This window comes from Anastrepha obliqua, chromosome 2 (assembly GCF_027943255.1).
Source record: "Anastrepha obliqua isolate idAnaObli1 chromosome 2, idAnaObli1_1.0, whole genome shotgun sequence".
Taxonomy (NCBI): domain Eukaryota; kingdom Metazoa; phylum Arthropoda; class Insecta; order Diptera; family Tephritidae; genus Anastrepha; species Anastrepha obliqua.
This window is the reverse complement of record NC_072893.1, coordinates 47,857,526-47,990,704: the sequence shown is the minus strand read 5'-3', so window position 1 is coordinate 47,990,704 and position 133,179 is coordinate 47,857,526. Positions and strand designations below refer to the sequence as shown.

The 133,179-nt window shown below is 36.6% G+C and overlaps 6 protein-coding genes and 1 non-coding gene across 7 annotated transcripts; 3 read left to right on the top strand and 4 right to left on the bottom strand.

The window, feature by feature from the left end:
• Positions 1 to 12,362: 12,362 nt before the first annotated feature.
• LOC129238675 (beta-alanyl-dopamine/carcinine hydrolase) lies at positions 12,363 to 86,760 on the top strand. Its single transcript, XM_054873776.1, has 8 exons — positions 12,363 to 12,906; positions 52,216 to 52,309; positions 53,837 to 53,940; positions 80,241 to 80,345; positions 80,408 to 80,642; positions 80,748 to 80,868; positions 80,936 to 81,052; positions 86,229 to 86,760. The coding sequence occupies exons 1-8, from the start codon at positions 12,823 to 12,825 to the stop codon at positions 86,524 to 86,526; spliced, it is 1,158 nt and encodes a 385-aa protein (XP_054729751.1). The 5' UTR covers positions 12,363 to 12,822; the 3' UTR covers positions 86,527 to 86,760.
• Positions 86,761 to 96,367: 9,607 nt separating this feature from the next.
• LOC129238643 (HUWE1-associated protein modifying stress responses) lies at positions 96,368 to 106,805 on the bottom strand. The gene is made up of 6 exons (XM_054873741.1): positions 106,128 to 106,805; positions 105,741 to 106,059; positions 98,641 to 98,727; positions 97,892 to 98,060; positions 97,562 to 97,759; positions 96,368 to 97,490 (listed from the first exon to the last, which is right to left on the bottom strand). The coding sequence occupies exons 2-6, from the start codon at positions 105,910 to 105,912 to the stop codon at positions 97,367 to 97,369; spliced, it is 750 nt and encodes a 249-aa protein (XP_054729716.1). The 5' UTR covers positions 105,913 to 106,059; positions 106,128 to 106,805; the 3' UTR covers positions 96,368 to 97,366.
• A 3,245-nt stretch (positions 106,806 to 110,050) lies between these two features.
• Positions 110,051 to 110,122, bottom strand: Trnat-cgu (transfer RNA threonine (anticodon CGU)). The gene has a single exon. It is a non-coding gene; the product is annotated as a tRNA-Thr (tRNA).
• A 920-nt stretch (positions 110,123 to 111,042) lies between these two features.
• Positions 111,043 to 112,305, bottom strand: LOC129238650 (uncharacterized). The gene is made up of 3 exons (XM_054873749.1): positions 112,183 to 112,305; positions 111,548 to 112,126; positions 111,043 to 111,482 (listed from the first exon to the last, which is right to left on the bottom strand). The coding sequence occupies exons 1-3, from the start codon at positions 112,199 to 112,201 to the stop codon at positions 111,043 to 111,045; spliced, it is 1,038 nt and encodes a 345-aa protein (XP_054729724.1). The 5' UTR covers positions 112,202 to 112,305.
• Positions 112,306 to 112,845: 540 nt separating this feature from the next.
• On the top strand, positions 112,846 to 115,194 carry LOC129238878 (puff-specific protein Bx42). Its single transcript, XM_054874101.1, has 2 exons — positions 112,846 to 113,206; positions 113,262 to 115,194. The coding sequence occupies exons 1-2, from the start codon at positions 112,975 to 112,977 to the stop codon at positions 114,659 to 114,661; spliced, it is 1,632 nt and encodes a 543-aa protein (XP_054730076.1). The 5' UTR covers positions 112,846 to 112,974; the 3' UTR covers positions 114,662 to 115,194.
• Positions 115,195 to 117,118: 1,924 nt separating this feature from the next.
• On the top strand, positions 117,119 to 120,445 carry LOC129237195 (integrator complex subunit 4). The gene is made up of 3 exons (XM_054871712.1): positions 117,119 to 118,115; positions 118,187 to 118,720; positions 118,819 to 120,445. Exons 1-3 carry the CDS (start codon positions 117,183 to 117,185, stop codon positions 120,199 to 120,201), a joined length of 2,850 nt encoding a protein of 949 aa, XP_054727687.1. The 5' UTR covers positions 117,119 to 117,182; the 3' UTR covers positions 120,202 to 120,445.
• An 88-nt stretch (positions 120,446 to 120,533) lies between these two features.
• Positions 120,534 to 128,326, bottom strand: LOC129237196 (mitosis initiation protein fs(1)Ya). Its single transcript, XM_054871713.1, has 4 exons — positions 128,159 to 128,326; positions 127,806 to 128,099; positions 125,822 to 127,709; positions 120,534 to 120,779 (listed from the first exon to the last, which is right to left on the bottom strand). The coding sequence occupies exons 1-4, from the start codon at positions 128,174 to 128,176 to the stop codon at positions 120,595 to 120,597; spliced, it is 2,385 nt and encodes a 794-aa protein (XP_054727688.1). The 5' UTR covers positions 128,177 to 128,326; the 3' UTR covers positions 120,534 to 120,594.
• Between the last annotated feature and the right edge of the window lie 4,853 nt (positions 128,327 to 133,179).

Sequence of the window (133,179 nt, the reverse complement as noted above, 5' to 3'; positions counted from 1 at the left end):
TAACGTGGCAGCCGAAGTTCCCCTCACAAATTTCTTTTTCAGCATAGTTAAAGAGCAAACCTATCATCTTTGTATGTACCAGCACAGAAAAGGTTCTGGGTTGTATCCCCAAGGTAAATAGTAGGCACTTAATCCCTCAAACACCCCAAGCGTCGCTTCATTGGATGTTGTCATCGTCCAAGCTTCTGCGCCATACGTTATGACGGGCATGATGAGAGCCTTGTAGAGTGTTAGTTTTGTTCGACGAGAGAGAACTTTACTGCTCAATTGCTTACTTAGTCCAACGAAGTATTTTACAACCTCGAAATCATAACTGTCAACAATGACGTGGGTGCCGATATGCGAGTGCGCCGACTGTTTGTTTGAAGACTTCGTTTTGTCCTCGTTCACCACCAGACCCATTCGCTTTGCCTCTTTATCCAGTTTGGAGAAGGCAGAACTAACAGCGCGGTTGTTAAGGCCGATGATGTCACTATCATTGGCATACGCCAACAATTGTACGCTCTTATAAAATATTGAGCCTGAGCGATTAAGACTTGCGGCTCGAACGATCCTTTCCTTTCCAACATCAGGTTAAAGAAGTCACACAACAACGAGCCACCCTGTCTGAAACATCGTTTGGTATCAAAGAGCTCGGAGCAGTCCTTCCCAATTCTGACGGCGCTGCTGGTATTGAGCAACGTCATTTTGCTTAGCCGTATTAGTTTTGCGGGGATACGAAATTCAGACATCGCGGCATACAAGTAACTCCGTTTCATACTATCGAATGCAGCTTTGACGACGAAAAGATGATGTGTGTCGAATCAAACGGCTCAGAGCGGTCCATCCCAGTTCTGTGAACCATTCTATGTTATATTATTATTTAGTTAAACAATTATTAGGATTTCCATTATATATTTTTGAGTAAATGATTCGTTAATTTAAAATTTTGCCTTACAGATTTTCTAGTTGTTTAAAAAAAGTAAAGTCTTCCACTTGCATGTAGAATAAATACTAGTTTTAACCAAATGGTTGAAAAAACATGTACATATGTGTGTACATTAAATTCTCTGATCTCTGGATCCCTAACGTAGTTGCTGTACTATTTAGTTCTTTATTTTTACTGGTCCCTCAAACAGTTGAGCCTCCTCAAAGCTTCACGCTTCCACCTTTCACTCTCCCGTAAGACCTAATCATCATAAATCAGTTATTTGTACGTCTCTTTTTTTGCAATTTATATTTTCTTTAACTAATATATATGTGCACATGTATGTAAGTATGTACTCATAGTGCTCGTTTTGCTGTTTTCTTGTATCTCTTCTCTTACAAAGATGCGCTGTCATCGCTTAGGTACTGCCCCGTCATCGTTCATTGCATAATAGTGATATTTTTTGCGAGATAAGCAGCATGTAATTATTATGTTATCTTACATTATCGTTATTAGATTAATTTGTACTGACAATGGGTAAGTTTTCGCAGCTATATTTTAACACTAGATTTACGAATGTTGATTATACGAGTGTAGCTAGTTTTTATTAACTTATGTATAATTTTTATTGAAGTGAGCCAATTTGAATCATATAAAAAAATTTAAGTTTTATGCAAAACAACAGTTCCAACTAAATTGAAATAAAAGATTTATCATTAAAAACTTCATGGAAAACATATTTTACATATAAATATTTACAACAAAATTGCTATCTTCTTCTTCTTTATGGGGTTAGGGGTAGTCAGAGGCATGATGAAATTATTATTATTTTTAATAAGATTTTTTTTTTTGCTAGTCAATTGCTTTATTTTACACAAATAAAAACATCATGTTTCGATTTGACTTTAGCACAATTTCAAAAAAAAAAAAAAATTAATAATTGTAAAAATTATCGCTGTTTGTGTGGAGCCCCTTTCTCCAGAAGTCCATTGCGCTGATCATCACAAGGCCTTGGAGATTCATTTAAAATCAATCGGACAAGAGAAATTAGTTTTATTAATAGATCTTGTGCCTGATCGAAGCTTTTTTTCAAAATTAACAATATGGCGGCCTCAGGAAATATTTTTCAGATTTTCGAGAAAAAAACCGACAATTAAAAAAAAAATAAAAAATAAATAATTGGCGCGTACACTTCTGTTAGGTGTTTGGCCGAGCTCCTCCTCCTATTTGTGGTGTGCGTCTTGATGTTGTTCCACAAATGGAGGGACTTACAGTTTCAAGCCGACTCCGAACGGCAGATATTTTTATGAGGAGCTTTTTCATGGCAGAAATACACTCGGAGGTTTGCCATTGCTTGCCGAGGGGCGACCGCTATTAGAAAAATGTTTTTATTAATTTTGCTTTCACCGAGATTCGAACCAACGTTATCTCTGTGAATTCCGAATGGTGATCACGCACCAACCCATTCGGCTACGGCGGCCGCCAATTAATTGTTTAAAAAAAATCAATTTTTTTTTCAAAAGCAGTATGAAGTTTATTGAAATCTACCAAGCGATTTTTAAGTTACAGTGATCACCAGTTCAAAAAACAGAGTTTTGAGAAAAACGCATTTAAAGTTTTGCGAACGCTCCGGATCGCCGAGCGCCCTTTGTTAATTGTTGAATAACTCGAAAAGTATTTGTCGCATTTCACATTTATTTTTTTCACACAATATTTTTCAGATATGAAAGAGAAAATATAATAAGAAAATGCAAAAAAATATCCAATTGTTTTGAAAATTCTGACTACTTCTCAACCTTTTATTTGCCTACTCCATTTACAGAATCTTAGTGATCACATCAGTATGTATAGTTTTATGCAAAATTAAAAAAATTTGTAAGCACTTCACTCTTAATTTACTTAAATTTAATCTCTATACTATATCACGATAATCTTCACGGTTTCGCGCTGCGTGTACGAGTTGTCCAATTGTTCGAAGTCCAGTCCATTCTTCTTCGGTTTTTCTACGCTTCATTGTTGTTAAAAGCTTTCTCTCCTCATTAAGTTTACGTAAAACTTCTGCGTTGCTAATCTTTTCTCTCCAAAATAGTTTTAACGTTCTTCGATAGCACCACATTTCAAAAACCTCCAACTTATTAATAAACGTAGCTTTCAGTATCCAAGACTTAGCACGATTCAGCAAAACAGCCCAAACATAGCAAATAAGCTACCCCAGCCGCAATTTTAAATTAAATTTGAGTGCCTGTTACAGAGAACCTTCCTGTAGTTGTAGATAAAAGGCTGTTGTAGCTATTTCTATTCGACAGAGAATTTCTTTATCGCTTTGCGAGCTGTCGTTAAGCCAACATCTCAAGTATTTGAAACATGGTACTCTTTGAATTGGGCTACCATTTACGCGTATCTTTGTATTCAGTTCTTGATAGATTTTGGAGACAACCATGTATTTTGTCTTCTGAGTATTAATGCGTAGGCCATATTTGAGACTTATTTCACTTACAGCTTGTACCAGAGTTTGAGAGATCTTCAGATCAGCAAATCTAACATTCTTTATGAATTCTCCTTCTCCTTTAATGCCCATATTTTTTGAAGTTACAGCTTCCTCAAATATATATTCCGAAAATACATTCTGTCAAAAAAGTACAGGGAATTCTTCAATAAAACGCAATATAATTGTTTAAGCATCAAAATTTATTTTGTCGCCTTCAAAATACCCGACTAGAAATTTTGGTAAGGCGGTGATTAAGCGCAAATAAGGCAGACCGCATTCCAAATTTGCGCCTCATAAGGCAGCCAAACTAGGCCCAAGTCCCGAAAGGTATCGCCACACATCTGCCTCAATAGGCGCAGGTTCGAAAAATCGAATCTCGGTAATACTCCGGATGCTCTTCTACAAATCAGTTAGGGATTCCAATTTATGCCTAAGTGAGACACTGCCACAGATTTTCGTGACCGCAACCAAATTTGGTATTGTTCTGGCATGCCAATATTTGCCTTGCCTAACGTGGGCCTGGTAAGGCAAGGCGTGCCTCAGTAAGGCCTGCTTAATTCGGGCCTAACTGATTCTTCGGCATGCCTCACTGTAATTCTAGTCGGGTAGGTTCCATTCGAAGCAATACATATAGGCCAACTATTAGTCCGAACTTCGAGTTCACAACACCATGACAATCAAAGAAAAAGACTTTCACTTTTGACTGACTTTGACGTGGTTTTTTGCGTTTCGGTTCCTGTGGATAGCGCCACTCAGCCTCCTGTTGACTGGTTTGCATGTCAAACTCATATACCTACTTCTCATCACCTTTTATGATGCGCTGGATAAACGTTGGTTCCAAATTCAGTTGCTCAAGCATGTCTTTAGCTACCTTCGTCCGAAGAATTTTTTGAAAGTAGTTCAACTCTCTTGGAACGAGTCCAGCAGCCACGCGTCTCATGTCCAATTGATAATGTAAAATGTTGCGAATTGATTCGTGAGACTAAGGTTCACATACCGACATAAAAGATGGCGCACCCTGTATGCCATCATGCCTTCGTCAATAAGCAATGTGAAAGCACTAAGCTATTTCGGTGGAAATTTCTTTATTGCAAGCTGTAAAATCAATAGCATCTAATTCATTTTCGGTTTCAGAATCAGAAATAATTCTCGCTCTTTTTTTGTCAGGAAACGAAGATCCTCTTCTTCACACTCGAAAGTTCAGTGCTATTGATTTCCTTCTCTACTTCGCTTTTACTATCTCATATTATCACATATCACATCATTAGTTCCATTCCATATTCATCATCTGATTGATCTTCCCTTATTTTGTTTAGTTTTTTAGCAAGAGCCAATATTTCTGATTTTTCCCCTACGTATGTAATTAGATGTAATATATACATATCAATTGAAATACCATTTTCGATAAATATTGAAATTATCTTGGTGGACCAAATTCTTTCAAATTCAATTTTTTCACTTCTCTCGGGAGCAAAGGGCCTAGACAAGACTCAGTCTTGCGTTGGTTTCGTTAATCTATTTTGATTTCTGACAAGGTAAGTGATTAGCCTGCCGCTACCAGTCCTAAGTAGTGGGAATGCTCACCTGTCGTTGCTTAAGAACAACGCCTTTTTACCAGTAAAAGCGCCATCTGTGTTTGACATTTTTTTGGCAGAAGGATCGCACAGATGGTTGAGGACTTCGCTAAATTTCGTATGTCTGCGCTATTACCGTGATCGCCCGCTTCCTCTTGCTGGCGTCACTGATGCAATGTCACAATGCAAATAATGCGCTGACAATTGGGCGGGAGTAAGGATGGAACGGATGAGTTTTTGAGGTTGAGGAATGTTTTTTTTGTTTAGAAACAGGGAAATTAGGTAAATTTGGGAAAGTGCGGGGACCGTGCTTTACAGGGGATTCGAGCCCACAATCTCTGGGATGGCAGGCTAGTGCACTTACGCTAGACTACCGAGGCCGAGGTGGACCCAATAGATGTTGCGCAAAATTGACCTTATAGAATTATATCATTTAACCAAAAAAGTTCTGTTCGCACGCATCAAAAATGTCTGAATGGAATCAACAAAAACAAAATTGTCCCTAATAAGCTGTTACAGTATCGGCATCATCAACGTCATTCACAATTTGAGCGGCCTGGCTTGCATTTTCACCCTTATCAAAAAAAAAAAACTCTAAAATGTACCGAGTTTTCTCTTTGTTGACTTCCATTGTTAACACCCTGTAACTTGCAACTGAATAGAAGAAACAAAAAACAGTAAACGAATTTTTTACTACGAAATCTCACCTTGAGAACGAGCATAAACTTTAAATTGTTTGATCCATACTTTACGAGATATCCATCAGTATAGCCATCTACCTAGAAAATAATGGAATTCTTTTTCCACGAGTTAATATAATGAAAACCATTATTTTCTTAGAAAAAGTGTTACTGGAAGAGTTTCCAAAATTAACTCAAATGTGACCAAGAAAAGGATTATACATTTAATAAACGAGAACCCGAAGTGCTCGTTCGTCTTGAATTTTAAAGAGGTGAAATCTAAGATATTTCCGCACAATAGTTTTTGGAAGTCACAGGGCAGCCGCTCTTTTGCACGCGGATTCTCTTGCAAGCTTGTACGGACGAGTTAAATATTTTGATTTGCTCTCGATGTTCGAGTGGGCGTCCTTATACTTTCGATCCGTTATGACACTTTACTTTGACAATAACTTTTCAATTTTCCACCGTAATTTTTTAAAATTGCTCCCGTCTTGCTAAAAGAAATGCACTTGAGTGGTCCCAATACGAAGCGGTATGAAAGTAATTCATACAATTAAGATAATCGGTTTCAAAAACTTATGCTCTAAGGCATCCTTGTGTATTATCGGGATAATACATTCAGTAATATTTTGCATGATATAATTTTCAACCTTACAGATGTAGAACAGATACTTTGTGTTCAAATACTCGCCGTATGCTTATTTGTATGTATATGTACAAGTATTTATGGAGGTTCATTTTGACAAACAGACATATGCACATAGGCATATTTCAAACAAACAAACACATTTTGAATTTCGCAAAAATAATTTGCTTTTTTATTAAATTCTATATAAAGTGAACGATTTTTGTTAACTTAAAATTTTTCTCACGTTTTACTGTTTTTTTTTCTTCTTTATCTATCTATCTTTTTAATTCATTCAAAACAAAAAATAGCAAAATTACACTTGGGAGAATAAGAAACACATTTAAGTGATAACGTGTGGCACACATGCATGAGGAGAAGCAAATAAGTACATATGAACTTATATATGTCTGTGCGATTATAATGGATGAAACATTCTTTGTTTCGAGTCATTAGCCTATGAATTTTTAACATTTTCATGCCAGAGATTCTGAATGAATATAAAGTGAAATTCGTGTACATATGTATGTGCAAATCCCTTTCTTACTGGAAGAATGGCATAAGTAAAAAATCGTAAGTTCTATATATTCAATTAAGGTTCCTCTAATCAGGTAGTATTAATAAATACCGCTTTAGTGTACCACATAAGTAAGTGACTAAGATTCGGAAGATATGATATTCAAAGAAAAATGCTATTTCAATGCACGGGAAAGCAAAGAAGAGCAGGTGTCGAAAAGGTTGATTTTTGCCTCCTGGGTATTCCATTTCTAAGCCAGTTCTAATAAAAATTAAATAACTCAGAGCAGAAAGATTTCTATCTAATGAATACTTACACTTTTCCAAACTGCATACAAATCGTTGTAAAATAAAAGAAAATATAAAAACGCTACGAACTTGATCCCCAACCCAATACATATATATATAATTGGGGGCTTATACCCTTTTTGGATGTTTGGCTATTTGTGGCGTGCGTTTTGATGTTGTTCCACAAATGGAGAGACCAACAGTTTTAAGCAGACACATATTTTTATCAGCGCCTTTTTCATGGCAGAAATACACTCATAGGCCTGCCATTGCCTGCAGAGCGGTGACCACTATGAGAAACACCTTTTTTTGTCATTTTTGTGTTTCATGCACATTTCATGTATACTTAAAAATATAAATTTGTTTTTTGCGATCATGACCATCCAGAAGTATACGAACGATATGTTCATAAAATACGTACACGAACAGACGAATAAAGAAAAATTATGTAAACAAAATAATTTTCGATTGAATATTTACATACATTTATTTTAAAACATCAAATTCAAATATTTTTTTCCAAGCCTTGACTTAAATTAACTTTACACCATTCAGAGAGTTCCGTAGAGACTGAAATCCTCTCTCTATTTCTGCCTGGTCATATTAAATGTACTACACTGTATACTAAGTATTAAGTGCCTTCAATTGACTATGTTTGGATTCTGCTCCCTTGACGAGAAATTTGGATGTGAAAGAAATCTCGAAGTTATCGAGTAAGATTCGCCGCTAGCTAGTATGGCTATACCTCAAGAATGATAGAATACTTTGCGTCAAGACCAACTCCAATTTCACTGACCGAGCTCAGACAACAAATAGAGATATAATAAGATGTCTTCAAGACTTGGTGAAAGTAATGCAAATGGAAAAAGGACCCGAAATACTACCTTGGCTACCTTGAGAATATGACTCCCAAGGCATCCTCAAATGCCTTAGAGAAATTCGTATATACGACTTCGCCCTTTCTGAAAACCTGCAATGCAATCTTCTGAGAAGACAGCCAAATTTGAAACAGTCGACCTACGAGGGTTGAGGCCGTGCTGGTTGGGACAAATTGACTCGAAAAAACATCTTATCTTTTACAACACATTCAAATAACTTAGAGCTAATCAAAAGTTTTAAAAGTGCTTTCCACTTATTTCTTATCAGAAGATAACAAATTGCCTACAAAGTACAATATAAAAAATCCAATTTTAACTTCCTCATACGAGTACTGAGAAATTTAATAAAAGTTAATACATGAAACTCACAAATATAAATTGTTTATGACAACTATAAAGTTAGCAAAAACGAAGTGCATACAACTCTCTTTTTACACGGTCTTTTTTCACACGATTTTGAAATAACACGATTCACTAATACATTTTTTACACGAAATTTTTGTTCTTGCACGAATCTCAAAACAAAAAATATTTTTCTAAACAAAACATGATTCGATTCTTAAAAATGTGACCTATTAAGTACCAATTTTTCATGCAGGATTACTTATAAATAAAAATACATACATACAGACATATGTAAGTTCCTTCTAAAGCGACGCAATTAATATATTTTAGAACTAACCAATTCCGACTGTGCATTAAAGTTTCAACGTAGGTGGCATGTAGCCGGACAACAAGTATTGTACAAGGTGGCGTGAAATTAATCATCCAATTTGTTTTTTGAATCATTTATTTAATGAATAAAAAATATGACGTACAGTCGGGTTCACTTGATTAGAGGCAATAATTTTTATAGAAGAAAATGAGAAAGAAAATAAAGCAACCGTTTTTTATCTAGTAATCAAAGATTTCCTCATAATTCAAGTGCAGACTGTACTTTGCGCGAAAATACACATGCACCAAAGTATTATTCCAAAATAGTACTTCGTCTTCATCCTCGTCCAAGATTCTGCAAAGGTCTAAAAATCTTTCCCAGAATCTTTCTCTCAAACACTCCAAGTGACGCCTCATCGGATATTGTCATCGTTCAAGCTTCTGCGACATACGTTAGGACGGGCATGATGAGAGCCTTGTAGAGTGTTAGTTTTGTTTGTCGAGAGAGGACTTTACTACTCAGTTGCCTACTTAGTCCAAAGAGTCTTGTTGGCAAGAGAGATTCTGCGTCGGATTTCAAGGCTGACATTATTATCGGTGTTAATGATGGTTCTTAAATACACGAAGTCTTTTACAACCTCAAAATTATAACTGCCAACAGTGACGTGGGTGCCGATATGCGACTGCGCCCACTGTTTGTTTGATGGTAGAAGGTACTTCATTTTGTCCTTAGTTCTTTATGCAGCTTAGAAAAGGCAGAACTAACAGCGCGGTTGTTAAGGTAGATGATGTCAATATCACCGGGATATGCTGGCAATTGTATGCTTTTATAAAAAATAAATTTAAGATTTTAGCAAAATTTAAAATATGAAAATTTTCCATTTATGTGGTAAGAAATATAATATAAAAAAACGATTTTCGAAAAGAAATTTGCTTTAGAACTAACTCAAAAGTTTTGTAAAAATATAAAAACTTTCCATTTGTATAGAGAAATATTTAAGAAAACGATTTTCGAAAAAAAAAAAATTTACTACGATTGTCCATTTATGTGGTAAGAAATAAAAAAATTACAAAATTATAAAGTTTTTTCGTTTATATAGTAAGAAATATGTCAGAAAAGATTAAAAAAAATATTTTTACTATGAAATATTTTGATCTAGAAGCAACTCAAAAGTTTTGTAAGATTATGAAAATATTCCATTTATGTGGTAAGAAATTTATAAAAAAACGATTTTCGAAAAAAAACTTTTACTAAGAAATATTTTGCTTTAGAAAAAACTTAATAGAAAATTGTCCATTTATGTGGTAAGAAATATAAACACAATTTAAAAAAAAAATTTTACTAAAAAATAATTTTGCTTTGGAACCAACTCAAAAGTTTTGTAAATTTTTCATTTCCGTGGTAAGAAATATATAAAAAAATATTAAAAAAAAAAAATGTACTAGGAAATATCTTGCTTTACAACCAACTCAAAAGTTTTGTAAAAATATAAAAATTGTCCATTTGTAAAGAGAAATATTTAAGGAAACGATTTTCGAAACAAAAATTTAGAAAAATTTTCCATTGTGGTAAGAAATATAAAAAACGATTTTCAAACAAATTTTTTTTCTACGAAATATTTTGCTTTAGAACCAACTAAAAAGTTTTATGAAAATATGAATATTTTTCGTTTATATAGTAAGAAATATGTCTAAAAATGCTTAAAAAAAATGTTTTTACTATGGAATATTTTGATTGAGAACCAACTTAAAAGTATTGTAAAAATATGAAAATTTTCCGTTTATATAGTAAGAAATATATATGAAAACGATCATCAAAAAATTTCAAAAAAATTGTTACCTAAGAAATATTTTGCTTTATAACCAACTCGAAGTTATGAGTTTTCAAGATGTTAACAAAGTTTGAAAAAACGACAGTTTCTTTTTCAAAAATTTTTTTACCAAAAAACATTTTTCTTTAGAACCAAATTTTCATTTATGTTATAAGAAATATAACGACTTTCGAAAAATTTTGTTTCCTCATTTCTTAAACCTAAGTAATCTAGAAAATGTTTAAGATATACATGAATAGAAAAAAATCCGTCCATAGATATAAAAGTTTTTCGCATGAGAATAAAAATATAATTTTTTTCACTGAGCATACTTTTGTGAAATTTAACATGTGGCCAACTAAGAATTAATATCACTAGTTTTTCTAGTAACAAATTACTTAGAGTTATGAGCTTTAATTATAAAACTTCATGTTAATGTCATTTTTAGAAATGTTTTTGAAGCACAACAAGAATGCAAGTATCACAAGTTTTATGATCTACCTGTTTTTTATTTTATTTTTTAATCCAAAACCGTTATTTGTCGACGCGCTGGAAATTAAATGAGAGAAAAAAATTATATGGATTTCCGGACTCAGCAACGGATTTGGTTCTGGCTAAAAAAAATAAATAAACATGAATTATTTGTAAACCTTTGTAATATTAATGCGATAATTGATTGCCGCTTTCTTCTGGAGCGCATACATTTTTCCATCGCTCAATGCTGCCTTCGGAATATTGAACTTTTTTTCCTGGAAACTGCCGTTAAAACTATGCCATTAACGCTCCTATTTATAGAGCTTCATTCTCTCAAATTGCTTAGCCTTTGACTTATTTTCTTCGAAGTCTAAATTTGTGGTATTTTTAAATGAATTATATAGTCAATTTAAATTAAATTCATTTAATCTGCAAAAATTATTTTATTTCTAGCTGAAAAGTTGAATAAATACCGTACGTAAATAACTAATACAACACCCAACATTTACTCTTGAACACTGGTTGTGTATACGCGCCTCCTTTCCTGAACGGGATTTGATTGATTTTGACGCTTGCATACAGGTATTTTCCTTCATTCGCTTATTACAACTTTTAAATCACTTTGCGCGCCTTTGAAATATGATCGTTGGCGGCGCCTTGAGTTGCTTTGTCGGCACTTGTCGCACGAACTGGCAAACTTAGGGAGCTCGTAGGTGGCTTTGCATGTGCATACATAAATATGTACGTATGTATGCATGGCAGATTGTAATATTTAGATTTATAGGAAACAAAATTATGAATTTTTATTTGAACGTGCATAATCACCCCTACACCGGTTGTCAAGCCTACGTTTCGGCTTTGCTTTGTTATGGCCACATCCGTATGTCGATGCAACTGCCAAGCTCACATACTACGTATATGTACTTGTATATGTATGTATGTATGTATGTATGTATATTTGAATAACTTAAAATGCGCGTAAGTGCTTTGCATGCACAAATGTCAATGTTTTAAACCCGCTTAACGGTAACGTAACTATTTAGCACAACCACAAATACAACTCAGCATTGGTGGCTTCTCTTAACGCCAGTAACGGCAACGGCAACGGCAACAGCAACGGCCTAAACCAGCCCCAAACACCGCACGCACACACTTAGCCACACATAAAAACTTAGCCACTTCAACAGCCCCAAATTGTCGACTATTGTGCTATTGCACGATTAAATACATACATACATACATACACACATATATATGTATGAATGCACATACATACTTGGGTGTTATTGCTGAAACGGTTTCGTGAGTTTGTGTTTTTATTTTCGTTGTCTTTTTATTTTGTAGAATTGTAGAACATTTTTCAGCAGCATGACGCCACGCGACGCTACGCGGACACCAAAATGCCAACGAACCAATCGACTTGAAAACCCGGCAAACGAAGTCTCTTCGCTGCTAAGAATTTTCAATTCATTCAGTTTGAGTATTGCCGCCAAACGGTCTGCAGCTGTCCGGAACCTACAAATGTACTTATACTTTGAACAAAACCTGTTCAAAAATATTAATATAGAAAATTCGAAATATTAATACAAATATTCAATAAATCAATATTTGGTGGCACATGATTTGCTAGCGCCATCGTGATTACTTACAGTGATTACTAAATATTAGCTTTCACAAGTCATTCATAATTGCTCACGTTTCACGTTTCTATTGTATATATGCTAATATTTCCGTCGATTAAAGTTGGCGTGCTCGGTTATCTGTTTGCGGTTTTAATATTTTTAGTTGTGTTTACAATCGGCGTTGTTGTATTTCTATATCTCTAAAAAGTTTTGTTGATATTCTCTAATCGCTTTGATAAGCGCGTAATCATTAATAAAAGAGTCTGTGTAAATAAAATAACTGTTGATAAGCGAATATTGCAACGATGACGGCTAAAAATATTCCAAGACGCCAAGCCATTCCAGTACTTTACACAAGAGGCACTCATTACGATGTTGGTTTTGATATGGTGAGATGACAAAATATTAATTATTAAACAAATAGCAAGACAAATCCTGTTATCTATAAAATTGTAATTTTATATTCTTAGTAGACAAAGTTGTCTCGAGTGGTTGTTAAGACGGAAATGTTTTATTTTTTGCATTGACATGTGCGAGTTTATAAGACTACTGCATCGACATATAAGCGCGTAAAATCAGAAAAAAAATTAAAAAAAAAAAAAATTTTTTAAATATATAAAAAAAATTCCATTTCTTTATTGCGATATCTTTTTTAAAACCTAAGCAAGAGGAAGCGAGCAAACGCGGTAATAGCGCAGACACACCAAATTTAGCAAAGTTTTCAACTATCTGTGCGATCCTTCTGCCAGAAAAATGTGCAATACAGATGGTGCTCTCAACAGTTAGAAAGCATTGTTCCTAAGCAACGACAGGTGGGCATTCCCACTATTTAGGACTGGTAGCGGCAGGCTAATCACCTACCCTGTCAGAAATCAAAATAGAATAACGAAATCAACGCAAGACTGAGTCTTGCCGTGGCCCTAGACTCCGAAGTGGAGTGAACAAAGAAAAAACAAAAAGCAATATTTTTACTTAAAGCTATTTCATTCATTTATGATAAAAATCATTTAAGCAATACACCCAGTGGTGCAACCACTTATTAATTTTATGACAAATAATAATTCAGATGTGCATAAAACACTAAAATGATTAGAAAAAGGTGCTTCTAACAGCGGTCGCCCCTCTCCAGGCAATGGGAAGCTTCCCAGTATATATCTGCCACAAAAAAGCTGCTCATAAAAAAGCCATTTACCGTAAGAAACTTTGCCGAAGGAACCATACATCTAAAACGAATTCTGATGTCGCCCAATTTGGGTCGAACTTTTGGGTAGGGGCAAATTTTGAAAAATCCCACTTTGACCCATTTAGAGTGCTCCAATCGATTCCAAATGTATGACCGACCCCCACTAACGCCCCCACCCACGCCAGTGGCACACCCCCTGGAACTCCCCTGGGGGGTTCCCATACAATCATTTCAAAATATCACCATGACCTTTACATGAGAAAAGAAACTAAAAAGTTCGACCCAAATTGGGGGACATCAGAATTCGTTTTAGAGGTATGGTTGCTTCGGCAAAGTTTCTTATTTTGATCCCTAGAATATGATTTTCACAGAGCAATGAGCGATTTTTTTGCCTCCCCACAAATCGACCCGGCCTAATATACATTTATTTATTTTATCAAACGTATGTACAGGGTGGGCCATATAGCGTTTGCTTTTTGAACCACCTATTTTTTTGAGAATGGTAACACAAATGATATGACAAATGTGTTCATAACTTACTTAAAAGTTTGACATTTACGAAATGGGACGCTATACGCTTGAACAAAATTGGGAATTATTGAAAACCTATTTCCAAAGTGGTGAGTCTTCTTCTTCTTTTCTGATGAAGCTCATTTTCACATCGGTGGTGATGTCAATAAGCAAAATTGTCGGATTTGGGAGAGAAGCAAATGCATCCACAACGAGTCACTGTTTGGTGCGGTTTTTGGTCTGACGGCATCATCGGGCCATTTTTTTCCGAAAATGAGCGAGAAGCCGCGGTTACAGTAAATGGCGAGCGTTACCGTGACATGCTCAACGAGTTTTTGTTTCCAAAAATTGAAGAGGATGGCATGGACGACATTTGGTTTCAACAGGACGGTGCAACTTGTCACACTGCCAAAGTTACACTGGAACTTTTGGCTACCGTTTTTGAAAACCGAATCATCAGCCGAAATTCCGATATCAATTGGCCGCCTCGGAGCTGTGATTTAAGCCCGTTGGACTATTTTTTGTGGGGAGCCGTTAAAGACAAATGCTATGCGAACCATCCAGAGACGATTGATGCTTTAAAACACGAAATCGAAGTTGCCATTCATGAAATTGGAGCCCAAACAATCGAAAATGTGCTTAAAAATTGGGTTGATCGAATGGCCTACTGTAAAGCCAGTCGTGGCAGTCATTTGAACGATATTATTTTTCATTCATAAATGACAATGTTCAATCTTCAAAATAAAAAAAAAAGTTTGAAAAAATATTGATTAGTTTTTTTTTATAGTCGATTCAAAAAGCAAATTTTACATGGCCCACCCTATGAAATTAAACCCTTAATTGCACGTTGCTGTTTGTTTGCAGCGAACTAAAGCTTCACTCTTACGATTTTTTAATCTTCCTTCTGTTTAATCTGACGTTTAAAACATTAGGAACGTATATTTTAACAATTCATAAGACGTGACCTACTTCTGTTGTTGTTTTCGCAAAGTGAAATGATATGAACAATAAAAAGTACTCACTGTGATAATCACTTTGAGTTGTGATAACCTCAATTTTCACAAGTGGTGATAAAACTATATTTTTGGAAGTGTGTACATTTTTTGTTTCCTGCAAATCACTTCTAATTTAATACTAATTTAATATCAAAAATAAACTAGCATCTTGAGATGTTTTATTACTTCATATTTTTAATGGTTGCTCTTAAAATTTTTCATCTAAATGGCTCTTCAAAAATGAACAAATTTTTTTTTTTTGTTATTGAAAGTGGTTATTAATTAATTAATATTATTTTGTTTGAAAAAAAAAAAGTTAAGTTACATTACATACGATTTTCCGAAATATATATCTACGGTCTATGTAGAAAAACGCTCTGAAAATTCCTCTACCTGAAAAGAAATACAGTGAACCAAAAATAAATTGCAACACGAAAAAAACCAAAAAAAAATTAAATTTATATAAATAAAGAAATTATTCACAGATTTTTAAGAAATATTTCGCGTAGAATTTAAGTAATAAGGGCAATAACATAATTTTTCAAATTCAAACAAAGTTGGACTCCCTAATCTTTTAACATATTTTAGTAAACTATGAATATTCTGTTATTTTTTTCATAACTAAACTGCAAAAGTTAGTTTTATTTCTCACAATTTGCCATTGACGTTGCAAGTTTTTAAGAGGAAAGCTGAATAAGCAAACATCGAGATTTAAAAGAACTGAACTGAACTCCACCCCGGAGGGAAAAGTATGCGTCAAGTTGCAGAGATTTTGAAAAACCTCAAGTCGACAGTATTTAATACATTGAAAAAATATAATGAAATCCATTACTTTCTTAGAAAAAGTGTTACTGCAAGAGTTTCCCAAATTAACTCAAATGTAACCAAGAGAAGATGCCTTTAATAAACAAAAACCCGAAAATTTCTGAAGTTAGAAGGGAAGCTACAGCGCTCAATCCGTCTTATGTGGTTGGTACTGTGTAACATGGTGGCGGGAGTGTAATGATTTGGGGAGCAATGGCGGCAAATTGGGTGAGCTCGTTTTGTTTTATTGAAAGCATTATGGCAAAAATAAATTATCTAGAAATATTAAAGGAGCTAATTCCCAAAACTGTCGAAAAATTACAACTACCAGCAACGTCCACCTTCACACACGACAACGATCCAAAGCATACAACGCTGATTCTAAAGTTGCTTTACAATGTAAAGAAGTATTCCCCCATCCTCTTCAGAGCCCAGATCTGAATCCCATTGGGCACTTGTGGCCCACATTGAAGGATAAATGCGCAAGCGGCAGATTAGTGGTAAAATTACCTAAAATCAGCCATTGAAGAGATATGGGGGCAAATATTCCAAAAGATGTTACTAAAACTCTGGTAGTCTGCAAGCGATGACGCCTGCAAGCAATAATTAGCGCAGAGGGATTCTTCGCAAAATATTAGGTTATCAGTTTTCCTTTATATCCATACTAGCAAACCCGGCCCGCTTCGCTGGGCACACTAAAATAGAATAGATATGGTTTAGAACAGAAAAGATATGATTTTCATATTATTTATTTCTTTATTCTTTATCAAGCGCTTTGGCATAAACAATATTTTTTGTTTTTCTATTTGTTTTTGAGTAAATATATAATGTTGTTGGCTTCCCAACACGTGAACAGCCAACGTATAGTTGACCATGGGTGAATACTGGTTCTTCTAAATTCATCCCGCATATTTCTAAAGTTTGCCCTTGTGATTTATTGATAGTTATTGCAAATGCTAAACGAATGGGCAGTTGCAAACGCTTGAATTCAAATGGCAATTCAGGTGGAATCATTGAAATTCTTGATATTAGAACGTCTTCATTCTTGAATTTGCCAATTAAAATAGTTGCTTGGATAACATTAATCATCAATCGTTTGACTACTTCATTTTGTTCTTGACGTTCTTCTGATGTCGCGTTATTCCGGGCATTTCTCATGCGCTTATTATTATTTGTCGAACGACCAATATGATTACGTGATTGTCTTGGCATTTGTACTGTAATAAATATGATTGTAATTATGGTATTCTGAGATTTTAAAACATGTTTTTTTTTTCAATTTTGTGGATTATATTTTCGATGCATATGTGTTTCAAAGCCCAAGTCCACATGGTCAGGATTATTTTACAATATTTTGTTGTGATTTTCTAAATAATCTCTTTTCTTCTAAGAATTGTTGACAATTTGCATGATAAGACTATTAATTTTTTCATCAAAGTTACGTGCTCTTCTTTTGCATCCTTTAACAATTTCTTTTGTTTTCTCATTTTTTTTACCATTTTTTTCACTCATGGTGTATCGTAGCTTATCGCATATGAACCGAAAAAATAAATCCACAAAACATAATTTCATTTGAACATTCGGATTTCACATAAATTCTCAAATTTCGTAAGAAATTATTCACTGTTCCAAAATCCACTCCAAATTCACTCCAATTCACAAAAAATGTTTACACTTTGCACTTACGTCTTCTCCCTATGGCGTCCAAATCAGAAAGAAATATTGACACATTGTAACTCACACTGTCAATTTGACAGTTCAGTTCCGCCCCAAGCGTTAAAAAAGTAAGCGACATTATGGCTGGATCAAAAGAACGCTGTACCCATTGCCACTGCTCCGAATTACAACCAAACTTTACGAAACCCATTTTCAATACTTACTTAACAATGTGTGTAAGTTTGGTTTAATTCGGTGCAAAGACACGGCGGGTCCACGTTTTGGCATATATTTCGAGACCCTAGTCATCAATAGGTATGCAAATTACCCCGTATAACTTATCAACAGCTTTCATTTGATACCCATATTATATGTATTACATACACAACCAAAGGTTACCCGGGTCCACGTTTTGGCCTATATCTCGAGACCCTAGTCACGGAACGGTATGAAAAATACTCTATACTATAGAAATCGTCAACAGCTTCCATTTGCTACCCATATTGTACAAACACATCCTAGGGTTACCCGGGTCTACGTTTTTTCCTATTTCTCGAGGCCCTGGTATCCGATTCCTAAAATTTCAAAACACAAACCTTCTCCACATGTTTCTCTTCAATGTGGCAAAGTTTGGTTAAAGTCGGTTGAGCTATTCTCCGTAAAGTTCATCACAACGGGAAAAACGGCTGAATTTTTATATATAATATATAGATTTTCATCACTGTCCCGCTTTATGTTTGAGTTGTAAAATTAATATAAGTTATTTTTTTTGTAACTGGAAAACTTCCAAATAATTCAAATATTGTATTATTTTCGTTTTTATAATAAAATATTGAATTAAATACTTTATGTTTTCTTTTGCCTTTTGAAAATTGGTTGAACCGTTCTAAAGTTATAAAGGATTAAAGTTAGAATAAATAAGTGTCCCAGTTTATTTTTGATCTTATTCGGAATTAAGAATACAAACACAAAAAATGCGAAACTGTTATGTTCTGCTTTCCAAACAAGCCTTGAAATATCTTGTTGCAATAATTTTTGGAATTTTTAAGTAACTTTTTTTGTGTAGAAAAGTCTGAATGTATAAGTATATTAAAGCTTAAATTTAAAAATATTGCCTTATGGGGTTAGGGGTAGTCAGAGGCCCGAAAAAATTATTACTTTCCGTAATTTTTTTTTGCTAGTCAATTGTTTTATTTTATAAAAATAAAAGCATAGCATAATACATCATGTTTCGACTTTACTTTAGCAAAATTTCAAAAAAAAAATTGTTAAAGTTATCGCTGTTTGTATGGAGACCGTTTCTCTAGAAGTCTCTTGCGCTGATCATCACAAGTCTTTGGAGATTCATCAACCGGACAAGAGAAATTAGTTTTATTAATAGATAATCTTGTGCCTGATCGAAGCATTTTTTTCACAATTAACAATATGGTGGTCTCAGGAAATATTTTTCAGATTTTTGCGAAAAAAACTGACAATTAATTGTTTAAAAAAAATCGATTTTTTTCAAAAGCAGTATAAATTTTATTGAAATCTACCACGCGGTTTTTAAGTTATAGTGATCACCAGTTCAAAAAACATAGTCTTGAGTAAAATGCATTTAAAGTTTTGCGAACGCTCCGGAGCACCCGAGCGCCCTTTGTTAATTGTTGAATAACTCGAAAAGTATTTGTCGGATTTCACATTTATTTTTTTCACACAATATTTTTAAGATATAATACTTTAAGAAAATACAAAAAAATCGAAATTTTTGAAAAGTCTGACTACCCCTAACTCCTTATTGGTTTTCATTGCGTCATATTAACTAATGAGGTGCATATGAATGCGTACAGCTAATAAATAAACTACGGCAAAGGTGATAAATGTTGTGTTTAAATATGATTCACAACTGAAATCAGTTGAAAGTGATTAGCTTAAGGAGAGTGAGGTAGCCGAGGAATGTTGAAAACTGTCACCTGAGCTTCTCGTCAGTTGTGTTTAGTTATTTGAGCTGCTTTATAGCTCATATGGTTTGTTAAGCCGTGACATTGGTACAGTGTAATGCGATACCTGGAGATGATATCTATATTTTAACTGACAGCCAGGCTTCAAAAAAATCCTCACAAAGCATTCGATAACCTACAAAGTAGCCGTGAAGTGCCACACGTCTCCTAAACGAGATGGCTGAGTCATTTCACCTAACGGTAACATGGGTTACTGGCCATTGCGACATTGAGGGTAATTGTAGAGCCGACGAACTAGCGGAGCTCGGCACCAAATTGACCGATGAGTACATAGACAGTGTGCTAGGCATACCCTTGCAAACATGTAAGCTGCTTATTTTTGATGAAATCGTAAGAGCGGTGAATGAAAGATGGCGCAATGAAGCCACATGCAGAATCGCCCGACAACTGTGGCCGACTCTCAGAATTTCTGCTAAGAAGAAATAAGCACAGCCTTAGCACACTGATTTTAGGGGCATTGCTTAATCGGCATGCACGCCCAGAGTATGAGTGTGCAAACACTTGACTTCTGCAGAAGTTGTCTAGATGAGGAAGAGAAGAGACGATCCCGCACATGTTGTGCACTGTCCTGATCCATCGAGACGTAGACTCATCATTTTAGGTAGACAATACTTTAATGAATTGGAAGGCCTTAGTTCTGTCTCAATCAAGGGTATTCTAAAATTTTTGAAAAGTACACACTGGTTTTAGGAGAGATAAGGACAAGTTCCCCACGCGGCATTACAGTGGGCTGTGAGCCTGAGTGTGCCCCATAGTGGACAACGGCTTCAATCTAACCTAACCCAAGGTTTGTTAGCGCACACTACTTTGGTGCAGCTAAACACATTTGGATAAATTTATTGAGCCTTATGGCTCACCAGACTCTTGGGATGAGTCTGGTTCGTAACAATAGAGGGTCAACGATGAGATAATGAGAGATGCAGCGATCTTCTCGGCAAATGAAAGCGCAATTTAATGCATTCTTACAGATGAGAATGAATTTAATTTAATTTAAATATAATGAAATGCTGTTAATCCAGTGTACTCTCTCCTAACGGCACCTCTCTTCAGTGGGCACCTTCCGTAAGCGGACACTTTTTCACTACATACCACAAATCCTTAAGAATTTTTTTTTCAATTTGCTTATCTTGAGCGGACAACCCTACCCTACCACCTTAACCCTCCTATAACATATTATTATTTCTTTTTTCACGTTTCTCATAAGCGGATACATTTTTCAGGTGAAAAACATTTCACAGTTGTGAAAAGTAGCGTAAAAACTTAAAAGCATTTACTGTGGAAAATTGATAAAAGAACCTAAGTCAACTTAGAACTTTTTCTGTAGGGCACTAAATTGCTTCATTTTCTCGAAACATTTAACCAATTAATCATTCACAGCCGTAGCTGGAGTAATACAAGCTGAATAAAATACTGAATTTTTCTATGACAAAGTAGATTTTATTGACCTTAAAGTAAAACCTTTAAAGTCATATAATTTGCTTTGCTTATTTACAAAAAAATTATTCAAAAATAGAATTGGATGATTAATTTTGTGCCACTTTGTATAGAACTAATTTTAATTTCCTTTGTGAATAGCTTGACCTACTCAATAAAAAAATGATTGTGAGTGATGGACATCTTTATTTTGACCTTTACGGACTCCATTACTCGTATGTTTGTATTCTGCAGCTTCCGATAGGGTGCTTAATTTTGCACCACCTTGTACAAATATATAAAATCAATTCAACAAATTCAACTTATTCCAATCAACAAACTATGTAAGTACTAACTACAGATTTTTTTGAGAAATTCTACCGATTTCTTAAAGAGTTCAAAGTCATTGCGATATTGAGCGAAACTGCGAAGCTGATTAACTATTTCGCTTTGATTTCGCCAGGATTAAAGCAGCAGGCATGTGAAAAGAAAATACGCGCGGTCATGCATCAGTTCTACTACACTTGCAAGACGCGTCAAAAACAGACTATCTGGCTCCCAAGATAAATCTGAGCAACGACTATAAAATACGAATACCCGACAGAAAGGAGACCAGACCAGAGTCATATCAGATGATAGTGGTCACCATACTTATACTGACGGCTCAAAGACGGACCATGGCACTGGATCAGGAGTGTACCTGAAAAAATTATCCTTAAATTGCTCCTTTAGACTCCTAGATCCGTATCGAGTCTTCCAAGCTAAAAACAAAGCAGCAAAAACGATAAGACTAATGGCTTACCTCCAGCAAACCTTACCATTTTTGTTGATAGGCAAGCAGCGGGCAAGGCACTGACCCCAATGTGCATCAATTCAAAATGTTTTAAAGAATGCAGGAAGTCGCTCTCGCTTATCCAACAAACACACTTTGTTGGGTCCCCGGACACTCTAGAGTGGTGGGAAATGATAGAGCGGATGAGTGTGCAAAGAAAGGCTATGACCTCCAGCGAGTGGTACAGCACATGAGCGAATGAGCGTAATCGCGGAAGCCAATAGAATGTGGTCTCTGACTACTAACTGCAGGAACACCATAGTGCTCTGACCAAAATAAAATCTTAAAAGGACAAAACGTCTGCTGGGATTCAACAGATCAACTCACAGCGTCACCACAGGTGTTAAACGGGTAACTGCACGATTGGCCCCTAGCCTGTAGAATGGATGTACCTCACAATGACTTCTGCAGGAGCTCTGAAGATGAAAAAGAAATTGAGCCATACCAAATATCTTGGCGATTATTTCTTTGAAGGCCTGGGAAATTTTCAAAATGTCTCAGTCTTAGTTTCCTTCTTAAAAAGATCTAAGTGGTTTAAGCAACTAAGCTTGGGAGATGGAAATCAAATGCAGGTATCACAATGGGCCTTAAGGCCAACGAGTGTCTTGTCTTAGACTAACTTAATCTAGTCAACCTTACCTAACCTAGCGCTTCTAATACTAAAATTTGTAATACATCAGCGTTTCTGAGCAAAATTTACTGAAATTAAGCTTCATAAAAATTGATGAATTATTTAAGGAAAAAATATTCATAGGGGCGAAACAAAGCTGACGGGTAGTACCCATTTAACAGGATAAACAGTAACTGAAACGTCAATGAATACTCAGCGTAGACTATCCTACATAGTATTTCTATCCTACAGGGTATTTCTGTAACGGTACTTCCTATATATTACTTAATTAGCTCTCACATAGGTAAGCAAGAAATATCAATCAACAGCTTCTCTATTTTTTACTAGTAATTTATAAACACTGAATAATTACTAATTTGAAGACATTGGTTTTAACCCTTTGCGGCATGAATTAATAAAGCATTGCCTAATAAAATTGTTTCACAGTGGAAGTAGCTTTATTTAATTACACAGTCCTGCGAGTGTGAGTTTCTAGAATGGCTGTACTTGTTTCTTGTAGTTTTTTATGCGCTGAAAACGAATCTGACCTTCAAAATGCTCCATCACGTCAGGATTTTTGGTAAATGAAGCCTAAAAGGTCAAAAAATGGCCATTTTAGCCATTTTTGATAATTTTTTTTGGGATAGACAATTTTTTTTTTTCAATTTTCGACGAAAAGGTCGTATAGTACAACTCTTTAGCTTTAAAACCCATTTTTTTAAATTATTGTATGATTTTAAAAAAAAAAGTTATGACATTTTGAAATTAACAGTTTCAGTTTTTTTTTTTAAATCGTACAATAATTTAAGAAAATGGGCTTTAAAGCTAAAGCGTTGTGAAACTGAAAAAAGTTAAATTTCGCAGGCCTGTGTTATCAATAAGTCAAAGTAAAAGAAAAATCATGAAAAAGTTTTATATGCATATTGTTTTTTTACAGATCCATACATAAAAATTAGTTCTAAAGCATAGACAACAATTGAAAAGCGGAAAAATTATTATCCGACGAGAAAGATGAGTATCTCGACACAAAAAGATTTTTTTTTTGTCAAAAAGTACTTACGTTACACTCTATTATTGTTTTTTGAAAATGAATCACTTGCACTTTAATTCTGCTTTTTCACTCCCTTGTACAAAAGTTAGGTTATTTCGTAAGTCGACGAAATCATACACACTTTTTTGCGTTTTATTATTGCTAAATATATATTCGAAGGATTAAAATGAATTATTGAATTATTTGAATTATTTTATACTACTTAATTTGGAAATAAAATTGAATTAAAACTGCAATATTATTAATGGGCTCATATGCGGTAAAGGGTTAAGACGTCTCTGTATTAATAAGTATGTGATTTTTGAAATCAGTTTATCCTAAATTTTGAATGGTTTTATTTCATGATATGTTTAAAGGCGTTCAGTTATTGAATTTTTACTCATATTAAAATAGTTTTAAGGGTTTTCCAATAAGAGGTGTTATTTTGATATTCAATCAATGGTTTCGTTGCTTGTGTGGCACGTAGCGCCGTCTTGTTGAAAATAACGTTGACCAGACCGATACCATCCAATTCCGGTCATAAAAAATTGTTAATCATCTCTCAATAGCGCAATCCGTTCACCGTAACTGTTGCTCCAGCTTCATTTTCGAAAAAGTAAGGTCCCATGACTCCGCCGGACCATTAACTGCACCAAACAGTCACACGTTGAGGATAGAGAGGCTTTTCAACAATAACTCTTGGATTTTCTGAGCCTCCGATCCGACAATTTTGCTTGTTGACGAAGCTACCGAGGTGGCTCATCACTCAAGATAATTTTTCAATGGAATTCCGGATCATTTTCATGCATTTTAACGATCCAATCAGTAAAGACGCGACGTTGTTGATGAGCCGGCCGGCTTGAGTTCTTGTATTTACTGGATTTTACAAGCCTTAAGACCCAAATCTGTATGCAAAATACGGTGTAATGACGTTTGTGGAATGCCTAAATCCAAAGAACGACGAGGAATAGTCAAACCTGGGTTTTCTTCAACACTTTCGGCTACAACAGCAATACTTTCGGTTGTTCTTGAGCGACGTTCACGGGTTTTATTCTTCACATCACTAACTTGTCCCAACCGCTCGAATTTTTTCACCAATTACTGTATTGCGGTCCGATAATATGCTTCACGATGACCCCAAAAATGTTCGAGTTTTACCAAAAATTGCCAAATTTTCACCATTTTTATAGTGAATTTTAATAATTTCAATGCTTAAACAACGTGTGTATCGTTCCATTTTTATTAATGCCGTAGTTTCTATTTGTCAAATATCAAAAAAAGTCCCTTCGATAGTGGCATCTACCGAAATAGCGGGCTATTCAAGATAACACCTGCTATTGGAAGACCCTTTATATCTCAAGGTGAATCCCGAGACAGGCCCCAGAATTCCGGTATCAAAATGTTCAGCTAATATTGGCATACCTAATGTGAATAAACCAAAAACAGTTCGAACTAAAGAAACACGAAAACTCCTCATTCAAACACGCTTAGAAATGCTGAAAAAAAGTGTCTTGTGACAAATGCAGTTCTTCTGCGGTAAGTAGTTCCTAAAAACTTTGCTGCACGTTTTACTATCATTTTCTAAGTGCCTTTTTTTAGAAAAGAGCACAATGGACCCAAGTTTGGAGCAGAAATATGTGAGAGCTTCATTATTTCTCAAAGGGAAAGTGATAGCATAGTCTTCTTCTACGAAACTGCTAAATATTAAATGCTAATTTCACAAACCAATAATAGCAACATTTTTTTTGAGCATTCTCTTGAGAGATCTATACTGGCCGTTAACAGATAAAATTCAGCGCAAAATTCTTGACATATAGCTCCTAAACGTCATCGAAAAATTCCACAAAAAGAATCGTTACCTGTAAAAGTGAGAGATTTGGAAAATATCATTTCATCACTCATAAATTGCGAACCCTCTACTTCTTACTATGTCAACAAACAGATAATGAATTCCCATTCAAAATAGTTGAAAATAAATGCTCGGTCACGTCTATTTAAAACCGGTTGAAAGTTTATTAATTATTTATCAACGAATTTTATATTCTTTTTCGAATATTTGGTTGTGGGATGTTTTAAAAGCCTAAAACTAGTAGTAGTGTAACTTTTTGCATATATGAATGAATTACAGCACTGGCAGACTGAATGCCTTGCGAACGCTCCGGCGAAGTATAGGGGTATTCAATAGGTGCGCTTCAACTTTTTTCCGATAGGGAGGGCGAACGACGCAATATTTTTTATTTTTCGCTTGTCATTTGTAAACTTCATTAGTATACATTTCATCATGGAACGCTACACACTTGAGCAACGATTGCAAATCGTACAAATTTTTTAAGAAAATAATCGTTCTGTTGCTGCTACTTTAAGAGCATTACGACCATTTTACGGTCCATTTTACAAGCCGTCCCGCTTTGGAGTTATGTGAAGTCATTGGTCTACAGTAACAAGCCGGCGACGATTTGTGAGCTCAGAGCCAATATTGAACGCGAAATTGCTGGAATTTCGGCCGATTTATGCAAAAGAGTGGTCGAAAATTGGGTTCAACGATTGGACTTCGTAAAACGTGCACGCGGTGGTTAGGCAAAAGAAATCGAATTTCATACTTAAATGTATATGTTCAAACTCGATAATAAAAAAAAATTAATTAAAAAAGTCAAACCGTTTGTGTTTTATTCAAAAAAGTTCAAAAGTTGAAGCGCTCTTACTGAAAAACCCTATATTTGACAAAAACGGAATGAGAGGGACATAAAGAAAGTTTTGACGCGTATAAACACAGTAGCTTACTTTTTTATTTTTCAAGTTACTTCGATTGTGTTAATTTTTAAATAAATCAAAAAAGGCAAAACATGGTTATTTCCATACAAATTATTTTAATTATATTAGAGTTGTTGGAAGTCAGGGAGGAAGTGAGGTAGGAAGCTCGACGGCATATTTTGCTATGGCTTTTACTTGGCTAGCCAATTTTTGTGTACTATTGCACTCTTGTTTTATAGTTGCATGCGCATAGGCTGAAATAGTTGAAATTAAACTTTTGTCTCATAAAAATGTTCACAAAAGAGCCACAGGAAAGGTAGTTTGCCATCTTCCATACATATGAACACCATTCACTGAGCTGTGATGCACACACTTGTGCTTAGATAATTAAGTCACTTTAACTTTAACGTAATATTTTTCATACATTTTTTGTAAGAACAAGGTTCGTATCACAAAAGCCTCTTAAATCAGAGTTTCCAATTTTGTACCAAACACTCACAAAAATTCATCAAATTTCAAAAAATATTCATCAAATTTTCAACTGATTAATCAGAATCTTTAGTACACTTCTGGGTATGCAAAAATGCATAGGTATGAGTCTTTGACTTATGAGGCTTTTTTTTATAATAGAAACTTTAAGCAAATAAATCAGCATGAAAAATATTCCGAATATTGTAAAAATGTAAAGCGACTCAAGTACGAGTATAAAAAGTGTGTATGCAAATTAACAATATACATAGGAATGTAGATTTCAGAATTAAATTTTATTGAAGAAACTTAGCTCTCAACACTTTATAATAAAAAAAATTAATAATAATAATTCATAATAATAAAAAAACTACTCCAATTACGTGTTTTTTTTTTTTTCTTAAAAATACATTTGCATACCCCTTTATTGCATATATAATATTTTGCTGTTATTATACGCTTATGCTAATTTTACATCAGCCTGTTAAAACAACAATTAAAATAATAAAATGTTACTATGAATGAACATGAACAAAAATTATCTCCTTACGAAAAATTACTGTTACAATGCCGTTTTTAGCAAGAATATGCAAAACAGAGACAAAGGTATGTCGTGTTGAACTTAGAGTCCCATTTCTAGCAATGCCCGGTTTATGGAAGCAACCGGACTAGAGCTGGTCCGCATTATGGAGATAGCACTGTGCTATTTTATTGTATCTACTTGGAGCAGCAATGCCACGGATGATATCTAAGATCTTAATCAAAATTTCGATACCCTTAAATTTATGATATTCTACTCAAATATTGCTTCTTACAATAATTTACTCTATCAGAGCTTTAGTAGAAATCTCAAGGAAATCACGCAGCATATCATGTATTGGAAATAATCTTTAGCAATGAGGCTCATTGTCAGCTGAATGTTTATTTGACCGGATTTGAATGTCATCAAAAATTTGTGGCTGGTTTTGAGGAAAAATATAAGAAAATATGGCATCCATAACAAATCTTATCTTAAAAAGGCGATACTTGAAGAGTGGAACCAAGTTAGTCCAGAGTACACAAAAAAATTGGTTGATTCCTTGCCACGTAGACTTCAAGCAGTAATTGATAATAAAGGATACCCGCCAAGGTACTAAATACTTTAAGATTAAAAAAAAATTGTATTTTTATTTTTTATTTATTATGATTAGGTACAATAATACAATTATTATACTTAATAACTAACAGGAGTGCTAGCAGCCAAGGCCTTCGACTCTCTTTTAAAATTGCGTTTTTGTTAAAATGTACATATACATATATTGTGTTTAATATCTAAGTACAAAGTTTAAAATTATTTAGATTTTATGTAGTATATTACAAGCTTTAAGATAGTTTATGAATTTAGACATGTTTTCAAGGTTTATAATAGTTAGAAGTGTGCTGGGTGAAATAGTTCCGAAAAATTTTAGTCGAAAGACATTTAATTGACTGCAGTCGTTTAAAATATGCTCTGTGGACAGTGTGCTGTTGCAAAGGTGGCACGCTGTACGTTGTGAAAAAAAAATTGTAATAAATAGTTGCTCTTATTTAACTGTATCATTTAAGCTGTTTTTTTTTTGTTTTGCATTACAATGCAATGAGTGGGCACATTTTTGTATTTTATGTTGAAAAATTAAATAAAATACAATAAATAAAATATTTCCGTACTCTGTTTTTCCATTTTCGCAAAATATTATGAAATGCAGAACACTTTACAAAAAAATCGTAACTGAATCAAATAAGGTGTGAGTAACTGTATATATATACAAAACAAAGATAAATATTCGTATATTATTTGAGATTTATTTAACAACAACAAAAAAGTATTAAGTATTTCGAATTTTTCGATAGGGTGATTAATTTTGCGCCATCTTGTAAAGTACAGTTCTCTAATCTTAACCTCAACCTGTTATATACAAAGCGTGTAGTGACATTCACTAACTCTTTTTAACGATATTCGCCATTATTGTTTTCTTTCCTTTACCACAATTTTAACGATTTTGCTATTCGCTGATTATCGCAAAATAAACAACAACATTTTTGATGCGCCTAATTCAAACGATAAAAAAAGAATTTGTGATTTTAATTAAAATAGTGAAATTACATTATTAAAAAGTTTTTAAAATTCAGCGCGATTGTGCATTTGTATTTGGAGAGGGGAAGCTCCAAAAACTATGTAGAGAAGTTGCAAAAACTATGCCGGTTAACTCCAGAGTCTGCTGTGGAGCTAATTTCTTAGTTTGACATTCTACTTAGAAGTTCCCAAAACAGCTAAACCTTGTAATCTCCACGTTTATTCAATTCTAAAATCCAATTTTATATTGCTGGCTGCATTGCTTTTCGCAACTGGATGTTATTAACGACCCGTGGATGAGCGATGGGCGATATCCATGAACCAGTCGGCCGTTAGTCGAAGCATATATATAATATATCGTACAACAGAAGCAATCAACCTTCCCATGTTTTGCACAAAGGTGCGGCTTCCTACGACCCAAGTGGAGCGGCAAGCTGCAAACGAAATTTTTGATTGAGTAGCTTGGCTGCGGGTGAGCCGCTTCTTTTAGGAGCTGTCAATGATATCCTAAAGCAATAAATGCACCAAAAGTATTAAGTAAATATTAATTTGAAATAAACAGTTATTTGATTATAATTACTTTGTGCAAATATAATTGAAAAATACTCAATGAGTGGGCACATTTTTGTATTTTATGTTGAAAAATTAAATAAAATACAATAAATAAAATATTTCCGTACTCTGTTTTTCCATTTTCGCAAAATATTATGAAATGCAGAACACTTTACAAAAAAATCGTAACTGAATCAAATAAGGTGTGAGTAACTGTATATATATACAAAACAAAGATAAATATTCGTATATTATTTGAGATTTATTTAACAACAACAAAAAAGTATTAAGTATTTCGAATTTTTCGATAGGGTGATTAATTTTGCGCCATCTTGTAAAGTACAGTTCTCTAATCTTAACCTCAACCTGTTTTATACAAAGCCTGTAGTGACATTCACTAACTCTTTTTAACGATATTCGCCATTATTGTTTTCTTTCCTTTACCCCAATTTTAACGATTTTGCTATTCGCTGATTATCGCAAAATAAACAACAACATTTTTGATGCGCCTAATTCAAACGATAAAAAAAGAATTTGTGATTTTAATTAAAATAGTGAAATTACATTATTAAAAAGTTTTTAAAATTCAGCGCGATTGTGCATTTGTATTTGGAGAGGGGAAGCTCCAAAAACTATGTAGAGAAGTTGGAAAAACTATGCCGGTTAACTCCAGAGTCTGCTGTGGAGCTAATTTCTTAGTTTGACATTCTACTTAGAAGTTCCCAAAACAGCTAAACCTTGTAATCTCCACGCTTATTCAATTCTAAAATCCAATTTTATATTGCTGGCTGCATTGCTTTTCGCAACTGGATGTTATTAACGACCCGTGGATGAGCGATGGGCGATATCCATGAACCAGTCGGCCGTTAGTCGAAGCATATATATAATATATCGTACAACAGAAGCAATCAACCTTCCCATGTTTTGCACAAAGGTGCGGCTTCCTACGACCCAAGTGGAGCGGCAAGCTGCAAACGAAATTTTTGATTGAGTACCTTGGCTGCGGTTGACCCGCTTCTTTTAGAAGCTGTCAATGATATCCTAAAGCAATAAATGCACCAAAAGTATTAAGTAAATATTAATTTGAAGTTTGAGTTATTTGATTATAATTACTTTGTGCAAATATAATTGAAAAATACTCAAAATTGAATCTAATAGCTTGGCTAGTATGTTTTTCTGTTATTTATCCTTGGGTTATTCGCTCATTTTGATATTTAATTTGACAAAGTTGCCACTCTCTATCAGTTTGAATAAATAGAATAGCACAATCGTTAGTGAAAATGACAAATAATGTAGACAGAAATAAAAATTGTCGCATCCCTTAGATTTAGTGAATTACACTACTGCTACTCATAAGCCAGCAATGACCCATTTCTTCACCATTACAGAATAATTCAACTTCTTATATCAGCGCATCGGTCAAATTATTTGCTTTCCAATTTAAGTCAAGGAAGTTGGCGTGGAATGGGTCAATAAATGATGCAACTTTTTCGTGAAACTTTCAGTTGTGTTTACATTAGTGAATACTTTCATTTAAATCTTCTTCACAAAAATACTCAGACTGCAATTATTTTTATTTAAAAAAATAGTATCTTGGAAATTGAAAAGCTTTTGTTGTGATCAATTTCTGTAATAAATAAGTTTTTTTCTGGTACCTTTGTCTTCACTAACGGCTCCACGATGGAATCCGAAGTCGGAACAGGGTTTTCTCTAAATCAACCAATTGATCTATTTCCTTAAAACTGTTGAATATTGCGAGTGTTTTTTAGGCAGAAGTCTTTGCGCTTCTGCAGGCATGCATAATTCTTAGGAAACGTGGAAGCGAGGAAGATATTAAAATTTTTTCCCATAGTCAAACCGCGTTCAAGGCTCGGACGACGCCAAAATTCAAATTGGTCAACTTGTGTAGGGGGATTAAATCTTTTGGTTGTGCAGGAAATATTTCTCTAACCTGAGTTCCAGGATATAGGAATATAGAGGTAAATAAAATTGCTGATGAGCTTGCCAGGAAGTCAGACCGACTGAATTGGTCTCAGAGGTCTCCTACCAGGTCATCGGCAGCCCCCTAACTGTTGTTAAAGGGGAGTTGTACAACTTATTTCTCAGAAAAGCGCAGAACAGATGGATATCCATTTTTTCGAAAACACTTTGGCCACAGTACAATAGACACAGGACGCAGAAAGTACTGGGGACTCTACGCCATTCAATTTCCAAACTCGTTGCTGTATTTACCGTTTACTGGACGATCGGCACACGCGCTGAAAAGCTAGGGTTACCATTTAACCCCCATTGCAGAAGCTGTGAGGACCTTTCAGAGAAGGAGACAATTGATCACTTGCCCTGTAAATGTCCAGACATGGCAGCTAGATAATTAAGGTCACTGGGTGCTCCTTTCTTCGACAGCCTGGGGCAGTGCGCCAACCTAAATCCCATCCATCTTCTCCGTTACATCAACAGCTTCGGTTGGCTGTAGATATCTGCCTGTTGGACGACTTAAAATGGTATCAAATAGTCTGAAGACCTGCAAATCGCTGCGGAATATCATAAAATCATGCTTCTTCGAAATTTCATTCGCAAGTTGTTGAAACCCCATATAGCCAATACGTTTACCATGAGCAATAGGCATGAGTAATTAGCCAGTCCCAATATCACAAACCGTTGAGGTAAGCGCATTTTGATCTTCATGAATGTTTTCCTTTCCAGCAGCGATATATGCAATTGAACGGGCGGGACGAACGTGCACTTCTGTCTTTATACAGTCAAAATATTTTTTTCAAATATCCGCAATTTTCGTAGTATATTTTAATTACTTTTGTAAATTGTAGAGTTTTTTTATAACCGCAAAACACGGCGCTACAGCTAAAACAGGAACTAAAACTTGAAAGCCCCCCTAATTCAAATCTAAATTGCCAATGGCTAAACTAAGGGCTAAGCGTGTAAAACTTAATAATTTAAAATTTACTAATTTATTCTCAACGTGAAATTTTGAACGATAAAATTGAATTAAATAAACCACATCAAAAGGGCCTGGTAGCAAAATTAGCAATAATTTAAATAATTGTAAACAATCCAGATAATATGAATGAAGAGCTGGGAAAAACTGTATACTAAACTTTGTAATCATGCAAAATGCTAATTAACACCTTTACATCTATTTCTCTATAAATATATTTGTTTATTAATTAGGTCGTAAAACTGTCGAAGCGATAAAAAAAATTGTTGATCAGTCGCAGTCGCATGCAATAAAAAATGTGCCCTAAATTTATATCCAGTGATGCGAAAGCACGGTGTATCTGTGTTGCTTCATTATAGTTTTTTAGGTGCATATTTGGTGGTCATTGCTGGCAGTCTTTGTAGGGGGAATAACGCAAAGGCCTTCGTGGACTTTGTGCCGTAACTGCAAGACTGTCGGAAGTGCGACTATTCCTCCCCGCGGTGGCCACTGGAAACAGGATACCCCAGCACGGTCATGTCTCTGTTGGGGTCCTGGCTAATATAGTCGAGCGGGAAGAGTAAACTTCCTTGGGTAAGTATAAATCCCCAATCCAAGGTGGAACAGCATACGCCGAGGGATGCTTGGCTAGAGGGGGATCTAGTCGCTAGTATGCGGACTTGGGGCGCCCTGGCGAGGCCCCATTTCAAAAATGCCTTCCTGCGCTACCGGGGCACTGGCGCAGGTGACCGATATACCCCTTTACTCGTGGGAACAAAAATGAACAACAGTAAACAAAAACAAAAAAATGGCGGAAGCGGCCAAAAAGGCTTCAACGAAGAGGCTAGCAAAATACCTCAAAAACCAGAGGCGGTCACACCTCAACAGGAAGAGGCCACCAAGCCTCAAACTAATAAGGAGGAACAGTCCGCAGTTGAAGGCGTGAGAACTGCCGAGACGACTCCAAACACCGATGGCGAAGGGCCGAAAAAGGAACAGCCAAAAAGGCTCAGTGGTGCGGGCAAGAGAAGGCTTGTACACTTCCTAAAAAAAGGGCTAACCAGGGAAGAAGCTTATGCTAAGGCTCTGGAACCCATGTGCAAAAACACAGAAAAACCAACGACGGGGCCGAAACGACTAAGGTCGGTTGAGGACACACCACCCGAAGCAGCAGCAAAAAAGCGGCCTAAAGATGATGGTCCGTCCACATCGAAAGACGCAGCTCTAAAGAGCAAAAAGTGGCAGCCCACTGCCACATACAAAGACATAACAACAGGAGTCAGGTTAGCAGTACTTGCTAGGGACTACCCCAACACGGTACTGACAACCGAGCAAATGGACTCCATCCAACAACTCCTGTTAGACAAAATACTGGCGGGGAAAAACATGGCCACAAAACCAGCGTTCTTGGGCACTACTTACAAGGCAGGATACCTTGTCCTGCATTGTAAGGAGAGCACTTCGGCGGAATGGGTTAAGGCGGCCATTTCTAATGCGTCGCCGTGGGAGGGTGCAACACTGTGGGCCACAGAGGAATCCAAAATTCCTCACTCTCGGATCGCAGTGGGGTACTTTCCCAACTCAGTCAAAGTCGAGACAGCCAAGATACTGGACTTTGTGCAGGGGCAGAATAAAGGCCTCAATGTTGATTCCTGGCGCCTGCTAAGAAGAGCCGAAAAAGGCTCCAACGTAACGCTAGTCGTAGCGGTAGACCAAAAATCAGCCGCCAGCCTGAAGGAGTACAATGGTAGGGTAAACTACCGCTTCATACAAGTGACCCTCAGGCTGAAATCTGAAAATATAACGACCGAAGAGTTAGTTGACCAAATGGAGGCAGTGGAGTTACAAGAAGAGGACGAAAGTCCTCCCAAAGACTCCGAAAACCAACCGGCGAAATGAGGTGCCTCCAGGCAAATCTTCACCATGCTAAGGCTGCCACCACTGAGCTTAGCAGAAGACTTGCCGGAGGTATCAACATAGGGCTGATCCAAGAGCCCTGGATCTATAGAGGCCGTCCTCAAGGCCTCAATGTCCAAAACACACAGGTAATTTATGACAAAAGCGCTGTCAAACCTAGGGCTGCGATAATCATAGATACCAATATTAAATTCTTGCCATTCACAGAATTCATGGATGGCGACACATCAACAATACTGGTCGAAGCGGAGTCTGGCGGAAGCAAGAGAGAGGTCGTAATCGCCTCAGCTTATTTCCCCGGAGACGCCGACATAGTACCACCAGAAAAAATCAGAGGCCTAGTGGAGTATTGCCAAACCCACAATCTAACCCTCGTAATTGGATGCGACGCCAACTCCCACAATGTGGCATGGGGAAGCACGAATACAAACAACAGAGGTGAGTCACTCCTTGAATTTTTATTACTTAGTAATATAACAATAGTAAACAGGGGTAATAAACCCACTTTTGTAAACGCAATACGACAAGAGGTACTCGACTTAACTCTAATCACTAACAAATCTTTGAATATGATCAGTAACTGGAGAGTCTCGGATGAGGACTCAATGTCTGACCACAAACACATACTCTTTGACCTAAATGGGGTGGTAAAGTTCTCCACACTTTACAGGAGCCCAAAAACAGCAAACTGGAAAAGATACAATGAATGTCTTTCAGCTAAGCTTAATAACAGCGTAAGCAAAATAACATCAACAGAGGAACTAGAAGAGGCAGTAACAGAAATGACTGACTCAATCATGGCCTCATATCAAGACTGTTGTCCACTAAAAATCAAATCCTCCACGAAGAGGGTCCCCTGGTGGAACAACGAACTTGACAAACTTCGGAAAACAACGAGAAAACTATTCAACACTGCAAAGAAAACAAACAAATGGGACGAATATAGGAAATCCCTAACTAACTATAACAAAGAACTAAGGAAATCCAAACGAAACTCTTGGAAAAACTTCTGCGAGGATCTAAAAGATACTCCAGCAACAGCTAGAATCCAAAAATCACTTTCCAAAGGCGACTCAAGTCCCATAGGAACACTAAAAGGTCCAAACGGAACTATTACCAACACATTCGCAGAAACACTAGAGCTTCTTCTAAAGACTCACTTCCCAGATTGTAAAAGTCATGACTCATCAATCGACAATAGTCTAGACATGGTAACTCACCATCAACGGAGATCTACGGTCTCATTTGTCAACAAAATCATAAATTTCGAAAGGGTAGAGTGGGCAATTAACTCCTTTAAACCCTTTAAATCACCAGGGCCGGATGGTATATTCCCAGCACTTTTATCCAAAGGCACTGTGGAACTGATCCGAGTCATGGTGAAAATCTTCAGAGCTAGCCTAATATTGGAATACATTCCAAAGATATGGAGGAAAGTGAAGGTAATATTTATTCCTAAGGGAGGTAACAAACCCCCTGACTCTCCAAAATCTTACAGGCCAATCAGTCTATCATCGTTCATGCTAAAGACAATGGAAAAACTACTCGAATACCATCTAAGAGAAGAAGTAATCTTCAAAAAACCCCTTCATAAGCTGCAATTTGCTTACCAAAAAGGGAAATCCACAGTCACAGCACTGCACACACTCGTTGTCAATATAGAAAAGGCCCTAAATCAAAAAGAAATAGCCCTATGTTCCTTTATGGACATAGAGGGAGCCTTCGACAACGCAAATTACAAATCCATGGAAACAGCACTCGAAAAAAGAGGTGCAAACCCAATATTAACACACTGGATAAGCCAAATGCTTAATCAGAGGATTATTAAAGCCTCGTTAGGCCAAGCTGAACTCAATGTCACAACAGTAAAGGGATGTCCGCAAGGAGGAGTTCTCTCTCCACTGCTATGGTCCCTACTAGTTGATGACTTGGTGCAGCACCTAAACAACAAGGGATTCATAACCATTGGTTATGCAGATGATATATCTGTTATAATAAAAGGCAACCATGAAAGGACACTAACGGACTTAATGCAAAATGCCTTGAATGCAACATGGGAATGGTGTAAAAAGGAGGGGCTGTCGATCAACCCTAACAAAACCACAATAATCCCCTTCACAAGAAAAAGAAAGATAAAGTTTCCTGCATTGAAACTAAATGAAACAGTGATAGAACTAAAGGAAGAGGTCAAATATCTAGGTTTAACCTTAGATAAAAAACTCACTTGGGAACCACATATAAATAACATAACAAAAAAAGCCACGAAATCCTTGTGGACAACCAAACAATTACTAGGGAGATCCTGGGGCCTCAGCCCTAGTATGGCCCTCTGGATATACACCCAAATGGTTAGACCAATCATACTGTATGGGGCACTAGTATGGTGGGGCAAATCTATCCAACAAACAGCGATAACCAAACTGGGAAAAGTACAAAGGCTTGCTTGCCTATGCATCACAGGGGCTATGAAAACTACCCCAACAGCTGGCATGGAAGCACTCCTTAATCTCCCACCACTTCATATAGCAATCCAAGAGGAAGCAGCTACGCAAGCACTCATGCTACACATGAAAGTAAATTTCAAATTGGGCAACCTCACCGGTCACCTAAATATCCTAAACAAAATCAAAAACACCATAAGCATGGCTCAAGTTTCAGACCACATTGACCCAACCCTCTGTTTCACAAAAGGATACTCAGTTACCTTTCCAGAGAGGATAGAGTGGAAAACAAACCCGAAATGGATGAATGATGATTCACAAAAATGGTACACTGATGGATCAAAAACACCTTACGGTGTAGGAGCAGGTGTAGTGGGACCCAGAATCCACAAATCATACACTCTCACCAGGGACACCACTATATTCCAAGCGGAACTATACGCAATAATGGAAGCAGTAAACATCATGCAACGCAGGAACCACAAGAGAGTAAGGATTAAAATACTCTCGGACAGCCAATCAGTCCTAAAAGCTCTAGATAGCTATACATACAACTCTAAAACCCTCTTAGAATGCCACAAGGCACTCAATAATCTGGCATCCAAAAATAATGTTTCATTAATTTGGGTACCGGGACATGAGGGATACGACGGCAACGAAAAGGCAGACGCTCAAGCCAAAAAAGGGGCAGATGAAAACTTCATCGGACCTAGCCCTATGTTCGGATTCAACAAAAACAACCTAAAACAAAAAATAAAATACTGGGCCAAAACTCTATTAAATCAGCATTGGAACAATGTAGAGGGTCTTAGACACTCCAAAAAGTTCCTAAGTTTCAACGCTAAAAGAGCCAACATGGCCCTCACGTTAAACAAAAAGAGCATTCGCACTCTCACAGGCGCCCTCACGGGTCACTTCACCTGCAACAAACACTTACATAAATTAGGCATAACTAACACCAGCACCTGCAGATTCTGCTGCGAAGATGAGGAGTCTATGGAACATCTCATTATCGAATGTCCGGGGTTGACGCATAGAAGGAAAAGGTTTTTAAACAAGTTCATGCTTACAGATGAAGACCTTCAATCACTCCCTCAGAAGGAGCTGGTACAATTCATAAGCATACTTAACAGTCAATAGACAGCATAGGGTGCACAATAGATCAATATGGTCGCAGTGCTAAAGGGCTACTCCTTAACCCTTTACAACCATTAACCATTAACCATAGGTGCATATTTTGTGAATTTAAAAATCTGAAAAAGTTATTCCCATATACCGAAGCCTACTTCTACACTGTGCGGTACAGTAATACAAGGTGAAGTCCAGAATAAACAAGACTGAGCTAAAATAGAAACGACAGGAGCTTTGGTCTGAAAACTTCGAGTTTATTTATTCAAAATAGTCCTCTCTGGCCTCATTACACGGTTTTGCGCAATATAAATGCTTTTAGAAACAGTGTTTCAGGTCATTGACCGGAATGCCTCTCAGGACGTCGGAGCAAGGCTTTTGGATGGCCTCTACGGGCGCAAAAATTCAATTTTTGGAATGGGTAGAAGTCAGAGGAAGCCATATCAGGCGAATACGGTGAGTGATTGATGGTTAAAATGCGATTTCTAGTCAAAAAATCAGTCACAGGAGTGGATCTATGAGATGGTGAATTATCATGTAATAAACGTCAGCTTCCTCCTCGCCGGTATTCAAGGCGAATTCGTCGAATACGATACAACAAACGCTTCAAAATGCCAAGATAGGTAATTGCATTGACGGTTTCGTCCGTTGGCACGAACTCCTTGAGGACAATTCCCTTGGAATCGTAAAAATAAATGAGCATCAACTTGATTTTTGACTTCTCCAAACGCGATTTTTTGGGTGCTGGCTCGTCTGGGGCCTTCCATTCGGCACTTTGACGATTAGTTTCAGGTTCATGCTGGAAACACCACGTTTCATCGCCAGTTACTATGTTGTAAAGGAAGTTCTCGTCTCATCTCGCCTCTTTAATGATATCTTTCGAATGTTGAATTCTGAGCAATTTTTGATACTCAGTTAACTTGTGCGGAATGAAACCTGCACAGATCTTTTGTAAGCCGAAATGATCAATGAAACTGCGATAAATCGATGTTTTGGAGATATTCAACTCCGTTTCCATTAATTCCATTCAACGTTGATTTCGGTTCATTTTTGATAAATTTACTAACAATTTCGATGGAGTTTTCGGTGATTACTGATTTTGGGCGGTCCGTATATTCATTGTCATTTATGTCCTCACAACCATCTCTGAAATGTGTAAACCACTCATGAACTCTGGCACGAGATAGACAATCACGCCATAAACTTTTTTCATTAATTCAAATGAACAAAATTTGATAGTACCTCTTTGTTCGACACTCATATTTGTACCGATGACACAAACATACTGACAATAACTTCGCTTCCACTGAACCGAATGCCACCAAGCTTTCACTGGAAGTCAACTAGGGATGTAACTTCCAACGCACTAACTCACTAAAAATATGGCCCATCAAATACATTTCTATGACGCTAGTCTTGTTTATTTTGGAGAAGAGATAAGAAACGATTTCTTCTTCCTCATCGTTCTTGCTTTTCCAGACTTTACCCAGATCTTTACAAATGTTGCGTAGTGGGGGACCTGTCAAAGAAATTTTCGTTAAATAGTGATTACAATATGCGGTAATTATGCAATTCTACACCAGATAGCGACTACTAATTCCATGGAGGAGGTGCATATGTCTATGAGAACTGAATCAGCAATCGCCGGCAGCTAATAGTTAAATACTACTTAACAGAAATTCCTTTTAAATGAAAAAAGAAATATTTAATTGAAAAATAAGAACTATTGGCATGCTTGCATGTATGTATATATGTATGTATATATGTGTATGTATGTGTGTATGCATGCATGTATGCAAATATTTATGCTGCTACAATTTGCAATGAGTTCAACTGCATATGAGATCGAGCCCTCAATCACTTGTAATTTATAAAAGCTTTTTAATTGTTGCTAACCGGTAATAAAATGTGGTATATGTATGTATGTATGTATGTGTATGCGAGCATAAAATGAACACGCGTCACACCCACACGGGTGATGAATATCGTTTATTTATTTTTAACTATTTGTTTAGTAATTTATTTAAAACTCATTTTAATCTGCATCTGGACTTGGCTGGCACATGTCTTAACAGCAACGCGGAAAATTTACACCTGCATTACTTGAGATTTGCTACAATACACATTCATACATTCATACATCCATACTTACTTATGACACATTCCTAAATATGTACATATGTACATATGGTATGTATGTATGTGCATTCCAATTTATTTATTTAATTTCAGCTTAAAGAAGTTAACTCCAAATAGCAATTAAAAAGCAATTAACAAAGCTGTGAGTGCAAGCACATTCACACATACATATATGTATGCAAGTAGCTACACATGTTAGGGCGTGTCATTTTATGTGGGAGAAAAGTTCGCATATAACCATAAAGCACTTACAACTACAGTTCTCGTGCAGTTTTTTTCACAAGATCACTGATTCGCGTGAGGCGCTATAAATACGTCTACAATTGACTCTGGTCGCATTGGATGGGGCGAACTTCTCAGTTCACCAATTCATCAACTATGATACTTAGTTCGTTACCGCCCTCAGAAAACAGAATTATTGATGTTCTCGAGGAAATATAAATTTGCACAATTTGTGAAGCCGTCATTAAGGCTAGGCTAGAAGCGGGGCATAGCCCCAAATATGTAGGTGGAGTTCTTGACAAGAAACTACATTGGCACATGAATGCAGAGGACAGAGTAAGGAAAGCTACTGTAGCTCTATTTTCTTGCAAAAAGGCCATAGAACGCAGATGGGATCGTTCTCCGAAGAACACTCACTGGCTGTATAGGGCATTTATCAGACCTATCCTCCTAGCGGATGGCTCGCGATAAAACTACAATTAAAAAAAGATCTCAAAAAGTTCAACATATGGTGCTTATACGAGGTGTGTTCAAAAAGTATCGCGAATTTTGCTTTTTTCGCAGGTTACGTATATTCGAATTTCGATTTTCTTGTGGCGATATGTTGGTACTCATGTCTCTCACTCATGCCGACAAGTTCGGCCATTTTGAATATTCAGTTAATTGTTGATAGCTGCTTTACATGCACGTGTTTCGGCTCGTCTTCGATTTTTAACTATTCAAAAAGACGGATCAAAGAACCTGTATCAAATTTTGTGTGAAAAACGAAATAAGTGCGCGGATGCATTCCGAATGTTGACTGTGTCATACGGAGAAGCTACTTTGGACCAAGGCAACGTTTATCGGTGGTACAAAATGTTCGCAGAAGGCCGAAGAGATGTGAACGATGAACAGCGTGCCCGCGTGCCGGACGCCCGAGCACTTCAACAACAGACGAAAAAATTGATAAAGTGAAGAAAATGGTATTGGCCAATCGTCGAACCACCATTAGAGAAGTTGCTGAGCACCTAGACATATCGATTGGTTCGTGCCATTCGATTTTTTTCAATGATTTAGGCATGAGACGGGTCGCCGCCAAATTCGTACCAAAACTGCTCAATTTCGACCAAAAGCAGCATCGCATGAACATTGCAAATGAGAAGGTCATAATTAGTGATGAATCATGGGTTTATGGTTATGACGTGGAAATCAAAGCTCAATCCTCTCAATGGAAGCTGCCGCATGAACCAAGACTGAAAAAAGCGCGCCAAGTTTGGTCGAATGTAAAAGTTTTGCTTACCGTTTTTTTTCGATTGCAGGGGCGTGGTGCATCATGAGTTCTTGCCACAGGGTAAAACGGTCAATAAGGAATATTACCTGCAAGTTATGCGCAATTTGCGCGAAGCAATCCGCCAGAAACGGATTTGTGGAAGAACAAAAATTGGCTTTGCATCACGATAACGCCCCTGCTCACACATCGTTGCTTGTGCGCGACTTTTTGACCAAAAACATCACTCTAATGATGCCACAGCCACCGTATTCCCAGATCTGGCCCCCTGTGACTTTTTCTTGTTCCCCAACTTGAAGAGGCCCATGAAAGGACGACGCTACGCTCCGATTGACGAGATAAAGACGGCAGCGAAGGAGGAGCTGAACAAGATAAAAAAATGATTTTTTGAAGTGCTTGGAAGATTGGAAAAAACGTTGCCACAAGTAAATACATAATATCTCATGGGGATTACTTTGAAGGGGACAAAATAGATATTAATGAATAAATAAATAATTTTTGAAAAAAACACAGAATTCGCTATACTTTTTGAACACACCTCGTATCTATCAGCAGCGCTATTAGAACCACACCTCTGATGCTCTGCATACTATTTTCTTCTTCTGTGCCTAATTAATGCCTAGACAATTTTTTTGTTTAGATGGTTAATAGAAATTGCGGTGATTGAGAGATGGATGAGATATTGAATAGGTCAATTGATTAGTAAAAAGTGCTTTAAATAATTCTGGAATAGCGGATAGCTTTTCAATGCGCTGGAATTTTCTATACATAAGATCTACTTCCTCAACTTCCATTAAAGGCTTGTAAGAATATTCAGCATAATTTTTGTGTGTTTTATGAATACTCTGAGAAATGAGTCAATAGATTTAAAGAAGAATATAGCGGAGAGACCAAAATTTATGGATATTTAATTTCACGCTACTTCCTATTCATTACGCGAGCGACGTTTTTGACCTCCCTCGTATATGTAATTGCATACATACAAACATATGTACTATACCTGATTGATTGACTGACATTTTCACACCTAGCCAGAAAGTTAGATCTATGCATTAAAGCTACGTATTAAGAGTACATAAATGTGGGCATTAAGCAGCTGCATTTGCATAAAACAAGTATGTACGTCATTAAGAAAATCACGACATGCAACGGACATGAATTCAAAAATATTGCATTTTCGTAGTTTGCAATGACGAAATATAAAAACTTCATTTGTTACGATTGTCGGGAGACCAGAAATGTTAAATTGTATGCACCCAAGACATTGCATGCGATTTTACGCCATTCGTTATTGTACTAATTCAAAACTATGATAAGAATTAATTGCCCTAACATACATACAAACATACAGATATTGTTGCCATGGCGAAAATGTTGCACGCACAAACATTTAACAATGAAAGCGTCACGACTAATCCAATTCAAAGATTTATTTGCTTATTTAAATAATCTATAAAATAAGTAAAGTAAATGGCAAACCAATTAAATATGTAAATAAATATTTATAATAAATGAATGCGGTCGATAGGCTGGCGTGTTGAACTAAAGTCTTCATATGGACTTGTAGCTACATAAGTGTGTGTGTATGTAACAGAATTACGTACGTACATACGTACAAGCATATTCTTCAAAGCAATGCAATATGCAAATACTTGCCGTGAGTTAGCTGTAACTGTGAATTGGCCGTGTTCACTCAAAATAAATTGAGGAAATATCAGACCAGGTTATAGGTGCAAAGAAAATATAATATTTGAAGGAAAAGCAAATAAAGCAGCAGTTTGAATAAATTTAGTGAAATTTTTCTGTATATAAAAATAATTTATAAAATTAAATAATATATATACATATATATTAGGGTGGTCCAAAAATGCATGGGAAAAAATTTATATTAAAATTTTGATGCTGCCGCCCCCCATAATGGTAAAGAATGAAAAATAAAAAGACCCGTATTTTTTTTTTTTTTTAATCAGACCATATTTAATGGTGCCGCCGGGGCTTTGAAATATCCCATATATTTTGCATGGGAAAAAAATACTTTTTCGTAGATTTCATGTAAAAACCTGGAAAATGGATATATTTTAACCGGATACCTCAGTTTCTCTTCATAATTGGTCAGGGAATAACAACCAATTATGAAATAATTAATTTTTTTGTATTAACTATTTTTTATAGAACCCCAAAAAGCCATAAAAACGAAAATCTAAGAAAAAATCGAAAAACAATATTTTATATTACTTTTATGATATTTTTTTGTGAGATTATTTCATAATTGGTTGTTATTCCCTGACCAATTATGAAGAGAAACTGAGTTATCCGGTTAAAATATATTCATTTTCCAGGTTTTTACATGAAATCTACGAAAAAGTATTTTTTTCCCATGCAAAATACATGGGATATTTCAAAGCCCCGGCGGCACCATTAAATATGGTCTGATTAAAAAAAAAAAAATACGGGTCTTTTTATTTTTCATTCTTTACTATTTTGGGGGGCGGCAGCATACAAATTTTTTTTGGACCACCCTAATATATATATATATATATATATATATAGTATAATTGGCGCGCACACCCTTTTTGGGTGTTTGGCCGAGCTCCTCCTCCTATTTGCGATTGCGTCTTGTTGTTGTTCCACATATGGAGGGACCTACAGTTTCAAGCCGACTCCGAATGGCAGATATTTTTTATGAGGAGCTTTTTCATGGCAGAAATACACTCGGAGGCTTACCATTGCCTGCCGCGGAGAGACCGCTATTAGAAAAGTGTTTTTCTTAATTTTGGTGTTTCACCGAGATTCGAACCTACTTTCTCTCTGCGAATTTCGAATGGTAGTCACGCACCAAGCCATTTGGCTACGACGCCTTCCTAAATAATAACTCTCGGATTTTAAGTTTTAGTTAATTTTTTTATTGTCGGAGAGCCAACTTTAAATAAATATAAATAAAAACAAAAAGTTAAATGTACAGTCTATGTCAGAAAAAGGGAACCGCGATTATTCGTGAAAGTATGTACAAAACTATGTCGCAATTACTCAATAAGCCGTAGAGTCTACATCGTTGTCGAGTATAGCCTGGCATCTTCTTCATGCTTTGAACCAGCTTTTCTGTATAGCTCGTCGACAAACAGGACTAGATTTTGCGAACTTGACGCACGAGTTGCTTTAAATCATGGACTGGCCTTCCGGCAAGATGCGTTTTCATAGTTACCCACACATTTTCAATGGTGTTGGCATCTGGGGACTGGGAAGGCCAGTCCAATACTGTGACGCCATTTTCTTGTTTTGTTGTTTCTCAATGTGTTTTGCTGAAAGCAGTGGTACTGATGATGTGCGACGGTAGAATATGTTCGCTCCCTTCAGTCGACGTTCGATGGTGTTGATACTCACATCTATTCCCTTTTTAGCAAGAATCGTGCGTGTTTGGCGTAGTCGCAAAGAACGGCCCCGCTTAAAAAGTTGGACGATCACTTTATCCTGCTTTTTTGTCGTCACTCGCTTCAAGCCGCGCTCGGAAAAGTCATCAACATTTTTGTACACCTTATACCGCTGATTCCACATCACAACAAACTTTTTTGGGTTTTTAATCACTTTTGCAACACGGCGTAAGATAATTTTGGCCCTTTCGAATGCGTGCATCAAGATATCGCCTCAAAACGCTTCGCAAACTTCTCACTCATTTTGGTTTGGTTGTGTTTACGGGAAAGTTTCGAACGACACTAACCTGAGTTAGCGCTGGCGTCGTAGCCCTTAAGTGGGACTATTATGCAGCAAAAAACAGAAGAAAATATATATTGAAGTTGCAAAAAAAAAAACCGGTTCTTTTCCTCTGATGCAGACTGTATATTGTTTTTGATTTTTGGGCTCATTTGTCAAAATATTTATTTCTAATGCCAGTTGGGTAATAAATAATAATATCGAGTTAAATAGTTTGTCCGGCAACAAGTGCTAGGTTTGTTCATGAAGCAAATAATTTGTAGCAATTGGGGTTCATGTATCTAAAAAACTTGCAAAGTAGGGGACAGTGAGAGAGCAAAATAACATTTAATTTTGAGGAGAAGTTGCAAGTCTTTTTTCTCGTAAGAATTTGCAAGAGAGAAAAACAGCTGATCGCAAAGTAAAAACAAAGACGAATTCCAATTCGCGAATTGAGTCAAAATTTTAAATTTAAATAAAATATATAAAGTTTATTTGAAGTCATATAGTAATCATAATAGGAATAGGCCAATGATGTGAAGGTATGCACTTCTGAGCCACAGCCTCCAGTCACCGATGTTACAGTTTCCAAAATACAAATTGAGAGCATTGGAGTTATATTTTGTGTTTAATGCTTGCACTTTTTGGTTATTAATGTAATTTAACAATATATTAATATGCTTACATGCATAGACGGAAGCGAGAAAAATATGAAGGAAGCTGTGATTACCACAACAATACAATTGCTAATGGAATGTTCAGCATCTGACAGCGATGATGAAATGGAATAATTTATTGTGAAGAAAAGAAAATAAAATCTTGTGATGCTAAGCTCGTTATTTTGCATTTCATTTATTTTATTTTCTGTTTTAATTTAATACGAAGTTTTGCGTTAATGTTTCTTTTTTTTTGATATTTTTTCTCTTTGAGAGCGAATTCTCGGAAATTTTCAGCCAGCTAATCTTGTTACACCATAGCTTTATTTGAGTGAGCAGAGTCTTACTGAAAAATGTATGGATTGTCACCGCGTACACAATCAATCCAGGGTTTCACTGCTGTCTCTAGAACTGATATATCCAGCAGAATTCACTCGAAATGCTTGAGAAAAGAAGTGTGGCGGAATGACATTTCCTTTGTTGCTCACAACCCATAAAACCACAAACAGTGGCTGGAAACTTCGGGTGCATGAAAAAAGAGTGTCTATAGGATGGAAACATAGCCATTTTTAATTTCTGCGATTGCTCCTTTAGTATTCAGTAAAATTTTTTTCGTCAGAAAAAACCCATAACATCTCACGTGATTCAGCGTGTTTGATTTTGGTAGAAGGCGTTTTTTTTTCTCTTATTTGCTCCGACATAAGCGGTCTGCTACGCATAACGTAGGTCTTATCCCGGAGATCTTCCTGGACAATTCGACGGATGAGACCCTCAATAACATTAAACTCCCTCACAAATCAATATAGGCCGATTTTGAAGCGCCTTCGTCAATGATCGCTTGCACTTGTTGAATAAATTCTGCAGATCGGACAGTATCAGAACGTTCCTCGTGTTTTGTGCGTTCTGCAACAGATTCTGCATGGCCGCCTGATGCTGTCAATTTACAGCGACCCTTATGAGCGAATGAACGGGCCCACTCTAGAGATTTCTAAATCGATTTGATTTACACTCTTCATATCTTGAGTTAAGTTGTCTTATCTGAAAAAGAGCAAAAAGAAAAATAATTATTTCGGCAAGTTATAGCCACATATATGTATGCATGTCATCAAATATCTACTATATGCACCCTGTATAAATGACTAATTTGGTCAAGGTAACGGCCTTTATAGACGTCATTCAACAGTACCATATAAGCCTATAAACCTATAAAGTTTAGTGTTTTTTTTACTTGGCCTTTTGAAAAAGGGAAAAGTCCTTCTCGTTTTCTGTCGTGCTCAGCAATTAACACAATCAATGTTCTAGAGCTGAAGTGCTTATTATCTATTCCGATGAAATGGCATAGCTAGCAAAGTTTTTTTTTTTTTTTTTTTTTTTTCTTTTTTTTTTTTTTTTTTTTTTTTTTTTTACCCTTTATTATTGTTTCTATTTCAACTTAAAATATTTACAATTTTTCTTTCTTTTTGGGTTTCAACAGTATTTAGAAGCCAATACCACTATATACATTTATCTAAGAAAAAAAAAACAAAAATTAACTCTATATTTAATTAATTCAATTATTTAATGAATAAATATATTCATAAAATTGTGACACCATTTACATCTGCAGGTCAGTTGGTCGTTTGCGCTTAAGTCTCCTCGTCTCGGTTTCCTCTTTTAATGGAAGTTGCCGAATTTCCCTGTTAGAATGTTCTAGTAGTCGGTTTGTGTGTCTTAAGCTGTTGTTGCGTATTTCTTCATGGACTGTTTTTACTTTAAGTTCTCGATGGATGTTATCATTTAGTATATACCACTCTGCTTTTGATATTATACGGAGTATCTTATTTTGCGTTTGTTGTATAATTTTTATATTTGTTCTGCTGGCAGTTCCCCAAAGCTCTGAGCCATATTTCCATATTGGTGTTATAATTACTTTGTATATTAGTATCTTATTTTCTAGTGAGAGCGTTGAATTCTTTCCCAAAAGCCAATGAAGTTGTTTAAACCTAGTCTTGATTTCGCGTCGTTTTTGTCCAATGTGTAACTTCCAGTTAAGTTTATTGTCTATAATCATACCCAAGTATTTTGCCCTTGTGTCGTGGTGGATTTGTTTATTCTTTATGAATAATGGATTGTATTGTTTTTTTCTCTTGTTAGTGTATGTGACGTGGGCGGTTTTATCTTCGTTTATTTTGATTCCCCATTTCTCGAACCATTCAGTGGTGTTGTCAAGTAATTCCTGAAGTTTATAAGCAGCCGTTCTTGGATCTTTGTCCGATGCTAACAAGACAGTGTCGTCTGCGAATGTTGCTATTAGAGAATTCTTAGTTGCCGGTGTAGGGATATCAGCAGTGTAAAGAAGGTACAGAAGCGGCCCAAGGACACTACCTTGCGGTACACCTGCTTCCATTGTTAGTATATCAGAATACTTATCTTCGAATTTTACATAAAATTGTCTTCCAGTTATATAACTTTTCATTAGTTCGTAGTAGTCTGTTGGTAAATAAGTCAAGAGTTTTTGTAGAAGTCCTGCGTGCCATACTGTGTCAAAAGCTTTGGCCACGTCGAGATATACTGCTTCACACGTTCGTTTTTTATCGATGTCTTCTAAAATTTTGTTTGTAACTCTGTGAACTTGTTGGATGGTGGAATGTTTTTGCCTGAATCCGAATTGGTGGCAAGGTATTATTTTGTCCTTTTGTATAATGGGATCGATTCTGTCAAAAAGCAACTTTTCAAAAATTTTTGATAATACTGGTAGTAGACTTATAGGTCTGTACGAAGTTACTTGCATAGGATCTTTGCATGGTTTTGGTATTGCGATAATTTGAGCAATTTTCCATACTTTTGGGAAATATTTCAAGTTCAAGATTTGATTGAACAAATTCCTTATATAGATAAGCCCCTTCTCTGGGAGTTCTCTTAAAATTTTTCCAGTTATTAGGTCGTATCCTGGCGACTTCTTAGGATCAGTTCTCTTATCTTATTTCTTCTAACGTAACATTTTTTGGTTTGCATGGATCTTTTTTTGCGTGGGTCGGGAAAAGATTTACATTAGGCATATTGTTCGTAAAAGTACTTTTGAAGTGTTTTGCGAGAACTTCAGCCTTGTCAAGATTTGTTTTAGTCCAGCTGCCATCAAGTTTTCTGATAGGTGGTTTGTATAAAATTTTATTTTCGATTTTGTTTGTAGCTTTCCACAGTGAATAGTTTGTCGTTATACCGGGTCCAAGTTTTTCGATGCGTCTCTTAAGTTTCAAATTTTTATGGTCGAATAGCATTTGCTTAATTTCCTTTGTAGCAGCGTTTAGCTTGCTTTTGTCAAGTGGCAGCCTTGTTTTTTGCCAGCGTTTACGTAAGCGGTTTTTGATTTTGATTTTTTCTTGGATGTGTGCAGGTATATTATAGCTCGAGGAACAGATAGTTTCTTGTGGAGTTGATTTCATAGTGGCGTTCATTATTGTGTGATTAAAATAGGCTATCGCACTGTCGATTTCGTCAAAGGTCTTTAAGCTTATTTTATTGTTAAGATTACGGATGACTATTTCTCTAAATGTATCCCAGCAGGTTTTTTTTGTTATATATGTTTCTATTCGAGGATTCCTTCGTATATGAGCTCTGATATATCATTATTATTGGGGAATGGTCAGACGACAATTCAATTAACGATTTAATTGACATATCTTCGTGGTTAACGTTTTTTGTTATAAAAAAGTCGATTAGATCTGGACTTTTTTTTGGATCAGTTGGCCAGTATGTTGGGTCGCCACTACTTATGAACTTACTGTTGTTTATTTTCATGGCATCCAGTAAATTACGTCCTTTGGAGTTCGTCAATCTTGAACCCCAAATTGCATTTTTAGCATTATAATCCCCGCCAGCTATGTATCGTTTGCCAAGTGTTTTTAAAAAGTCGTAGTATTGGGATATGGAATTTATGTATTTTGGGGGACAATATACAGCAGAGATTGTTAGTTTGCCGCATTCATCTTCTATTTGGATCGATGTTGCTTGTATATTTTCTTTTTCGTATTTTTCTAATTCGATGCATTTAATGTCTTGCCTGATTATTATCGCTGTGCCTCCATGGGCTTTGTTGTCAGGGTGGTTTGTGACAAATATTTTATAATTAGGTATTCTTGCAAAGCTTTTGTCAGTGAAGTGTGTTTCAGAAATTAGTAATACGTCTATTGAATTATGGTTTATAAACACTATCAGTTCTTTCAAGTGTTGGCCCAAGCCGTTTGCATTCCAAGCGACTATTTTCAGTCTACTTGTGCTGCCCATCTATTTTGGTCACGAGCAGTGTTATAATATTTATTATGTTTGACATTTGTGCGAGGACCTGCTTCATCATTTCTTTTAACTCTTTGATGTCGTCATTTGAAGTTGCTTCAGAACTTGTTTCAGAACTTGTCACACCCGATTGTGGGTTGTTAGAAATAACTTGGGCATATGACATTGTCGGTTTGACATATTGTGAATCTATTTGCCGATTTAAAGCGTTTTGCTGATTATCAGTATTCAGTTCTTTGTTACGTTGCTCTGGGTAGTGTTTTATTTTGAGTGCTTTGTACACCGCGCATCCTCTGTAGCTCGCTGTGTGTTTGCCTCCGCAATGGGCGCATTTTATGTTGCTACTATTTTCTACAACACACTCTATAGTTTTGTGATTACCCGCGCATTTTACACAAACTGGAGTTTTTGTGCAAAAGTTTTTAGTGTGTCCGTATTTTTGACAATTTGTGCATTGTGGAATTGTTTTCTTTTAGTGAGGCGGTTCAAAACTTATTTTGCAGTGTAGTAGATTATTTATTGAATAAATATCTTTATTGTTTGCACCTTGTTTCATCTCCAATGAGAATAATGGCAGAGGTTTCTTTGTGCCTTTTTGCAAAATATTTTGAATATTAATTATTTCATGGCCTAATTCTAATAGTTCCTGCTTAATTTCATCTTTATCTGCCGAATAATGCATTCCCCTTAGGAATACTTTGAATCCTCTTTCTTCCTTTAGTTTAAAAGTATAATACTGGGTTTTCTTCTCCTTTAATAAATTAGAAAGCAAAGTCGGCAAGCCTTAATTCAGTGAACTATGTTGATGCCTTCGTAAGTCGATGTGTGCTAAGTGTGTTTCTGCTTGACATATGGCTAATAGGAAACAGGAAGCAAAAGAGTAAAAAAGCAAACCCTACTGCAGTCGTGAAGTATCGAAATAATATAGTTAGTGGTCTCCTCTCCACAGACAAAACCTTTGACTATATTACTGCCAAGCAGAAATTTCTTATAAAAAGCCAATTACTTCGAAGGCAGCACAAAACTGTAAGTCCCTTCTTTTGCAACGATCGAAGTTGTTTGCGCCAAGCTATTACTATTATTAACCTATTATTATTGCTATAAAATGATTCACTGATCATTAGTGTTAAGTAATACTTAAATCTTATCTCTCCGCCAGTAATACAAAATGGTTTCCTCTAAACAAAATGTGGCTTCACAGTAGGGCGCCATGGCGTATGAGCAATACCAATATCGCAATAAAAATCATAATTTTGAAGCGGCCAGAAACATTATTCAACATGTAACTTCTATTACGCGTATTCTTAAGAGCGGCAATAAAAATAATGTTGAAAATTATAGGCCGATTTCCAAGCTACCTACAGTTTCTAAATTCTCTGAGTGTATAGTCAAAGACAAAATATACTTAGCCGTTAAACATTTGTTATGTCTCAGCCAACATGGGTTTGTTCCGGGCAGATCTACGTTAACGGATTTAGCTGGCTTTACGCAGGATTGTTTGAATACCTTTCCTTCGGGTTTTCAAATGGATGCAATCTAAAGAGATTTTTTTTTTATGATAGAGCATCACACCCAATATTAATAGCTAAACTGGAAGGTTTCGGCTTTCACTTTCAATTTCTTAAGTGGTTAATTTTCTATCTTAAGGCACTGTGTCATTCGACTCGGTAATGTATCGTCTTATTTTTTTATTTGTGATGCTTCGTCTGGTGTCCCTCAAGGTAGTGTCTTCATTAATGATATTTCCTCCCGTTTTCCATGTGAAATTTTATTCTAGACGCGTATGATCTGAAAATCGATTATGAAATTAATTGTTCCGAAGGTTCATCCGCTCTCCAGCGTGAGTTCAACCACTTGCATAGTTGGTGTGTGCGTAATCGTTTGTTCCTTAACATTAGTAAATGTCACTATACTTCGTATGCGAAAGTTTTTAATTTTATTCCAACACCTTACTACATCTCAAACTCACCACTAAATACAATTAAAGATTTAAAAGACTTGGGTCTTTTCGTCGCCTTAGCTCTATAAAGGATTTTCAAAAAAATGTCTAACTTTTATGAATATTCTTTACTTTGTACTAAATTACATTACACTATTTATACAGATATATTTTATTAAACTTTTGTTTGGTTTATTTTTAGGGCCGGACATTTGCCTCGATTATCAAGAACTTTCTACTACTGAGCACACCGCTAAATGAATCATATTTACCCCTCTACAAAAAAGATGAAGGAAGTAAGTTTTTTATGCATTTCTTGTTGTTTTGTGTGCCAAATATTAGTAGAGTTAAAAGCTTTTTGCTTAAAAATGTTAACAAAAAAATAATTTCTAGTCGAAATTATGTGCATACATTCTGTCAAAAAACTGTTCAATAAAAACGCAAAATAATTGTTTTTTAGCCATCAAAATTTATTTTGTCGCCTTCAAAATAAGCTCCATCCTTCGAAGCAATACATAAAACGCCAACGCTTAGTCCAGTCATCAACGCACCTTTTAAACACGTTTAAAGAGATTTTCTTCAGCTCCTTCAGCAAATTCTCCGTAATGGCCTCTATCGACATAAAGCGGCGTCCGCGGAGTGGCAATTTAAGTTTTGGGAAAAGGATAAAGGTCCGTTGTGATACCACTGTGCTACACGGGAACCTCATTTATCTTCCTTCGTCGAACCATTGAAACGTAGTATTGAATGCCAACCCCACGTCAAACAGTTCTGTAAGAGAATTAAAATAGTATTTACCTAGAGAACCTGCTCTGATTTTCGCTGGGGCTGAACAATTGCAAAGGAAGTGCTCGACTGTTTCTTCCTCTTCCTTATCTCTGCAACTTCTGCAATATTCATGGGAGAAAACTCCTAGTCTCAAGGAATGCCTGCCAAATAGCCAGTGACCGGTCAAACAAGCCTCGACCTTCGAGATATTGTCTCTTGAGAGACTAAGCAACTCCTTTGTTCTTTTCTTGTTTATTTGCGGCTATAGTAGCCTAGCTGTTAGACACGTATCTTCATTTCTCCGTGACCTATTGGCCTCTTGGATAATGTGGTTTTTTATTACTGCTAGACAAACGTTGGGTCCGAACTCATTTGCTCAAGCATGTCTTCAGCCACCTTCTTTCGAGCTACCTCCCTCAAACTTAAATTATAGTTTTCCAGCACCATTTCCTTGACTTTGTCGACATTTTCATCCATTTCATCTGTAGAAGCCTTATACCACTCGTAGTGTTTTTGATGATGCACACTCGCCATAGGCTTTCTCCAACATTTTCAACGATTCGGCTAATGAAATCCCGTTCAAACACACAAAATTTAAGGCAAATTCTTACCACCTAGATAATGCGACTAGACTTCCTTTTGTGAAGTTCTTTCGAAAAGTAAAGTCTATGTGAATAAGCCAATAACGATTCCAGTGCAGAAACACAACATTCGGATCGAGATTGCTGAACTAAATGTGATAATGTGCTAGCGAGTCCTTGAAATTTTGAATTCTCGTATGACAACCTGTGGACCTGCTCATGGTGGACCTTTAATTTATCGATTGATTCTTGTGGCCCAGATATTAAAAATTGAGTTTATTCTGATTATGATTATAGTTCTTCGAACTTGGCATATCTTTTTTTTATCTTTCAACCATTTAAATATAATATTAATTGAATTCAAATCAATTTAGGAATTGTATCGTTTCTAGTTTGAAATAAATCGCTAAACTACTTCAAAATCTCATTTGAAAATCTTTTTACGAAATTTATAAACTTTAACTTTTTTTGCAGGAAAAGTTTACAACGAAACATTAGAGAGTGTAAAACAATCATTTCCACAATACATCAGAGAATTAGAAGGCATTGCTGATGGAGCTCAAGTTGAATTTCATAAGGTTAGTGATAGCAATTTTATGCATTTTTTTCTTCTAGGTGGCTGCTTGTACTTCTTGAAATAGTAAATTTAAACAACAATTAAGGAAATTCCAAGATGGGATATTTTAAAAGCCAAGTGCTAAGTACGTACGACCCTTACAGCAGTCCAGATTATGTAATACTATGTATATAGCAGTCTAAATCTGAAGATGACCATATATGCTCCTAAAATCACTTTTCATTGAAAAACGTCAAAAGTGTGGAGACATTTAAAAAAATCTGCTAGAAAATTACATATAGAAGGCTTAAAAAATCAAAAATTCCTCTTAGCGCTGCTGATAAGCGTCTAAATCAAGTTTCAATTACGGAAGCTTTTATCCTCCCCCCTAAAAGAGAATGTAAAACCCAACAGTTTTAAAAAAATTGAATTACAAATAATAATGAGGATCGAGACTAAGGCTATCCTGATCTGAGGGCGAGCGGTTCATTAAGAGAGGGCGTAGCTACTAACCTAATTTTGTATTTTTGATATGTTGGTACATTCTTCATATGAACGTGTGGAAGTTTCATTTTCATCTGTCAATTCATTCTTTGTTTACAAGCTATTTATTCTATCACCATGATCCTGAACTAAAACAAGAGGCCAAAGAGTGGTGTGAACCTGGTTCTTCGGGTTCGTGTCCACAAATCGGTCAAAAAGGTGTTAGCATCAGAGACATTTTTTTTGGTAGTTAAATGCAAACTGGTTAAACAATAAATTCTGAATATTATTTTGTAACCTTTTAGACCAGCTGAAGGAAAAAATTCTTGAAAAAATCACAGTTGGCAAAAGAAAAAAAATATTTTTCATCTGAGCTATGCACCGAGTCACAAGAGCATTTTATCAATGGCTAAAATCCATGAATAAAAGCTCGAAATGTTGCGGCATCTGCTGTATTCACCAGATTTGGCCACTAGCGACTTCCGTCGTTTGAAGACCTAAAAAAAAAATGCCCCGTGTCTTTCAGCAATTGATGAGGTCAGAACTGCTGTGCATGCATATTTTGCAGCTCTTCCAGATTCTTCTTCACTTCAGGGATGGAATTCATAAATTGGATTTTTGTTGGGACAAGTGCATTGATGAAGAGAGAGGGAGACTATACTGAACTATGAAGTGTATTTCAAGCCCCAAAATTGTGTTTTTCTTATCGAATCGCAAAATTTGTTGAACAACCAGTAGCTCACTAAAAACATCGTTTTTACTCAACAAGTTCTAATCCAGAAGACTTCTTTCTTTATAACAATTTTTGACAGATAATGTGGTAGCCGATTTTCTGAGTACATAAATAAAACTCTGTGCCTACACTGAAGGAACAGTTCTAAAGAGAACAAATGATTTTCTTGCATGCCGGTTTCCAGAAAAAGTATGTATGTAGGCATATGTGCTGTTAGCTTCAGAATTCGCTTTACAAAATACTTTTGCAATATACCAACTTCTTCAAACTACCCAAGCTGTTCTGTTTCCAACATGTTTTTTTAAATTCATCTGAGGTGTTATTTCCACTCCTAAGTAAGTATATCGAGACACAGTCTGTATTTATTCCTTACTATAATACCACCTGTCCTCTCTACTAAGTTTCCCACTTTTTCCGAACATTATTTGTGACTTTGAACGTTTCACTTCAAGGCTCCATAGATTGCAGTAACTTTCAAGGTTATTAATCATCTCTTGTAGTTAGCCGAGATGATCCGCTACCAAAATAATATCATCCGCATACATTAGAAGTCTAATATTTTTCCCTTCTATATTTAAACTTCCTTCTAAGGTTTCATGTAATGGTAATGATAATGGTTGTACGGGTTAGGCTAAGGCCTTTATGCATTGCGACCAGATTGATCTATTGTGCGCCCCTAATTACTTAATTATAATTATTTAGTATACCGAGGAATCGAACCTGCTCTTTAGGAGTGAGCAATTGTAGGCCTTCCTCGTCTAGTAGATACGAGCCTAAGATTCTGTGTCTCCTGTGGCCTAATGCCTCACAAATAGTGATTAAGTGTTCCATAGACTCCTCTTCATCACAGCAGAACCAGCATAATCTTTTACTAGCTAATCCTAGTGTTAAAGTGTTTATTACAGGCAAAGTGACCTGTAAGTGCTCCACAGAGTAATATGAGGCCCTTTTTATCTAGGGTTAGAGCAGATTTTGCTCTGTTGGCATTGAAGCTAAAAAACTTTTTGGAGTGATTAAGGCCACTTGTGGCGTTTCAGTGCTCCCTGATTTTAGTTTGGATCCATTTTTTGGTTTCCTGCTTTACATATTGTTAAAGCCGAAAAATGGGGTTGGCCCAATAAATAGCGCTTCTGTCCCAATGGTAGATGGTTCCAAAAACGCTCCAAGGAGTACGAGCAGAAATAGTGGTTCCTAGAGCACACAAATCCCTAACACTAAGTACAGATATCACAATTTTCTATGCGGAACTCTTCGCCATAATGGAAGCAGTGGAAATCATATCCAAAAGAGGGTTCGAGAAAGTAAAAATTCAAATACTTACGGGCAGCCAATCGGTTCTCAAAGCCTTGAATAGCTTCACATTCAAGTCAAAAGTCCTAATAGAGTGTAACAATGCACTCAATAAATTCTACTTCTTCTTAATTGGCGCGATAACCGCTTACGCGAATTTGGCCGAGTTTGAAAAGGCGCGCCAGTCGTTTCGTTCTCGTGCTAACCGGCGCCAATTTTACACACCAAGTGAAGCCAAGTCCTTCTCCACCTGATCATTCCAACGCAGAGGAGGCCTTCTTCTTCCTCTGCTACCCCCAGCTGGTATCGCATCGAATACATTGAGAGCCGGAGCGTTTGTATCCATTCGGACGACATGACCCAGCCAACGTAACCGCTGGATCTTTATTCGGTGCGCTATGTCTATGTCGTCGTAAAACTCATAAAGCTCATCGTTCCTGCGATATCGCCGCTGCCAATGTGCAAAGGTCCAAAAATCTTGCGCAGAATCTTTCTCTCAAACACTCCAAGCGTCGCCTCATCGGATGTTGTCATCGTCCACGTTTCTGCGCCATTCTCAGTTGCCTACTTAGTCCAAAGTAGCACCTGTTGTAGCACTCAACAAATTAGCCACTCATAATCAGGTCTCACTGATTTGGGTACCAGGACATGACGGACACGAAGGAAACGAAAAAGCAGACTTTTATGCCAAAAATGGTTTCATGTAAGTCGTTTATGTAAAGAGCAAATAGCATTGGCGACAATAAGCATCCCTGTTTGACGCCTGAGTTTGTTTTGAATGTGTCTGAAATTTCAGAGTCATTCCATACGACTGGCTTTGTATCGCTGTATATATTCTCTATGAACTTCACTAGTTTCGTTGCAAGACTAATATGCTGCAGCTTATAGGTATATCAAGGCGTTTCTTGATACTCTATCAAACGCCGCTTTAAAGTCGACAAAATACGCGTAAACTTTCTTTTTGACGTGATAACGTCTTATAATTCGATTTAACAGGCTGCACGCACGAAAAAATGTGTCGTTACCTTGCTCATTAGTGTTACCTTGCTCATAGGTCGTTACCTTGCTCATTAGTGTTACCTTGCTCATATGTCGTTACCTTGCTCATTTGTCGTTACCTTGCTCATTGCATTGAATGAACTGCAAGCGAAAGCGCGGAACGAACGACAAAGCAAACAAAGCAAACGAACGGCAACGTTCGACATCTTGCTCTCTCCTACTTAAGTGAGCATATATATGTATGTATATGCGCATATGTACAAATATAAATTCACGTATTTGTATTTGCATATGCCTTCTTATTGATTATTATTAATTTGATTCACTTGAAGAATTTAAAATAAAACCAAGTTTGTTAATAATACCTGTTGTTTTAATGTTATTATTATTAATTTTTGATTATTATTAATTTGATTTACTTGAAGAATTTAAAATAAAACCAAGTTTGTTAATAATACCTGTTGTTTTAATGTTATTATTGTATATATTATAAATGCGTCGTTATCTTGCTCATGCGTCGTTACCTTGCTTGAACAGCATGTTATGTTATGTTATGATATATTATGTTATGTTATGTTATGTTATGTTATGTTATGTTATGTTATGTTATGTTATGTTATGTTATGTTATGTTATGTTATGTTATGTTATGTTATGTTATGTTATGTTATGTTATGTTATGTTATGTTATGTTATGTTATGTTATGTTATGTTATGTTATGTTATGTTATGTTATGTTATGTTATGTTATGTTATGTTATGTTATGTTAATGTTAACTCATTCTCTATATCCATACAAAATATCTATCAAACAAATAAAATTAAAATTTTCTTTTGAAAAATGCAACCATTCAATCAGTATTTTCTTATGACGTTATCACGTTAAACTATCGTCAGTAAACCGACTTTACAGACAACCTCTTTTTCCTTCGAATTTTGAATGAACCATAGCGGCTAAATTGCATATATTGCCGACTGTGGAGTAATTCTTTCTGAAGTCGACCGGACACTCGTTTAAAACACTGTTCCTTTCAGTCCAAGAGGTTAATCTTTCGTTAATTATGCCCATCATAACTTTGGCAATGCAGTTCAGGAATGGAATTCCTCTGTAGTTTCCTACTAGGGCAGGATCCCCTTTTTTGAAGATAGGAAAAACTCCGCTGGCTCTAAAAGCCTCGCCTACTTTGCATTTTTCGTAAAGATTTGTGTAAGCACTTGCCATAGCCGTAATGAAAGTATCGGGGGCATTTTTTAAGACCTCGTAAGGAATTCTATCAATCCTTGGAGCTTTGTTTAATTTAACTTTGTTTATCACAGATCTAACTTCGCCTGGTGAAAAAACTGCCTCAAGCAGATCGTCAGCGTGGAAAAAATTTCCTTGTCATTATCAGTAGGGCTCTGCAGATTTTCAAAATAAACCTTAAACTCATTCGTTGATATGGCGGGACTTATTTCCAAAGCTTCACCCTTTATATTCTTAATAAATTTCTACCAGCCTGTTATACCATTCTTCTTTAAACCATTCTTCTTTAAAATCTTTATTTGCTTTTAAGTAAAGGGTTTTCCAATAACAGGTGTTATGAATGAATGGATTGCGCTGAGAGATGACAAACGATTTTTTATGGCCGAAATTGGATGGTATTGATCTGGACAACGTTTATTTTCAACAACACGGCGCTACTTGCCACATAAGCAACGAAACCATTGATATTTTACGCGAAAAGTTTCCTAATTGTGTTATCTCTCGAAGAGGTGATCACAATTGGCCGCCGAGATCTTGTGATTTAACACCTTGTGACTTTTTTCTTTGGGGCTACGTGAAAGAGAAGGTCTACGCCAACAGCCCAGGGTCGATTCAAGACCAGATGGATTTCGTGAGGCTATCGAGGACATAGGGCAGCCACTTTGCAATTTTGTTATGGAAAATTTCATGAAAAGTATATTGTCCTGTAAGCGTGGTCGTGGTGGTCATTTGCCTGATGTTATTCTCCACTATTAACGGCATACCTTCCACTTTATAATGAAATAAACATCCGATCATTTATATTAAAAAATAGCATTTTTTTTAATATCAAAATAACACCTCTTATTGGAAAACCCTTGATAACAATTTATTTGCTTCATTACATCTGGTATACACGAATATACATATGTATGTATGTAAGTATGTGTATGTATGTACATAAAAATCATTCATTAAAACGGCCACTAAAAACTCATTTAATCAACTTAACACTCTAAATCAATGAAATGACATATTATTGACATAAAACAAAAGGATTTTGATTGCTAATCATTTAACAACTTTACGATTTCATTTAACCAATTACAAAGCTATAAACTTTCCATATAGCATAAACATAGCAATAAAGTATACATGAACGCATAATTGATATGCCAAGTTTTTGCTCCATGCTGCAATTATTAATATGTTACATTAGGTTGGTCCGCAAATGGCGAGAAGCTTGGATGGCAATATTTTTTCCAATGTTTCTATTTTAACGATTTTGTTTACGCAGCTGGCACACACAGAGTGTGTCAAAATTCAAAGTCAAGCCGACAACATGAGACAGATCCATTTATGGATGTACATAAAGAGCGTGTAATCATAAAAAATTTCATAAAAAATGTTTTAATTGAAAGCTACTTTACGAGCGATAGTGGTGTCATTCAAATGACCGTTTTTGCGTTCGTTGCCTTGGCATTAGCCGTTTAAGTACGAGAATGTAGGCAACCACTTGTAGATGCAATGCCACTGCAGCTGCCAGAATTCATCTGGCGTACGGGTCATCGCGTACCTATAAATGTACACCAATGTACGCGGCGCTGGGTCAAATTTCTAGAGTACGTAGATATGCGACAAGGTCCAATAGATATGCGACAATTACTTCAGTCATTCAAAACATTGAAATGCTATTGGAAACCAATTGGCTGAGCTGTTAAGTGTAAAAAGATACATTTATCGCGTATGCAAAAACTTTTCATAACTTTGCGGTTTTCATAAAAGCAATGGCAATATCAAATCCATTCATTAAACCTCAATTGCTTTCCAATATAAAATCTAATATAATGTCTGTTTGCACATTCTATACCGTTCATCCGATCGCGGTAAAAATTTGGCGTGTTGCAGCAGGTGTGTCAGTGATGATTTATAAATGTAGGTGGCGCTGGGGTCTAGAAATTTGTAAATACAGTCGATTTCGCTTAACTCCACATTCAGGATAAGTGTGCAAAAACTAGTATTTTCCACATTTATTGTAGCATTTGCATGCAATTTTTCTCTTTTAGCTGCACATTTCGCTTATATATATATATAATTGGCGCGTACACCCTTTTTAGGTGTTTGGCAGTGCTCCTCCTCCTGTTTGTGGTGTGCGTCTTGATGTTGTTCCACATTTCGCTTAGCTGCCCCAAAAATTGTGTTTCATAATAACATTTTCTAAACAAAAAATTGCGTTTACCAGCACTTTAAAAATTGTTTTTTTTTCCGCGATCACTAACCTTATATCATCAACCTTCACTATTGCACTTATTCAAAATGGGGAAAACGAAATGTCATTTTTTCTTTACGCCGACGCCGTTATTATAGACTTCATTCTGCTTAAGGGGGTAGTATGGTTAATTCGGTGTAAAACAAGCATATTTTTCGAAATTTTTTTTGTCGACACAGTTGATTTATTCAAAATTTTAAAATTACTTCATTATAAAGTCATATTTAAAGAATATTGTGTGAAATTTTCATTGATTTTTATGAAGAAATGAGTTGGTGGCAGCGAATCTTCGCGGACATCCCATAAAAAAGTTTTATTGCGGTGTCCCTCAGAACTCATTACTGAATCAACTAAAATCAAAAAACCAAATTGATTTCATCAGCTAATAAAGTTTCGCAGGTAACAACGTCGATTTTTTTTTTTTAATTTTTTAAAGCGCTTTGAAGTCAAAACACCGATTTTTCATAAAAAAAACTTGAAAACTTTGTTGTTTTAAAATATGACAAAATTTAAAAAAAAAAAAAACTCGACGTCATTACCTCGTGAATAAAGTAAAGAAACAAAAAAACCAAATTTGAAAAGAATCGGTGCAGTAGATATGAATCTACAGTGGACACCGACCGTAAAAAAGGCAAATGTGAGAAAAACGCGTTTAAAGATTTCGGCAGCGTGAAATCCGGTTGGAGAGGTAGATACTTAATCCATTGTGTCTTTGTCAATTTTACTCCAATGCACTTCAAACTTTCACACAATAATCTTAAGATGTTATAGAATAATTTAACAAAAAAAAAAAAAAATGAAAAAAAAAAATACCATACTACCCCCTTAATAAAGCCAAGGAGTAAGCAACAAAACTAGAGGATGAATTCGAACCGAATCTCAGCTGTCTGTGGTGTTGGAAAAAGTGCTACAACACAAAATTTGGCAAAATTAACGGCGAAACTAGAGATAACGACAAAAGATGCGTCGAGCTATTCTAATATTATCTGGAAAATCTACAGGGTCCGGCACTCGAAGTGTAACCAATTAAAGAGGCCATAAATTTAGTTTGGAAAATTACTTTTATTTACTTTTGCTCGATATGATCATCTTTTGTCTTGTCTATGGCTTTGAGACGGTCCAGAAATCAATCGCAAGCTGCCCGAATGTGACTTGCAGGTATTTTGGTCCACTGGTGAATCTTTTAGTTCGCACCTACAAAATGGCCTGAAGAGAATAAACCATCGGATTCGCGTCTGATGAATTTGAGAGCCATTATGTGGACGTTATGAAGTTCGGATCATTGTTTTTTAACCATTCTTGGTTCACTCGAGCTTTGTGAGATGGTGCCGAGTCCTGTTGAAACGTCCATGGTCTGCCACCGAAATTTTTGTCTGCCCACGGCTTCAACGGCAACCTCCAGAATACTTTCCTGATAATATTTCGCATTTACCTTGACGCCAGGCTCGATGAAAACGATTGAAGAGCGCCCATCTGCGGTTACAGCACAAACTACACAAACCATTACCTGTGGAGGGTGCTGCCTCCTGGTGGCCAATCGTTGATTCAAATTCATGTAAACTCTATCGTTTTTAACTATCAATGAAACTCTGTAAATTTTAAAAATTTTCTCATCAGAAAACACAATGTTCTAAAATTCACCGTTTTCGGCCAAGCGAAGCAACTTCTCTGTTTTCTCAAGTCTGACTTGTTGCTGCTTTGGTGTGAGATCATGCGCCTTTTGGATCTTGTAAAGCTTGACTTTGAGATCATTTTTCAGTATGCGGTGGATGCTATGGTCAGATATTTTCTTTAGTTTAGTTCTTTCGCCATTTGATTGGAACTTCGTCGGGGATTTCACTAAAGTCGTCTTCTTTTTGAACCATTTCAAGTGATGTTGCAGTCTTGCGATATGGTGCGATAAACAAAAACTTTATTTCCTTTAAGGTGCTCGAGCTCGCGAACAATCGCTGATTGTGATTTTCCAGCCAAATATAATGTAATCACACTATTACGTTTGACATCCATTACTGATTTTCTTTTTTCGCGTTTACTCTAAGCAAAATGCTTCCGCGTGCTTGTAAACAATGCCGTGGACTGTCATTTAGCAAACTAACAGACAGCTGATGCTGTTGCGCTATAGCAGAGATATTCCGACAGAACGTCTAGTTCTCGTGCATCAGCTGCGCGAACGGTCTGAAGTTGGTTACACTTCGAGTGTCGGATCCTGTATTTTTCAGGCACAATTTCACACAATGACTTATAAAACTGATTCCAAGACGACATTGAAGATTTTTTTTGGACCGAATACCAAACAAAGCTGAATAACTAAAAACTGTGATTACGATCTGCAATGCAATGGCCAGCTTACTGAGGAAAAGATTATTCAAAGTTTTAAGTAAATATTTTTCTTTCTACGTATGTTAATACATACATGTACGAGTATTTAAAATAATAAAATGAATTCATAAAATATGTTCCTTTAAATTTTAATCTTCATATGTTTTTGAAGTGAAACTTCTTAGGCGTCGATGAACGAGCGAAAATGGAGAGTAAAATGTCAAGGCCATGCAACGTTTTGGGCGTTTTCGTTCCACGAGAGAGAAAAAAGATGTAACGTAGAGGAAAAGGAAAGAGAGAGCTATACCTTATATATATAATATCTTAGATACACTTGAGACTATTTTCCCTGAGTTTTTCCTTGTGGCTGCTAATTTCAAGTGAGAAATAACATAGCCTACTTTTTAGCGCTTGTTTGTTGGTGCAAACTTGTAGGAAATATATTTTTGGTGCCTACTCTTTGGTGTTATATTTCCTTGGTGCCTACTGCTTAGGACCAATTTTTTTGGTCCCAATTTTTTTGACGTTTTTTTTTTTTGGCGCTTATTTCCGTTTCCTGACTAGTGCTTGTGCGTACTATAAAGTGCTATCCATTCCTACGTCGGATTTATTAGTATTGCCTTGCGGTAATTTGTGCCGTTGCTGGTCCTGGAATCGCTGCGTTTGTGCGGGTGATAAAAGCTCGGAGTAGTGCGCGTTGTTGCCACGGTTTGTGTCCGGCATTTACCTACACCGATCGACCATTCTCCGTTTATTTGTAAATTTCGTTTATTTGTATTCTCTGCAAATATTGTAAATTTATTTATTGGGAGGTTCAATTAGTTTTAAAGGTGACACACAGATGGCGCTATTTATCACTTTATCGCGTTGGCAATACTGAATATATATTCATGACAAAGCCTCATCCCTAGGCTTTGTTTATCAGTATCTGTCATTTCGCTGAAGTATAAACAACGCAGTGTTTTCGTGCTCCGAGTATGTCAACTTTCGTGCCGTCGAAACGCAATTTGCGGGAAGCTTTGCTTTTCTGCTTCAATTTGAAAAAAAAATACAGCCCAAGCCCGTGAATTGCTGCAGGAGGCCTACCCAGACCATACTCCGTCGATTTCAACATGTGAGTACTGGTTTCGACGATTCAAAAGTGGTGATTTTCACACCGAAGACAAGGAGCGTCTTGGCCAGCCCAAAAAGTTCGAGGACGCGGAATTGGGGGAATTGGTAAACGAGGACTCGTGCCAAACCCAAGAAGAGCTTGCTGAATCATTGGGCGTTGATAAATCAACCGTTTGCAAGCGTCTAAAAGCGATGGGAATGATCCAAAAGCAAGGACATTGGGTCCCGTACGAGTTGAAGCTGCGCGACGTCGAACGGCGATTTTTTACGTGCGAATTGCTGATCGAGCGACAAAATCGGAAGGGTTTTTTGCATCGGGTGGTGACTGGCGACGAAAAATGGATCCACTACGATAACCCAAAGCGCAAAAAATCATGGGGTTTGCCCGGCCACGCATCAACGTCGACGGCCAAGCAGAATATTCACGGCAAGAAAATCATGCTCTGCATTTGGTGGGATCAGGTCGGCGTCGTATATTTTGAGCTGCTCCAACCGGGCGAAACAATCACGGGGGATCGTTACCGACTGCAATTGATGCGTTTAAGCCGGGCATTGAAAGAAAAACGGCCGGAAACGGTAAAAAGGCACGACAAGGTTATTTGACAACATGACAACGCTCGGCCGCATGTTGCTCAACCTGTCAAAAAATACCTTGGAACGCTTGGCTGGGAAGTGTTAACCCACCCGCCGTATAGTCCAGACATAGCTCCCTCCGATTATCATTTGTTCCGGCATATGAGTCTCGATTTGGCGGACCAGCGGTTCTCCTCGTACGAGGCTACCAAAATATGGGTTGAGTCATGGATAGCCAAGCAGCGGCCAGAATTTTGGAGAAACGGCATCCGGAAATTGCCCGAAGGATGGGCGAAAGTTGTAGCTAGCGATGGCTAATACTTCGAATAAAATATTTTGTACCGTTTTTTCACAATAAAGCCCCAAATCTTCGAAAAAAACCTTTAAAACTAATTCAACCTCCCAATAGATATATATTCTTTCTCTCTCTCGGGTCTCTCCCTCTTTCTTTGTCTGCCTTGAAAGTTTCACTTCTGGTATGTGTACTACGGCACATGCACTTTTTTTTATTTTTGATATATGTGAAATCTGAATACATGAAACTGCAATAGATTATAATTTTTACTTGGATTTTATTTTCATTTAGTTTGGTTAAAAACCGAAACTCTCGGATAATTGACTTATTTGTGCAGGTACTAAAATCCGGATAATCCGCTCGACGACGCTGGATTTGAGATAATTTTATCGAAATTTAAAATTATTTTTTATTTTTCCAAGAACAAAAAAACAAATAAAATAAAAATTGTGTTCATTAAAGGGTATTTCAAAAGACATGCCTAGATAATTTGATAAAATATTTAAATATATTATATGCTATAGCAGAAATATTCTCTTGGTCTGCCAGTCCTTTTTCTATTTTCGATAAAATCAGTTTCTTGAAAGTTTTTCATTTTCGCTTTTATCAAAGAAAAATTGTAAAATGTACCGAATTTTCTCTTTGTTGACTTCCATTCTTAACACCCTGTAACTCACAACTGAATGAATCAAACAAAAAACAGCAAAAGAATTTGCTTTAGTGTGAAATGTCACCTTGACAACGAGCAAAAATTTTAAATTGTTTGATCGATACTTTACGAGATATCGATCACTACAGCCATCTACCGAGAAAAGAATGGATTTCATATTTGCCAAACTAATATAATTAACTTGCACAAAAATATGTTAAAATTAATAACGCATAATATCACAAATTTAATAAATGCACATATATTTGTATGTGTAAAATAGGTAATTTGCACATACAACAAGTGCTTATGTGAGTGTGTATTACAAATGAGTAACTGAGCAAATGCTTTGTAGGCGCATGTTGGCTTTACGTTATACCTGTAAAATTCACAAATGGCAATGCTATTACATAAGTCAAGGGAAAAATGTAGCATTGCATTTTCGTAATGAGTTCAGTGTGAATTGATTCGTTTGTAAAAGTACTTGCAGCTAACGGTTTACCACTACCAAAACCTAACAAATCTAATTAAGCAGCAATGCATAGCACAGGGTAATTCGTGTGGCAAAGTTTACATGTAGCATGGGCCCAGGTCCAATAGCTGTCTGCACGTATAACTGCATGTATGGTTCCAATTAAATTAATGTAGAAAAGTAGAAATAAAATTGAATGCGAAACAGTTAACACTGCTCATGGTGCAAGTAATCACGCCATCGAACGATCCACGATCGGTTGAGCAAACTTTGATGTCGCCGCCGCCGCTGGCATGGTCGCCGTTATTGGCAAAGGACAAGGATTTCTTCGACTAATTTTATTTATAAATATATGTATGTATATACATATATTGCTACATATTAATATGAACATAATGCATATATTTTTGTGTAAGTATGTACACAAAGTTATTTACCACTCACTCACCATAAACAGCACTTGGTTTTCAATTGGTGCGAAATCGAAATGAAAACAATTACGGCACGCATTTGCGGTAATTAACTGAAAGAATAACCATTTGGGGCTTATTTAAACTAAGGCACAAACAATTACACTAGTACGAGTATGTTTAAGTAGGTATTTATTACACTTGTTCGCATGTTAGCCTGTAATAACACCCTGTGCGGAAATAGATGACCGACAATAGTATCCATCTTGCATATTCCGATCCATGACTGGCTAATGAAAAGCTTATATAGATGAGTAAACAACTGGCATATTTTTCATCGCAATCTCCAAATAAGTTAATTGAAGTCAAACTGATCCTCTCCCGCCTTGGTCTCTCTCCAGACAGTTTGGAAGGCATACTGAATTATGGAAAACTCAACAGCCTTAACTTCGTAGGAATAAGCGATGGTTTTAATTCGCGGTAATACTCGGGCTACTGAGCATTTGCATACGTGTCATTCTTCAACTTTACTGTAGAACTGTGTCCTGTTCTTGCAACGAACAAAATTTTACAATATGTTATTTTTTTTTTGTTTTTTTTGAAGTGAAAACTTCTTTAGAATCGTTGGGAGTGATTTGAGAAAAAGTGAAACGAAAAAGCGACACCAAAAAGAAGAAGAAAAAAGATATACGTATATATGTATATGTATGTATAGAAAATGCTTCATTACCAGGCACACAGAAGGATGGCATAAGCAAATTTAAATTTGTGAATTTATATATGTATGTATATATGCGGGACATCAGAAATCGTTTTAGAGGTATGGTTCCTTCGGCAAAATTTCTTATTCTGATGCCTAGAATATGATTTTCACAGAGCAATGGGCGATTTTTTTGCCTTCCCACAAATCGACCCGGCCTAATGTACAGTAACCTTGAACAGGCAGCTGCGGTTGTCGAACATTTAGAAACATATATTTACATACATATATGGGTGCAAACATATTTACGGAGCCGCGGGCACTCGACTTGACAAAAATTGAATATTGGCAAATAATTCTACGCGAAATATTCCAATATTGACTATTTTCGAATTGTCGAGAAAATTAGCATATGGGCGGCTCGTTTTCTGAATGAAAGTACTTGCTCTTAGAACTATGAGCTCGAATTTATAAATCAATTTTTTGATGATGAGTTTTTGTTGTACAGTACAATAGTTGAAACTGTTCGGCGCCGCCGCGACTGTTCAGCGCTATGGCAACTAGGATGATGGCCGCTACGCCTGCGCCTATTAATGCATTTTGTTCTTGTAGTCGCTAGGCATAGAATTTTAGCTTTGGACGACATACGCATTTACAGGAATAAAGTGAGTGGCCTGTGTGTGCGGTTGTATGTAGATGCATATGTGTATATTAATAAGCATTGTTTTGCTGGAAGTTCAGAACACAAATATGTATGTACGTACATAGGCTAGGCCATAGTATAGCATACATACATATGTATAAAAAATTCAAACCAAGCGTCCTACGAATGTTTGTGTGTATGTTAGTACGTCTGTGTAATATACGCGCTACGACGCTCATAATAGCAACCGCGTGTGCTGTATTGCGTCCGTATTTTTATATTCGTAAATATTTTCATTTTTAAATGTTTTCCGCAATTATGCCGAAAAATAATGCAGAAAAGTGTCGTGAATATCGACAGAAAAAAACAACAATTGACACGGTATTTCAAAGATATGTTGACAACATCGAAACCAAAGCATTTGGATCATATTTTAGCTATCATAAGCCACTCATATCATTTGTTGAAATTGAAAACATTGAGGATGAATAAAATATGAACTTTATAGCAATATTATAATGAACCTATAATTTTCCCGCTCCTAATGCTGCCTTCGTCTCATTCTCTCTCAGTTTGTTTTACGGAAGGTTTCACTTCTATCGCGTCCAACCGTTAGACTGGTATTTTTTTTTTTAATAAAATATTATATAAGTATTTCATCACTCGCATCGAGATCCAGACGTCCAGCACTCATGCCATCGCTTTGTTGGTCGTCCTGGAAGTCTTGGCGTTTTAAGTTGACCTTTCACCATTCACAACTCGATTAACTTAAGTAATATGATATTAGGTCTCTTATTGTCGCCGAGCGTTAGCGCTGGAAAATAGCTGTCAAAAATTACATTTGCTTGTAAATTAGTGAGTTATACCAGTTTAACCATGTATACTCGCTAGCGGCGAATTTTTTTTCCATAACTTTGTTGTTGCTTTCATACGCAAATTTTTCGTCAAATGAGTCGAGCTGAGAGACAGCAAGCAGAGAAGTGGTGAATATAAGAGGCCTATAATAGAATTTATTGGGTCAATAACCGTAAACAATATCGAGTGACGCACATTTTGGCTCTTTTTTTGTCAACATTTTCCATAACATTTTGGAGCATTTCGAGGCTTATTTCGCCAATTTTCCCAAGAATATTGCCGTTCAGAAAGTCAAGTGTTTGAGGTTTTTAGTGTACACCTTTCTCTTTTCTTGAGTCAATTCAGCGTCTGCCATGTTACGCCATCCTGCTGGAACCAACAACCCATCAACTGATTTCCCTCGATGAGTGGCAGCAAAATTTCGTAGTTTATTCATAGTTATGGTACGGCCTTCGTCATGCTCGAAAAGGAATGGACCGCCAATGTTCGTAGCGCACACACCAGACCAAACAGTGACTGCATAATTCATGCATAGATTTTTTTGTTTTTTTGCCTCTCCGCTGAGAGCGAATGCCTCATGATGATATATTATTTTCAAATTCACAGCTTCTGTGCGTTCTGCGCACGGTGTAGCGCTCCATGATTAAAATCGTGCTCCACCAGTGTTTCTAAAATGCTACGGGATGAGCAAGTCGATATTGCCAGAGTTATTCAAATTTCTCTTGTGTTAAGTGACAAATAGAACACTCTGTACATTTCGCGGGCAGTAATACCACTTTCGTACAGTTTAGGAAAATCGAGCTCACCATGGATACAGAGGTAGGACTCAAATGGTATATAATCACTCGCACCTTATTTGAAAAAGAAACCCTTTTTTTGTAAAATATTCAATATTAGGCGGCCGCCGCAGCGGTACGAGCTGGTGCGTGCCGTACCATTCGCAACTCATAGAAAAGGTAGGTTCGAATCTCGGTGAAAGACCAAAATGAAGAAAAAGTTTTTCCTAATAGCGGTCGCCCCTCGACAGGCAATGGCAAACCTCCGAGTGTATTTCTGCCATGAAAAAGCTGCTCATAAAAAATATCTGCCATTCGGGGTCGGCTTGAAACTGTAGGTCCCTCCATTTGTGGAACAATATCAAGACGCACGCCACAAATAGGAGGAGGAGCTCTTATTTAATTTGCTTTATTTCATTTCTCAACATAAAATACAAAAAAATCCTATCTGTATCAAATAAGGTGTGAGTGACTTTATATGCATATTTTTATAACGCATTTCTAAATAAATCTAGTCAGTGAAAAATTAATATACTCTTAATCAGTTTTTCCCTACAGAGTGTGCATTTGCACACTTGAACTTGCAGAAAATTTTTAAAAGTTTTTCCACAAAATAATTGCCCTCTCTAATCAATATTGAATTGTTGTTTTCTCATATTTTCTGCGTATTAATCCATTACCAACAAGTAGCATTAACATTGAAAACTAACATTTTTTACGGTACGTTCATTGCAATTCCTAAATTTAGGTCTAGCCACATTTTTCCAATTTCAACCACGCAAAATTGGCAAATTGAAAGTAAAATATTTAATGACGATCCAGCCATCAATCCAATTTGCAGCGCCATATTTTTGACATGCGTGCATAAGTGCGCACATGTTTTTGCAGCAAATGAGTGTGCATATGTACATATGTACATAAGCGCGCGCAGCAATGCTGCAAAAAGCCAATTTAATTTGATAGATATGTATGTTAACATGATCATGCACCTTAGGTGGTCGCCAAAGTGTGTATTACCACCTGTCAGCGCTAAATCATTAAATCAAATTACTTTGTTTACACTTTTCGAACATGCACACATACATAGGCACTTATATTACACCAGCAGTGAATGTCTATATTTGAGCCACCCAATTACTAATTCAATTACTCGATTAAATATGTGTATGCAACTGCTTATCTGCTAACTTGTATAAGTATGTGTGTATAGATGTTTTTTTTTTGTTTTTTTTTTTGTCGGGACAGACTAGCAAGTGCAGCACTCAGACACAATTAAGTCAATTGCACTGCACTCAGGATCCCTTTTCAATTAGATCTTGTGGTGCCAAGGAGACAAGGTGGTCGTTTCTTAATACATCAGCGCCAAAGATGTCAAGCCTGATTCGAGCGAAGGCCGGGCAGTCACACAGAAAATGGTCCGCCGTCAGAGGATGGATACTGCACATGCGGGCATAGGAGGATGCTGCACATACCTTTTCCATGGGCTTCGCCCATCACCCCAACCAGCTGTCAGAACTAAAGCTAAATAGTCAGAGGTCTCGTTACCGCCGATACCTACGTATCCCGGTACCCATCTTAGCATCAGTATATTATGTCTACCAACATAGTTCAACCTGGATTTTCAGTACTCAACTACCCTTGAAGTGGTTGGAGGGCTGTCAAAGGCCATGTGCGCAGCTTTTTTTGTCGCTGCAGACGCATAAAGATCTGTCTCTCTCTCCATCTGTTTTCCACAACGAAGTTCATTGCTTCCTGAACAGCATATACCTCTACTTGAAACGCATAGTGTAGTTTTGCTCCCCTGGATTCCACATAGACGCCAGAGTCGAAACCGTGCTCGTTCCTGGAGCCATCAATGAAAATATGTTTGCCAGGCTCATTTTCAGAGTTTGATCACAATTGAGACTCTAGCAGCACCACACTGTATCTCTTCTCAAGTACGACTCTTGATGGCATGGAGTCAAGGGGCATGGCGAGGATCGTTAGATCGAAGTCCATGCCTTCTCTGCTGTGCAATGCCGGACAGGGGCCATACCCATGCCCATTGTGTTTCAGCCTGCAGATGGCCTTCAAGGTCTCTCCTCGGATGAAAACATCAAGTGGTGGTAGACTAACCAGAGCATCTAATGTTGGGGCTAAAGTAGGTGGGAAATCTCCGGTGCAACAGATGGCCACAGTGCGTGTAAGTGTACATAAAAACATATGAGTATCAGTGTGAATCCTAGTTCTAATAGAATATTTATTTTTAACTTGTGAAACATTTGAAAAACTCGCTTGATCCTTACTCACCCGAATCAGCGTTTTTATATTTTATTTTACAACGATTTGTTGGCTGTTTGGCAAAAGGTAAGTATTCATTCTAGAGAACTCTTTCTGCTCTACAAAACTATGGTAATTATATTTTTTAGATACCTAATTTTTTTATTAGTTTTGAGGCTTAGAAATGAAATAACTATTAGGTAAAAATCCACATTTTGCTCTTTGCTTTTCATCGAAGTCAAAAGCTACCGAAGCAGCCAGGGACATTTGCGAGAAGAGATACGGAGAAGGTGTCATAGGCGAGTCGACAGCACGAAAATGGTTTGCAAAGTTCGAAAATGGCGACTTTGACGTCGATGACACGTCCCGCAGCGGAAGGCCTTCTGAATTCGATGAATTCTCAAATCACTTTTGAAGGAAAACCGTCGCCAAACCAGTCATGAATTAGCGGAAAAAATGAACTGCGATCATAAAACGATTCTCAGTCGCCTTCACTCAATGGAAGTTACCAAAAAATTGGGATCGCTTCTCAGCATCTCGCCCACCTTCACGACAACGCGAAGCCCCATGTTGCACAAATCGTCAAAGCTGCACTCCAAGTGCTCGAATGGGACGTCCTTCAGCATCCACCGTATTCTCCGAGCTTTGTATCTACATATTACCATCTTTTCCGCTCACTGAATCTGTCTTAGATCACTGAAAACTGTCTCGACTACTTCTTTGACACCAGACCAGGCGATTTTTGGCGGAACGGCGTCAACAAATTGGTCGAGAGGTGGGAGGAGGTTGTAAACAGCAACGACGAATATATAATTGATTGATTAAGTTTCCGCCCTCGTAAAAGAGGTGTCGCTGCTGATACTATTTTTGTGTTCGGTCTAGTAAATACTGGTGATTTGAAGGTTACATGAGTGGTCTCGATCGCAGTAGCTGACATTCGTTTGAAGCGTGAATATCTTATTTTACCTAACGTCAAAAATGTCTACGTTCGTCCCGAAAATACACCTTTTGTGGGAAGTCATGTTTCAATATTATCTTTCCAAGAAAAGTGCAGCTGAAACGTATCGTATATTGATCAATATTTACGGTTATCACGCTCCATCAAATACAACTAGTAAAGAGTGGTTTTGACGCTTCCAAAGTGGCATTTCGACGTGAGTGATAAAGATCGCCAAGGGGCACCGAAAAAATTCGAAAATACTCAACTACAACAATTATTGGATGAAGACGCACGTCGAACCCTTGATGATATGTCTAAGAGTTGGACGTTGGCAGATAAATCGTCGGCAAATGTTTGCACGCGGTGGGAACGGTCCAGAAAGCAGGTAACTGGGTGTCACATCAATTGAAGGAGAGGAATATCGAGAGACGTTTGGTGACGTGTCAGATGCCTTTTGAAAGGCAAAAAAGGAAAGGTTTTCTGCATCGCATCGTCATTGGCGATGAAAAAAGGTGAACCAGGTCCATCGACAGCGAAAAAAATGTTCATGCTTCATCTATTATAAACTCCTTAAACCATTTGAAACCATCACTGGCGATCGTTACCGACTGCAGCTAGTGCGTTTGAATCAGCTGTCAAAGAAAAGCGGCCGGAATGGGACGGTAGACATGGCAAACTGATTTTGCTGCATGACAACACCAGGCCACACGTTGCTAAATCGGTTCAGAAATATTTAGAGGGATTGAATTGGGAAATCTTTCCCCACCCGCCGGATTCTCCAGACATTGCAACTTCGGATTACCATATGTTTAGATCAATGCAGTCAGTCCTTATTGGAGAGCGGTTCACTTCTTACAAAAGCCACACAAACTGGGATGGATCAAGTCAAAAGAACTCGAATTTTTCGTCAGAGGAATCCGTATGCTGCCTGAAAGATGGAGTAAAGTTGTAGCTTCCAATCCAAATTGTTTAAATAATTCGTAACTTTGGCTAAGAAAGGAAGGAAACTTATTCCCATGCCCAATAATTATTGTTTTTTGTTTAAACAAAAGACTTCTGTAAAAACGCTACGAACTTATTCCCCAACCTAATATAAACTGAAATTGTTTTGTAATTAAATTTTATTTTAGCGATGTTTTCTTCATTTTTATAATAAGTGGCGAGTTTAATATTTGCTAATTTCAAGTTGCCGTAATAAGCAGTACATTTTGATTTCTGGATTGAAAGGTTTAAAGTGAGTGTCGTAAAGTTTTATTTTTCAATAGCTTAGTGAAAGGAAAAGGGTCTACGGCGATTGGAAAACATTTTAGTTTAGTCGAATCTACTATAAGAGTAAGTTACCCCGTTTTTCTGAAAAATTTTGAAATTAACTCCGAAATATAGACGCTACATAAACTCTGCTCCATTTTTTTTCTTGAGCTAGCGAAGTTCGAAAACAATTTATTGTATAAATACAAACTTTAAGCGATGCTAACAAAAATATTTTATTTTACTACACTGTATTTTCCGATATACATAATTTTGATACCTCTGTTAGAAATGATCATGAGTTCAGTAGCAGATGATCAATTAGCAGTAGATGAACTTAAAAAAAGGTAAAGATGCAAGTAAAATTTTGTAAAAAAGGCTTTCCCACGCCAACTTTTGGGTAAGTTAATGAAATTCCCCCAAACTTGGTACACACACAGCTCCTCACCTCACTTAATCTAAATTGCCGTCCCTCCGTCTGATGTTACAAACTATATATATATATGTACTATAGTGGTCCGAATGCTGAAGGGAGATACTGCCTTTGAAAGAGAAGGTTTCAACCCAAATTAGTAGTGATCTCGTTATTTAATTATCACGTCTCGCTAGTGTAACTACTTTGTTCGTGTATTTTGTTTACGTACAGAAATTACATGAATTAAAATGTCCGCACTTCTAAAAGCACTTATACGTATTTGTAAATGTGCAGAAACTTTTTTTACTAACGTTAATGACCATTTTCAATTTATTTATCTATAATTAGCTACTTAGTAAGGCAAAATTTGCCCAACAGCTTCTTGTAGCAGTTAATTTCAATGTTAAGCTACGAAGTCATCATTAGAAATAATATCAAGGCTGCACATACACTACTAGGGGCCAAATGACCAAATATGCAGACTTGAAGTGCATTAACACAGGCATACGCCAAAGTTGACAATCTGCACTTCTCTGCGTAATTACAAACATTTATAGATGCATAAATAATTGGCGCTTGCAGCCTTTTTGAGTATTTGGCCGAGCTTCTCCTTCTATTTGTGGTGTGCGCCTTGATGTTTTCCACAAATGGAGGGATCTACAATTTTATGGCGCCTCCGAACAGCAGATGGCTTTTTATAAGGAATTTTTCATGGCAGAAGTGCACGTGAAGGTTTGCCATTGCCTAGGAGCAACCACTATTAAAAAAACTTTTTCTATTATTTGGCGTTTCATGCCCGGTGTTTCGCACCTGTTCACTTCCCAATGGTAGCGGAGAAAGCTGTGTCGTTGGACTTATTTTTAATGGTCCGTGCTTTTACTGACTTGAAGAGCAGAGGGCTATTAATTTCGTACATAAAATTGTGTTTTTTTTATTGTTTTTGTACACATTTAGATAGGACAAAAATAAAATGAATGGCATTTCCGTAGAATATCGGAAAGAAATATTTTATCTGAGACTTTGTTCTTCGAAAATAAGTGTCACCCTCTTTGTTCAAACGAAAAATTGTTATAACTCGATCGAACAAAAATTTGAACGTCGCTTAAAGACTGGAATTGATGATTTCGGATGAGTTCAAAGTTCAGGCAAAGTAAAGAGTCTTTCAAAAGTACTACCTAGCTGTCAATGAGCGTTGAATAATTCTGAGATGGTACATTTTTAATGACATCTTAGACATTTGTCAAGTTGGCAGATGCACAATTTTACAAAATTTTACTACGCGTTAAAACTATTGCAACTTATTATGAAAATTATCGATCTTTAACCACAACATAAAGCAAAGTTCGTGAGATTTTTGGTGGAAAATATTATTCGAATGAGTGGACAATTGAAAGGTTGGTGAAAAAATTTGAAGAAACTTATTTTTTCGAGTATAGAAAAAAGGACTGGCAGACTAAAAACTTGACGTTCTGTTGAGAATATTGCTGCTGTAGCGCAAAGTATTGCTGAACAACCTTCAACATCGATATCTAGACGTTTTCAGCAATTAGGCATTCATGAATCGACACTTTGACGGACTGTACTCGTAGACGCGCTGATGGTGGACATAACCTGCAAGGCCTCACAACTCTTGACTAGAGGCAGGACACTTACGCTACGATTAACATTGGAGAGATTTTTTCTTTGGAAGTAGTGATTTTATTTCTTTGAACATTTACTCTATCCACTGGCGTCGATTCAAGGCAATACTCTCACCAATATCTCTGAAATCAATAGAGATATTTGAAGGACATACAAATTTATATTTGAGCTAAACAAAATTGGCTACTTCATTTGTCAGGATCTCTTTAGCTTTCCAACGATATCAGCACTATGTACGATTAATTTGTAAAACTTAAAAATAGTGCTAGCAAAAATAAAAACAAGCATCGCTGAAATTACTCGACCTCGACAGCATCGAACAGATATGCAAGTACTCATTGCTCATACGCCCGGGGTGCTCGAAAATCTGCGAATAAAATCGAGAGATGACAACAAAGAAAACACGTTTCTTTTTTATTCAAAATGAGCTTTATTCATCAACGTAATTTCCATCACGAATAACGCAACCATTTCAGCACCGCTCTAACATTTCAATACCACTTTTGTAGAATTATTTATCTTTTGCCTCAATAGGCCTCAGTTTCAGAGATAACATCTTCATTCGAGCGAAATTTCTTACCGGCAAGCATTTTCTAGGTCTGCGAACAGCCAGTAGTCGCTGGGAACCAAAGCTGGCGAATACGGTGGATGTGACTTGTGACACGGTGCGATGATGAAGCAAAACAGTGAGCAGACGCGGCACCCAGTTTGAACAGAGCTTTCTCGTAGTCAAATTCTCATGAAATATAAAGCCAAGACGTGCTTTTGAAATCTTTACGATGTCAGCTAACTCACGTAACTTCACTTTTCCATAACGCAAAACGATTTTGTGGATTTTTTTGATGTATTCAGGTTTTACCGTCTCATTTGGACGTCCACTGCGTTGTGCATCATCTTTGTACGGTGTTCGAGCTCAGCAAACCATCGTTTTATTGTTTTGTTGTTTCTGATGGAATGGAGTCCCCATAATACTTTTCAAGCCATTGCTTCGCTTGAACAGTATTTTTCTGCTTTCCCATTAAGAGTGTAAAATTAAAACACGAAATTCTTTTTGAAAATAATAAAAGTCGCGCCACTGTTAGCACGACAACTTACGAATGAAAAGCATGAAATTTCAACAGCTGTCTCTTTAAGGTTAGTACTAAATGAAAAAGAGCCCATATGTTATATGGACCGAAGACCAAAAGTGACACACATGCAAAGATTTTGCAAATACCACAGCCGAGATGCTAAGATAAAAAATGTATAAATGCTTATTTGACAATTCGTTTGAATGTATTGTATTAGTTGAAAATTTTCATTAAGAGTCACTAGTTTTATCCGAATAAAATTACTTTTCCGTTGTGGAAATTAGAAAAGAAATATTTTGGGAAAGTAACAAGTGTGCTCTTTATTTTGGGTGCCACACGCCGAATCTGCAAAAAAACAGTGGAAAATTGCGTGTTGTACTTCAGTGCCATCCAAAGCTCACATTTGTGGGAATCATTTTCTGTAGTCCAAACGTCTTTGCTGCTTCAGGCGTGAAGCGAAAGCGTTTGAGCCCATACGCAGTTTCTTTAGGTCGATGAATTTTACGAAGTCGGACTAGAGTACATCTCTGATTATATTATTAAAAAACTTAATTTAATAACATAAATTTCAGACGAGATTGGATGGTCAAAGATGGTCCAAAAAGTATGAAATTTGATCAAACCAAATGCACAATTTATAAAAAATTTTGGAAAATGTATTTTTTTAGGAATTAATTGAAAAAAAGCAATGCTCCAACTGACATATGTACAGGGTTGGCCATATTAAACTGACCCATGTGATTATTAAAAAAATATGGAAAAAGAAACATTTTTTTGTGTTTCATTGTGAAAAACATTTAATTTAGTTCAAGGAGATTCGTTTACATCACTTTTTGAATATGATATCGCGCAAGTGGTCGCCCTTAGCTCGTATAGCGTAATGTGCCCGTTTTTCGGCGTTTTCCATAGTTTTGGCCAGCGTCTCGGCCGATATGGCGGCTATTTCCCGTCGGATATTGGCCTTAAGTGCGCCTAGTGTCTTTGGCTTGTTGACGTAAACCTTAGATTTCAAATTACAGTAAAAAGTTATAGGGTTACTCAATGGGTCAGTTTAATATGGCCAACCCTGTAGATGTAAAAAGGTTTCATATTCGAATCAGATATTTCAACAGAATTTTGAAGCAAAAGCAAAACAGACCAAAGTTTACTATAAATAAAAAACTTTATAAAATAGCTACGTAGCCGAATGGGTTGGTGCGCGACTACCATTCGGAATTCACAGAGAGAACGTTGGTTCGAATCTCGGTGAAACACCAAAATTAAGAAAAACATTTTTCTAATAGCGGTCGCCCCTCGGCAGGCAATGGCAAACCTCCGAGTGTATTTCTGCCATGAAAAAACTCCTCATAAAAATATCTGCCGTTCGGAGTCGGCTTGAAACTGTAGGTCCCTCCGTTTGTGGAACAACATCAAGGCGCACACTACAAATAGGAGGAGGAGCTCGGCCAAACACCCAAAAAGAGTGTACGCGCCAATTATATATATAATATTATATATATATATATATTATAAGTTTTATTCTAAACGTATTGTAATTTATACTCTTTCATAAAATTTTGACTAAAATATCGTACGAAATTCTTAGGTACTACTAAGCCACATAAATCACTTCACACACAAATTGTCAAATAAGCAGATTATCAGTGGTTGGCTCACTGAGTAAATACTAAAAGTATTTTTTGTAAACGCAAAAGACTTTATTGCTGCTTACCCGATTGAGTAGGTGCCGAAAAATTACAAGTATTAGGTTGGGGAATAAGTTCGTAGCGTTTTTACCGAAGTCTTTTATTTAAACAAAAACAATATTTTTTTCAATAAGTTAATCAATTATATATTCGCCGATGCTGTTTATAACCTCGTCCCACCTCTCGACCAACTCATTGATGCCGTTCCGCCAAAAATCGCTTGGTCTGGTTTCAAAGAAGTTGTTGACAGTCAGTTTTCAGGGATCTCTTTGTTATCGAAGGTAACGCCCTTCATATGGTTTGACAGGGAGCGGTCGATGCAAGGTCTTGAGAATACGGCTGATTCGAGCTCTTGGAGTGCAGCTTTGACGCCTTGTGCAACATGGGGCCTGGGGCAACAAGGCAGCCAAGATGCTGACAAGCTATTCCCAATTTTTCGGTAAATCTTATTGAATGAAAATGGATGAGAATCGTTTTAGGATCGAAGCTAATTTTTTCCGCTAATTCTCGACTGGTTTGGCGACGGTTTTCCTTCAAAAGTGATTTGAGAACTCATCGAATTCAGAAGGCCTTTCGTCCTGTCGACTCGCCTATGACACCTTCTCCATGTCTCTTCTCGCAAATGTCCCGGGCTGCTTTGACCTCGATGAAAAGCAAAGAAGAGCAGGTGTCGAAAATGTTGATTTCTGCCTCCTGGGTATTCCATTTATATGCATCAAAATTAATAAAAATTAAATAACTCAAAAATAAAATTTGCAAAAGCTCACGCTAAAGAGTTAAGGCAGTTCTAGGTGTTCTTTACATCCATAAACGTTGTATGTCAGTGGCACAAATGGTGTGAGATTTGAGAAGACTGTCTATACGCGGGCTTCCTAAACAAGCCTATATGTATGCTTGTCCAAGAAATTTTTGGATGAAATACAAACCGCACAACTTCAAAATCGCATTAAAAGAGACCTTACAGTCTCCCGTATTGTTGTTCTTTTTGACTGGCGCGATAACTGCTTAATCGATTTTGGTCGAGTTTAACAATAACGAGTTTCTCGTGCTAACCAGCGCCAGTTAGACACAAAAAGTGAAGTGATATTTCCAATGCAAAATAGACCTTCCTCCTTCTCCGCTACTACCAACACAGACCGTATCAAATACTTTCAGAGCTGAAGCGTCTTTATTCTGTAGCAGTGTCGTTATTTAAAACCCACACCAAGTAGCTGGAAAATATTAAAATACGCATTACTACTTTCAATTCTAACTTTCTTCACAGCTTTTTCTACTGCACATGGATGAAATCACTGCAATTTGCGCGAACGGAACTGAAGCGGTTGCACCAGTTGGTTGTTCAACTATCATTGTGAACAATGAAAAATCGGTGAGTTTTCGAATTGCAAATAATCTAATTTTAAATCAAAACATATAATTGGGCAACTTCAGCGCATTCTCGCTCACACCGAAGACGCACTGACAGCAACACTCAATCATTACTATTTCGTGGTGGCGCATATCATCAATGATACACCGCAGGGCAAACACAAGGTCAAGGAGGAGCATTTCATGTCACTTTGCTATGCCGGTCATTTACCTGGCTACACGATGAACTACAATCACCATGGATTGGTGTTCACCATTAACACACTGGCTGCATCGGATTTGAAAAGTGGCAAAACTCGTAAGGAAAATTATTTTACATTCAATGTTTTAATACCTGTAGATCTACTACAAAAATCTATAAAATGCATAGATTATAAATTAATGGATTAGTAATCTCTTGCAGCTCGCCATTTTATCACACGCGCCCTTTTGAGTGCAGAAAACTACGACCAGGCACTTAATATACTCAAAGATGAAGGAGTTGGTGCTGGCGACGGTTGCTCCATTAACCTATCTTTCATTAAGTAAATATAATATTTACCCTTTATTTTATCTTAATGAAATAATTTTTGTGTTAAATTTCCTTTCAAGCGACGAGTCTGGCAAATTCTACAATATCGAAATGGCGCCTGTACCGGAAGATGGCACAGAATCGCGTCTGGATATTAAGGAGGTATGCACTGGTGAACACAATTGTCACGCCAACAGGTATGCATATGTTTTTTGCTTTGAGAATACCTACACTAAGCGAAATAGCTATATGGAACACTGAACAAAAAAGAGGTTGTCTGCAAAGTCGGTTTACTGACGATAGTTTAACGTGATAACGTCATAAGAAAATACTGATTGAATGGTTGCATTTTTCAAAAGAAAATTTTAATTTTATTTGTTTGATACATATTTTGTATGGATATAGAGAATGAGTTAACATTAACATAACATATACTTTAACATAACATAACATAACATAACATAACACAACATAACATAACATAACATAACATGACATAACACAACACAACACAACACAACACAACACAACACAACACAACATAACATAACATAACATAACATAACATAACATAACATAACATAACATAACATAATATAACATAACATAACATAACATAACATAACATAACATAACATAACATAACATAACATAACATAACATAACATAACATAACATAACATAACATAACATAACATAACATAACATAACATAACATAACATAACATAACATAACATAACATAACATAACATAACATAACATAACATAACATAACATAACATAACATAACATAACATAACATAACATAACATAACATAACATAACATAACATAACATAACATAACATAACATAACATAACATAACATAACATAACATAACATAACAAATTACCCCGTATTAAAGCACTTATCAACAGCTTTCATTTGATACCCATATTGTACATACACAACCAAAGGTTACCCGGGTCCACGTTTTGACCTATATCTCGAGACCCCAGTCACGGAGCAGATAGAAATAGTCTGAACTAAAGCATTCACCAACAGCTTCCATTTGATACCCATATTGTACATACACATCCGAAGGTTACCCGGGTCAACGTTTTGACCTATATCTCGAGACCCTATCTACCAATAGGTATTCAAACTATACGGAAATCATCTTCAATACCTACTTAACAATGTGTGTAAGTTTGGTTTAATTCGGTTCAAAGACACGGCGGGTCCACGTTTTGGCATATATTTCGAGACCCTAGTCATCAATAGGTATGAAAATTACCCCGTATTAAAACACTTATCAACAGCTTTCATTTGATATCCATATTGTACAAACACATTCTAGGGTCCACGTTTTGGTCTCTATCTCGAGACCCTAGTCACGGAACGGATAGAAATACTCTGAACTAAAGCTTTCACCAACAGCTTCCATTTGATACCCATATTGTACATACACATCCGAAGGTTACCCGGGTCCACGTTTTGACCTATATCTCGAGACCATATCTACCAATATGTACCCAAACAATACGGAAATCATCTTCAATACCTACTTAACAATGTGTGTAAGTTTGGTTTAATTCGGTGCAAAGACACGGCGGGTCCACGTTTTGGCATATATTTCCAGACCCTAGTCATCAATAGGTATGAAAATTACCCCGTATTAAAGCACTTATCAACAGCTTTCATTTGATACCCATATTGTACATACACATCCGAAGGTTACCCGGGTCAACGTTTTGACCTATATCTCGAGACCCCAGTCACGGAGCAGATAGAAATAGTCTGAACTAAAGCATTCACCAACAGCTTCCATTTGATACCCATATTGTACATACACATCCGAAGGTTACCCGGGTCAACGTTTTGACCTATATCTCGAGACCCTATCTACCAATAGGTATTCAAACTATACGGAAATCATCTTCAATACCTCCTTAACAATGTGTGTAAGTTTGGTTTAATTCGGTGCAAAGACACGGCGGGTCCACGTTTTGGCATATATTTCCAGACCCTAGTCATCAATAGGTAAGAAAATTACCCCCTATTAAAGCACTTATCAACAGCTTTCATTTGATATCCATATTGTACAAACACATTCTAGGGTCCACGTTTTGGTCTCTATCTCGAGACCCTAGTCACGGAGCGGATGGAAATACTCTGAACTAAAGCATTCACCAACAGCTTCCATTTGATACCCATATTGTACATACACATCCGAAGGTTACCCGGGTCAACGTTTTGACCTATATCTCGAGACCCTATCTACCAATAGGTATTCAAACTATACGGAAATCATCTTCAATACCTACTTAACAATGTGTGTAAGTTTGGTTTAATTCGGTGCAAAGACACGGCGGGTCCACGTTTTGGCATATATTTCCAGACCCTAGTCATCAATAGGTATGAAAATTACCCCGTATTAAAGCACTTATCAACAGCTTTCATTTGATACCCATATTGTACATACACATCCGAAGGTTACCCGGGTCCACGTTTTGACCTATATCTCGAGCCCTATTTCCAAAATAAAATATAATCCATGTTACTCGTGATGTAGCTTTCGAATGGTGAAAGAATTTTTAAAATCGGTCCAGTAGTTTTTGAGCCTATTCATTACAACCAAACAAACAAAGTTTTCCTCTTTATAATATTAGTATAGATATGGTAAATATTACCATACATTTTTTCCTTCAGATATAATAAAAAAATAATAATAATAACATTAAAACAACAGGTATTATTAACAAACTTGGTTTTATTTTAAATTCTTCAAGTGAATCAAATTAATAATAATCAATAAGAAGGCATATGCAAATACAAATACGTGAATTTATATATGTACATTTGCGCATATACATACATACATATATACGCTCACGTAACTACATATGAGCAAGGTAACTACATATGAGCAAGGTAACTACATATAAGCAAGGTAACTACATATGAGCAAGGTAACACTAATATGAGCAAGGTAACTACATATGAGCAAGGTAACTACATATGAGCAAGGTAACTACATATGAGCAAGGTAACTACATATGAGCAAGGTAACTACATATGAGCAAGGTAACTACATATGAGCAAGGTAACACTAATATGAGCAAGGTAACTACATATGAGCAAGGTAACTACATATGAACAGTAATGAGCAAGGTAACACTAATATGAGCAAGGTAACTACATATGAACAGTAATGAGCAAGGTAACGACACATTTTTTCGTGCGTGCAGCCTGTTAAATCGAATTATAAGACGTTATCACGTCAAAAAGATATCTTTAATAAAATAATTAGAGGTTAAATCTTTTTACCTTTCCGTTTAGGGAAGAAAACAAAAGTAAGAATAAAACATTTAAAAAAAAGGAGGTTGAATTAGTTTTAAAGGTGACACACAGATGGTGCTATTTATCACTTTATCGCGTTGGCAATACTGAATATATATTCATGACAAAGCCTCATCCCTAGGCTTTGTTTATCAGTATCTGTCATTTCGCTGAAGTATAAACAACGCAGTGTTTTCGTGCTCCGAGTATGTCAACTTTCGTGCCGTCGAAACGCAATTTGCGGGAAGCTTTGCTTTTCTGCTTCAATTTGAAAAAAAATACAGCCCAAGCCCGTGAATTGCTGCAGGAGGCCTACCCAGACCATACTCCGTCGATTTCAACATGTGAGTACTGGTTTCGACGATTCAAAAGTGGTGATTTTCACACCGAAGACAAGGAGCGTCTTGGCCAGCCCAAAAAGTTCGAGGACGCGGAATTGGGGGAATTGGTAAACGACGACTCGTGCCAAACCCAAGAAGAGCTTGCTGAATCATTGGGCGTTGATAAATCAACCGTTTGCAAGCGTCTAAAAGCGATGGGAATGATCCAAAAGCAAGGACATTGGGTCCCGTACGAGTTGAAGCTGCGCGACGTCGAACGGCGATTTTTTACGTGCGAATTGCTGATCGAGCGACAAAATCGGAAGGGTTTTTTGCATCGGGTGGTGACTGGCGACGAAAAATGGATCCACTACGATAACCCAAAACGGAAAAAATCATGGGGTTTGCCCGGCCATGCATCAACGTCGACGGCCAAGCAGAATATTCACGGCAAGAAAATCATGCTCTGCATTTGGTGGGATCAGGTCGGCGTCGTATATTTTGAGCTGCTCCAACCGGGCGAAACAATCACGGGGGATCGTTACCGACTGCAATTGATGCGTTTAAGCCGGGCATTGAAAGAAAAACGGCCGGAAATGGTAAAAAGGCACGACAAGGTTATTTTGCAACATGACAACGCTCGGCCGCATGTTGCTCAACCTGTCAAAAAATACCTTGGAACGCTTGGCTAGGAAGTGTTACCCCATCCGCCGTATAGTCCAGACATAGCTCCCTCCGATTATCATTTGTTCCGGCATATGAGTCTCGATTTGGCGGACCAGCGGTTCTCCTCGTACGAGGCTACCAAAATATGGGTTGAGTCATGGATAGCCAAGCAGCGGCCAGAATTTTGGAGAAACGGCATCCGGAAATTGCCCGAAAGATGGGCGAAAGTTGTAGCTAGCCAATACTTCGAATAAAATATTTTGTACCGTTTTTTCACAATAAAGCCCCAAATCTTCGAAAAAAACCTTTAAAACTAATTTAACCTCCCAATATTTCAGCCTTTTATGGTAAAAATTTAATAATTTGCAAGGCCAGAAAAGAAAATAGATAAAACGAGGGCTGAAAAGCCCGGACCTACCAAAGAAAACACGTTTTGTTTTGCTCAAAATTAGTTTTATTCATCAACGTAAGGACACTATGCAATTATACACGCAAGGTCCAATAAATCTCTTATTTGCATCAAACTTTCCACATAAGTGCAACTCTGTCCACCGAGCCATAAGGCCCAATAATAGGCTCGGAAGATGGGCTACCGACTACTGGCCTTTTTGTCGACCAATCCACAACAACTCCAATACATCTTTTTCTCGAATACGATGCCTACCAAGAAGGAACAGTACACATCTCAGTCTCGCACAGTCAGAAGAAAGGTATATACGCTCAGCGCAACTCAGCTACATCTTAGGTTTACTGAGGGAACGGAATAAGGGTAAGGTAGAGTGAAGGGTAGAGGGCACAAAAGGCCTTTAGGTCGAAGTGCACACCTTTTTACAGTACCATTACTAAGTTACTATTACTAAGGTTCAATAAATTTAGTAAATCATAGTTTAGTTAAAATATAGTGCACCACATTGGTCAGCTTTAATATTCCTCACGAGCTATAAAGCTCAAATAAATAAACTTGCAAGCGAGCTAACTCCGAGGCTCTTCCTAAGCTCAACGGATATTTTATATTGAATGACCTGAATTTGTTGTTTTTTGAATGCTAATTTTATAACATTTCAGATATGAGCGCTTGTGCACCAAAGAGGCCAATCCCTGGTTACTAGAATCGAGCAAATCGCGCATGAATACTTTCGACGGCTATCAGCCACCAAACTGCAAGGATGACGTCGTACAAATGCTGAGCGACTGCAGCGGCGGCGACTATTGTGTCTTCAACGAGAATAATTCACTGGATGAATTGGTTAAAACAATTGCTGTTGGTGTTTTTGATTTGAATGAAAAAACGGTTGCCTTATACTCAGACAATCCGGGCAAGACCAAGCCACACTGTGTACTGCCACTTATACTGAAGCAGTGAACTAAATATTTATAAACTTATCCATAGCTATATAAATTGTACGCAATGATAAGAAGAATAGCTTCATACACGTCTTCATATTTAAATAAAAATGTTAGTGTTTAATTAAAAAATATTATATATACAGCTGTAAATGAACCAATGTACTTATACAACTACAACTATAGAAATCATTGTGGCCTTAAAAACAATCTTAAAAATGGCGAAAATAAAGTAAACTGAATAAATAAATTATTTTCAATAGTTTTTTTCGCTAGTTTTTACAAAAATAAAAAAAATATTTCCAAAATTTAGGAGATTATAAGTTACCGAAACTGCTAAGGACTATTATTTAAGGGATTAGGGGTAGTCAGAGGCCCAAAAAAATTATGACTTTCAATAATTTTTTTCGCTAGTTTTTACAAAAATAAAAGCATAGTATTAATATTGGGTTATCCGGAAAATAATTGCCGATTTTTTAAAAGAAAGTAAATACATTTTTATTAAAACTTAGAATGAACTGTAATCAATTATATATTTTCCATTTTGTTGGATAACCTTTTGCCATCTTTCCGCCAAACTCATTATTCCACGCTCATAGAACTTCTGGCCTTTATTTGCAAATAACTGAACCAAGTGAGATTTTATATTCTCATCATTTCCGAAAGTTTTATCATTTAAGGAGTTCTGCAAAGACCGAAACAAATGGTAGTCTGATGGTGCAAGGTCAGGGCTATATGGTAGATGCATCAAAAGTTCCCAGACAAGCTCTCTCAGTTTTTTGCGAGTGACCAAAGATGTAAGCGGTCTAGCGTTGTCCTGATGAAATATGACACCTTTACGATTGATCGCTTTTCGTTGATGGCTCTATTCAATTTGTGCAATTGTTGGCAGTAGACATCCGAGTTAATCGTTTGGTTCCTCTGAAGTAGCTCAAAATATACCACACTTTTCAAATCCCACCAAATTGACGGCATAATCATCATGAATATCAGCTTTTGAAGTGGTTTCTGGCGCTTCATCATGCTTGGACCATGATCGTTTTCTATTGACGTTATTATAAACAATCCATTTTCCATCACCAGTGATAATCCGTTTCAAAAATGGATCGAAGAAGCATTTACAAGCGTTGATTCGGTTTGTTAAATGAATTTCTTTCAATTCAAGTGGTACCCAAACATCAAGCGTTTTTACTACTCAAGACTCTTTATATGCTCATAAACAGTTGGTTTTGGTGTATTTAACTTCTCTCCAATCTCACGCAAAGTTACATGCGGATTCAATTCGATTAAAGTTTTGATAACGTCTTCAACGTCTGAACGTAGCTTAAGTGAAAAATCTCCAGAACGGAATTTGATAAACCGATTTCAACACTGTCTTTCTTTAAAGGCTTTATCGCCATACAAATCACGCAACTTTTTAGCAACCTTCTCTGCGCTTTTTCCTTTATGGAAATAATAAAGTAAAATATGACGAAAATGCTCGTTTGTGGACTCCATATTAAAATTCACGCCAAACAAACAAATATAAATAAAATTACGAGCACTTTTTCTCTAAAGCAAGCTAAAAGTGACAGCTAATAACTGTCAAGAGAAAAAATAAATAGTCACGAGCTGTTCAAAACAATTATTAACGCCGTCTATATGTAAAATCGGCAATTACTTTCCGGACAACCCAATACATCATGTTTCGACTTGACTTTAGCAAAATTTGAAAAAAAAATTAATAATTATAAAAGTTATCGCTGTTTATGTGGAGCCCGTTTCCCTAGAAATCCCTTGGGATGATCATCACAAGTCCTTTGAGATTCATCTAAAATCAATCGGACAAGAGAAATTAGTTTTATTAATAGATAATCTTGTGCCTCAACGAAGCTTTTTTTCAAAATTAACAATATCGCGGCCTCAGAAAAAATTTTTCAGATTGTCGAGAAAAAACCGACACTTTTGAAAAAAAAAATCCTTCGATCAGGCCCGAGTTTTTTATGTTTTTCAAAAGCAGTATACATTTTTTTGAAGTCTCCCAAGCGGTTTTTAAGTTATAGTGATCACCAGTTCAAAAAACATAGTTTTGAGGAAAACGCATTTAAACGGATTCACTTCGAATTTTCACACAATATTTTTAAGAAATTATACTTTAAGAAAATGTAAAAAAATGGAATTTTTTGAAAATTCTATCTACCCCTAACCCCTTAAGTGCGGATTCAGAGGAATTTCATTGAAATCTGTTTAGAAAATGTTGTCTGCTTAAATTTTAATCTAATTATTCTGAATCCATAAAGACCCTGAGAAGGCAAAAAATTTTCCTATAGCGACTCAGCCATAACAGAGCCAAGTAAATGAGTTCCTGGACCAGCCAATTAAATGGGTTACAAGGACTACTACGGATGCACCAGCAAAAAAATACATTAATCTGCTTGCAAACTGTAGATCAATGGCATATTCGGCATTACAATAAATACAGTCTACCTAATAAAGAAAGATCCGATTGGAGATACTTTTTCCAATAGTGTTTTTTGACATCACGCGTGACTACTGTCAAAGTAAATATATAATTTTAAAGTAAATGAGGTTCTCGTGCAGCACAGTGGTATCACAATGGACCTTTACGGCCTAAGTGAGTTGGTCGTACAGACCGACTACCACCATAACCTAATCTAACCTACATAAATTTTTTCAGTATTCATTGACATTCCATCATGGAAAGACTTACGGCTCAAAAACGTTTACAAATCGTATAATTGTATTACGGGACAACTTATAGTGTTCAACGATGAGGCCCATTTTGTCGCTTAATGGCTACGTCAATAAGCAAAATTGCCGTATTTGGGCTGAAGAGCCTTTATATTCATCAAAATCAACCACTTGGTGCGTTCTATGGACTGGAGGAATCATCGGCCCATATTTTTTCAAAGACTAGGCTGGCGCAAATGTAATAGTGAGTGGCGAACGCTATCGCGCCATAATAAACGACTTCTCGATGTTGCAAATTTAAGCCCATAATCTCCACAACATTTAGTTCCAACAAGACGGCGTTGCTTGTCATAGAGCCCGTGAAACAATAGATTTACTGCGTCGTCGTTTCGGTGAGCAACTTGTCTCGTCTCGGACCAGTAGATTGGCCACCAAGATCGAGTGATATCACGAATTTGGACTTTCATTTGTGGGGGTATGTAAAGTCTAAATGCTTTGTGGATAAATCAGCTTCGATTGATGTATTAGAAGTTAATATTACTAAAGTTATTCACGAAACACCGACCGAAGTCCTCCAGCGAGTCATTCAAAATTGGTGTTTACGAATGGCCGAATTACGGCGCAGTTGCGGCCAACATTTGAACCAACATTTGGGATTATCTTTAAAAAATAAATGTCATGAATGTTTCTACACCAAAATAATACAATAAATATTGCCCAATCAATTTCAATCTTCGTTGTTTTATTTCAATTTAAAATCCGATACCTCTGAATTTCTCACTCTTTAGAAGCGTGAACGCCATTACCTAGAAACTGTTAGACCAATTCAATTCTAACAAACTGCATTGTATGGGTTTGCAATATTTATTTACAAAATACGAGCAATTTGGATTCAAACAAAGTACCGGAATGCGCAAAGCGTTGTTCACCCTTCAAGTTCTAGTACAAAAATGTAAAGACATCCAGAAAGATATTTTTATATGCTTCATTAACTATGAAAAGTCTTTTGATAAGGTACTACAAACAAAACTATTTGTCATATTAAGGCAAATGGGCATTGAAGAAAAAGAAATACGGTGCATTTCCAACTTGTACAGGGGCCAATTTGAGAACGTAAGACTAAAGAAGGATGTGACGAGTGATGTTGCAGTTACGATGGGAGTTCGCCAAGGATGTGTTTTACCACCAATTCTCGTCAATTTATATTCGGAATATATATTTGAAGAAGCTTTGGATTCAGTCAACTTAGGAATGAAAGCCAATTAATGACCTGCAATATCTAGTTAAAGAAGTCAGCGAAAAAAGGCCTTAGATTAACACCCAAAAAACTTAATTCATGGTTGTTTTAAAAAACTCTGAAATCATCAGAGTAGATGACAGTCCGATTCAAAAAGTATCGCGATTTAAGTACCAAGGTTGTTAGCTTAGCGAAAGGGAAGTTTGCTGTCGGATTGAAGCAGCGAGGGATGCTTTCTTTAATTAAAGGAAAGTTCTCTCCAATAAAAGCTTGAGTATGAAATAACGTCTTCAAAAACTTAAATATTACGTTTGGTATGGAGACACTAAAGGTTACGAGCATGAATAAATTAGAAGTAACAAAGAAGTCTTAACGAAACTCAGAAAGAATATACGAGGTGTGTTCAAAAAATAAGGTGATGGTTTCAAATTTCGCGGGCTACAGGTACGTACATTCGACTTTCGATTATTATTTTTGGTTTAGTTTGTCTGTGACAGGCATAAATGAGAGGCGTGTTTTGTGTGTTCGGGGATTTTCTGCTATCGGAAAAAAATAGATCAATGAAGTTGCATCAAATTTTGTGTAAAAAAATGGAGTTAAGTGCTCAAAAACACTTGAAATGGTGACAGTGGCATACGGCGAGAGTACTCTGAGTCCAAAAAATGTTTGCAAGTGGTACAAGCTATTCACAAAAGGTCGAGAGGATGTGAATGACGACGCTCGCTCTGGACGCTCCAGCCCAACAACAACCGATGGAAAGGTTGAGAAAGTGAAGAAAATTGTTATGAAGAATCGTTGAATTACAATTAGAGAAGTAGCTGAGGATGTCGGCATATCAGTTGGCTCGTGCCGCGCGATCTTTTTGGAAATTTTGGGCATGAAGCGTGTGGCAGCGAAGTTTGTTCCAAGTTCGTTTGACCAAAAACCACGTCGCATGAGCATCGCTCAGGAATTGTTGAATGACGTCAACCATGATCAAGATTTGCTTCAAAGTTTCATTACTGGTGACGACGAATCATGGGTATATGGTTGTAGCATCGAAACCAAAGTCCAATCTTCCGAATGGAAGAGTCCAGGAGAACCAAGAGTCGATAGCAGAAAATCGTCGAACACGCAAAACACTTGTCTTATTTATGCCTCTCATAAACAAACTAAACTAAAACAAATAATTGAAAGTCGAATGTATGAAGCCTGCGAAATTTGAAAACTTCACCTTATTCTTTGAACACACCTCGTATATACGATACAAAACAAATTTACTGATTTTTTTACAAATACTGTTTAAATCATCGAAGTTTAATCAACAACCACTTTACCCACCATGACTGTCAATGACTTTTTGTATTCGATTTGGTATGAAATTGATAATCCTACGGCAGGTTCTTCGATGTTTTACCATAAATCCTTCTCATTTTTTAACGTTTACTTCCCGATTCGCTTTTTTTAAATCTCACCAATGGTTTTCAATGGGGTTAGGTTATTTTGTAAAAACCATTCACGTACTAACATTGAGCAATGTTTTGGGTCATTATCTTGCATGAAAAGCCACCGAAGTGGCATATTCTCCTTAGCAAATGGTAGCATCACTTTTAAAATATATCCTTGTAGTCTAATCTAAATGAATTTGTTTGTTTTATGGGTTATGAAGTGCATAGGTCCTACTCTATGCCAGTAGAAGCATGCCCAAATGATTATGTTGCCGCCACTGTGCTTGACCGTTTTTTTTTTTTTTGGGAACCGCGTTGAGAACTCTTGTTGTTGTTGTTGTTGTAGAAGCATAAATATTCCCCATACATATATGGGGAAGGCTGCTGAAGGATAGTTCTTGGCCGGATATAAGTCCGGATCGTTCTGGTACCGTAGAACCGACTGTCGTGGGAACGTTGAGAACTCTTGTTCTTTAGGACGTCTGACATTTAGCCCCGCATCATTTCCAAATGAATTTATTTTTTTTGTTTCATCGCTCGAACGTATGTTATACCACTCTGGTCCACACCATGACTCTTGAGCTAAAGTTTTCCTCTTTCTTAAATTTGCTTGTTTCAACAAAAAGGTTTTGCTAGCTATTCTGCCTGGTAGGTTCATGTTGTTCAACGCCGTACAGTTCTCGCTGATACTACTTTGTTGGTTTCAGCTGCAATGGCCTTTGAAGACTTAAAAGCATCCCTCTTTGCAAGAGTCATAATTAAATTAACAGTAGTGCAAGTCATTCTCTGTTTGCTCGCACGTCATTCTGTTGATTTTTTGGGCTTAACGACATCAACAACAAAATAAATTTATACGATGTTTTGTTTTTTTGTTTCGAAGATTGACAAGCCTCCGGTCCTCAATTGTGCAATGCTGCGCATGACCCATCTTTTAAGGAAATTTATATTAACTTTTAGTTATTAAATGAACTGTCTAATGCGCTACTTGCGTTACATTCAATATTTTTGACGTAACACATTACCTAACGAGTGCACATATTTGAGCTTTTCGTTAAACCTCACACAGCTCGCGTGTACATACATTCGATTGTGCCGATGACCGTTAATTTTAATTTCGAATCAAATAAAGTTAGATTCCTTTGTTTCAGCTAAAATTTTATAGAATTGCATTTTGCAGTTGTTCTTTTGTCACGTCTGTTCGTTCTTTGTCTAGAGTCTCTTACGACATTCCTAGTGGATTAGTACATATTTCAAAATTTCTTTTGACTTTGAGTATATTAGATCACAAATACATAGACATATTTTTGTACTAAACTAACAAATGTAATTTTATTCAGCTCTATTCAAGCATTGCCAAAATATGTTCCGTTATAAAAGCAGCTTCATCTATTCGCCACTCGCTAAAGCTTGGCGAAACGAAGAGGCCTAATAGTTTTATTTGGAAGCTATATATTCCAGGCAAGGTAAAACACTTGTTGAAAAACCGTTAGTGTACTTGCTTTAGTGCGTTTTACATTTTGTGTGTCTTTTTAGAAAAATTTGTTTATATTTTTCAACCCGCATATTATGTGAAACATGAATAAGAGTGCATATATTCTGCATATATATTCAGAAGAGAACTTTGCGTATAGCCTTTCAGACATTTCCAGCGAACATGAAGAAAGTAACCCAAAGAACGAATGTTCTGATTATATTTTTCCCGCACCAAGTCAAAGACTTCCACTACAATTACCAGCTTCAAATGGTTCTGAAGATGAAGCTGCCAATGGAAATTCTGATTGGTCAGAAACTGGTATCCTAAGATATAAACAGGATTTTCATGGTACTCCAGGGGTGAAAATATTGCCCGGAAATGCTGACAGAATAGAGTAAAAGTTGTTTGTCCTGATAATAAATATGGGATTAGTAAGAAAAAATTATATTGCTGATTACTGGTCTACTAACCCTTATATTGAAACGCCAATTTTTCGTAAAATTATGAGCCGTAATAAATTCCAGCAAATGCTGTCCTTTCTTCATTTCTCTGATAATGAAAATATAACGTCAAGTTCAAATCGCTTGGTGAAAATTCAAAACATCAACTATTTCAAAAAAATATATAACTATCATTAGAGATAAATATAACCTTCATAGAATCTACACCAAAAAAATTGTAGGGAGTTGAGAAGAAAAGTACCTAAAATTACAAAATCACCCGTAACACCGAAACGCAGCATTTCACCCCAATTTTTTGTTCCTATCACCATCTCCTGTCTTCCCACGTACACGGTCCCACGAAAAGCGGTACATCCTGTTTTCGATTCTTTTGAACTTCGACAGGAAACAGAGAAACTTTAATGGTAGGTAAAATGCAAGAGTTACCCACAAAGTATAGTTGTATTTAAGTGGCCACGCAAAATTACACTTTATGAAAATAACTGCATCTGTGCAACCAATAACGCGACTTAATAATCAGCCCTATCATGCAATTCATCGTAGACTGTTTTTCGTAGAAACTAAGAAATTGTAATCATACAATTCGAATAGCCCCGAAGGTACATTCGGAATTCGTAGAGTAGCATTCACCGAATACACTCGTAACGTCAAATCTTAGAGTTTCGAACAATTTTTCTACGATGACGTTAGTCTAACGGAAAAAAATTAGAACGAGTAATAAAAAGAGAATTTAAAAGGAAACAAATGAAAAAGCTGTAAAATGTAAGTCCCATATTAACTAAACTATAAATAAAAAGAAATTGTTGCAGTATGAGTTAATTGGTTGGTTTAAGTGGTGAATCTTCCAGAATCCAACTAGCGCTTCCGCACCATTTTGTTGCCACATGCTCGTTACCAACTTGTTTACCAGTTATTTACAGCAGGACTATATCTAGTCTGTGCGGTTCAGGAACCTTATCAGGTTGTTGACAACTAAGCCAGACAGCTGTTCCAGACTCTCGAACAGCGGTTTACCCAGGGTTAACATTCTGTCCTTCCATAGGGCAGGGCATTCGCAGAGTGAAGTACATGTACTTTTGTGTGACTTCCACAGATGTAAAGTCGTAACAACACAGCGGCAGTTTGTTGGAGGTAATAAAAGAGCAATCAAGCGTGGCATTGATACTGTAGTAGCCCTTCCAGAAATAAAAAATAATGCCAGGAAATCTACATTTTTGATAGAATTCCATCTTGCATTGCCGTTTGTCATTGGCACTCATGTCGAGATTTACCTACTGAGAACATAATCGTGTTTGTAGTGACACCAATAATTCTTTTAGTACATAGCTAAATGTCGACTGCCCCATCGACACGTCGAGGTCTTTGCTAACTCCGTGCTGATAGCCTCCATCCGCAAGAATCCGTAAAACAGAGGATAGTTGGAGAACTGGAGGCATGGACGACGACCTCACTAGAGTTTTCGTTTCCACGACAGTCGGTTCTACGTAACCGAAACGACCCGGATTTATATCCGGCCAAGGACTGTCACTCCAGCACCATTCCCCGTATGTAAGTATGGGGAATGTTTATGCTGCTACAACAACAACAACAACCTCACTGAGTTTACGCTGCCTTCAATAAAACTCAAAACGTATCTAAATGCAGCTTTATTTGACTGGTAATTTTTTATAAACCTGTTTTAAACCGTATTTAAGTAAACTTTTTCTTTAACATAAAGGCGAGCACTTACATTGTTGTTCGTCCATATCGAGAGGGTTGCTTGCATCTCTCAATATTTTTCGCTCAATTCTGAGACTGCGTTTGCTTCTCTCACTTTCCTTCTCCATTAACACAGCCGCACATGTCAACGTTTCCAAGAAAATCGGTTCTATGTTACCGAAACGACCCGGATTTATATCTGGCCAAGGAATGTCGTCCCAGCAGCATTTCCCGTATGTAAGTATGGGGAATGTTTTTGCTGCTACAACAACAACGAATAACTTTTAATTTGAAAATTCAGCTAACTTGACAAAACACTTAAAGACTATTTGCTAAATTGTCTTGCTTACATTGAAGTGAGCTGTTGTCGAAATATCAAAATTTGACATTTGAGTTTGTCAGCACTTTTTTTTGTTCACATGGAACCCACGATTTCAATTTTTTCGTAATCGTAGTGGACATTCGTATTCGAAGGTTTTCTTCGAGGGGTTCTATGATAGAGCTGAATATAATGGGTATTTGAAATTTACCATGAAGCGGTGATGCCATTTGTAAAAACAACAAAATTTCAGTAATGGCTTTCAATTTTTCTGAGCGGCACAAGCAAATCGATAGATAAAAGCAACGTGCCTATTTTAATGGTCATATGTGTATACAGTTTTCACAAAAAATTGCCGATTGTTAATGGGATAATTTAATATACACCTGACTAATAATATTGGGAGTTTCGGGTATTTTTTAGACGCTAATGTAATAAAAAACGAAAAATCCTGTCTTTTATCAATTAACATCACTATTCGGAAAGCCGAAGTACTTACGGGAATTTACCGGCATTAAATAAAAGTTCACAGAAATTATTCATTTCCATTAGATTATTATTTCTCTTCACAAAAGTTTTATTTTGTATTTATATTCACGTATGCATGTTTCATTTGAATTGTACAGTTGTTTGCACTTACAATGCACTAAGATAGGATGTGAATATGAGAGCTGTTTGATATTAATTCCCAACGCTTAAATAGTAGCACTTAATACAAGTATCTACATACATAACTAGATCGTAGTAAATTTTCAACAAACCACAAACTAAATCCTAAATACTTGTGTGCTTAGTTTCAATCACGTCTTCATTTTTTCAATGTATATACTACGTACAGTGTATAAACTTATATAGCTATGCATGTAAATTTACCTCATTCGCGTATATTTATTGAAATAGCGTGTTTCACTGACTATGTTTAAATTAATCACGTTCTGTGTGATTGTATAAATAAATTTTAACAAACAAAATTATTTTTTTCTTAAAAATAAGGTAATCCAAATGTTGACGCCCATATCACTTTAGTTTGGAAACACATTAACTTTAAATATAATACTTGTGTTATGAAATAAATCCAATTAAATAATTTTTATAGAAAAAAGATTCTAGACGCAAATTTCTATTACTCTACTGATATCTACGAAAGTGCCAATATTTGCCGAGTAAAGAGAAATAAACAAAATTTTTAATTGGAAATACTTGCACTAGCACTTGTATTTGTTTTTTTTTTTTTGTTTTTATGTTTTAAGGATATATTGTATCGAATAACGTTAAGCGTTCATATATTAAACGAGCATATCGCGCATTTAATTATTTTTAAATTCAAAAATTCATCTTATTCGTTTATAATCTTACCAACCTCCAATTGTGATTATACTGTGTATTGAATAGTTTTTGTATTTCCTTGAGATGGTCTAAGTTATATAATTTTTTGTTTTATTTTATTTTATTTTTGCTTGTGTATCCTTGCCGACTACATATGACTACCATTCAAAGGGTAACTATGCATAAATTGCTTTAACACTATCTTTGTAAGCTAAATTAAACATTTCTACATGAAACGTTGGCGTTTACTGCTATAGTGGCAGATATCCATTTTATCATCGATGGGGCTGGCTGGACGTTTACAGTGACGGGCAATTTCGTTGGCTACAAATGCAAACAGTTCCGGCCCACTGAAATTAAGCAAGACAACACAACACTTATGAATAATAAAGTCACAATTCCAATGCTAATAATTCCTTACCGTGGCCGCAAGACAAGTGCTTCTTTAAATGTGTGTAAATCATTTGTTGGCTCATTAGTAGTACCGCCGATTGCTTGATGATGATGCTGATGGTGGTGTGAGGAGGAGTACATATGAGGCGATGAATGATGTGAAGCGTTTGTGCTAAACACAGCACTGCTGTTTGAGTGGGTGTGCGAATGTTCTGGCTTTGGTGAACTGTAGAAAAAGGCAAAGAGAAGGACAAAATTTGTAAAGTTCATGCATTGATATTTGTTATGGTGTGTGCGTGTTTTGTTTTTAGATTTTATTGGTTTTTTTTTTAATTTCGCCACTTAAGCAGCGACTCACCGACGATTAGTGTTTGTTAGCGGTTTGCCAGCTAAGTAAGATAAAAGGTCCTCGCGACGTATCATCCGACGTTTTTTACTCCTTGCCCAGTCTGCCAATTCTCGTGTTCGCCGCTGATAGCCGCACTGTACAGCTGTCTCACTGGTACGTTTCACACCATCGCATGCTTCTGTTATGTGCATAGAGTGAGAATTGGAAGTTAATTACACGTTACGTTTTAAGGACTCAATTTATATATAAATTATATTCATATACATATACAAGATGTTATCCAAAGTAAACACGCCTTTTTAAAAATTTTCTGGTGAAACCACCATATTTTGCTGAGATGATACCTTCAAAAAATCGCTGACGGTCCAACTTTGATAACACTGAATTGGAAAAATTAAAAGTGTAAACAAATCTTGTTTCTTGATTAACAATTTTGCTTGATTTTTAACCAAAAATATGATTTTAACTGCAAATGTCCCTCATAATCGCTTTTTTTTTGGGAAGGAAAACTGATTTTACCGATGAAAAGAAACAGATTTATGAACGTAGAAGCCATTCAAACGAACATATCCGCCAACGACTTAAAATGCTCATTTGCTCATATGCTGTTTGATCATGCAAATCGTAGTACTGAATCGAATTTGAGTTAAGTAAATAGTTTGTCGAAAATCACCTTTTTACTCTTTTTATTTAAAAAAAAGTCCTGGTCGCTTTGCAACTTCACTTGTATACGTACGTGTTAAATATATATTTTTCACCTTTGTAAAGTGTTGTTACAGTACCCGCAGCTGTTTGAAATGGAAGCCACAATGCGCCTGTATCGGGATAGGTATTCGACGAACGCTCTGAAAATTAAAGACAAAAGTAAAGAAATTATATTTCATGTAGGTGAAATTTAATTCATGTTTGATTATAAAGTGGATAAAAACGTAGAGTAGTCAATTTATATAGGTATAATAGAAGAGTTCTTGGTTTTAATCAATTTTATTTATTTTAGTATAATTTTTTGTTTCTTAACTAAAATTTTAAATTATATAATTACTAAAAATGGGACGTGGAAAACATTGCACGCCGGAGAAAAGAGCTCTTATATACCGTATGAGTCAAAACGGAATGATTTATGCAAAAATAGCTGAAATGATAATGTGCTCTCGGAAAATGGTTTATAATGCTCTTAATTTAGTTAAGAAAGATTCATCCTATCTAAGCAAAAAAGGAAAGAAAACCGAAGCCGCGGAAAACTAATGTTAATGTGAATAGAGCTATAACACGCAAGAGCAAAGCAGATCCTTTTAAGTTGGTACGGCAAATAATGTTTGAAATAAACCAAGAAACTGGTCTACAGGTGTCCAGTAAGCTTGTAGAAAGGCGACTTAACGAAGCCCAGCTGTTTGGCAGCATAAGTAGAAAAAAACCACTCCTCTCAAGAAGACATATCAAACACCGACATGCCTTTGCAAAAGCCCACAAAGACAAATCTATTTAGTTTTGGAAAAACGTACTTTGGACTGACGAAACCAAAATAAATAGGATGGGACCAGATGGGAAAACTATTGTACGTCGTCCAAAAAATCAAGCCCTAAATCCTAGGTTCACAAAAATGACGATTAAACCCGGCGGCGGAAGCATCATGGTTTGGGGAGCTTTTTCCTGGTATGGTGTTGGGCCGATTGTTCGCGAGGTTGGCAAAATGGAGCAATTTTTGTTTGAGTTTATGCCATTAAGGGGTTACATGGGTTTCGTTGGTTCAAAAAAACGATTTATTTTTTTTTTTTGCTTATTAATTTCTACAACTTCTCAGGAATATTATCCAAAATTTTCAAGTCGATCCGAATAATAAATTCGGAGATACAGCCTTTGGAATGTGTGCGCTCCAAGCCACTTTTATTGTTACTCAAAACTTTAAACGCGTTTTTCTCGGAACGGTGTTTTCAAAGTCGGTTGTCAAATGTTCTCGAAAACTACTCAACCGATTTTAATGAAATTTTACACAGGTGTTCGAAATACAATTTACTCGTGCTTGAACGAAGGATTTTGTTTTGTTTTTTTCAATTACAATTGTTTATAAAAAAACAAAATGTCAAGCAAATTAGACCGAAATTTTCATTTTTTTGCAAAAATGTCTGGCAAAATTCCAATTTTTACTTTTTTTTTTCTTTCCTTCGTTTAAGCACGAGTTTATGGTCTTAACTAAAGCACTTATTTTTGTTTTTTCCTTTTTGATGAGCCTATCAGGAGTTATGCTGACAACGCGGACGCACCTTTTTTTCGAGGGGTCACCGAAAATGACGTCACAATGGAGGAATTTTAATTTCTTTTTTTTGAAAATTTCAGAAATTATTTATTTTATTTATTTTATTTTATTTTATTTTATAAAGGTTTACATAACAATAAAATTATTATACAAACTAAAAGTAGTGCAGCGCTAGCATCGGACGCTTTCGGCTGAAATTCAGAAATTATTCTTTAAATAGTATAATTTTACATAGAAAAATAAATAAATATTTTACATAAAAAAAAAAAAAAATATTGAAAATAGGCCTTATTTTACCCGACGAAATGGACATTTATGCAGGACAATGATCCAAAGCATACTGCAAAGACAGTGAAACAATGGCTCAGAAGAGAAAAAATGAATGTACTGGATTGGCCGGAGCCCTGATCTCAATCCAATAGAAAATTTGTGGAATGACGTTAAGCTCAAAATCGCTAACAAAAATTTTGATGATTTGTGGGCTGCAGTTGAAGAGGCTTGGTACTCGATTCCAAAGGAAAAATGCCACAAGCTTGTAGAAAGCATGGAGCGACGGCTTGAAAAAGTAATCAAAAACGGTGGAAATAATACAAAATACTAATCTGGTAAAACAATATTATTACTTAACTATCTAATTTGTTTACTATTTTTGCTTTTATTTGGAATTTTTTAGGATGTGCTGTTTATGTGTCCAGGAGCTTTCGTGAGTTATCAACGTTCTCGTAAATTAAATCAGAACTGAAATTCTTCTTGACCACTTTTTTGTTTTAAAGTGGAAGTAAATAAGTTTTTTATTTTTTATGTGGCTTTTTTCCCCAATAAAAAATAATGATTTAAAAACATATTCATTCAACTCTTTGCTTTCAAAGTCTAAATGTGCTATTTATATGACCATGGCTGTATGTTGCATAAATAGGAGCGCTTTCAATTGGCTACTCAGTAACTATGCTCAGCTCCCATGCGTAAACAAAGAACCTGTGAATGCCACAAAATCACTTTATATAACCGAAATTTTGCATATACCTATAGGCAAACGTATATCAATTTGGTTACAAAGATAAGGATTTCTATCGCAGGGCTTCTTAAACTGTGGGTCGGGACCCCCAGGGGGCTCGCGAGACTACTGAAAGGAGGTCGCAAAGATCTGATACTTTTCAATCATTATAAATAAAATTTTAATATTATATTAGTATACACAAAAATCATACAAAATACTATTGTAGTTTCATTACAACTATTTTTTGAAAAAAGTGGCAATGCTGAAAATAAAAACACAAATGTTCCAATTATGCACCGCTTATTTATTTATAAAAAAACGTAGAAAAAACAAATTATTTTAATATTTCGTCCAAAGCCCTTCGACTTTTTTTATGCCTTTATACGGTTTGGCATACTTTCTGTATATTTAGCCACAGTTTGTGGCGAAATGGAGTACCACACATCCTGGACTCGCTCCCAGACCTCATTCATCCCTTTTGGCGGGTTTTTATAGTGTACGAGCTTTTGTTTTACGAGAATCCACAAATTCTCAATGGGGTTCATGTGCGGGCTTTGTGCTGGCCACTGCATAACCGAACATTTTTGGGACTTCAGCCAGTTTATTTTTTCTATTGAATAAATATATATATAGTTTTATGTCATTCTATTTATTGTGTTTTATTACGACCGATATCCTGTCAACGTTTCCAATTATATATATGTGAAATGAATGGGTACGTATTCATTAATCCTTATTTTATTTACATTGAAAAATAGTGCGATATTACATCTACATCTACGGTTAATATATATTTCATTATATGGAGGAGGGTGTCGTTTAAAATTTCCTAAGCTTGAAGGGGGTCGCTATATAAAAAAGTTTAAGAAGCCCTGTTCTATCGTATCCGCTTTCAACACATTTGTATATGTATATGTAATTCGAGGGAAAACTTATATTTTCCACCAGAGAATTTGTTTGCATTTTAATTTTTAATTATATTATATAAATTGAGTGTGGGATAATTTTTTGGATTTAGTGTCACATTCAAACACAGTACTCCACACTACTTTCTATATTTTACGACTGGGCTTTCTATTTATATATGCAAAAACGCTTATCATGTTCTACAAAACCTCATTACTGACACCTGTGCTCTAAAAATGGGATTTGCTCACCGGAAGCAGTATCAAAAAACAGACCAAAAGAAAAAATAAAAGAAATAATTTTGTTTTATAAAAGAGATACTCGTTTTGACATAAGACAGGCTTTACTCTCCCGTGTAAAATTTGTCTAACCTTACAAACGCCATTTTGTATGATAAACGACGCTATGTATTTATATGAAATATTGAAATAGCAAATTTCTTTAGGCTCAGCATTAAAGGTAAGTAAGGTGTAAGAAAAATGGCATTTTAATGACCTCTACATATCCATCGACCTTCGTGTAGTCCTCTCACCACATTACAATATCCAAATGAAAGACGTAGAAGATAAGCAAAAGAAAACATAGAAAAGCGCACACATACACAGGCCCAAACACAATGACTCGTAAAATCAAATTTTCCAGATACCTACTAGTGAACATTAAACAAATGAAAAACAACCCTATTATATTAGGTGCAGGAATTGTGCATTTGGAATGGTGTTGAAACGTTCGACGACCCTTCAAACAGCTGTTTTTGAAGAGAAGGTACATTTAATTCAACTTTATACGTACGAGTACATAAATAAATAGTACTAGAAACCTTAAAATTTGTAGTTGCACAGACATATGTTCTTATATATCTATAGTACGCACACATTTACACACGTGTTCAAAATAATAGCAGCCCGTTATATTGCAAAGTTTTGACTACATTTTTGTTTTTTATAAAAATATATTTCATACAACAACAAAAACCATATAACTGATTTCTGCATATTCCAGTTTTTTCTAAGAATTTTAATTAAATTAACACTCTTATTGAAAATTTGTTGAGTTTTTTTAATATTGTACAAAGTAGTAGTTATAGGGTTTTTAGTTACTCTGTAAACTACATACATACATATACGTACATATTTAAAAATATTAAATAAATAGTTAAAACTACGCACTGTCGCGCTATTATTATTGTGAGCACGTTGTTAATGGATAGAAAAAGGAAAAGCAAAAATTATAAAATGAAATAACAAATAGATAAATTTGTTAAATCGGCATAAAAGGTGACAAATTAAGGACTCGTTCCCACGGCAGTCGATTCTACGTAACCGGAACGTCCTGGATTTATAATATATCCGGCCAAGGACTGTCACTTTAGCAGTATTCCCAGTACATGTATGGGGATTGTTTATGCTGCTACGACGACAACAACAACAAATTAAGGACTATATACACATAGAGCATATGTAGCGTTAATATAGATTGGGATGGGCAAGAAATATGCTTCTAAGTGGCTTATCGGCTGTTCGTCTGACGCGTGTTAGCTCGATCCCAAAGCATATGAAATATTATAAATGATTCGTCCTTTTCCAGAAAGTAGTACCTTATTGCAGTGATAGGCCCTTGACTGGGTATAAATCGAGACAACTTCGGTAACCGACTGTCTATGGAACAGAATAAAACTGTAGAACAACATCAATATATGTAAAGGGTGTTTTTTTTTAGAGGTTAGGTTTTCAAGTTGGCACTACTTTTTACGTAGATTTGACAGCTTTCACTTGATTTATGCTCAGTTTGGTTTGCCATTTCATAATGAATAGACTTACACCTGAACAACGTTTGCAAATCGTGCAAATTTATTACGAAAATAATGGTTCGGTTCGATGAAGCTCACTTTTGGTTGAATGGGTATGTCAATAAGCAAAATTGTCGCATTTGAAGTGAACATAATCCACAAGCCATTGCTGAGACGCCGTTACATCCTCAAAAAGTCACTGTTTAGTGTGCTCTATGGGCAGAGGGAATCATTGTTCCATATTTCTTTAAAAATGAAGCCGGCCGTAATGTTACAGTCAATGGAGAGCGCTATAGAGACATGATTAATGACTTTTTCGTGCCTGAATTGGACGATGTTGATGTGGACGACCTTTGGTTCCAACAAGACGGCGCTACATGCCATACAGCCAACGCAATAATCGATTTATTGAAGGAAACTTTTGGTGAGCGCATTATCTCGCGCCGTGGACCTGTGGCGTGGCCTCCAAGATCGTGCGATATAACACCGCTGGACTATTTCTTGTGGGGCTATGTGAAGTCGCTTGTCTACGCAGATAAGCCCGAGACGATTGACGTCTTGTAAGAGAATATTCGGCGCGTTATTGCTGACATACGGCCCCAATTGCTGCAAAAAGTGGTCGAAAATTGGGCCTCTCGGGTGGAATTTATTCGAGCCAGCCGCGGCGGCCACTTGCCCAAAATCATTTTTAAAACATAATGGCAAACCCTTATCTTTATAATAAAGCTAAATTCTTGGCCATAACATTAAATTATATACGTTTTATTTCATCTTGAAAACCTAACCTCTAAAAAAAAACACCCTTTATTATTACATTTTTGTTATACGAGTAGGTTTTGTAATTCACTTCCGAGTGAGTTTCAATGCAATTGGCAGAAAATTCAATGAAATTCAGTCTTCAGTGAATTCCAAATCTTGCCCAATTAAAATATATTATGCCTTTTAGTTCTATTAAAAATAGTATATGTATTCAAAATTATATGCACTTAATCGACGTTATTTAAAAAATGCAAAACGAGAACAATGGAGCAATAAAGAAGAATAATTACTTGTTTCAGCTAGAGACTATTTTATATAGATAAGAATTTGTATATTAAGAAAAAAGGTGCAAAGACACAAACAGCAAAATTTACGAAATTTACAATATGCACAGAATGCATTGCACAATTTCGAATATGAAGAATCCAAACAATGTTAAACTTAAAATCTGTAATTACATATTGACATTATTTTTAACGCAATAATTTTACTGTGGCACACTATCAAACTGACCCCATGGCAGCCTTTCCACGTTACCAGAACGACCCGGACATATACCCGGGTCCACTATGACGGACTAAAGCAGTATTGCCTCCTGTTAAGAGCAAAGCTTTTTTATTAATAATAACTATAAAATTAATAATTAGTAATCGATCATAGTACACAGGAAGGTACTTTAATTGCAGTTACGCATAGCTGATACCCGAAATATGAAAATCGTGCACTTTTACACAAAAAAGGTCCTCAAATATGAATTATTACAAATAAATGTGAAATACGATAGAGGTTTCAGCTGCAAATCTTTTTATCTATGCATGCAAATATGAGAAGAAGGAACAGTCATGTCATCAAAATTTGTTTGACATACACCTAAAAATAAACTATTCAATCACCTTTCATAAAGGTCACTTAAGCACAGAATTTAGTAATCTAAGTTTTCATCCACGCTTTGCTATCCGTACAGCAACATATGTACCATATTTATAACGGCAATAAGAATATACGTGATTAATATTTATATGCATTTCGGATGGCATATACCTACATACATTCAGGCATTTTATTGCTAAATGTTATATGTATTTAATAATCATATAAATGCTTAAGATTGCATATAAATGCAACTCTATTAATTAATGTGATTTTAACGCACCTCTATAAAGATGTGCTACTGCCGTAGCCGAATCCTGAAATGCACCCCAAACATTACTCAAAGCGGTATCCCGATGCCGTACATAGTCGCGTTCGTGCTCGTCGTTTTGGGCGTTGATCTCCCGATGGCATTGCTCTTCCAGCCAACTTTCTTCACTGCAATCTTGTTGCATTTTCCACAAGTATATCTTCTCTCTGTTCTTTAAGGTCTTACTCCTGCTCCTTTTATCTTACAAACGAATTTTTGCTACAGGGGCAGCGCATAGAATTGTTGGAGACGACTCGATTTAATTTAATAACCGCACGACTTTAACTAGTAACTAAAAACATATACAATAATCATATAGGAAATTACACAATTTTATTCATTTTCCAAAGTTCCTCTTACACTGTGCTATTGTTGCTAATGCTGCTACTGCTGTCTATTGTCAGTCTCGATGCGCGTGAAATATAACTCGATGATGAATATATTTTGTCGTCTTTTCGTTTGCTGCTATTTTTTGAATCTGCTTACTTCATACAACAGGCAAGTCAAAACCGAACCATGTCTCCCGATTTCTGCGATTGCCTATTATTCATATACATATGTTTTTATTGTTGTTTTCAAACATAGGGTGGTTCCGTGCTGCGACTGTTTAATACAAAAAAAAATCAGCAGTTCTGAATAAAGAGCAAAAAACCTGTCCTAAATATCTCCATTTATCTAAATCACTTTTCACGGAAACAAATAAAATCTTATTTAACTGAATTTCAAATATAAGAATTAGCTAAAACGAAGTATAACTCACAAATCAAGAAAAAAAAACTTCTATTCCTCTTTGCTTTGAGTAGCAGTTATGATTTATTCTTTCTTCAGTTCGCAGCAACTACTTTTGCTTTTATTCTGAGCGTCTTATATATTCCTTCACTTAACTTTGTGCCCACTTCCACTGCTGATATGTTCCAGTGGCTATTTTCTGTTCCTAATCTTTAAAAAATATCATTTAGTAACGCCATAATTAGTGATTTTAAAATATATAAGTAAATAACTTGGTGGAAAATTAACTTTTTGCGAACTAGTAATGTGTCTTACAAATTGTCAAAATCCAATGGCCTTTGTCGCAACGAAGTGGAGAAAGAAGAAGAGGCTACATGGTTGCTTCGAAAAGGTTCAGAAACATAAAATTTTGCTTTAATGGTTATGAACCCGGACGACAGTAGAGGCATACGAATTCTTGCACATGAACCACGGTTGAAGAGATAAGGATACGAAAAATTTCGTATGTACAACAAGAAGCGAACGAGCAACTAATAGTTGCAACGTCATCCGTACCTTCCATTCTTGCGTTTGTTTGTGTTCTGTTGAAAGTTGAACAAAAATTTAATAAAATATTAATTAATTATTGATGATGCTTTAAATTAATAAATTATACTCAATAAATGTAATTCAGTGTTCTTTAATCCATTTAAACAATGTAAAGCTATTCCCGGTTTAAAATTAAGCGAGCGGAGTCTCTTAAATTTCTCTTTCGTAAAAAGCGGGTGCACATTCAAAACAAACTAACAAATCCTATAAAATATCGCTATTAATTTCAGCATTTTTTTATTAAATTAATTGTCTGGTACATTTCTTTTTAATTTCGCATTTGGCGTACACTCGTTGTTTGCAGATACAGTTATAATATATCGAAGATTTCCATCTCTGACGCTGTGGGTTTTGATAAACCACCTTCGGTAAGGTGCACTACTCACGTCAAGCAAATTCTCTTCATTCCTGATGTTGGAAATCTAAGAGGAAACCATCGTGCTCCAAGTATAACAATTCAGACAGCTGTGGAAATATAATCATTTGGAATTTTTCGACAATTATCAAATTGTCCAAGAATGGAACAACAAAATTATTTGATCAAATTCATTTTCGTCCCGCTTTTGTGCTTAATTTTGCTAATTGAGGTATTGAAATAATTTCAATGTTTAGCAAGATATATTGCTGAAAATATGAAGGGTTCAGTCAAGATGTGTAATATAGCAATTTGAATGACTGATACCAAATATCAATTTTACTGAATTGTTTTTTTGTTTTTGTATGATAAATATTTGGACCAAAACGCGTCAATTGTTACCTATATGGAATATTTTTAGTGCATTTTGGAAACCGGGCTGTAACTTTATCCTTCTATTTCATTTATTTCGTTCATGAGAAAATACACAAAGTCAACCAAAATGCATTTTTGTGAACATTTAACTAATTTTGTTAAAAGTATTTTAATGAGGAGCAGTTTCCCATAAGGGTGAACTATTTTGTTCTTTAATTGTTCAATTTAGCAGGTTGTGACTATATTAAGTACAACTATAATCACAATACAGTTTATAACAATTTAAAACATTTTTTTTTAATATGTGGCAAGGAACTTTTTGAAGTGAAACTTCTTTTGTCTCGAAGGATGAAACGCTGTGAGGAGTAAAACCATAGCGTTTCATCTACATGTGACGCTACGCCAGCGCCATCTGTTAAAAGCGTGGCGTGGATGAAACGCTGTGAGGAGTAAAACTACGCTAAACTACGTAAAACTCACGCTATGCCAGCGCCATCTGTTAAAAGACTGGCGTGGCGTGTCGTCGTGAATGTAATGCGGTCGTTTATTATTGCATTCTTATCGAATGTAATTTGTAAATATGACATTTGATTGACGGCCGCCGTAGCCGAGTGGGTTGGTGCGTGATCGCCATTCGGAATTCACAGAGAGGTCGTTGGTTCGAATCTCGGTGAAAGCAAAATTAATGAAAACATTTTTCTAATAGCGGTCGCCCCTCGGCAGGCAATGGCAAACCTCCGAGTGTATTTCTGCCATGAAAAAAATCTGCTCATAAACATATCATAAAACAAAATGAAATAAAAGTATAAAAAAAAAAAAAAAAAAATTTTCTTGTGATTCGAACCAAGGATTTCGGATCGGAAGCCCACATTGCTAGCCGCTGGGCTATCGCGCTGTGCTGTCGCCGCAAAATAATGTATCATAAATCTGTTTACCATACCAAAGACCACATTGCGAACGCATTTCGGTGGAAACAGTTGACAGTTATCCCAAACACAATATTATATTAGTAACGCGAGACGCGTCATAGAGTGTGTGTGTAGTTTTGAGCAAATCTTACAAACATATTTTGTTTTGTTGATTGATTTCTGTTAAATATGGCATCAAATCAACAAAAACGGAAACCGAAAACAGGTGCTGAACGGCAACGTGAGTATTTGGAGCGTAAAAAATTAAGAGCTACTGTTGAACACCGTGACAGTGAATCCTCCGGTTGTACGATAAGTGATAATTTGTAGTACCAACAACAAGATGCGGAACTACCATTGATGCAGTATTTCATCGATACCTTGATAGATTAGAATGTAGATCATTTTTTACGTATTTCAGTTAACATAAAGCCCTTGTTTCATTTTTGGAAAACGAATCCAATAATGATAATGACAATGCCGAGAACCAAATGTAATTGAGTACAATAAATTCATTTCTTTTTATATTAAAATAAATAAATAATTCTGTTTAATAAAATTCCATTCCATGCTTTCCATGACTTCTGCATGCATTATATTGAAATAATAGTTAAATTATTGATTTGTTGATAAAAGAAGTTTCACTTCAATCGTGCGGGTTCCGTGAACTACCACACACTTTCTTTTTTTATTTATTTTATTTGGCTTGTGTACTATCGTTTACAGTTCAAACTTGTATTTATGCTATATACCTCTTTTAAATTTTTATTGCGATAATTTTAATATATGTTCTTTTATTTTTTATTTATTTTCTTACTAAATATTAACTCGACCACGCGGCCGAAAAGTAATTTGTGCGTGGAAAACAATTTCCCACATAACATGTGAAAATCATTGGGCAACTCTATTCTGTTTGTGCCTTTTTTATGATTTCCTATGTTCAACCTTACTTCATTGTGACATTTTCTTCGTAGACGAGGAAGAGAATGAATACAAAGACAACAAAACGACGGCTGCTAACATCATAAAGGCAGAGAAAATGTATTTAATTATTTGTTTATGTATATAGAAACAAAGAACTCAAATACGCTGACATAATTAACATAGGAATCCATTTTCGCGTAAATTATTTAAAACCTAATATGTAAGAAGAACGCATAATAACTGCATACAAGTGAAAGGAGCAATAAGTAATCGAAACAATTTTGCAAGTGTTTGATTTTAATCATTTATTATTAAAACGAAGGTGCATATGCATTTTTTAAATAAAATTCAAATAAATAAATAAAAAAATAGAGATAGAGAAACTTTCCAAGGAGTTTCAGAATTGCCCCCTGTGAGGTTTGAACTCACGACCCCTGGTTTACGAGACCAGTGCTCTACCACTGAGCTAAAGGGGCAGATGTGTGGCGGTTGACAAAGTGCACACATGACATCGCGCACAAACACAAACAACTGCTTTTATGCAAAGATGCTTATATGTTCATTTGTAAAAACGAAATCATTTATTTGCGCTATTCATCTCAAATTTATACGATCTTATTTGAAATTTTGAAATTTTTTATATTTCAATTGTATAGGTGAATTTGTATCGATTCACCAAAAAATGTTTTGGGTATAATATCTGCTGCTGAATACACAAATGAACACAGAGTTAACGGTCAAAATGAATATGGTGCTATTTAATTTGTACATTCATCTGCTCATACATATACCCACACAATTATACCGCTGGTAAAATTAATTAATTAATTTGCGCTTCAATAATGATTTCCACAGTAGTCCGCGGAAAACTCAATTATCTTTTATTTCTCATTTCTTTGTAAAAAAAGGTATTATTATAATTTGTACAAAAATAGTACTAGCGGGCAGACAAGCTGAGGTTTTTATCAGATTTTGGAGCTTATAACCTTTCGTATATACATGTATGTATGTTACTTAGAACAATTCATGTAACACTCATATTACCAAAATTGGCCATTTATTTCATTAGACACAAATGTTAACGTTAAAAAAGAAAAAAATTGCGCCGCAGGCGATTTTTTATTCCAAATTTTCACTATATTATAAATATATGATATATATATATATTTAAAAAAAAAGAAAAAAAATAGCGCCGCAGGGGAAAATTTTCGCGCGATTTTTTATTCCAAATTTTCACTATATTATGAATATATTATATATGTATGTTCTTTTTTATATATTAAATATCCTATATAAAAAAGAATAGTTCAAAAATTTTAACTTTTCTTAAACGAAACCTAAGAAGCAAGAAATATGTAAATACTGTAAAAGAATAAATGAATAAAAAGACAGAATGTTATGGTTTGTAACTGTATTTGATGGCATCAATCAGCTTTTCAAAAGGATCATCGTGATTTTTAATTATTGACTTGCGCCAAAGATACTCTACAATAATATCCGCGAAGTTGCTTGGATTGTTATAGTTATCCTTTTGAAAGAACCGTTTTACCACACTCCATTGAGATACTATCCTCTGCGTATGAATAATATCGCTCGTCACAAACGGATTGTCCGGGTCGCTGTGGTTTACTTTTAGGTGCTCATACCCATGATCGCGAAGGCAGTCGTATGCTTCCCAGTCATCCGTGTGAATTGTTGTGCCTTCCGCAACATGCTTTTTAATCAAAGGTATGAGCACCTCCGCCGAACGCACGTTGTCCGGACATACCTCCAGCCTTAAATCTTCGCTGCCGCTCTCTATCATACCGAGAACCCAATGGCCTTCCACTCTTCTCCCTAAATTAACAACAGAAATATTTTAATTAATAAAATGTTTTGTATTGCAGGCATACAAAATTTACCTTTATTATATTTTCTTTTGCCGAATTTGCTTTCGTCTATTTGCACGATTTTACCCGGTCCTCCTATTTTTCCTTTGGACTCCTGCTTGTCAACCTGATATGTTACAACAGCCTCACGGCAATAACTGTACCAGTCAGTTATTGTTTCGTTAGACAAGCAGGAGCCCTCGACGAAATTTTCTTCTCTCGTCATGGCATTCGACCAGTGATGTGCATACCCATACATGATGTGAAAAATATGGGGGAGCGAAATCTTGGCATTTTCAAACCAAGTCCCGCTCGCTCTAGACACCCCAGATTTATTTCGGCATGACGATTTTCTGCACCGAAAAATGCCCAGTGAGCTGTTGCCCCTCATTTGCAGTGACATCTGTGTCTTATGTATTTTACACAATTTCGACCGCAGAATGAGGCCGTTATCCTCGGCAAATTGGACGCACTGCTCTGTTGTCCCCAATCTCCTTATCACCTTAGCAAAATTCCATCGCTGCTTTATTTCAGCAGCAGTGAGAACATTGCTTTTGGAAATTGCTGCTTCTTGCGAAATCCTTCCACTGCTTGTGGAAGGTATATTTTCATCTAAAAAGTATATTAATATAATACAATATATATATGTTTTATAAAAAATAAATTACCTGCTTCCACTTGACTCATTTTGTATTATTAAATATAATCTTAATCACTTAATCGAAAACGGCTCCGACTCCATGCACTACCCCTTCACTTGTTTTGAGAGAAATATTACGAATTTTCCAATGAAATTGACAGGAGATGTTGATTTCGTGCTTATTTTGCTAAAACTAGCACCAACACTGTTCAGTTAATAATAGTTTTTAAGTTATTTGTTGATAAAATTTGTCTTTTACCTTCACCAAATTTTGATACAATAAGTGCACTTATCACATTTATTTTAATAAATATTCAAACTATATTAACATACACACACGTTTTTAATTGCATTTATAACTTGCAAACACTTGCGCGCCAGCTAAATTTACAATAACTGAAAAGCATGGCTGAATGGAGTGCTGCCAGAAACAAAAAATAAAAAAAAAAATAGAATGCGATTGAAAACGAAGCAACATAGGAACATAATTTCCACACACTCTTTTTTGTTAGAATAATGAGGGAATGGGGGCTTACAACCTCTAAGGTGTATATATTGAGTTCATAAATATATATAAAAACAATGTCAAGTCATAATCATTGAGAGACAACTTGCAGGGGTTGCACGGTTACTCGAAAAGTACGTGAACACAGCCAGCGTAATATTTTTTTGTGATGGCAACTCTTTGGTGTGTGGATAAAATGTGACATTTTCTTAAAGCAATTTTTCACGTATTTTGGTGTTGACCTTTCGTGTGAAATTTCTAATCTTATTTAGTTTGTTCAAGAAACTGAGAATAAATCAGACAAATATCTGTGTGATGTCATTATCTAGTATTTTACCTTCGCCGTCGAACCCAGTTTGGGACAGGGAAGATGAGCGCCGCGTAGCACAGAAATCGAAGATAGTCGGAGCGCCTATGGGTGCGTTGGTATCAGCAAAGATTGCTGCACCACCGTATTGCCAGCGTAAGGATTGGATACCGCGTACAGAAGCGGATTTCGGGGATGGTGGTGCTTTCCCTGAAATTCATGTGGCACAATATCCACTGGGTAAGTCACAAAATCTAAACACAAATTATTAAAAATTAGCATTACGATTTTGTAGGTATGGGAAGTCCCTCTAATTTAAACAAGAAGTCAAATGCTTTGGCTGTGCGTTTGGATGAAAAAGGAAAAATAAAATATGATGCTATTGCCCGCCAAGGCCACGGGAAGGATAAAATAGTTTATTCTTCAATTACGCAGTTGCTTCCCGCTGAAGTGCTTGCTGAAGACGCTGAAGAATTACAGCGTCCTGATGCCGAGACAGTTGAAGACACCACCGAAGAAACGAGACGCGCTTTGGAGAAATTGACAAATGCAAAGATAGCTGCAGCTATGCCTGTCCGTCATGCCGAGAAAACTGCTCCAGCGCAGTATATACGCTATACACCTTCTCAACAAGGTGATGCTTTCAATTCCGGAGCGAAGCAACGCGTTATACGCATGGTGGAGGCACAACAAGATCCAATGGAACCGCCAAAATTTCGGATTAACAAGAAAATACCACGTGGACCACCATCGCCCCCAGCACCTGTGCTGCATTCGCCATCGCGCAAGGTTACAGTTAAAGAGCAAAAAGAATGGAAAATACCACCTTGCATCTCAAATTGGAAAAACGCGAAAGGTTATACAATTCCTTTGGATAAACGATTGGCAGCCGATGGACGTGGATTGCAGCAAGTTCACATTAGTGAAAAATTTGCAAAAATGGCAGAGGCTTTATATATAGCTGATCGTAAGGCGCGTGAGGCGGTAGAGGCGCGTGCTACACTCGAGAAGAAATTGGCACAGAAAGAAAAGGAAAAGAAAGAGGATATGTTAAGAATGATGGCACAGCGTGCACGAGAGGAACGTGCTGGACTGCGTCAACCCGAAGACCCAGCTGCAATTAATCCAGAAACACGTGAGCGTAACGAGCTAAGAGCTGAACGTCACCGTGAACGCCAACGAGATAGAAATTTGGCTCGAGCTGCACCAGAGAAACGGTCGAAATTGCAGCGTGAACGTGAACGAGACATTTCCGAACAAATAGCACTTGGTATGCCTGCAAAAACATCTGGTAATGGTGAAACATTATTTGATCAACGTCTCTTCAACACCACAAAGGGTATGGATTCAGGTTATGGCGACGACGAAGCATATAATGTGTATGACAAGCCGTGGCGTGATTCCAATTCATTGGCTTCTCATTTATATCGGCCGAGCAAGCAGATAGATAATGATGCATACGGCGCGGACTTGGACCGCATTGTGAATACACAAAGATTTGTACCAGATAAAGAGTTTTCAGGTACTTCTCGAGGTGCAGGTGGTGCCGCCCAGCGTTCTGGCCCAGTACAATTCGAGAAGGAGGAGGATCCATTCGGCTTAGATCAGTTCTTGAACATGGCTAAGAAAGCACCAAAGCGTTCAGATGATAAGGGCGATCGCTCCAATTCCGAGAAGAAGCGCAGAAAAGACTAAAGAAACAGCTGAACACATTCATTAGTTGTATAAGTTATATGTAGTTTCTTTAGTTTTCGTTTGACGGCCACTCAAAATATTTAAATGTAGGAAATTTTGAAAACAGTTTACTTAATTTAATTTGTCGGCGTTTCCTATATATGGAGTGAGTTATGCAAGCAAATAAAATGTGCATTGAATATGTACTTCATCTCGTTTAGTTATTTAACTTAAAACTACAATTTGAGTTAAGTAATTTGCCATTAAAAGTTACTTCGTTAAATATCTATTTTCAGGAATATACATTAAATACTTTTGTTTACTTTCAATCGAAAATGTATCGTTCTACTTTCTCATATAGCAGTTAAAAGATTGCATATATATTTTTTTGATATTAGTAAATAATCCCAACGGTTTCGATAGAAAAATATTAAACTATCTATGAAACTTTGTATCGTACTTCATTGGAAAAGCAATTCAAATACCTTTATTTCTGGGTAAATAACTTTTCTTATGAGTTTGTGAGAAAATAAAATGTTGATGAAAATATACGAAAAAAATGTTTTTTTTTTCTTCAAAAGTGAACTACTGGTAAGCATTATTTCATTAAAAATTATATTCAGTTGCCTTACATCTGACATCATATGTCCATTTTTAAATTTTGCTTTCGGCGAATTTCATTATTGCAAATCGTAAATGAATCTTTTAAAAAGAAAACAGAATAAGCCTTGCACTCCTAACAGTGCACATCGATATATACGAACTGGGCTCTATTAAGACGACGCCAAGTTGTGAAAACGTCGATTATTTTTTCTGGAGTAACGTCAGGTTATTTGTTTTTCATCAACAAGCCAACCACTTTAGAAGAGCTCGATTCCAATTTTCAAGACGCTCCGTTCAATATGGATTATTAAAACTTGACTGACCGCTTGAAAGAGGCCGTTTAACTGTAGTTGGTGGCATGAATGTAGCTTCAAACTAAAGCTATAATCAATATTTTTTGCTTGAATTTATTTTCTTATCGTTGGTATGTTGTCACCTAAAACTACATACATATGTGTTTGTTTCCTGTATTGACGTCACTTAAGTATGTAAAAATCGCCAAGAACAAAGTAGCGGTTTGCGGCTGGTGGTGTCCAAATATTTTTATTGTGAATATACATTATTATTGTGAATATACATCGGAGAAAGAGGAAGCAAGGTTTGGAACTACTTGTAGGGATGCAACATTGCTAATAAAAGCATCGATATTTCTCAAAACTAATACATCGATGTTTATGAATGATACCTTGATGGGTTTAATTTTTTATTTAGTAATAAGTTCATCGTAACGATTTTGTACAGATACGGAAATATATTTTTATGGAATCCACTTTGGAGGTGACGAGAAAAAAACATATGAAATATTAGTCAACTTTGGGTTTGTCATTTTCGCTTGTACTGATTTAAAAATTTGTATGTGTTAATTTTTTAGGATAACTCCATATGTCACATTCCCAGCTATTACCATTCGCGGACTCCTCAGGGGAGTCATTTCCCGTAACCGTATATTGTATGCTTATCACGTAATTATTTATATGCATATGTGAATACTTTGTAATAGACAGTCGGATGACTGAAAAGAAGCACCTTAAAAATAAATAATTGGCGCTTACACCCTTTTCGGTGGAGCTCCTCTTCTTTGTTGTGTGCATTTTGATGTTTTTCCACAAATGGGGGGATCCACAATCCGACTCCGTGCGGCAAATATTTTTTATGACGATATTTTTCATGACAGAAATATATTCGAAGGTTTGATATTGCCTACCGAAGGGCGATCACGACTAGAAAAAAAATTGTTTTACCGTTTAGGTGTTTCATGGAGGGAGATTCGAACTTGCGTACTCCCAAATGGTAGTCACGTCTAACTCGCTTCCAGTTTTGGACTACGGCCACCAATCTGGCGATTTGTAATGGCTAATGCAACCCAAGGCGAATAGAGTATCTAAGGTGGCAACATTAAAAAACAGTTACTTTATATTTCGCGATTTTGACAAGTCTGACGTCAGTACAGTTCGCAATACAAAACAAAAAAAGTTGGAGAAATTGCATGTTGGGGAAAATTCTGTGTATAAATTGGTATTATTGTGATTTGTGAGATTTAAACTAATCAAACTAATGCAAACTAACTAATGCGTTGTTACGCAAAAGACGCCATGGCAAATAGTATGTGTAATTTCATGTGTTTGGTTCTTTCCATTGTTTTCGCCTACTCTTCTTCTTCACAAGCAAGTAATTCCTCTTCCTTTTGCTTGTTTATTAATCCGCTCTTCCGCACGGCGAACTCGGAAGGCGTATTCTGTTTGTCAATCATTCTTGAACGCAACCCTCTAAACTACATACATTAACAGATGTTTCAGTGTACTAAAAAAGTTGATTGGTCAACGATATATCGATGCTTCGCGGATGTCGACATCGATATTTAACTTGAATCCCTAACGTCGTATTGCTGTTTGTTTTGGTAATAGCGGCGTATAAAATAGAATTTTATTTTATTTCTGAAATGGCCTCAGCAGTGAAAAGGCCACATTCCGTCACGGAAACCATCGAGGTGGCACAGAAGTCTTCGAAAAAAATTCGTATTCAAACAACAGCCAAAAATGGCACGGGCAGTCGAATATTGCAAGTATTGGTATCTTTGGAGGGAGTTCCGTCCGGACACGGTCAACAGAGTAGTAAGGAATTGTTGGAAGTTCTAGTAAAGATTGCCGATGAGTTAGTTTTGGAAGATGCACAAGTTGGTGAAATACAAGATGTTATACGCCGCCTAATGGAAATATTCCGTCAAGAACGTGATGGAGACACCACTGTGCGGGTCAAGATTCTTGGCTTGCTTGCCGATTTCTCTGATGTGCGAGTACCCGAAGTGGTAAACGCGTTAATCGATGGAATTATTGCCGTCTTGAAGCAAGAGCGATCACAGAAAGTAATCGCACAAGGGTTGTACAGTCTACACAAGATTGGTATAAACAATTTAAAACTATTACCATCAACGCATGTCATCAAAATTGCGCACTTTGCCCAACAACAACTCACTTCCGACTCTCATCATACTCAAAAATATGCCTTGTTGGTGTTATCAGCGTTTGTTACATTAAATGATGCCCGGAAAGGAGTAATGGATCTAATAGGGCACTATGCAGATTCACAAGATTCGGGAGTACGCTCGCAAGCACTGCGTTCGATTTTGTGCTTAGGGGAACGCGGTGCTACTTTATCACCAAATCTCTATCAACGAGCTGTGGAAGCAATGAAAGACGACTACGAATGTGTACGGAAGGAAGCTTTACAATTAGTTTTTCAACTTGGTGTAAGCCATCCGGATCACATGATAGCTAGTGGCGGAGATGAAGACGAGGAAATACGTTTAATTGATGCGGCGTTTGGTAAAGTCTGTGGAGCACTCTGCGATCTTTCCATACAAATACGTACACAAGTATGTTGCATATAATTTTTAACTATAAATATTTTCTATGTACGATACAAATTTTCTTTCTATTACCATAGGCTGCAGAACACTTAGGTCTCATGACTCAAGTCAGCTCTGAATTCCTGCATCAGACGCTCGACAAAAAGTTAATGAGTAATTTACGTCGTAAGAAAACGGCCCATGAGCGTGGTGCGCAGTTGGTGGCGAGCGGTGAGTGGTCGACTGGTAAACGTTGGGCTGATGATGCACCACAGGAACGACTGGATTCCAAATCGATCTCGCTGGTGGCTAGTGGCGCGTGTGGTGCTTTAGTGCATGGTTTAGAGGACGAATTTTTAGAAGTCCGTACAGCTGCTGTAGATTCCATGTGCAAATTAGCGTTAAGCAATCCAGATTTTGCGGTGACCTGCCTGGACTTTCTAGTAGATATGTTCAACGATGAAATCGAAGATGTGCGCTTGAAGGCAATTTATAGCCTCACTGCAATAGCTCGTCACATTGTATTACGCGAGGATCAACTGGAAATTATGTTAAGTTCTTTAGAAGACTACTCGGTTGATGTACGTGAGGGGTTGCACTTAATGCTGGGTGCTTGTCGCGTCTCCACACAGGTAAATTGAAATGTAAACTTGTGCCGTTGCTTGTTTTCGTTTTTTTTCAGCTATTTTTTAGATTTAATTTAATGTAATTAAAATATTTACTTTTTCAGGCATGCCTCTTAATGGTTGTTCAAAAATTACTTGATGTGCTCTCCAAGTATCCGCAAGATAAAAACTCTACTTTCGGCTGTATGCGTAAAATTGGACAAAAGCATCCTAACCTCTGTATGGCCGTCACTTCCCACCTTTTGCAAGATCATCCATTTTTTGATAGCGCGGAACGCGATGTGGAAGATCCTGCATACCTTTGCATATTAATTTTACTCTTCAACGCCGCCGAGCATCTGGTGCCGTTAATCAGTCTGTTTCCAGATGTAACACTGAAACATTATGCCTACCTGCGAGATGCAATGCCTCAAATTGTGCCTCAACTACCCATAGAAGGTGCTTCTACTACAAAGCCCATCAACCCCTTAAAAGGCGCAGAGAGCTCTCGGGAGTACTTGAATACAATACTCCAACATATACATGACATTTTTAGTATAGTGCGCGATAGAGTTCCCTTATTGAAAACGGCCCAGTGCAATCTGCAGCGGCTGGGTGAAATCGACCCGGAAATGTATGGTACCGCAAACTTCTTAGAAACATTCTTGGCCGCGCAAATACAATTGGATCAGCTGCAAAGCTGCACAACTACGCAGCGCAGTCGCGCACCACTAAAGGAGTCCTTGGTGCAACTCATTCGCAATTGCTTAAAATTGCAGCACATCTTCTCAGGGCTCACCTACGGCGATATGTTGCTTGTCAAACAAATTTGCTTGCGTGCATGTGCACTACATCTGGTACTTATCGTGAGGGATCGCTCACAAAGCGCGCTTGGGCCTTGCCAGATGCTACTCCAGACGGCTGCAGATATTAGTAATTTCCTTGACGAAAAGGAAGAATTTCAACCAGATCCCTTTACGACTTCGTTGCTTACGCAGTTGGGTAACATTTCTGATCCAAAACCGGGACGTGTATTTCGTGAAATTTTGCCTTTGGTACAAAGCGCTTCGCCGGTGCGTATGCCTCCGGCGAACGTCAACATACGTATGTGTGTTGCACGCATTGTCGAGCCGTGTGCTCAAATGGCGCAGGACAACGTTATTAAAGTAACCGCTGGTTTGATTGCAGCGCTGCCCTTTGTTGCCGAATTCGATAACTTGCAGGAAACACAGAAGCAGGAAATGCGTATTAAAATTAAATATCCCGATCAACACGTGCATACAGTCGTACCAAAGCTGGCCGACTTTAAGAAAATTATGACCGAGCAGGGCGAACATGAGACCAGCATGCGATTGCGCACCACTATTCTGCTCTCACACAGCGTTTGGACGGAGGCATCGTCGGTGGATATTACGCTGTGTCTAGCTGTGCGGCCGGGCACTGAGTTGGAGTTGTGCAAACCGGCGAAAATATTATTCGCACCGAAACCAGTACGACGTGGAGTGTAACATGGAAATGGAAAACGGTTTTCAGTATGTAGGTTTATTTGTGTGTATATTTTCGTTAATGAATTCAGAGTATTTCGCACAGCAACATGTGTAACAAAATTAAATAGCACCGTTATATATTTGCAAAACAACAGAACATTTATTTTCTCAACAACAAAAAAGGCACTACATCAATGATAATTTAACAAAAACATTTGATTGTATTAAAGTTTACATAAGTTCCCAAATATCTTGCATAGAATTGTCATTTATAATTTCTCACTTACTAACGGGTATGTTTTAATTTATAAAATTGCTAAAAATCCTTAAAATTGTTATCAGCGAGTTTAAAATTTTTGTTTTTTTTTTATTATTTTTTATTATACTGTGGAGATATGAATTTAATAATTTCTTTCAAATATCCTTCCGCATTCGTTCGATGGGTTTACGTCCTTGTATGCGGAAACGTTTCGTCCCTGAAGAGTTCTGGGAATTCTGAATAACTGCAACTGATCTGGGATCCATCGTATATGAGCGTTTTCGTTTTTGGTTTTGCAATTGTGCTTCATCAATGAGGGATTGTGTTCGGATGAGAGATCCTGCAGGGAAATAAGCGCTGGGATGAGCTATATGCGTATTCTGATAGTTTTTGAAAAGCTGTTTAGAGTCTATAGCCTACATAATGCTTGGATGGTTAATCTCTACATTACCGTTTGTTATATAATAAATTTGCCGCATTTTTTTAATATTAGTAGGAAACAATATATGGATAAATAGGTTAAGGGGTTATATACCTTGTGTTTTTCAAAAAAATCAAAATAAATTTTATTTCTTTATCGTAAAGTACAATCCCTTGAGAACACTTTCCAAAAATTTCATAGAGATCTGAGCAATAGATCGAAAGTTACAGCGTTTTAAATTGTGCGTCGTCACGTCCTGAGCGTACGGCCTCATGCGGCGCTTGAAACTTTAAACGCGATTATCTCAAAAACGTGTTTTTCCAAAAATGCTTTTGCGGTGGACGCGATTGCAAAAAAAGTATTCAACCGATTTTTATAATTTTTTTTTTAAATTGTTCGTAATTGATGTCGCCTCTTAGTGAACGATCAACTTTTTATGTATAAATTTTTATTTTGCAGATATGAATTTTTTAATGCCAATTTTAGGACTGTAGAAGTGGAGTTTTTTAAAAACATGTTCCTATTTTCACAAAAATCAAAATATTTAATATATTGATCGTTCACTAAGAAGATATAACCCTATACTAATGAAATCTTTTCGATTTTTTGATTTCAGTTGACTTGGTGGACTTGAATCGCGTCCACCGCAAGCCTCTTCCAAAAAAAGGGTCTTGGGGGAAAACGCCATAACTCCGCCATTTTTAAATATTTTTACACAAACAAAGCCTTTTTTTTCTTTAAACATTGTAATATCCAATAATAAAAACTTTTATACAATAAAATTATTGCTACATATCTTTAAAAAAAACCCAACTTTCGCTAATTTCACCGGACCACAAGGTATATAACCCCTTAAACTTGGGTACGGCAGTGAACAGTAGCGAGTGCACAGTACGAATCACCAACACCAATTCAAGAAAATCGCAACATTGGCATAGCATTCTGCTATCGAAGCCCAATATTCCTAGTGTCACAACGTGGGTAACCACTCAAACAATACTAAAAATGTACGCCAGTATTCCAATAAATAGAGTTCCTTGCATTAAATTTAGATTTATTAGAGGTTTGCACTTCGACCCCATGGTCTTTTGTGTCCTCTACTCATCACAGTACCTCATCCAGACCCAGTTCTCTTATTAAACTTAAGATAGAGCTGGGTTGGACTGAGTGCATGTGCCTTTCTTCCGGCTGCCGAGATGTCCGTCCGGCCGAGTTGTCCGCGCTATAGCGCTGCATTCAAGGAGAAGATGCATTGGAGTCTCCTGGGATCCCGATCATGTGCATTCGTTACATTAATGCACCGAGCATTTCAACACGTCCCAGTTGGGACAGCATCATTACGACTTGTGAGCTTCTACGTTATTAGAACGAAATGGATTTAAATCCGGCAAAGGACTGTTATAATAACAATATCATCGCTGGCAAGGAGAGAGAACTAGCGCGAAAACTAGGAGCCCTCCACCCGAACTCCGCTTGGGATGGTGCTCAACGAAGTGAACGTGCATCCTGACTTCTGACGTGAAAAACACTACAAAAAAAAACTCGATAATCATAAGATCATATCGGAAGCCGTTTCCCAATTGATATCGCAGGGTACATTATCCTTATTTAGTCGGTAAACGAAAAAGATGACCTTGACGTTCCTACGACAGTCGATTCTATGTTACCCGAACGATCCGGACTTATATGCGGCCAAGGAGTGTCACTCCAGCAACAGTTCCCAAGCATGTATGGCGAAGGTTTATTCTGCTACAACAACAGCAACCTTTACGAAACCCTCTTGGGGCTGATTGCTACAACAATATGTTGGGAAGTTTTCGACAGCCGAATTCTTGATTTGTTAATGGGTCGAAAATATAATATAAAATTTAAGATGTTTCAATATTTGTTGCCCAAGATCGGGTTCTTGCACAAATAGGTATGTTCATACATATGATGATGTTCAGAACGAAGCCGGCTTTCTGTAACAATAGATATATTTATTCTGTGCATGTGGGAGCGTAGTCGGCTGTCTCCGGTTTGCCGCCCCAACAGCAATATATCAAAATTTTTGGGGATGTTTCACGTTGTTATGCTTTTGTCAGTCCTTACTGGTATCGTGATATTTTTCCAATGAATCCCAACCTGTATAAGACAATCTGATATTCACACAGATGATTTGGCTTCATAGATGAGATGATGACATGGGCGTTCAAGTGCTTAAAGTCGTCTTGACCCGTACCCACGTAATTGCAGAAAACTGGAGGATGTTTTGTCGCTAACTGACCTCTATCTATGCGAACTGCTTGGGCAAGCTCTAGAGGGAAGAGAGAATAACCTTCGTACTAAAGCCGGGCAAGAGCTCACATGTATTCCCTAAGGATTTCAAGTTATTCAGTCTGCCTTTCTGTTGAAAGCCATTGGAAAGTTGATTTACCTGCATATAAGTGGACTCCTTTGGGGGCGTTTGCCGCTTGCTCAACTGTCCTACCGGAACCCATTATTAAATTTCTAGTTAAATGGGAGATCGAAACCAATCTCAACAGATTTATCTCCCAGGTGCTCAGCGATAGATCCGTTGTGGATCCGTTGTGGCAAGGCGTTGGCTTACTTTTACATAGCGTCGTCGTTGTTTAAGGGGTTATATACCTTGTGTTTTTCAAAAAAATCAAAATAAATTTTATTTCTTTATCGTAAAGTACAATCCCTTGAGAACATTTTCCAAAAATTTCATAGAGATCTGAGCAATAGATCGAAAGTTACAGCGTTTTAAATTGTGCGTCGTCACGTCCTGAGCGTACGGCCTCATGCGGCGCTTGAAACTTTAAACGCGATTATCTCAAAAACGTGTTTTTCCAAAAATGCTTTTGCGGTGGACGCGATTGCAAAAAAAGTATTCAACCGATTTTTAAAATTTTTTTTTTAAATTGTTCGTAGTTGATGTCGCCTCTTAGTGAACGATCAACTTTTTATGTATAAATTTTTATTTTGCAGATATGAATTTTTTAATGCCAATTTTAGGACTGTAGAAGTGGAGTTTTTTAAAAACATGTTCCTATTTTCACAAAAATCAAAATATTTAATATATTGATCGTTCACTAAGAAGATATAACCCTATACTAATGAAATCTTTTCGATTTCTTGATTTCAGTTGACTTGGTGGACTTGAATCGCGTCCACCGCAAGCCTCTTCCAAAAAAAGGGTCTTGGGGGAAAACGCCATAACTCCGCCATTTTTAAATATTTTTACACAAACAAAGCCTTTTTTTCTTTAAACATTGTAATATTTAATAATAAAAACTTTTATACAATAAAATTATTGCTACATATCTTAAAAAAAACCCAACTTTCGCTAATTTCACCGGACCACAAGGTATATAACCCCTTAAGCGGATGTTTTGGTCCGTTTTGTAAGGGGAACGTTTTTGAGTACTCTGTACGAGCTTATACAGGGTGAAATCATCCTATCACCTATTCCTTAACTAGCAGGCAGCGTCCTTCACATGCCTCTTTCCCTTTTCCTCTTCCCATTTCCCTCCTATTCAATTGTACCACAACGGATGAACTAGAATTTTCACCAAAGTGAGCCTCTTCTACGAGATATCCGAGTAAGGTATAAAATGTTTAGTTTGCAAACTTCAATCAATTTATTTTTACTATTTTATAAATAGAACCTTACTTGGTCGCCTCTAACCTAACATGAGAAGGTTATTCCTATCGGGCATCCTATAATGTCCAATACTAATTTACTTCAAATTTTTTAATCGAATTTCTCCCTTAGTCATCTTGTGGTTTTCTGTCCAGAAAGAAAATAGAAACTCTGGCACAACAGCCACGAAATTTTATTTCAATTTCAAGAGACTCGGACTGATCACATTTCCCTGTGGCATTGAAGTTACAGTATGCAACGATTAATTGGAATATATGGGAAAACTCGTTATTTAATCTATCACGTGCGGATTGATTAAGGGGGGAAGCTGGTCTAGAATTTTGAAAAAATCGAAAAATTTTTTTTTGTCTTAAAAGGTGCTTTAGGGTCTTAGAAATAATATACCAAATGAGGGATGCCAGCAAAAATGTCTAAATGCCCAAATTTTTCATTCGACGGCAGTGCCTCGCAGGTATGCCCCGAACGCTATTTACAACTTTAAACGCGTTTTTCTCGAAATCACTTTTTTTAGACTGGCCGAAGACATAACTCGAACAAATCTTTACCGATTCTTACGAAATTTTGACAATACATTCGAAATACCTTTCTCCGGAGACGTACGTAGGATTTTTTATTTATATTACATAGTTTTTTTTTTAATCAACAATTTTATGTCGTTCTTTATAGTGAAAATTGTAACTTTTTGTTCAAACGTGCACCATTTCGCGAAAAAAATATCGAAAAAATCCTACGTACGTCTCTTTCTGTTGTTATATAGAAACTAAAAAAATTTTATTTTTTGATCCAGGACAAAAATTAAGGAGTTTACGTCTTCGGCAATGGACCCACTAGAAAAAAAGGCGCCTTAGGAGAACTGCTGGACAGCGGCCATTTTGAAATTAATTCTGACGAAAAATTTTGTATTTGTACCATGAAAGCTATATTATTAAACCTATTTCACAGATTTTCGATTGATTCCTTTGTTGAGTCAAAATAAATTCATAAAATATGCCCATTTTTTGCGCTCTAGACCAGCTTCCCCCCTTAAGGTACGTCTGCATGTTTGCAGGCCTATTAAGCAGCTGAAGATTGGAGAACAATTCAAATGCAGCACAAAAGTGCTTCTATTGAAAAAAGGATAGTCGAAATACAGCCGCAGCGGCACAGACTTTTGGAGAATTTTTCAGCAAGACAATTGACGCGATCGACATTTCCTGAGAAAAAAGAAAAAGTAAAAAAAAAAAACTTTTCTACGACACTCTAACTCTTCGACTTAATTTCTACTTCCGAAAAATCTCTCTTGAATGATCTATGCAACGGGTTTGTCACTTACCAGCTATGGAAGCGCAACGTTTAATTAGCGAATCGGAACGAATATTTTCGGCTGGTGGTGTCTCAATTTTCTCTTTCGCAGTGCTTTTACGCTTTGGATTCAATCGCATTACGGACCCTAGTAAAGCACCAAATGACCAAGATCGTCCCAGAGTGGTAGCACTTTTTTGGGTAACCTTAGATTTAGGAGTTTCGCCATGTAAGCTCTCGACTCTTTCGTTATCAGAACTGCTTTCCGAGCTCTCAGATACTTCAGATTTTTCGCTTTTTCGAAACGAGATGGAACGAAGTGATGCAGTTTTACTAAGTTCGTGTGATTGGTGTTCACTTTCTACCATCGCGAGTTTTTTATACTTGCGTATAGGCGAAGTGATCGGAGTAAAGAATACATCTGACACTGAAGAGTGGGTACTGCGCGGAGTTTCGGTGACTTTGCTTTTAGCCCTTGAACCTGCATCAGCGGAGTTACTATGTTGCTGTACTGACGCGTACGACAATGTGGATTTCTCCGGCGTATTTACTTTTTCAACAGCGGCACAATTTTCTTTGTCCGTTTGTCCACAATTTTCAATTTCATCAGAGTTTTCGAACTCCTCCTCTTCGCAGGGGGAATCAAATCGTATGAGCTTCTTATTTATGAGTGCCCCTGGAATACGCGTTATGGGTGTCCCAATTGTGGGGGCGTTTTTTTCCATTGCATTGTCAATTTTATCAGTGACAGCATAATAGTCCTGTTGGATTTCACTAAGTGCTGTAGTAGCCGTAATGATTTCAATACTCTGGCAGCTTTTATACATAGAGCTACCGCTGCAAGTTGAAACACCACTGCTATCGCTACTGGTCGACGTTGAAGATGTCGTCGATTTCTCGTCGAGACTTTTGGGCGCAATGCAGATAGGCCCATTACTTAGACGATTCGAAGAAGTTTGGTGCATGTGTTTGGTGCGCGTAATCACAATTGACTCGGTAGTAGTGAGTTTCTGTGATGAGCGTAATACTTCATGGCGTAGATTCGGTGGCTTGGCTGATTTTCGTTCCGCAGAAGCATTGCTCGCTTGAAGCTGACTCATATAAACTTGTTGGCTGTGGATGCGTCGAACCGCAGGCGATAGTCTTAAATCCAGTGGTGAACCAACTGAGCCGCTGTTAATGTCAGTTGCTTGTGCGTCAAACATGTTTTGATGTAATGGCGGCATATCCACGTCGCTAGCTCGTGACAAAGGCAGCACCCCATGCTCAGCGAATGCCTTCTGTATGCTCTTTGACATTACTTGTCTCAAGGGAGTCGCCGTACTTATCTTACTGCGAGAACCGCCCACTTTTAGGTAACGATTAATGCTTTCCAAATGCTGTTTCGATGGCGATCCGGCAGCAACATTCGTCATTGCAACCATTGCCGGACTGTGATTACTCGCTTCAGCACCACTGTGATAAATACTGGATACTTGGCCTCCGGAAGCATTGAAAGTGCGCTCGGTGTGCTTGGTGCAAAGCAGCTCTGCATGCACTGGCGTCGAGGTAGTGCGCACTAGTTGCCCCTGAGGTTTGGCAATGGCATCCAAACTGCGACGTCCCGAACTATTATTGATCGATGAAATATTTTTCAACGAGGAAATACTATCACTGACAAATTCCTCATGAGTCAGCTTACTCTTAGCCTTCCAACGCAAATTAATTAGTGACATTGGTGTGTCGTGGAACTCGCCATGTTGGCGGGCCTGCGGAGACGTTTGCGTAGAAATTGTTACTTTGGCGAAATCTTTCTGCATGGTCACCGAGTCACAGTTGTCGAGGTTATTATAAAAACCTTGGCCAGAATAACAGCATACCGGAATGGGGGTATACGTGCATGTAGAGAAATTTTGCAACTCGTCAAGGCGGTTGTAGACCTACACAGGTAAACAAAAAAAAATATATATATATAGTTGGATTATGAACTGAAGCGCTTTACTGCCTATAAATTTATATATAAACTCTTAGAGCACCTTAGAGCATTTCCGGCAGCGCAGCGGCAGATGATATTGCTCAACATGCGCCAACAACTCCGCATACATATCCCGTTGTAGCGGCATTGGCTTTCGTTCACAAATTGGACAGAAGAGAATTATTTGGTTAGTCTCGGTTTCCTTTAGTCGATCTTCTAACATGGAAGGGTCTAAGTTGGTATTCGCTTGATCTTGATTTTTAGGCTTTTGCACAACTATGGCATGTGTTTTTATTTCATGTTTGTAACGGCACTCGGCACAGCAGAATACTTTCTCGCACACCCTACAAATAACCTTTAAAGTGGACTTTGGATGTTATTTGATTCCGTGGCAGATATTTTGCTTTTACTTACTTCGCTGGGTACTTTCATAATTAATTGAGAACTACAAAACTTAGATCAATTTTATAATTTCTTAGGTTTTTTTTCAACACTTAAAACGATTTAAAAAAGCTGCAAATGTACTACTAAACTATGTATGCACGAATGTGTATTCCAATATGACACGAACATTGTTAGAAATGTATAGTATAAGATTTGCTGAATTAACGGTGTACAAGTGAATACTGAGGATGTTGTTGCTCACAAGCATTTTCGAGACTTGACCTGCTTGCCATCAAATAGAATTTCATATTTATATGCATACACACATATCTATACTAATATTACAAAGAGGAAAACTTTGTTTGTTTGTTTGTTTGTAACGAATAGGCTCAAAAACTACTGGACCGATTTTAAAAATTCTTTCACCATTCGAAAACTACATTATCCAAGAGTAACATGGATTACATTTTATTTTGGAAAAAAATAGGGTTCCGTAAGATATTTGGATTTTTCGGACACAAACTGAAAAAAATCTTATATATAAAATAAAGTCAACTTTTTGTGTGTATTCGCTAACCGGTCGTGTCTGCACCGAATTAAACCAAACTTACACACATTGCTAAGAAGGTATTGAAGATGGTTTCCGCATAGTTTGGATACCTATTGGTGGATAGGGCTCGAGATATAGGTCAAAACGTGGACCCGGGTAACCTTCGGATGTGTATGTACAATATGGGTATCAAATGGAAGCTGTTGATAAGTGCTTTAATACGGGGTAGTTTTCATACCTATTGATGACTAGGGTCTGGAAATATATGCCAAAACGTGGACCCGCTGTGTCTTTGCACCGAATTAAACCAAACTTATGCACATTGTTAAGGGAGGGGTCTAGGGTTTGAGCATTTTTTTTAATGAATTTTTGAGACTTTGCTTTAGAGATATGAATAGTGAAAATGTATTTAAACTTTTTGTACATTATAAAGCATCATTTCAACAATATTGCACTAAATTTTTGTAAGAAAATATCGGGAAATAAGCCGGTGAGGTAACTTTTCCGAAAACGCCTTTTCCAAAAAGTGATTTGCGGCGACTATCGTATCTAGTTGTAGAATCACCTGAAATAAAAAAAACAGAATTATTTGGTTAAATTATCACCAAAACCTCCCCCCCACTGGCTCCGATTTTTTTTTTTTCATTTTTACGTTGCCAGCGCGTTTTTGAAGCAAAAAGTGCGATTTTCACTGATTTTTTCGCTGTATAAGTGGAAACCGCCCTTAATGTAAAACAAAAAAGTGAAAAATCTCTCAGTGGGGGGAGGTATTTTATATATAGAAGTTGTATACCAAATTTGAAAAGGATCGGTTAAATATTGTTGAAGTTCTAATAGTCACGGACTTTGAAAAAGTGGTTTCGAGAAAAACGTAACGCTCCGCTCCAAACGCTCGCAGCTGTCGCAGAGGAGTGGGGACAAAAACGTCTATAACTCCAAAAGTTTTGCTCCGATTGAGCTGAAATTTTGGGACAATATTTTTGAGATGATTTACTATAAGAAAAAGCTATTTCCAAAAAATCGATTTTTTGAAAGTCAAACCCTAGACCCCTCCCTTAAGTAAGTATTGAAAATGGGTTTCGTAAAGTTTGGTTGTAATTCGGAGCAGTGGCAACGGGTACAGCGTTCTTTTGAGCCAGCCATAATGTCGCTTACTTTTTTAACGCTTGGGGCGGAACTGAACTGGCAAATTGACAGTGTGAATTACAATGTGTCAATATTTCTTTCTGATTTGGATGCCATAAGGAAAACACGTAAGTGCAACATGTAAAAATTGTTTGTGAATTTTTTTGGAGTGGATTTTGGAACAGTGAATAATTTCTTACGAAATTTGAGAATTTAATGTGAAATCCGAATGAAATTATGTGTTCGTGGAAAAAACAATTTTTTTCGTTTTTTTTTTTTTGAAAAATATAAATGGATAATGGTTAAAAAAGCTCCAATGCTTAATAAAACATATAAATTGAAACGAGAAATTCATGGATGATCAGGAAAAACGACGATTGTTTATTCATATGCGTTGATTTGAAATTTAAAAACAATCTTTTTTCCTGATTTTCAATTTATATTTTATATTTACTCAAAAACAAATAGAAAAACAAAAAATATTGTTTATGCCAAAGCGCTTGAATAAAGAATAAAGAAATAAATAATATGAAAATCATATATTTTCTGTTCTAAACCATATCTATTCTATTTTAGTGTGCCCAGCGAAGGGGGCCGGGTTTGCTAGTATAGGTATATTTTGGAAAATAAGCATACCTAACTATTCCTTAATTGGTTTGCCGCTGCAAAGAAAGCCTCCAACGGAACTAACGACCAAGGAATTGTCTGATCGGTAAGATAAGCTACATGAACTTTATTTCGACAACGTACATATGTATGTAGTTCAGCGCATTGCGTTTCATTCAGATTTTTTTGAAGCGTGGCCAAAAATGATAAAGAAAGAAGTTTGATAGAGAGAGATAGAAATATTGTGATAGATGACGGGTGAGTTTCATCGTACTAGACAGGGCCAGTTTACTAGAGCAGCAGCCCTTGGTCAGGAAAAAGTCGAGTCATTCGGCTACGTATAACCAGCTGCCTTTGGAATGTACCAAGGTTGATAGAATACAAGTTGTCTTCCTGTTGTTTGTTTTGTATTGAAAAGGAGTTTGACGTCAGTCTTGTCAAAATAATGAAAAATAAGATAACTGTTTTGGGAAGACGCCACGTTCAGCATTAAATTTGCCTGCGAGGCTATTATGCTCCTGGTTAAAAATATGCTCAGCAAGCAGTTCCTACTGGGTTGCTACGGCAAGAACCACCCCTGCAGCATTTACTAGAGGCTGAGATACCTTACAGATGAGTCGGGAGGCATCTATTTACCTACACTGATAAAATCTAGAGCCCGGTACATCTACTGCACCAGACAAACAAACAAACAAACTGCACCGGAAAGTATTTTGTTAGGAGTTGAACGGAATTCATTCGTCCCCCAAAAGCTATCCCATTGAAGGCGGAGAGCTTCAGTTGCCAGAATGCAAAGCATATGTCCGACATGTGAAGGCACGACACTAACCGCCAGTTCAAGTGGCCTCCTAAACTCTCTCATCGAATACCCATTTCCTTCTGGGGTCTACCGTTAGGTGAGATAGTTCCCATGACAGTGAACTCTACGTTACCGGAACAACCAGGATTTATATCCGGCCAAGGAATGTCACTCCAGCAGCATTAACCGTGCATGTATGGGGAATGATTATGCTGCTACAACAACAACATGGGATTGTACAGTGTTTTGGGTCGAGTTTAACAAAGTGGTTTCTTTCTCATGCTAACCGGCGCCAGTTGGACACATAAAGTGAAGCCGAGTCCTTCTCCTTCTGATCTTTTCAAATACTGCCACTAGCTAGTACCGCATTGAATACTTTAAAACAAAAACATACAAAAACTTTAACTAAACAAAATTGCATGCCTAAACATACAAGTATGTACGAGTATACTAATAATCGAAACTTGATTTAGCCACCGTTATTTAATGATCCATTCAATTACAGGAGTAAAGAAACCACAAAATTCAAATATGTACGTATTCTTTAATTCGAAATTTGAATGACAGAAGCAACAAATTCTTTAAGGCAGCAGATAAGTTGAAAGAGCTTTAAAGTTGTACAAGCTTTTATCTATCGCATGAGAAATACTGCGATAGAGTTAAAGTACGATTAATTAAAGATTTTCAAAACTTGCAACTTGGCAACTTATTTAAAAGTATAGTTCAACCGCTCACATAAAACGGACGCGCGAACCGATAGCCGAATTTTAATTAATTCAAAGAGAATTCATTTGCCACATCAATGAGGTTTTCATAAATTTACCAGCAAAGACCAGGTTCAAAAATTATTAGTTCGATGTTAAAGATTTACAACTTAGAGTAACTGCGGGTATTGTGGTATACCCATTTTATTTTCGTCTATAAAATCGTTAAATTTTATTTGATTTGAATGAAAATTTATCAATAATATGCTACCGTTATTAAGTTCAAATAAACCTAGCTTCAAAAGCCTTAGAGCCGCGAGTTTCAGAAATATTTAAGAAAGTACTGCAAAAGACGGAAACAAGCCCTTGAAGAAATTGGCGGGTAATGTGGTATACTTTATTCTGGTAATAGTGGTATAGTATACCACATTACCCGCATATGATGCCTTTAATAATAAGTCAGTTACTTTTGATTGATAACTAGAATTTTATTGCGAACCATTTAAAAAAGGATTATGAACTGAATTAAAACATATTGAACAAAAATGTTTTAAACTTCAATTGACAAAAAACGCAACAATAAAATTCATAACACTTGTAAGAGTATTACTTACAAGAATCGCAAAGAAAAATAGCACTTCGATTGGGAATACACTTTTCGTGGGCCCAAATTTGTTCGCATTGCAGACAAGAGGTCCAAGGCTTCATTATTATATCCTCCCCATAAATTTTGCCACAGTAGTTGCAAGAGGATTCTTTTGTTGGTGGAACATCTGGAAACTCCTCTTCACTGTCACTTGAATGCGAGTCAACAAACGTTTTGGTAGACATATTTTTTTTATTAGAGGGTTTTGGGGATGGATTAACTGAAGCATTGCGTTTTCTGTTAATGCTTTCAATGCTCTGTAACAAATTACATTTATAAGGCGAAGTTGTTAAAACAGTTGCCTTTGTTTTCCGGCTTTTCCGATTAGATGGAGGATCTCGTAGCTTTGGTGGTGGAGATATTTCCCAGGGAGTAAAGAGTCCTCGGCTTGTGCTTGCTTCTATAAACAAATTAAATAGCGTTCCTAAAATTTCCATAGATTTTATTGCGAAACTTACGAATTTTAGGCTCAATTTCCATGGTTGATGCGCCTGGTGTTTCCCCTGTCGTTGAACTTATAGTTTCAACTGGATCCTCTGAGAAGTCAATATATCTAGCAAGATTTTTTATATAATATTTAAAACTGAATTGTACCTGATGATGATGAGTTTCCAGCTATAA

What these genes read in the sequence shown, in the direction of transcription:
- LOC129238650 (XM_054873749.1), bottom strand. An exon ending in CAAAAGAAAATATAATAAAG is followed by an intron (nt 111,483 to 111,547) that starts GTAAATTTTGTA and finishes TTGTTAATTTAG; the next exon opens with GGAGAAGAGTGGAAGGCCAT.
- LOC129238878 (XM_054874101.1), top strand. Translation starts at nt 112,975, where the DNA reads ATGTCATTATCTAGTATTTTACCTTCGCCGTCGAACCCAGTTTGGGAC. An exon ending in TGTGGCACAATATCCACTGG is followed by an intron (nt 113,207 to 113,261) that starts GTAAGTCACAAA and finishes ACGATTTTGTAG; the next exon opens with GTATGGGAAGTCCCTCTAAT.
- LOC129237195 (XM_054871712.1), top strand. Translation starts at nt 117,183, where the DNA reads ATGGCCTCAGCAGTGAAAAGGCCACATTCCGTCACGGAAACCATCGAG. An exon ending in CCATACAAATACGTACACAA is followed by an intron (nt 118,116 to 118,186) that starts GTATGTTGCATA and finishes CTATTACCATAG; the next exon opens with GCTGCAGAACACTTAGGTCT. An exon ending in CTTGTCGCGTCTCCACACAG is followed by an intron (nt 118,721 to 118,818) that starts GTAAATTGAAAT and finishes TTACTTTTTCAG; the next exon opens with GCATGCCTCTTAATGGTTGT.
- LOC129238675 (XM_054873776.1), top strand. Translation starts at nt 12,823, where the DNA reads ATGACGGCTAAAAATATTCCAAGACGCCAAGCCATTCCAGTACTTTAC. An exon ending in CTCAAGTTGAATTTCATAAG is followed by an intron (nt 53,941 to 80,240) that starts GTTAGTGATAGC and finishes CTTTCTTCACAG; the next exon opens with CTTTTTCTACTGCACATGGA. An exon ending in TTGTGAACAATGAAAAATCG is followed by an intron (nt 80,346 to 80,407) that starts GTGAGTTTTCGA and finishes GGGCAACTTCAG; the next exon opens with CGCATTCTCGCTCACACCGA.
- LOC129237196 (XM_054871713.1), bottom strand. An exon ending in GCTGCCGGAAATGCTCTAAG is followed by an intron (nt 127,710 to 127,805) that starts GTGCTCTAAGAG and finishes TTACCTGTGTAG; the next exon opens with GTCTACAACCGCCTTGACGA. An exon ending in ACGTTGCGCTTCCATAGCTG is followed by an intron (nt 120,780 to 125,821) that starts GTAAGTGACAAA and finishes ATTTCCCTGCAG; the next exon opens with GATCTCTCATCCGAACACAA.
- LOC129238643 (XM_054873741.1), bottom strand. Translation starts at nt 105,912, where the DNA reads ATGCAACAAGATTGCAGTGAAGAAAGTTGGCTGGAAGAGCAATGCCAT. An exon ending in AGTAGCACATCTTTATAGAG is followed by an intron (nt 98,728 to 105,740) that starts GTGCGTTAAAAT and finishes TTTAATTTTCAG; the next exon opens with AGCGTTCGTCGAATACCTAT. An exon ending in GCACTTGTCTTGCGGCCACG is followed by an intron (nt 97,491 to 97,561) that starts GTAAGGAATTAT and finishes GCTTAATTTCAG; the next exon opens with TGGGCCGGAACTGTTTGCAT.